General features: G+C 35.1%; 1 protein-coding gene across 1 annotated transcript; it reads left to right on the top strand.

The window, feature by feature from the left end:
* Positions 1–3,630: 3,630 nt before the first annotated feature.
* Positions 3,631–88,048, top strand: GLRA3 (glycine receptor alpha 3; the record flags this gene model as incomplete). The annotated part of the gene is made up of 9 exons (XM_084286362.1): positions 3,631–3,701; positions 25,335–25,462; positions 30,531–30,598; positions 48,067–48,290; positions 50,846–50,928; positions 64,744–64,881; positions 76,253–76,467; positions 78,090–78,236; positions 87,776–88,048. 9 exons carry the CDS (start codon positions 3,631–3,633, stop codon positions 88,046–88,048), a joined length of 1,347 nt encoding a protein of 448 aa, XP_084142488.1.
* Between the last annotated feature and the right edge of the window lie 56,131 nt (positions 88,049–144,179).

Raw genomic sequence — 144,179 nt, forward strand, 5'->3', positions numbered from 1 at the left:
ATGAAAAAATACTGAAATACTGAACCCCAATGTGCAGTCTATAGCTGCACATTGGCTTCTCTGTATGATTAATGTTGAGTAGCTGCATGATCTTGCATTCAGTTGAATGTTATTAGAGTGAGAGATTCTACAAAGCTCTGTGTTTATGTCTTGCTAACTGCAAATACACAAAGTTTTTCAAGTATTCCCATCTCTGGGGAAAATAAAATAATAATAATAAACAACAACAGCAATACAAGCCTACTGGTACGATCCACATCAGGATCATTTCTATCCAGCAACCTTAAAGCATCTCTGACTTCCAGGGTATCCTTTCTGAATATACCTCAAGTTTATAAATATAAATGGTTTACTTTAAAACGTACCTAAATACAGAGAAAGAATAGTTATATATCTTGCTGTCTGTAAGGAGAATTAGAGGTCATCATAAACTAACACATTTCGGTGAAAACTTTTTATTTTGACATACTAGTGTTTTCCATTTGTAAGGAACGTATTTTGATTAACTTCTAGTACTACCAAACATAAATTACGTAATTACATAATACATAAATAATTACATAAATACATAAATATTTACATAGTATATAAATACATACCAGCTATCATGTTGTGAACTAAGAGCAATATCTTAAAATGTTTTTATCCAGGTATATAAGGTATATGATATATACCTAACAGAAGTATCAAGAGATACCTTAAAAGTCTTCTAAATATTGGACATAGCCATTTTTTCAGTTTTACCTACTGTTAGTAAGTAAAGTAGGTAAGTAAGTAGGTAAATTTTTCCAGTAGTAATATGGCAAGGATAAAGAGATGGTAATTAAAACAACAGTGAGTTAAAATACTTAAAGCAATTAGAGAATATTTTATCAAAGCTTGTGATTAAATACTAAGTACACTTCTATGCTTCTAATCTCATTAAAGTCAATAGTGCTTTGTTGAACTGGAACTCTCATGGAGAACTGTTTGAATTCATATAGAAGAGTATTTTAGTATTCGTCACTACTTATGTCATAATTTTCAAAAGCTTGAAAACAGTATTTGTATTTATCAGAACAAAATGATTCAACAGAGTAGTTGCTATGTAAAGCACAAGCAAGTGTATGTCTTTTTTCCCACAGAGATTTCAGGAAGTTTGAACTCAGCATATCCAAAGTACAGCATATATTTATAATTAAAAATAATAAAAAAAATTCTTGTTGGTGAACTGGAGAATCCATGCTAGTGGTACTACTAACATTGTAAGAAAATCTCTCTTGCTTTAATGCAAATGATTGAAATGCAAGACCAAATCACTGTTGAAGTACACAATACACAACGGTGCCTTCAGAAGCAGTCCCATGAAATGCTTATTAAAGGAGAAAGATAAGAATCAACAGTTCTGAACATACAAAGGAAGTACTCTACACTAATTCAGTAGAGCACTTGCTTTGACAGACTGTCCTTGAGCAAATAGAGGCATTCTTAGGTGTTGTTCTGTGTTAACTGTGTTTTCAGTTAAGGGTGTGAACAGGTTCTTTTCATGCTTATTGTTGTCATCCCAGGTAAGGGTAAGAACAAGAAGAAAAAGATAATTTTTTTTTTGCAAAATGGACAGAGAAACTTAAGAGTACTGAATGCAAAGAGTATGGAATCATTACCTAAAAAACAAAACAAAACAAAACAAAAACAACAACAACAAAAAAAAACTCAGGGAACAGAGGAAATAGATTAGTGATGTTCTAGAATATTCTTTAGCCATACGTTTGGTAGGTATCAACAAAGAAAGCGAAACCGGATCTAAAAGGAGGTAAGAGTTATTTAGTGATGGATGCCTGCTGGAACAACCTTGAAGAAGAGACTTGAAAAATAATGATATAGGGAAAATAGAAAATATAAATTAAGACAGACAAAGAACACAGACAAAAGCTACAGGTGGGATTTTTTTGAAGGGGGAAAAAAAAAAAAAAAAAAAAAAGGCAATATTCCAGGAGGTGGAGCTTGCAATTCCCTATTTCTAGCACACAGTCTGTTCTTAGAAATAAAAAAAACCCCTCAACCACCCGTTTCTTATGCTTTATTTCATCTCGTCTACAAGGTGACCTTCTTTTTAGATATATATTCTGTGTTAAATTTTTTTTCTACACTTCACCCTGTCTTTCTATCTTCTGAAATGAGTTTATTGTACTTCTAGCTTGTACTTCTGTCAAATTTCAGTTTATTTTATTCCGCTTCTTCTTCCTGATGACCTTTAGCTTTTGTTTGTTTGTTTTTCCCCACATTCTCCCTCTTTCTTCAGCCCCTGAGCTTCCTGTGGCTTTTTAATAGTTTAAATAAGACTCTGGCCTGAGATAGTAATATGGTCACCTATGAATCTGTGCAAGTAGTGGGGCTGCAGGACATCAGCTGCTGTCTAATACCAATCAGTGACTACAGGAAAAAGCAAGCCAGTATATTATACTTAGGCAGACAGAGAGGAGGATATGCCCAGGCAGATACATTTCACATATGCAGAGAGCCATCCCTAAACTGTTCCCAGATTTCTCCTTCCATTGATTCTCCCAGACATGCTGTTCAAAGGCTCCTCATTAAAAAACATTGTCTTTTAGGCTCACAGAGAGTGTTCCCATTCCACAGTCTCAGGCATATTTTCCTCATCTGTCCCAGTTCAGATATAACTCTTCTTCACACATCTTTCATCTTCTTTTCTGGACAGATTTTCTCACACAGAAGTTCTCAATACCAGCTCATAAATCCTTACCCTTTTCTAACGCAAGCACCTCCTTACTTCAGTGAACTTTTCTTTTTGGTTTCTCTAACAATAACTGTAACCACTTCACTTTCCACCTGTACTTGTAAACTTACTCATGCTATGGTCCTCCCCCTTTTTCCCTAGGATTAACTTTCCTGTCCCCCTCTTGCAACGTTCTTTCCCCCATTCCCTCCCAGATCCCTTCCACTCTCCTCTCCAGTGGGATGTTCAGACTTTCTCGGTTTGGGTGTGCCTGTTGGTCTGTTTTATGTTACTAGATCATCTCCCTTTTCTAACGTAACAAGTGGAATAGAAGAGGATACTCTTCCCGCGTCCATCGGCACCATACTTGCAAAAAGAGACTGAAACAGAGATCCTTCGTCCCCTCCCTTTCCTCAGAAGACGCACGCCACCACCCAGCCCCGAACCTCCAGAGCCCTCCACCTCTTTGGGTTCCCCCTGTCTCTCTCTCCCGCGGCGGGGCCATCTGCCCCAGCGGGGGCAGCCCCCTGCCCGCCGCCATCCCCCCGTGCTCCCGCTGCGGGGAGCTGCGTCGCTCTGCAGAGAGGGGGCGAGGGCCGCCCCCCGCCCTGCCCTCCGCACCCGCCCCCCCGCCGCCACCACCACCACCACCGCCGCCGCTGCAGGATCCGTGGCGCCCCCCGCGCCCGGGATGCGGCCGGCGGCGGGGTGCCGGCTGCTGGCAGGAGCCGGGGGCAGGCGGGTGGGGAGGTGGGCTCCGGCCGCCGCCCGCCGCCGCGGCGGGGATTAGGCTCCGTCCCGCCCGGCTGCCATGAGGGGCGGCGGGGCCCGGCGGGCGGTAGGCGGGCGGCGGGCGTGGAGCCGCCGGAGCTCTCCAGGGTGCTGAGCCGATGCCGAGCGCCTCCTCCGGCAGCATGATCCGGGCGCGGTACCTCCGCGCGGTCGTCTCTGGGTTTTACCTGTGGGAAGCCGCGGTTCTGCTCAGGTGAGGTGGTTTTCCGAGGGCAGGGCGCTGTGCCTGCCCGCCGTCCGTTCTCCTCGCGCGGGGAATGAGCCGCCGCGGTCGCTGCCGTCCCTCGGCAGCAGGGCTCTGGGCACAGACACCGCACGCGTGCGGTCCGCGCCTCGCGAATGACTTCGTAACACTGCATCGCCTTGAATATGGGGTCGCGTCCGGGGAATGGAGGGCTGGATGATACCTGCTCACCTGCTTTTTGATCTGGGAATGTTATCACCTGTGCACCTTACGGGTGCTCACAGGTTCAAAGCAAATCTTTTATTTCTTTTTGAAGTTAGATTAATGATCTGTTTTGTATCTACATGTGTAATGTAAACAGTTTCTAATATGTTTTTATTGTAATTGTGCCAAAAGATAGAGATTTTAAGAATCTAGGTCACATGGTATGAGATTAATCAACTTCGTGTGGAAAGAGTAAATGCATGTATATGACAGTTTAAATTCTCCAATTGCACCAAATATTTTATGTTAAGTGTAGATGACCAAACCCTTGTGTGGTGTATGCAAGATGAGCAATAATGTGATATTATAACTTTATTTTAATGTACTTATAGCATATATTTCTCTTTGGTATATTATTTAAATCCCATCCATCCCATCCTACTATTGAATGATTAATCCTTAATCCTAAAAATCCTTAATTGTTCAGTTAATAATAAAAGCTTTCTTTTCTTTTCTTTTCTTTTCTTTTCTTTTCTTTTCTTTTCTTTTCTTTTCTTTTCTTTTCTTTTCTTTTCTTTTCTTTTCTTTTCTTTTCTTTTCTTTTCTTTTCTTTTCTTTTCTTTTCTTTTCTTTTCTTTTCTTTTCTTTTTTTTTTTTTTTTTTCAAGGGAAAAAAAGTGTAAAAGTTTTAGAAGGTATACAGGTATTTCACCTCAGATAATTCTGGACTAACGTTTGTTTCAAAATGTATACAAGCATCTTATTTTGCATAAATTCAAATTTTGATCAATGTTGATAAAACCTGTTGTACTATGATAACCTGCTGCTCTTCAATTATCATTTTCTCAAAATGACCATGGTTACTCTGTGCAAAGCTGTAGAGCTATCTTGCATATAGTGTCTGAGAAAGACCTCAGAAAGCTGCTTGGAATATATCACAATATAGAGACTGCTGGTGGTCTGAAGGACAACCCAAGAAAGCTGAGTGAGTTCATTGAGACCCATAGGAGTATCTTCCATGCCCAAGACAGCTTGCTTTGAAATGGAAAAAGTGTACAAAAAAAAAAAAAAGAAAATCATTAAACATTAAAAGCTGCAGGATTCCCAAGCTTCTTGGAGCCATTATTTCCAGTTCTCTTCCAACTTAAGCCTTGTGATTTACATCAGAGTAAAGGGGACAGGGAACAGTAGGACACTGATTCCACTCCCTGTAAGACTCAAGCTCCCAGCCTTAGCACCTATTTAATATCCTCAGTGAAAAGACGAACATGCCAGCAATTTCTGGAAACAACCTGGTCTTAAGTTTTTAACTTGTTTAAACACTGTAGAAAAAATCAAAACAAAACAATATATCTTCTCTAATACTGTGCAACATTGAAACTTCCCTCCCCTTCATTAACAAGCACTCAAAGCTGTGTAAGAAGACTGATAAAACCTTAGAGGAAAAACTTTCTTGTCCAACAGCCATGAGGCTGACTAAAGTGATTGTCTAAATACTATGCCTGTGAGCATAAACAACTATAGTTGTTTAGCTTTATTTTCAGTATAGGTCAAATGAAAACAAAAAGGTTTCTTATCAATATAGGTTACAAAATTAAGGGCATTCTATTTAGTGAGCAAGGTTTTACATGCTTCACAAGAGAAAACTGCAATTGATTTTCCTTTTTTTTTTTTTTTTTTTTTTTTAAATACTTAATTTCCATCCCATATTTAAAGGTTTTTCAAATTGAAATGACTGAAACAAAATGTATACTGGCCATTGTAAGATCTAGTCATTAATTTGATTTCTGAAAGACACTGAAGAGAAAACATCACTAGTAATATTTCATAATATTGTCTTAGATTAATAAAATATTTATTGATAATACAATAATATATTTTGCACAGGAAAAACAAGCATTTAAGGACATAGTAGTCCATTATGTTTTCAGTGTTGTATTTGAGAACTGGGAGAACTTGTTGTATTGAGAACTGGTCATCAGACCTCAAATTAAAAAATATTATATATTAATGACTGCGACTATAATATATATATATATGCTACATATATATACTATACAATATACTACTGTATAAATATACGACATTTATATATAGTGTATATATATACACACTATAATATATATTATATATTCATGACTGCCACTGACTATATTAATGGGTAAAAACCTGGGGGGGGGGGGGAAATGAGCCTGAAAAATAACTAATTCACTACCAAACAAGAAAAAAAAAATAAAGAAAGAAAGAAAAAAAAAACATTTCCAAGCTAGAGTTTGATGTCATCATTATCTCAAAGACAGAATATTCCTCTGAGTTTTCTTTAAAGTAATATGCTGGTAACGTAAATTCCTCTCTATTTGCTTGGATTCCAAGAGGTCATGCCAAAAGCAAGATCATGTTTGTAGATTTACAGAAGGATAGTATTTCTGAATCATTTATGATAAAGATCATATCTGTGAGTCAAACAATTTTATGACAGCTCTCAAACTTGCATGGGAACCAATACAACTCTCTTAGAATTACTTTGTCAGGGATTTGCCAGAGAATTTGTTTTCTACTTAAAGAGAATAGTGTATGCATTTTGTTATATAGACCTATGTTTGGGGAAAGCACATAGGAAAGGTCCATAGCACTATGGAAATGCAGAATAGATTGTCTCTTTAGGATATTTTTAGGTGACAATGTTAACAAAGACCAAGAATCATCCTATGATTAAATTATTGCTTCTTTCCTTGTTCTGTTCGTTGCCCCATTGGCCTTATATTGGAAGAAAGCAGACAGCTAATTGTACTTAGACGCCATATTCTTGTGGGGACAAAAAAAATAAATAAAAAATCTCCATTCTCTAACTCTGGGGTATGTCTGCGCTCACAACACAGTTAACTGATTTTGAAATTATTTTTGCATTGCATTACAAATCGATTTCAGATTAGTAGCTTTAAGATCCAAAAGTCAATTTCTGTTAAGCCAGCATCAGTTCCTCCGATACAAGTAATGAAAGAGAAAGAAACAACAGCTAAAAATCATTAAATTTGTGTTGTCATAACAAACATATTTGAAAATAAAGTTTTCCAGGTGTTCTGATGAGACTTCAGCGGCTTATTAAGATGTCAAGGATTATATCTACAATACTGTTCAAGAAATAAAAGTCTTTGATAAAATCAGAATGTCAATAAAATAGTGGGTGAACAAAAATGTAGTAATTCAAGCCAAGGGCACTGAGGCACAATATTTTCCTTAGCAGCCCTGACTCAATTTGAAAAGTTTCTGTGGGATGAATCAGTAAACAGACTCCAGATCCTAATGAAAAAGACCTGATGTGTGTCAGGGAGCAGACAGAGAAAGGGAAAGTGATCTGGGAATTCAGACTCACTAGAAGGCAGGCAGGAGTAGAATTCTACTAACAAGGCTTGCAGTCCCACACAACCTAGAACTAGAAGAGAGTAAATCCTGTCCAAAAAAAAGTTCAGATTGCTGAGCCAAGTCCATAATAATGTGGTAGGTTTGAGGTCAAGGCGGAAAGTCAGGTCACTAGATCAGGTTAAGGACCAGAATTAGGAAGGTACAAGGCTGGGTGCAGGTGCACCTGCACTGTAGCTCAGGCAGAGACAACAGCTACTCTCCAGCATTCCAGATGGGGAAAAAAGGAAAGGGAAAAAAAAAAAAGAAAAAAAAAAGAGAGAGAGAGAGAAAGGAAAAGGAAAAGGAAAAGAAGAGGAGAAAGAAGAAGGAGAAGGACAAGAAGGAGAAGGAGAAGGAGAAGGAGAAGGAGAAGGAGAAGGAGAAGGAGAAGGAGAAGGAGAAGGAGAAGGAGAAGGAGGAGAGAAATAAACAGCTTCTGAGAGAAGGGGGTGAACCCCTGCTGAGATTTCGCACAGCTTTTGTCAAACAGCTCTGCTTCAAAACTGGGCTGCTGCACTATTAGAGCTGGCACTGAGCCCAGCCAGGCCCCTGGGATCAAGGAAATGTGCTCAGGGCCCTTATAAAATGTCAGAAAGAGAACACTGGGGTTCCCTTGAAAGATGTACCCATAACCAGGCACTGTACTTTCCAAAAAATAGGACGAAAAAAAAGGGCTTTTTTGAGGGGGAGCAAGACTACAGAAATCAAATTCTCTCATATTTCAAATATACCAGTGAAAACACTGAAATCTCTTTGAACCAAATATGAGTTTTATTACTAGTATGAATTTGATCAGCAGTTTTACTATCTATTCTTTATTTCTATAAGAAAACAATTATTTTCCTAAATGACTACCATGTTAATAACATTGAGAAAGAAATAATGCACAGAGCTTTGAGTTATAATACAATAAGCTATAAGAAAATAAAATTGAATAACAAAGCAGTTTCAATTAAGAACGAGTCTTTCAGTTCTTATTGTACTAGTGACATTTTCTTACTTTTCAGCCTCTCCTAGTTCATTGCTAGCCAAATGATGCTAACAACAACTGAAAGACAGAAATATTTTGAGATGACTGTTGTGCTTCTCTGTGATGAAAAATGTAATAGCTCCTCCACCAAATTAGTCTTGTCCAGCTATCCTAGTGTGACAATTAGATAAAATGAAATTTTTTATAAGATTAGAGCTTCTTATTTTAACAGATTTAGAATACAAGCTTCGAATTACCTTACTGACTGTTATGTAATAATACCTGTAGGGAATGATTCCAGTAAATCAGCTTTTCTCAAATAATGAGCAATGAAGAACCCTTCTGTGTGGTATTGCATCTTCTTTTTGCATCTGCTTTTCCTACAGATCTTTATGATGTTTATTGGAAGAATCAGTAAAAACAGACAGAAACTAAAGTCTTTTTACTGTCACTGATATATAGGTATTGTGAACAGATTGAGTAAAAGGCACCTTCTTGAGGACAAGTATCAGCTAACAGCAAAAAGGGATCATCTCAAGAAACATGAAAAGACACAGACAGAAACTGTGTAACAAGAATGCAGTACCAAAGCATGAGAATGAGAAGAACATTAGGAAGAAGAGTCTTCAATAACATGAAGAGAAAAGAAGGCAAAAATATTTGAGACTGTACTTTTTTTTTTTTTTTCCCCAGCAGTGAATATATCCTATTACTCTTTGTGGCTTCAGAAGCATTAGGATCCTTCCTAACTGATGTCTTCAGGTGCTGTGTCAATATAAATGCTAAATAGTGATAGTAGAAAGAAGAAAGGAAAAAAAGTACAAAAATAGCACGTGGTTATAAAAGAATAAAAGGATATATTTTGTTGTCACTCTTCCAGTCAGCTCTTTCATAAGTTGCTCCAACATTATTCAAGAGAAATACTTGGTCCACTTCAATGAACTTCCAGTTTTGTTAGCAACATATCTGCTGGCTAAGGGTGTCCTACTAGATGAGTAAAAACAAATGTCACAAAGTGGAAACTTGCTGGCGACAGTAGGTTGTTGTTTTTTAAAAAGTTTTGAGGGCAAAAATAAAAATTATGAAATCATTTGTGACTTACCATGCTTCTTTGAAGCAAAACTATTTTAACTGCCTTTTAGGAAAGAAAAAACAAACAAACAAACAAACAAACAAAAAAACACTTGTTTTGTGAGCTCTCCTTATCTAGCTATATGAATAGATACTTATACAAAGCAAATCTCTATATAACATATGCTATATACAACATATACAAAACAAGTAACATATAATATAATACCTCTATAACTTCAGATCCTAGAAAGACTGCCCATAAAAAATCCCATCCTAATCCACCAGTATTACATGAGAATACGCTGGCATCATGTAAAGCCATAGAACCAACATGAAAGCTCTTTGACAACCTTCTAATCACTGAATACTGATTTAAGGAAGGTAGCTAGGACACTGTAATAGTGTCCCAAGAGTAGTGCTACCCTCAGTGTATTAGCCCAACAGGGTACTCATTGGGCTGCATCGCTGTGTTAGCCCGTTGCACAGTTTTTACAAGATCAGGGTGCGCAGTGGTTCACTTCAACAGTAGTCATGTAAAGTAAAGCACAGACTTTGCACAGCTAAATTATTAGTAACTGCAGTATTTTAAGATATATGTTAATTCTGTGTCTAAGTATTTATATAATGCCTCCACGAAGAGATGTGGTTCTGAGCAATGTTTTCCCTGGTGCTATCAGGTCAGATGCATTTAGCAATTTTAGAACTAAAATCAAAGTAAGTAAATTTCAACATCCCATCTCGATTACATCCCATAAAACATAAAAGACTTAAAAGAAAAAGACTTAAAAGACTTTTTTGTTTGTTTGTTTGTTTGTTTTTGTGGGGAGTGGAGAGGAACAGTTAGTGGGGTGAAGTCTATGTTTTTTGGTTTTATTTCATTGCTTCACCTGGAAGAGAGAATGCTTTACGCAAAATCAAACTTTTTTTTTTTTAACTTTTTTTTTTTTTTAAGTGCATATTGATCAGAAGTTCTGTTTATGTTCAGCTCTTACACATTGAAGACAGATTCTCTGTTGTTTTGAAAATGATATTACATTTTTTTACTACACAAAATGAATACAAAATGCACCCACTTGAGACAGTAATATATGATTACAAAAGGTACAGTACAACAGAGAAGTGGAATTAAAGGAGCTATTTACACCCAGTTTCTCAATATATGGGTTAAAATTTTACCTTTAAAACTTATCCAAAAAATTCTATCACTGTGCAAATGTATTTTAAAAACTTACCTAGGTTTTCAATTATTTTTGCTGTTCCTGCACAGAGGTGAATGCAAGGGTACTCGAATTCTCATCTATAATCAACATGAACACAAGTGTATTTTAAGTAATGGCCTTTTTCATCCTTTTCAACAGTGGTTATTCTTTCAAGAAATGAAGTGTCTTGCACATAATAAAAACCAAAGCATATCTGGTCATTATTTTATCTTTATCCAGAATATTTCAATTTGTTTAAATGAAGCTAGGAAAATTGACATGACAATAAAGGGATACATGGCATAAACAATACTAGTATAGCAAAGACAAATCATGTATGTAAGGGGAATTTAAAACAGCACTTTCTGTGTAAGAAAATGCATGTATCGGCTCCGGGGCAGACGCGTTCTGCAGCGGAGCGGGGGATCGGACAGGCAGCGCTAATTTTTCCGGCTCGAGCCCACTCGAGGGAGCCGCCAGGACCCGGCAACCCTCGTGAGAGGGGTGAACGAGGCGAGAACGAGGCATAGCCAGCAGCGCCCCCTCCCCGGCCGTTCATAAACTGCCCCTAGGGACCGCGAGCGACCAGGAGCGCGGCGACCCGGACGGGCAAACAGGGCGTGGCGCGGCAGAAGGCAGAGGCGCGGCAGTCAGCGCGGCAGTTCGCGCAGGCAGGGCGAGCAGGCAGGGCAGAGCGCTCCCCCCCGCCCATACAAACACCTCCTCTAACGGCGGTCTACCGCTAGCTCAGCTGCAATGGTGTACACCAGGCACAGTGTGCTCTCCAGGAAATCTGTACACACCCAGACCGACTGCCTGCTCAAAACTGTGGCAATTCAGGTCTCTGGGTGCAGGGAGTGCCTGAGCCTGTTGCTACCACCTGCGGGGGGCAAAGAGACTGTGTGCGTGAGGTGTGAGCAGTTGGATGACCTGGTCCGCCTCGTGGCAGAACTCAAGGAGGAAGTCGAGAGGTTGAGGGATATCAGAGAGTGTGAGCACGAGAAAGACTGGTGGAGCAACTCCCTGCGCGGCCTGGAGGACAGGCCCCAGGGTGAGACACCCCAAATGGGGGTGGACCCCCTGCCCTGTTGCTGTCACGCAGAGGCAGGGGACCTAGGAGTTGAGGAGGAATGGAGACAGGTCCCTTCTCGACATCACAGGCAATGTCCTCCCCCACCAGCCCCACCTTCCCAGGCCCTGGAGCTTGAGTGACAGGTAGCTGAGGAAGAGGTAGAAAGTCTTCCCAGGAGGATGCCTAGGGCGAGGAAGTCAACTCCATGCCTCAGGACTGCCTCCACCAGGACAGAAAGAAGGGTGATTGTTGTGGGCGACTCCCTTCTCAGGGGAACAGAGGGACCTATTTGTCAGCCTGACGCTACCCATAGGGAAGTCTGCTGCCTCCCTGGGGCCAGGGTCAGGGACATTGCCAGAAAGCTTCCCAACCTGGTTTGCTCCTCTGACTATTATCCTCTTTTAATAGTCCAGGCTGGCAGTAATGACATTGAAGAGAGAAGCCTGAAGACCATCAAATGGGACTTTAGGGGACTGGGACGGTTAGTGGATGGAGCAGGAGCACAGGTGGTGTTTTCGTTCATCCCTATGGTGGCAGGGAGGGGTACAGAGAGGACACGGAAAGCCCACCTGATAAAGACGTGGCTCAGAGGCTGGTGCCAGCACAGATTTTTTTTATTACTATTATTATTTTTTTATTTTTATTTTTTTTTTTTTGACAATGGGGCACTTTACTCGGCACCCAGCCTGATGGCCGCAGACAGGTCCCTATCTCTAAGGGGAAAATGGATCCTGGGCCAGGAGCTGGCGGGGCTCATTGAGAGGGCTTTAAACTAGGTAAGAAGGGGGACAGGGCTGAAACAAGGCTTGTTAGAGCTGTGCCGGGGGGGGTAACAATGGCAAGGCTGGGAGAGAAGGCAATGACCCAACTGAAGTGCATCTACAGTAATGCACGCAGCATGGGTAACAAACAGGAGGAGCTGGAAGCCATCGTGTGGCAGGCAGGCTACAACTTGGTTGCCCTCATGGAAAATTGGTGGGACCACTCTCATGACTGGAGTGCTGCAATGTCTGGCTATAGGCTCTTCAAAAGGGACAGGCAGCATGGAAGGGATGGTGGTGTGGCTCTCTATATCAGAGAGAGTTTCAATTTCACGGAACTTGAGGCTGGAAATGATAAGTTTGAGTCCCTATGGGTTAGGATCAGCAGGAAGGCCAACAAGGCAAGCATCCTGGTGGGGGTCTGCCAAACCAGGATGAGGAGATTGATGAGGAGTTCTACAGGCAGCTGACAAAAGTTGTGAAATCGTCAGCACTTGTTCTCATGGGGGACTTCAACTTCCCAGATATATCCTGGAAGCACAACACAGCCCAGAGAAAGCAGTCTAGGAGGTTTCTGGAGAGCGTGGAAGATAGCTTCCTGACGCAGCTGGTTAGTGAGCCTACCAGGGGAGGTGCTCCTCTAGACTTTCTCTTCACAAACAGAGAAGGACTGGTGGGAGATGTGGTGGCTGGAAACTGTCTTGGGCAGAGTGACCATGAAATGGTAGAGTTCCCCATTCTTGGAGAAACCAGGAAGGGGACCAGGAAAACCGCTGTATTGGACTTCTGGAGGGCCGACTTTGAACTGTTCAGGACACTGGTTGGTAGAGTCCCTTGGGAGGCGGTTCTGAAGGGCAGAGAAGTCCAGGAAGGCTGGGTGCTGTTCAAGAAGGAAATCTTAATGGTGCAGGAGCGGTCTGTCCCCACGTGCCCAAAGACGAGCCGGAGGGGAAGAAGACTGGCCTGTCCGAACAGAGAGTTGTGGCTTGAGCTTAGCAGGAAAAAGAGGGTTTGCAATCTTTGGAAAAGAGGGCGGGCCACTCAGGAGAACAAGGATCTTGTGAGGAAATGCAGGGACAAAATTAGAAAGGCCAAAGCTCATCTGGAGCTCAATCTGGCGACTGCCGTCAAAGACAACAAAAAAATGTTTTTACAAATACATTAATGCAAAATGGAGGACTAAGGAGAATCTCCAGACTTTACTGGATGTGGGGGGGAACTTAGTTACGAAAGATGAGGAGAAGGTGGAAGTGCTTAATGCCTTCTTTGCCTCAGTCTTATGCAGCAAAACCAGTTGCTCTCTAGGTACCCATTACCCTGAACTGGTGGAAGGGGATGGGGAGCAGAATGTGGCCCTCACTATCCATGAAGAAATGTTTGGCGACCTGCTACGGCACTTGGATGTACGCAAGTCGATGGGGCCGGATGGGATCCACCCAAGGGTACTGAGAGAACTGGCAGAGGAGCTGGCCAAGCTGCTTACCATCATTTATCAACAGTCCTGGCTGTCAGGGGAGGTCCCAGTTGACTGGAGGCTAGCAAACATGACGCCCATCTACAAGAAGGTCCAGAGGGCAGACCCGGGAAACTATAGGCCTGTCAATTTGACTTCAGTGCCGGGGAAACTCATGGAGCAGCTTATTTTAAGTGTCATCACATGGCACTTACAGGGCAACCAGGTGATGAGGCCCAGTCAGCATGGGTTTAGGAAAGGCGGGTCCTGCTTTATGAACCTGATCTCCTTCTATGACAAAGTGACGTGCTTGGTGGATGAGGGAAAGGCTGTGGATGTGGTCTACCTTGACTTCAGCAAGGTTTTGACACCGTCTCCCACAGCATTCTCCTCAAGAAACTGTGTGCTTGTGGCTTGGACTGGCATATGCTTCGTTGGGTTAAAAACTGGCTGGATAGCTGGGCCCAAAGAGTCATGGTGAATGGAGTCAAATCTAGCTGGAGGCTGGTCACTAGTGGCGTTCCCCAGGGCTCGGTACTGGGGCCGGTCCTCTTTAATATCTTTATTGATGATCTGGATAAGGGGATCGATTGCACCCTCAGTAAGTTCTCAGACGACACCAAGTTGGGTGCGTGTGTCGACCTGCTTGAGGGTAGGAAGGCTCTGCAGGAGGATCTGGATAGGCTGGACGGATGGGCTGAGGTCAGCTGTATGAAGTTCAACAAGGCCAAGTGCTGGGTCCTGCACCTGGGGCGCAATAACCCCAAGCAGCGCTACAGGCTGGGAGATGAGTGGTTGGAAAGCTGCCTGGCAGAGAAGGACCTGGGAGTATTGGTGGATAGTTGACTGACTATGAGTCCGGAGTGTGCTCAGGTGGCCAAGAAGGCCAACGGCATCCTGGCTTGCATAAGAAGCAGTGTGGCCAGCAGGTCTAGGGAAGTGATTGTCCCCCTGTACTCGGCTCTGGTGAGGCCGCACCTCAAGTACTGTGTTCAGTTTTGGGCTCCTCGCTACAAGAAGGACATCGAGGTGCTCGAAAGAGTTCAGAGAATGGCAACGAAGCTGGTGAGGAGTCTGGAGAACAAGTCCTGTGAGGAGCAGCTGAGGGAGCTGGGTTTGTTCAGCCTGGAGAAAAGGAGGCTCAGGGGCAACCTTACCGCTCTTTGTAAGTACATTAGAGGCTGTAGAGAGGTGGGGGTTGGTCTATTCTCCCACGTGCCTGGTGGCAGGACGAGGGGGAACGGGCTAAAATTGCACCAGGGGTGTTTTAGGTTGGATATTAGGAAGAACTTCTTTACAAGTTCTCACAACCTTTTGTGAGGCATTGGAATGGGCTGCCCAGGGAAGTGGTGGAGTCACCATCCCTGGAGGACTTTAAAAGACATTTACTTGTTGAACTTAGTGATATGGTTTAGTGGAGGACTTGTTAGTGTTAGGTCAGAGGTTGGACTCGATCTTGAGGTCTCTTCCAACCTAGACAATTCTGTGATTCTGTATGTGTAGTAGACCAGGAAAATTTTGGTGAAAACATGAAAGGTTAGTAGTACTGTTTTTTAACCTTCACATTATTTTCTCTGACTTACTCAGTAAGGAATATGCTTCAGCACATCCTTTAGAAACACTGGGTTCTGTCATTACATGGCATGATTGCTGCCACTCTCAACATCACCCTGAAGCTCAACTCTGTTGTTGCCTTAAAGAAAGTCTTACATTTAGTTGTTATAGTGTTGATATGGATAGAATTAACAAAAGGGAAAAAATTACTTAATTCATGTATCTCATGTAAATTAATACAGCTGGTTGAATTTTGCCATTCCCTTCTCACAGAAATTTCCAAAATTCTGAAAAGATTTTATTCAGAAAATTATTCAGTTAATATAAAAACTAGTGAGATAGTAATGCAAGTTCAGACTACCATAGATTGGAGACTTACAAGTTCTGTATTCAAATATATTCCATCTCTTCAAAAAAAGAATCAACCAACCAAATAAACACACAAAAAGTACCAGTTAGTTGCATTTTGGAAGGATCTATGTTTAATTCAAAGTTAACACAATCAGAAAATTGACTCATACAATGGGTCTCCAGAAGAGTCAGATATATGTCAGCATCTGCTCCTTGTGCAGATGCTTGAGTGAGGTTTTTTCCCAGAAATGGATGTTGAAATAAATTAAGAAACAGATAGAAATTAAGACCTGAATTTAAAGCACTGATGAAAATAAGATGTACATAACATATGAGACTACTTAGGAAAAAGGTGTTTCTGGCAAAATTAGGAACAAATATTTAGATTAGAACCAGAATTCATAAAATGTCTTAAGAAAAATCACATGCCTCATGGCTGAAGTTGGCAACAATAAAACAACAAAGCAAACTAAACAACAAAGGAAAATTAGAGAGAATCTGTAGTTTATTGAATCCATTTCTTAATTAAGCTGGAAAGCCATGTTCATAGGATTATGAAGAATGCTGACAAAACTTTTTTTTTCCTTTACTATAAGAGTAAATGGTTTTCCAAAGAGGGTGAGGTAGAGGAAGAGGGGGAGCAAGATTTGTGTTTTAATATTTGTATGGAGTCACAAACAAAAACAAGCGTACCCAAATTTAGTCTCATCTAGACTGTAAAGATCTTTGACCTGAATGAAGATCACTTCGTGACTTAAAAAAAAAAAACAAAACAACAAAAAAAACTCTAGTTTTTCTGTCTGTTAGGAAAGGATGAAGCACACTACAGCAATCCAAAGCTTTTTAAAACCATAGCATGTAAAGCAAATAAGCTATAACATTATAGCAATTTACTTCCACGACAAACAGGGCTGGAGGAAGATGGAAGGGCTGGAGGAAGGTGGAAGGGCTGGAGGAATTCTCAGCTGCATTGACAAAGGGGGAAAATAATTACAGTGTAAAGGTATCAGAAACATCATAACAAAATGCTTGTAACTGTTGCCTAGCTCATAAAATGCATTAAAATGCAACATTACTTCAGTCACTGAAACAGAAAAAATAATATTTTCCAATATTTTTAAGACATTTTTAATAGTTGCATTGAAATACAATCCCATATATTTTTATGTAGTTTTCCTTCCTAACCATGGAAATAATAAAGAATGGATAATGTTATTTTCAAATGGATATTAATTCTTTGCTACATGCAAAAATTGTTACTTTGGCTGAAAATATGTTCAATGATCTCTGATGTAACTTTACTTATATCCACACATTATATCTAAAAAATAAGCTGACCTTTAGAATGTATTCAAAGTAAGAGGATAAGACTACAACTAGAAAAATCTAAGTGTGAAAAATCAATAGGAAAATCTAATCTGTCACAGAATATGTTTAAAGTTTTCCTGAGAGTTTGTTTAAGAAATCGTCTCTTTAAAATCTTGGTGAGACAATGCTTCTGCTCCTGTTATTGGAACTGACAGTCATTTCTTCATCACACATGAGTTGAGTTCCATGTTCCAATCTGAGCTAATAAAATCACTAAACATTCTGCAATCTAAAACATTGCAGAATATGAAAATCTGCGTTTTCATTGCATTAGGAACTAATGATTTCATGAACTACAACCTACAACAAATAAATGAATTTTCATATTCAATTAGCAAGCAATACATTGTTGTCAGTTTTAACAGAACTTGTAGGAAATACAAATGGAATCTCTCTTTTTTGACTCATGTCAAATTTAATTTTCTCCTTCATTTGCAATCTTTGAGTTTAGTACATGTCACTCTCTTCCTTCATATACTTTCACCAGTGGAAACATGCTTTTCATTTTTCTTGGTCCATCAGGATGAAATTCTCTCATTCACCAATAAAGCTCAAGTATTTTAGTGATGGAATAATAAGGAGGAAATGGAAAAAGGTGATTCCCTTGTGTGAACCTTGAACTGTAGAAGAGGATAATGTTACCTAATTCAGGTATCCATATTTCTTTGGGTTCACAGTGTAGGTAATGTAAAGTAAGACTGAGTCTTCCAAAGGATAATTTATAGCAGGAGCCTGATTTTGAGTCTTGTTTCACATCTCAGAAGAAACTTTTTGTGTAAGCTAGAAAGCTAGAAGGGGACAGCAGTGACAGTGGATTCTTTTAGGACTGGATCCATGCATCTGAAATCCTCAGACTCTTCTCTTAGCTTTCCAAAATGGCCCTGACTTTTTGTGAATTAATATTGTTGAAGAATGGCCTCCAATAAGAGAAGTCTATGTATTTTTATTTATTTATTTATTTATTTTCTGTGAGGGATTTTAATTTCGAGTAGAGTGAAGAGATTGCTTTAAAATTTTATTGCAATTTAAAAAAAATATTTGCTTTAAACATATTTATCCTCCTTCTGAGCTCCTGTTCCACAATATTTGCCTCATCTGCAAAGTTTCTGAAGTTTAAATTGTTTATTGAAATCAAAAACAGTGAAATGTGTTTCTCTTCTGACACAACTATCTTAGGTTTAAACACACTACAACTCAGTAGAACATCTGTGTCATGATACTTGACTGAACAAATTCATTTTAATGAAAAACTAAGCAAAAACTATAAAAAGTTTAGGAAACAGCTTTATCCACAAAAAATCAAATAAATTAGTATTGTTTAAGCTTTATATTGACTTTTTTTTTTTTTTCTCTGAAATTGAACACCATTTTTACCTTTCTGAAATAATAGAATTTCTTATTTTTGTTCAAACAAGGAAACATTTTTAATTTTGATTGGCTTGATTCCTTCAGAGGTCATTCTCGTTAACATTTGTTGTATTTTTCTTGTTTAAAGCTGTCACATGCAGGAGTATTTTCCTGTCAAAAATGCCTTTTTTTTCTCAGGTACATGTTGGAATAATGTGCAATTTTTACATACTATAAACTCTGACCTTTTTATTTCTTTACCTACTTCAATGAATAGATCTTTCTATTCTAGATTGTCAGGTGATGAGGTGCAGATACTGTGCAGTACCGACTGAGATTAATTTACTGATATGCTTTTGTTGCTGTTTGTGAGATGCAGCTGAATGCATAATGGCTGGATGCAGTTTTTGCTTTCCTTTATGAGTGTTTAATTAATTCCTTGAGATTCTCTTAAGAGCTTTTTAATGTAAAGTGCATTAAAAATATTCAAACATCAGCTGGAGAGAATTGACCACAATCACAAGATTGGATTGCTCTAGGGGTTTGGCCACACTTGCTGTCTCAGAGAATTGTTACTGGACCACCATAATGCATTCAAAGCACAGAGCATCATATAACATCTCTGTAGTATGTATTGTAAGATGAAAAAAAAATCTAACATAGTGAATGACTAAGATGGTCTGTATTTCAGATGAAAGAAATAATTTATTATTGGATAAGAAAATCAAAAAAACAAATATGGCAGTAACTTGGTGTTAAGATAGGATCTTCAAGATAAAATATGGAAGTAGTTTAATTATGGAAGGAAGAAATTGAATGTACCATCTAAGTCAAAGGTAATTTATATCAATTGTATTCAACATGAAGTTAGGAGGAGTCTGGAGACTAACCTCAGAATAACTTGGGTAAGTCAGAGGACTTCTCTAACCTGGATTTGTTAACTCTTCTCTGCTAAGTTTCTAATTGAAGGTATCATTACATCACACAATAGGTTTTATTCATCTTTGTCATCGACATATAACAGTAAATGGATAGCAATAAATGGGAAGAGAATATATACCTCTTAAAATAAAGCATATATATAAGGTATTTTCATTTTTACATTCCTTTCCTTTACCTGTGCTTTAGCAAAAATATCCACAAGTTTGGGGAAGATAGAAAAGAGATGGCTTGTGAATAGGAATACAGTGATTCTTCAAAAAATACCTCCTTCAGAAGCTTTAAAGTAGGAGACATTTTTGGAGATTGTGAAATTCCCTTTGAAGAGTTTTTCTCAGTCATTTTGTTTTGGAAGAAGGGAAGAGATGGTGAGCTTTCCTCTAACAAAAATACTTTAAATAGAAATGTCAGGAGCACTGATTCATGACCCATGTTGCTCTTGTGTGCTAAATTGTCAGCTGCTAGATGAGGTCTCCTATTTAAATTCTGTAGATGGTGGTGTTCTTGCTGCATAGCTATGCTTTTTTTTTTTTTTTTTTTTTTTTTTTTAATGAATTCTATAATAGCAATTATTTTGATAATTTAAAAGAATCAATAATAATGCAAACATATCCTTAGCAGGGGAGTTAGAAAAGAACTGAATCCCATCACCTGCAATCACAGTCATATGTGTCATAACAACCTAATACCCTTATCAAGCTCCATCTTAAAACACACAGGGCTTTTGTATCTCTGTTCAAAGTGCTGGACTATTTCTGAACTGAAGTGTTTCATTGGTTGAAAGAGTTTTAATTTACAATCTAAATTTATCCCTGGCCACTTCATATTTATTTGCTTTCATGACAATGATATTATCTACCTTAAAATTCCTTTTTCTCTGCAGGTGCACATCACAGATAGAACAGTAGCACATTTTTTCCTAGCAGTGGTCAATCTCCGATTTTTAAGGTGGCTGTAGTTTATGAGCAGCTTAAGTTCATTTTCCTTTCTGGGGCTTAATTCTAAACTGAACAGGGAGGTGGTGTCATACAACTGCTGGGTAAGTCAAATCAGCTGTGAAAGGAAATTTAGAAAATGGGCCAGCATTACTCCATGTAACCTACACCCCAGATTACAGGTTACAGTACCAGCACCTGCTAGCCTGCAACCCAGTGCCAGGGTAGAAGGATCCTGAGAAGACGCTATTTTCTACTTTGAACTATTCCCATTGCTTGCTTTCCTTAATCTCTTCAAGTCCATAATGTATCTTTTGGCAATCTAAAGGTTGCCTTTTCTGCATGAGACTTGTAATGTCAACTCTGAATTTAGCCTGCTCTTCTATATATTCCTTTTCATTCATTTTCACTAACCTACCTATATATGAAAAGCAGTAATTTTGCTAAATTGCTTCTTTCAGAAAGTCATACTGTACTGGTATGTTACAGCTTCATCTACTGTTGCCTTTATTATTCAAACTGTGTACCTAAATTCCCATTTGAATTTGCCTGTCTCTCATTGATTATTCTGCCTTTCCTCTTTAGATTAAATGTCCAACATTTTCTGTCCCTTGGAGGTATCTGAACACTTTAGTCATGTTACTTTTCAATCCTCTTTTTGATAAACTAAACAGATTGAACTCCTAACATCTCTTACTGTAAGGAAATTTCCCTAACTCTCAGATCATGGTTTAGTGGCTTTGTTGAGTACCTTTCCTAATGCTTTAATATCCTCTTAAAACTTGGACACTGAATCCAGTGCAATGTCCCAGAACTGGTCTCATTAATATCATATGAAGTAATAATTGACCTTCATGTTCCTGCTCACTCTTTCATTTTTTCCACGCTGTTGGATAGCACAGTAGTGCAGTGAGAACTTTACCATGACAGTACTGAATTGTTCAACGTGAATTGTGAATCCTTCAGATGTACTGCTTTGTCCACATTCTGTCCACATTCCAAATTCATATACATGCAAATGTCCTCCTTTTCTATTTTAAACTGCTCTACTTAAATGGTCTGAACTTAAGAAATCATTTAATTTCCTTGCACTCATCATTATTTAACTCCATCATTTTGCATGTGTGTGTGATTCTTAGTTTTAAACTATCAATGATTTTCTGTTTTATTTCTAGATCATTGATGGCAATGCTGAACATAATTCTTACTACAATTCTCTACAGTAGCCATTTGTCTAATATTTTGGATATGGGTGCTGATACAGAGATGTCTTGGCTGAGCGAGAATATTTTTTACTACCTGAGCAACACTTTTGTCCCAAATGTACACAGCTTGACCTAACAGTTTCTGGCCCAAATATGGCTCGTGTGCTTGTCACAGACCTGTGAAAAGAATACTGGATGTTTTCTTATTTCTGTCTATGAATTTCCAACTTGACAATCTTCAAGGCACAATGCAAAACTCATCTCTCTTCAGATTGGAGATGAACACTGATTTAAGGGGCTCAATAGACCAAAGATGGGAGTAATTATAGTCCTGGTGGTTCCAATTTTCTATTAATTCCTGGTTTTGTAGAGCAGCTTATCTGGAGCTAATATTCTTACCCTAACATTTGATGGTGTTAATTCAGTTGGTCACAAATTATTTTTCAAATACATTGTTTGACAACATTTTATATTTTTCTTTATATTTGTTCACTAGTTTAACTATCAATTTTCTTTGTAATTGTTTAGCCCAGTTTAGTTTACAAAGTAAACTAAAACCGCAAGTCTATAGGAGCTTAGTTCTGAATGCACCACATGATGAAAGTTTTGCTTACTAAATTCTTATAATTCTGCCTCTTGGAAAACACACGCACAAAATTCTTTTTTATAAAATGCAACAGGTCAGTGTAAATTCCCTCTGGATGTGCCAGTATTTTGACACAAAGGCCTTCCTAAAAATCCACTGCCTTACTCAAGCTTCACTCTATTACCTATATTACATGACTCTTTTTAACTGTGTTAAAAGAGTGTTCCACAATGCATCTCAGATAGATGTATTATATTATCTGTAGATGTAGTATTATCTTTCCAACAGCATTCTTGAAATACAGTTTTTCTATTAAAGGGACTTTGAACAAGGCAGAATTCTGCAGTGCTCAACCAGTTTTTTGTCAATAGCACACTGGGCTGAGAAAAACATAAAATACTTGAAGAAATATTTAATTAAAAATTACAGCTAATTTCTAGAATAAAACTTGCTTCTACAGTATTTATTAATTATGCTGAATATATTGCTTTCAGAAGCAGGCAATAAAATTATTCCAGATACTGTGAGGCTTTTAGCTGACTAATTCTAACAAAAATTAGTGATGCTGCCATAAGACACAAAAGTAAATGCTACTTTGAAAAAATCTGTAGTCACAGCAATTACTATTTTTCCTATTCAGCATTAGTTACCTTAATTTACCTTAATTTCAAAGTACTCTATTCCATGGTAGACTTTAAAAGAAACATCAGAATGATTTAGAAAAAAAAAAAAAAAAACAGAGAAGAGGAAAAGAACAAACAAACAGATCTCCAATCAGAGAAAGTGACTAATATTAAAGGTAACAACAGACCTTTCTACATTCATGTTCTGGAGAATATATCTCCAGAATAGAAATATCATGCCCATTCCAAGGTTGGAATTAGATGATCATTAAGGTCCTTTCCAACCCAAGACAATCTATGATTCTATCACTTAAATAGATATATATGTGTGTGTTCATGTATAGAAATACAGCTTTCTTATGCAAGAGCATAAGACACAAATCCAGGTATATCTATATATGATTTATATATATACACACAGTTTCTTGATTCTCCACTGCCTTGTAAAAAGATACAATTCAGCAAAGTAGGTGTAGTTAGGGTTTCATGTTTTATTTGCTTTATAAACACCTACATGTATAAACTTTAAAGAAATATGAATGACTACAAGTTGCCATACTATGATAAACTAGATCCATTCAGAACATTTGTTAGTGAAAATGATGTCAGAGGCCAAGAACAGAATATGAAACAGTAATTTCAAATTACACTAGAATAGGAATAGTTAAGTATTTCCTTGATTAGAAAGGGGATACATTCTTTGGCTACATGAAGAAATAAAGAATGGGGATAGCTACTAAAGGAGACTATAGAAGCATTTTTACTGAAAGATATAACATTTTTACTGAAGAGATAACAAAGTATTCAGAAATATTTAGAAATGCATAACAAATGAGAAATTTATAAAGTAGAAGTATGCAAATCAATTTACACATAGAGCAGATTCCACACTAGATTTAGAGTTCACTAGAAGCAGAGAAATTTTTATTTTATTTAAATAATTTTAGTTAAATCACAATTAAAAGACTTAATTGCAATTTTGAATTAAAACATAAGTAAACCACAGAACTCTAGAGGTTTCTATGTACGTGTTCTGTGAGCATCCAAATTTGTCATACTTAATAAGAAAGAATTTTAGATTTATGATATTAAATGCAAATATCTAATTTCAAGACAGATTTTTTGGTAGCCCCTCTAGAAAGAAATTGCCATAAAAATGGTAAATTCCCAAGTCCAAAGTAATGTAGTTTTTGAAGATGTTTTTTGGTACTGTTTTTTACCAAAACATTTGGTAATTATTTATTTATTTATTTATTTATTGAAAAAAAAAAAAAAAATGGCATTCCCAGTCTGCCCTTACCATGACAACTACATGCACACATAACTGTGTGGGGTTTATACCATTTTGGAACTCCATACATTGTTAACAAGAAAAGATCCACATAATTTTTTCATAACTCTAGAAAATTCGTAAAGGTTTTATATTATTTCCTGTGTCCATCTCTAAACAAAGGCATATTTAAGCACTTCTAGACGAATGAATTGGCATTATTAGAAGACAATGACTGGTTTAAATAGAATAGATTCACATCCTTTTGCAACAGAGTTTTGACTGGAAATCAGCACAATTATCAGAATTTCTTTTTTTTTTTTTTTTTAGACTCCAAACACATTTTCCAAGGAATGATTTTAGTTGCACTGTGTATCACAATGTTAATTACAAATTTATTCGTATGTGTATTTACTGACTGTGTTGTTTTTATAATGTGTCGGCCAGCAGTTGAGTAAGAGTTCCACAACAATAAAGACCTTTTTTTCAGGTTCACATGGCTGATCACAGTGCTGATATTCTTCTCTCTTGACATGTGCAGAACACACTTTAGAATGTCAGTGGGAGTTCTGCATACATATGGAGAGGAGGCTATAGGAGATGACATTTTCCATGTGGCCCTAAGATGAAAATTTTGCCCTAAGATAGTTCCTTCAGTATTTTTTCAGCAGTCATGTTTGTTTTAATAGAATATGAACCTCTAAGACAATGTTAAAAAATACCATTTGCCAAGGGACTGTTTGATATGTTGTTTTATGTACAAATATATGTACATTCTCTGAAGAACAAATGGTAGTACTCTTCTATGAAAGATCTTTACAATATTTTTTTCTCATCTAGGCTCATATTACATTACTCCCAGTTAAACAGACCAATCTTAGGGTAGGCTCCAAACTATGACATTCCACATGCATGCATTTTTTTTTTAACTCTGTGATAATGTATCAATAACTGTTGACTGTTATTAATTTCCTAATAAATATTAATTTCCTAAATTTTTCCTAATAAAGTGTTATTAATTTCCAGAAGTTCTGAGGAAGGGTATACAGAGTATGCAGTTTATTAAAATAAAATTTGCATATAAAATGACAGATACAAAGAGAACTTACTGTTTCCTTTCTTTGCTGCTACTAATTTTGGAGCTTAAACTAGCATGAAAGGCAATCTTAGATTTGCTGTTTTCTTGTTCATACAATAATAAGCAAAGTGATTGGCTCTGCAAAATGAAAATTTTTCTAACAAAATCTCTTACAAAATATTTTGTTGTTTTGTGTGTGTGTGTGTGTTGTCGTTGTTATTTGCTTTGTTTGTCCTTTGTTTTGGTTCTTAGCTTGGTAGCCACAAAAGAAACAGACAGTGCAAGATCTCGTAGCATGCCAATGTCGCCATCTGATTTCCTGGATAAGCTAATGGGCAGGATGTCAGGCTACGATGCAAGGATAAGACCAAATTTCAAAGGTAATTTCAAACCTATACTTCTAAGTAATTCAGTATTTCTTGTCACAAAACCGAAGTTTCTGGAATAAATATGAAGCCAAGAAATATACTCTAATTGGAAAAGAAAAAAAAAAAAAAGCTCATTTCTTTGCTTTTCTTTCCTATGATGGTTTATTTCAGTATTAATATGCTCTATTAGCATGCAAACTGCAGTTTATCCTAACAGTAACACTGTGCGGAGCAAAATAAGACTCCAGGCAAAGTCTACGCACAGCAGTTTTTTATCTCCCTTTAAGTCTCCTGAAGTCCTAAAAACAAATGCTTAAAAATGAGGAATTTACAGCTTAGTAGTAAATGGGGATCAGATTTTGGAGTTTATCATGGTCACAATGCAGTCACAATATTCTGACGGGGCTACAGTGAAGAACAGGCAGATGGTTTAGGGAACAGTGAATTCTACGCAATATTCTTGAATGTATAATTCAAAAGACTTAGAGCATTGTTTTATAACTACTGAAATTTAAAGAGACAAAACTTAATATGACATTGTTCTTTTCCAAAATGTTAAGATTCTAAATCTTCTAGACAGCTATACAGTTTGAACAAATCTGCCCACAATGATTCAGATCTATCACTAAGAATAAGTATCTCCTTAAGTGACTTTGCCACTTTCTGGTTAGTTTTATTAGTCCTAGAACAAATACTGGAACTTTTTGCTTTGTTGAATTTTTAATTTGGCAACTGTTTTAAAGAAACAGACCTAATAAGAGATTTCAGACAATCATTTGTGCTGTCAATAAAAATTCTATTTAGAAAAGATTTTTAACATCTTTTGTCATGATTAAACTTGGTCAATAACACAAAATTATACCTTTTGTCTGAGTGCTGTACTTCTGAATAAGGAATTTTGCAATTCACTTTCATTTAGGTGTGAAATAAAACAGAAATGAAAAGCTCTTGTAAAATGTTTGTTCCAGTTTCAAAATAGCTTTATTTGTAGTAAATCAAAACTATAGTTAGATGTTTATCCTACATTTTTTTTTTTTAAAATAGGATAGTATAAAGTGTTCCTTGTCTTGATATTGCCAAACAGTATTCAGCAATCGTTAATTTAGGAACTACTTAAGTCAGGACATACTTTTGGCCTTTTCCATATTTTATGGCAATAAAATTGTGATGTTTTGCAATTATGCAAATTAACTTTTTTTTTTTTTTTTTGCTTTGAATTTGGTGACTATTTTATTTTGTTGCCATGTGACTTATTCAGAAATGGAGGAAATTCACATCTTTTTGATCTTTACAGATTTTTTTACTTATATATCGCTCCCTACTATATTCCTTTTTCAATGCTAGGAGTGCTGTCTTGTTTATGCTGGTTTTGTGTGGCAGCAGCTCATAGAGTTTGACATCCTACATTGCCTTCTTGACACCTTTTTTCTCCCTTTGAGGTGGAAAAATATTTTGAAGTATTTAAGATGGAAGTTCATTTATATGGCAGTCCATTTTTTTGACATATTTATTTGCATTTTCCTATCTTTAATGATATCTGAAGAGAATACTTTCAGAGAACCATCCATAATGAATCTATACTCTCTTTCCTGCATGGAAATCATTAATTTGCATCCCATCAGTGCAAATACACAGTAAAGATTGGTTTCCATTTGATTGACACTGAATTTCATCAAACATTTATACCTTGATAGCTCTTTATTGTGACCTTTCTGCAATTCCTTGCATTCAGCTTTACATACAACTACACAAAATACCAGAATTATAGTGCCTTTCTATTCTAGGTCATTAATACTGAAATAAAATGATACAGTTCAGATCTATAGGATAACTCATTAACAATCACCTCATAATTTTAAAAATAGCTTTCTAATCCTACCATTAAAATATTTTAAAACAAAAGATCTCTAAGAGGACCTCTTTTCTCTCATTTTGCCAAGACTAATATCCTTAAAAAGCCTTTGACAAAAGATCTAGTTAAGAAGTACTTGAAAATCTGAATAAACTATTTCAATTAATTTAAGCTATAACTAAATATTTCATTAATTAGACTGCCTTTGGTCACATGCTTACCAGCTCTTTCAGAGATCTTCAATAGATCTGAGAGATGGTATTTCAGCTAAAATAATATTAATATTTTATTAATTAGTAGAATAATTCTAGTAATAGAATTACTAGAAATAATCCAGTAACCTTTTAATTATAACATTTATCATAATTTCACTTTGGCTGGTATAGAGTTAAGGTTTACAGGGATAATGCTTATTGTTAATGTCATCCACCATCATCCTCAGAAACCTTTTTTCTTCTTTAATTCAAATTATAGACAGAAGTGATACACACTGCTTTCTATAACAAAATTGACACAGGTGATAGCTGACTAACAGTAATTACTATTTCAGCTTTCAACTTACAATGTTGCAACAATTTTTACAATGTCTGGTTTAATATCACCTCAGGCTGTCAGTTTGTTCCAGTTCCTTTGTTCTCCAATGTTAAAATATAAAAATCATTGAATCATAGAATGGCTTGGATTGGAAGGGACTTTAAAGGCCCTTCCAACCCCCCTACCACAGGCAGGGACACCACCCACTAAATCAGGTTGCTCAGGGCCTCATCTAACCTGGTCTTGAACATCTCCAGGGATGGGGCATCCACAGCCTCTCTGGACAACCTGTTCCACTGCCTCACCACCCTCTGTGTATTTCTTCCCAGTGCCTAATCTAAATATCCCCTCTTTTAGTTTAAAACTGTCCCGTCATTATCTGATTGAGCAAAGAGTTGATCTTCATCTTTTTTGTAAGTCCCCTTTAAGTACTGAAAAGCCGCAATGAGGTCAACCTGGAGCCTTCTCCTTAGGCTGAAAAGTCCAGCTTTCTCAAACCATTTTTTGTAGGAAATCCTACAGTCCTCATACAAAATCTTCCATCAGAATGGCTTAGTCTTTGACAAGGCTAGCAACAGAATACAAATGCTACTCCAAAGACTTAATTTAGTTTTTCTGCTCTGATCTTCTCTATTTTCATGGATACCTCTGTATCTTAATCATCTCCTCAACTTCACCTTCCAGTCTTGGCAGTATTCTATTTTTAATGCCTTAAAGAAAGTTATCACTTTTAGCTTTTCTGTCTCTACTAAGATTCAGTTCTACTTTTTTTTTTTTTTTTTTTGTCCTGTCTTTAATTTACATTTTACTTGCCTAGGTTCATATGTTTGAACCTGACTTCCAGGTTTAACAGCTTCATTTATACTTCTATTTGACCATGTTTTAGGAGGTACATTTTTACTCTGAGTGCAGTGTCTTTAAGTAATGTCTAAACCACTTCCAAGCTGCTTATAGCTTCTTTTTATCCCCTTTTTAACTAGCTATTACCTGTCTTTTTGTAAGACTGCTTTTGAAATTAAGCATCAGTGTTGTATCAATTTATTTATTTATTTTTCTTTATAAAAGCAATTATGAATATTGATGAAGCAAATTTACAATTTAATGTGTTAGTAAAGTGCAATATTAGTGTACTAGTAGTTCTATTGTACTACTTTAAACAAGATCATGTCATATCAAATTTGAAAGAAATGACAAGTACTACAACATGGAAGTGTTAGAAAGTAAAGCATTGCAAACAATTAATCTGACACTACCAGGAAATACAATTTTCTCCCTGATAGTTTTTAGTGCCTCTCCCTTTGTTCATCTCTCCTTTTTTATTTTTTTATTTATTTTTTTTTTTCATTTCTTTCAATCTTTTTCAGGAGTTTTTCCATAGAAAGCTTTCACTGAATTCTAAATATTGGATTTGCTCAACTGTTTTGAATAATTAACCAAGTATCAAAATGACTGTAGTGCCAAAGCGCCAAAGTGACTGCAAATGCAGTACAAGTACATGCAATGATGTTTTATTGTAATTCCCATGCAGTACTTCAAAACAGTTATTGCCTTGAAGAAAGAAAGCCGGACGTTCAAAGTTTTGTCCTGTTGGCAGAATTTTTAATGAATGTTTTTATTCTTCAAATATTTAATATCAAGTTCATTGGTCACATTAAATTTTTCTAGTTGTAAAGCACAAATGGTGGCAGAGCTGCCTATTACTTCAGTGACTAAAAAATAAATATTACATGAGTGTTTGCAATACCAGTCTTCAAATTCCAGGTATGGATCTTTCATTATTAATGGTTGCTTATAACTAGAAAGCTAAACTAACATCTCCAATGCTGAAGTGGATTGTTGATATAAGAATATCAAGGTGCAGAAGGGTGACAGAAGAATGGTATGATGGAAAGACCTTGTTTCCATTGCACATAGACTTAAACTGATAAGAAATAATGGAGAAATTAGCATGCTATAGTGCAATGCTATTTTCACAGAGACTTGCAGGGAAGTAATTTAAAACCTTTTCCATGAAGAGACTGTTTATTGTTCAGTTATCATAATGACTACTCTGCCACTACTGATGCTTCACAAATGAAAGATAAGGCAGAACAACAGTTGGCTGAAGATCCATGGTAACAGAAAATTCAGCTTAAATGGATTCTTAACCATTCTGTGGATTTCAGAGAAATGAGAATAGAATCTAAGTTATTCTTTCTTATCCACATTTGTTCCTGTCAATAGTAGAGATAAGAGCAGCAATAATGTATTTCTGTTTCCAGTGATGACAGATAATGTTAAAAGTAACAGCTGCCTTGAGTGGAAAAGGTGACTTTTCACTCTAATTTTTGTGAGAAGACATTTTTCACTGAAAAAACACATAAAAATACTTCTGGCTATACATTTCAAATTAAATGTTCTTTTAAATATTCTCTCTCTATATATATATATTTTTTTGGTATAGAATCCTTCATGCAAATTCATAATGAAATGGCTAGTCAAGTAGTATACCTTTGAGAAGAACTGCAAGGGAAAATCTATTACTTACTAGAAACCATTCAAATTTTTGCATTATATTAGTTTTGAATATAGCATTATTTTCTCCTAAGTCAACAAACATTGTTTCATAATCATTTAGTATGTTAATATATTTTACAGTCACTCAAAAAGGATTGATTCTGAAACATTGTCTGGTGTTTTATTTTCCTTCTGCAGGTCCTCCAGTTAATGTCACATGCAATATATTTATAAACAGCTTTGGATCCATTGCAGAGACAACCATGGTAAGACATTTTACCTCAAACAATGTTTAAAGTTTAAGTTAAAGACATTTAATGAAGTTAAAAGCAAGCTAAGACTTCTCTTCAAATGGAAAATAAATAAAGAAGGAAATCCTCTTCTGCAAACAGAAACTGAGAACATTTAACTTAGCCATTGATTTTTTTGTAACAGAAAATCCATTATCATACTATTAAACACACATTAAAAAAAAAAAAAAAAGCAATGTTTTTATTTTTAGTTATCCATAGGTCTTATTTAATAGTTGTAGTGAATTCATTATTTTCAATTAGACAGATATTAGTTTCTATAGTGTTCCACCTTTCTAACCTCAAAAAGATCCATTCATTAAGTTATTTTGTTAATTATATTTTTACAGTTCTTTACGTACAGTACATATGGGGATGTATACTTAAAAACAAGTTCTTTTATAGAACTAGTGCACAGAGATAATACAATAACTAAAATGATTAACTGATATATAAAATTTAATTATGAATTCTATGAGTGGGGTAAATATAAGTGGACTGCAGAACTTTTGTAAATACACTTAAAATATTTCTATTAAAGAAAGGCAAATGATATAAATAATGATATAAAATGAGTATAAATGATATAAATGATATAAAAAAATGATATAAATGAGTATAAAAAGACTGGAGATTTGAAGGACATAATGAGACTGAGAAGTCAAAGTCTAAAGACAGCAAAACTAAATATTGAGCTATGAACTGACAAGAACAACTTGGACAATTCTATCTAGCAGGTGAAACATATCTGTTAATAACTTGGATCACAGATTTACCCATTAAAAGTTGGTGAGAGAGAAGTTATATAGGTTCTTTCTCCATACAAGTGCCTCACATATTTTAAGGAAAGGCAAATAAACATATTTGAAAATATTTATAAAGTGATTTGGGGTCAAAACGGGTTAAAATACAGACATGATGGAAGAACTGTGGGAGTCTGTAAGATCCAAGTACAGCAAATGCTCTGAAATCTCAACAATTTCAATTTCAGGGATCAGGATATATACTTGGAATGACAGAACACAGGCCAAAAAAAGATTGGTCTAGCCAAGAATATTAATAAATAAATAAATAAATAAAAGATAAAATAATAATACTAACCAAAAGCCATTCTTCTGATTTACCAGTAAGAGCAAAAATGAAAAGTTTAAATGTAACCAAGGAGCCTTATATAGGAATTTAATCCTATATTATATTATATTAATCCTATATTATTATTATATTAATCCTATATTATATTTAATTTCAATTCTGATATTGAAATATATAGGTCTTCTCTATCCAAAGTGATACCCAGAGTGATATCTTTACATGCCATACAATATAGTGGTAGATGATACTGAAAGAGGAAGGCAATTTTTTTTCCACGTAGAAAATTACTTTAATTTGTATTTCAGCTTGGGTCCCTTGCCAGGCTGCAAATCCCAGATTGACATGGTGTCCAAGGAGATTTATTCAGGTTCGATCAGAGGATTAAGCAATGCCCACATGATTAGAATAGCATTCCACAGCTACTTTTTAATGGCTTGAGCATGGGGTCAGCAAAGTACAAAGATCCAGCAAAAAAAATCACTCTAAAAAGGATATTTTGAATATTGAAGTTGTTACCATTAAAAAAATTGTCCTGAATTTAAGATGAAGATATTTCAGGTCACATCTCAAGTGCATTTTCTCTAAATAAATAAATAAATAAATAAATAAACAAACAAACATTTCTTTTCAGTACCACTTAGTATAAAGAAATTAATAAATAGCATAAATAGTTTTAATAAATTAAAACCAACTTGCATTATTTTAAAAGTTGGATCTCTGCATTCTTGAACAAATATCAATTCACTGATTTTTATTATTTTTTTTAATATTATTATTTTTTTTATACAAACTATAAAGAAAAGAGCTTAAATAAGTAAGAAGTGCAAAACATGACCTGGCCAGTAAGTGGTACCTTGAAGTCTCTACGGTATTTAAAACTAGCAGCAGAATAATGGGATATGCATATAGTGTACATGTATTAGTTTTAAAGAAGAGAGAGTACATCAGCCCCTGCCCTTCGCTGTTTACATAATTGTTCTTTGCAGTGTAATTTCACTTTGTTTTACTCACTGATGACCAAAATCTCTGAGCTCCCTCTGCTGCCTTAGTTATGCATAACATAGTGTTGTTTTTTTTTTTTTTTTAAAAAAAAAAAAGATTGTCAATGTGCAATGCGATCTTACAGTGTGCAGCATGAACCAGCTTTACTTCGAGAATTCTCTTGAATCCATCCACATCCATTTACTGAAGAAGCTTAATGTGACTTACACCTTTAAATTGGTTATTTCTTTATTTCTTTTTGTTTCACAGCTATTTCAGCTTCTTAAAAGTCTAAGTTATGGTTATAACTCTTATAACTATAGAATCATAGCACCATCCAGGTTGGAAAAGATCTTCAAGATCACCAAGTCCAACCATCAACTGAATCCCATCACTAAACCATGTCCCTAAATGCCCCATCCACACCTCTTAAATACTTCCAGGAATGGTGTCTCCACCACTTCGCTGGGCAGCCTGTTCCAATGCTTGACCACTCTCTCAGTGAAGAAATACTTCCTAATGTCCAATCTAAGCCTCCTCTGGCTTAACTTGAGGCCATTTCTTCTCTCCCTATTGCTCCTGCAACCTTTCTTCACAAAGCTGTAGAGAGCAATGAGGTTTCCCCTCAGCCTCCTCTTCTCCAGACTAAACAACCCCAGTGCCTTCAGACACTCCTCATAACACTTGTTTTCTAGTCCCTTCACCAGCTTCATTGCTTTTCTGTTGAGCACACGCTCAACAACTCAGTATCATTATAGTGAGCAGCCCAAAACTGAACATAGTATTTGAGGTGTGATCTCACCAGTGCTACATACAAGGGTCCAGCCTTGCCAATTTGTCTATGTTACTGAGCCAAATGATAGTATGTATATTTATATGTCTGTTTCAATGATATTCACAAAGGGAGAATTTCGCACTCATTCTCTAGCCAAATGAATTTTTACTCTTTTGCACATATAAATGAATAGGTCCAGTCCATTTTTCACTTGTTGGTACTATTGTTCTTTTCACCTACAGATTTAGAAATCTTAAAGATTCGCAGAATATTAACAACATGTGGAAACCTAGAATAAGATGACCTTTTTTGCATGATAGCACTAAATTAGTAGCTGAAGTTTTTAATTTAAGATGAATGATGAAATATCTAAGCATACATATAGATGAAATATGTAAGCTTACAACTTTAAAAATCTGAGAAAATCAGATTTTGAAAATCTTTAAAAATCAGTTAGTTTGTTCATGTAAAATTAGATATATATTGGCAATATGGAAACCAAATCCTACAAGAAACCATATAATTCTCTTATTAGTTCACTGGAATTTAAATTTCAGCTTTTATCACAACACCCTCAAAAGTGCCTTACAGAGTTTCTCTTAGCAGCTCAAGCTGTGCTCCATTTCACTTTGCACTGTATAGTCTAATGCAAAGAGATTTCCTAATTGGTAAAAGCAGTGTTAATATATACTGCTGGCAGTTACCAGTGGAAAATAGAAGATATTGTTCAGTCTTATAGGATGAGAATAATTTCAATGGCAATATTTCAATGGCAACATTTTAAGCTACAAATGTTCAGAGACAAAATACTGAATACATGAAGCAATGACTAAAGAACACTTAGTGAGGCTTTGGGACAGATAGTAGCACATAAAAAAAGCCTACTTTGATTCTAGTAAATATGACTGACCAAATTCCTTAAGATTTTCTAAGGTTTAAAGTCAGCAACACATTGATCCTAATGCAGCAGTACAGCAATATTTACTAAGTATGTGTTAACATGCTTAGTACGAGGCATGTTCTAAAATTGAATTGAAAGAGACACACTAAGACACCTAATGGCAAATGACATCAGTGCAGACAATTAGTATGTTAAAAAGCATATGTTTGTTATCTGTTTCTGCCACATTTCTGCTGATGGGTAGCCTGAAAAGACGTGTTATCCTGAATGTTGTCAAGAAGCAGGTGACATATCTTTCTGTTCTCCAAGTAATAATGAGATTATTTTACATCTACAAATAAAGCATACCTTCAACTAAAATTAACCTATTTTTAAGCCATTATGATCACTCCCTTCATGAGTCACAGCTCTTGAATTTCTTAAATCTTTCATCAAGTGAGCATTTCTCTTTATATTCTATTGTACCTGTTCTAGGTCATCTTTAAACAGAATACTTGAAACATGTTCACTTGGATACACTGCAAAGCTTAATGATGATGTTTTACCAAATACTTTTTCTAAAATAAATAACTTAGTTTATTATCTCAAATATGTTGGAATATATGCCTTCCTTTGGTGAAAATACATTGAAAGTTTCTGTGTAATGGATATAGTAATGTGTTAATACTGAAGTGATTGGCAGAAGAATCTACTTTGTACAATTTTTATTGCAGATGAGTGAACATGTAATAAAAATTACCTCACACTTTTGAAAAACAAACACAACAACAAAAACAAAAACTTATTTTTCACCATATTTGATGGTTAACTCCCTTCTATCAAGGCAATGATCGTTGACTTGAATCAAGATTGTTCTTGTATGGACTGAAGGTGAGTTACTTAGCATTCTTCCTTTTATCATGAACTTTCTTCTAGGATTCTGAGCCTAGGTCATGGAGTCAGGAGAACCTGACATCTTTCAAGTTCTGCCAGGTCTGCAGCTTTCCAGTTTATTACATGACCAGACTAATGCATGCAAATCCCCTTGCTGAACCTGCATTCCAACCAGATGGCATCATATCTGCTGTCCCTGGATGCAGCAAACATTTTCCATAATCTATGGAAATTCTATAAAACGTAACTATAGTATTGTGTCTGAAAGAGGGGTTGAATTTGCTACTTATCCCACAGGCTTCTTGGCTACAAAACATTTGAAGTTCCAGGAACTAAATTAAACAAAACAAATAAACAAAAACCAACAACAAGAGCAACAAGAAAGGCATATTTTGCAACCCTGGATGTGCTTCCTAACTCGCAGTGTAGGGCAAAAAGTTGGGTTGAGGCTTATCTATTAGATTATGGTATCAAGGGAGCATGGTGACTGAAAATGGAAAAACAGTATGCAGTGGTACAGGACTAGTTTATTAATAACAAGACCAGTTGGAGCTGTGTGTACAAATATGAGGGTCCAGTATCTGATTTACTTATATAAACTGACATAGACGGTGCAGCAGTAGGATGGGTTGGTTACAGTTACACAAAAAGGGCCAGTACAGATGATACAGCACACACATGTTATCAGGTACCAATAGGTGAAATTCCAAATCTGGAAAAATCTGGTTCCTTACAAATACTGAAAATCATCCTTACCCAAACTTTTGGAAATGAGGAGAAATAGTTGTACTGTGTCTTATTTCCTGACCTCTGGAAAGGTTATGAGAATGATTGTTCTATTCCATACCTTTTCCTAATGTTTTCTTGCTCTGTTATGAAATAACTATACTCCTGTATATACTCCTCTACTCCTGGCATCTGTAATTTTTTTCCTCAGAAAATAACTCCAGCCTTTTCAGCTCCTTTTGTGACTGAAAAAATAAAGGAAATGTCAATTTTTTACTTTTTTCTTCCTTTGAAGATTTATAAATGATTCAGTAGAAAAATAATAGACAGAATTTGTGTTGGATCATTCCAGAACTAAATTCCAGGAATCTGAGCAGCAGATGGTCTTTTCTCTGAAGAAAATATCATTGATTGTTTGGTTTGGTATATGTTTGGACTAGCAAAAATGGTTGATTAAATTGATTTCTAAAAAGGGCCAGAAGCTTTGTTTTTGCTGGAATTTATGGTCTTTGCAGAAGTTGGTGGCAGACTTCTTTCCCTAAACCCTCAAGCCAATGGCTTTTAAACTGTTTTCAAAAGAAAATTTTCAGGGAGTTATTAGGGAGAAGAACTGTTCATTCCTTGGCTAGTAGAGTGCAAACATGTTATTTGAAAAACAGGTTAAGTTACAGAGATGATTTCCACATATTTCACATTTTTTGAAAACCAGTCTATTCAACATGGATGTACAGGAAAACAGAAATGTAAACTATGAAGAGACATGTCAGTAAAAAATAAATATATAATCTTGCCTTTATAGAGATCAACTGTCAGTTAAGTTGTTTGTCACCATACAACAGCAGCAAACCAACCCAAGTCCAAGTGATGGGTTTATTTCAGATAGCATCCTGAGGCCACATTCTGCTGAATGCTCTGGAGATAAATTGCAATTGTATCTAACAGCATAGTTCATTTCTCTTAGAAAATAGTGGAAAACAGCAAGGCCTTGTTTTCAGGTCTCAAAACCTGCCCTTTCTCAATAATCTTTCAGTGGTTTATGAGGAAGTGAAATTTCTTTAAGAAACAAAGTAGTTTCATTAACTTAGCATCTCTATAGTGACTGTGAATTTACAGTTTAGAATAAATGATACTGTAAAGTAGATTGAAAATGCCATGTACATTTTTGATGGCTTTAGATGAACGTACTACCATAGAGGACCCAATTCAGTTGCTAATGTGCATCTTCAGTACTAATGGAAATTTACAAACGATGCAAGAACTGAAAACAATTATATTCTGTGCATGAATAAGCCATAGCTGTGAAAATATCATAAAAAAGTATCTGCAATGAAGCATAAGTTCAAACAAGTATTTGGACTGACAGCAGTCATGTAATGGGCACAAGGAGAATAAAGGAATGGTACTTCAGTGAAAACAGATACCTTAGAAACAGAATTTAGAAGCATAATATACCAGAAGGTTTCCACAATTAAATATTAAGATTGCCATTTTAGTTGTTTTGATTTGATTAAGCTGTATTCATTTTTATGGTAGTGACCCACATACAATTTGTTTTTACATTATCCTGGAAGAAGATGAATTGGAGTAGGTTTTGTATTTATCCCAAGGATTGGCGGCTGAGACCAGCCAAGTTCCGTAATGTTTTGTGGAACTTGGAATTGAAATTCAATGGGATCTTAATGAAATATAGAGAATAAATATGAGTCAGAAATAAATACTGCTGGTTTCATTTAACTTTCCCTACTGATATAAACAGATCATCTGAATCTTAACACCCATCCATAAGAGTGAATTATAACCAATTTCAGACCTGTGTGGTATGGTCAAGGATTCCAGACAGAACTGTATTAATGTCAACAAAGAGGTAATATTTCATGTTTCCCAACATGCAAGCACTGTGTTTCTACAGACTCTGATATATGTAGAAGACAGGCACTCTGAGCACATGTATTGAAGCTGCAGGTGGAGACTTACAAAAGGTTTTCTCATTTCAAAGCAGACTGCTCTTTGCTGATCCTATTTTTATGGTGCCTGAATTTGTAGTTCCACACACATAAGTGAAATTACTTTAAGAAAACTGCATCATAAAGATTTTTTAAAAAGTAAGCACTGACAAGCAGGTTTTTTTCATTCAGTTTGACATAAGACTAAAACATGATACTTGAACATTGGCATTCTTTGCCGATACATAAATCAAAAAACAAATGTTTACATTAATTAACAACAGCACCAACAGAATGTTGAACACTGAATAAAATCCCCAAGATTCTTCATGAAAAACAACTAGTATTTTATAGTCCTAGTTGTCACACAAAACCTCAAAAATAATCCACTACCTCTAGCTAGTGCTGAAAACCGAGCATTTGTATCCACTCATTTGAGTTCAGCATCCACAAAATTCACATCTCTCATCAGCTACGACCAGATGCACACAATATCTACTGCTTTGACATCTTAGTCCTTGGAGAAATTCAAATTGTGTGTACAACCATCTATACCAACTTCATGCACCAGATCTCTAAATGTGTTAGAATGAGTCAGCCACAGTTTGTTTCACATGTGTAGGGAATTGGCAGCAGTGATAGCCTTACACTTGTACACTGAGCCATGTTTTCTTAAGTCCTTGTTTACAATAAGGAAAACTAGCTTCACCTATTTTTACTTCACTTGCAGAAGAGACTGAACCTAGGCCTGCAGTGGCCTTCGTACTCCAAGCATAGGAAAATCATGTTCCGGGTCTCCAAATCTCTCCTGTAATTGGTCTGTTTTATCTAAAATAAATATTTACCAAGATAGGTATTATAATCAGCTCTTCCAGACATACCACAGAAATACATTGCTCATTCTCTCTGATCCATTTGAACAAATGTTCAATTTTACAGAACACTTTGTATAATGCAGAAAGATCAAATTTTCTGTTTCCCTATAGACACGTACTGCAGTTAGTAGGAACAACGGACTGGAGAGGATCACTTGGATCAGCAGTGCAGGCCCTTGCTGCTGCAGACAATTTAGCTTTATAATCCCATTCATCTGTTCAAATGCTGTCTAAAAGCCAAAAGGCTTTTTCATATGCCAACCGTCATGAAAGGTTCCTCCAGAATCTCTATCTCCTCACGTCAAGGGAGACTTAGCCTTTAGCCTGTTTTTGTTTTTTTTTTAGATCCCATGTTTACCTGAATCCATATGATCTTGTTCTAGAAATGCTGGAGAAAAGTTCACACCTCCTGGTACCTCTTAACCTATGCTTGCTTCCTCTTAGTCTCTTTTCTCTGATTGCTCTTTTCACTTAAAGGAAAAACTATGACTTTAGCAGCACTACTGCACTGTGAAAGCATTACTCCATCCCCTCCAATATTTTCTTCCTTACTTTTATATTTCTATAATTGTCATTTCAATCTGTTTGAATAGTAGCTGTTAGGCTAGCTGCTGCAAAAAGTCCATATCCTGCATATAGTAATTACATATCCAGACAAAGCTGTGAAGACAACTAATCTCAGTCACTGCTGTGGAAAATCTCAGGACCTGTGAAAATAAGATTAAGGCATCCCTACATAGCTCCACTCATGCTGGATGAGGTAAGCTGTTTATAAAGTTTCTTATTTTGTTGCAATAGTACAAGACAATTCATTCCACCAAGGTTATGTTTGTTTAACACTCATGACATTTGTTTGATTTCTAAGGACACATAAAAATGTAAAGACTACTACAAAAAACAAACAAACAAACAAACAAAAAAGGTAGTGAGAGACCAGGCCAAAATAAAACATTTTTCAAGCATCTTGACTATAAATGACTCGATGCCTCACAATGTGTATTTTGGTAATGGAAATCAATCTTATCATGATATATGGGGATTTCGCCTTTACCTCCCATTAACTCTAATAGGAGTTAAGTCCATAAATCCCTTTGTATTACTATCCTAATAAAAGCTTCTCCCTCATTTTTTGCATGAGCCTGCAATTTACTAACACTTAGTTTACAGAAACAAAAGCTATATTAACTTTAAAATTACTTTAAAATGAACTTAAAGAAAATAAGGGATTTTCAAATTGCCATATTTTCCTAATTTCTATTCTTAAGTAGTATGTGTGTGCTGGAAAAGCTCTCCAGTGTAAACACTTTACATGAAGCATATCTTTGAAATTCTTTTCCATGAATAAGTTTGAATTATTCTGGCATCATTTAAAAATTCAGTTCCATTCTCACATATTCATTTGATTTTGAATACTTGGCACTTCATTCACTCTGGGTGTGAATTTTGAATTACAATAGCCAAAATAATCACTCAGCATGAAAAAGCTGTGCACTCAGATTTTTTTATATATATCATACCCACCCTGCAAAAACATAGCCTAAATAATATCCCAAAAAGTTCAAACCATTTTATAATACTTTACAATTCAACAGTAAAGTAATACAACATATTCAACAAACTTGTAGGAATGTTTTCTACATAGTCTTTATGACTTTTCTTCTTTTCCAAATAGTGTGCTACCACATGTCGTTGTCATTAACAGTTGGCAGAACAAGAGGTGCTATAAAAATGTGATCCAGACCAGTTTTCTCTAAGTGCCAATATGATCACAGCAAGATTTGGGCTGATATGCATATTTTACTGACATGCCCCTCCCTGTGTCATTATTGGCATTGCAACTATGGTGTTAGATTTTTTTTTTTTTTTTAATCCTCCTAAATTCTATTGCCAATTTATGCAATACTAAACTCAGCCTGTCTGAGACAGCTTGGTTTACTTAACAGTGTAAAATAATCCTTATGACTTCAGAATCTGTGTCGCTTATCATGTCGTCCTAGCAGTCCCATTCACCTCATACAGCACAGATATTGGGGGTTATATCTTCTCTTGTTCCCAAAATAGTTTCCATTGTCCCTTCATCTAGTTAACTATTTTACACAGGAAGGGCCACCTTCCATCTGGATTCATAAGATGTGTGTCTCTGGATAGGAATCTAGGGATTCCCAGCTTACTCCATCTCTCCAGACTGCAGCTAATCCTACCTCACAGTCTTTGTTCCTCTGCCTCTACTGCTCCAGCTTGCAGAGGATTCACTTTTTTCAACTCCTTCATACAATGCTTTCAACACATGGAAGCCAACAGGATTTAGCTCTCCACAGCTGTAGCCTTCTTCACAGTTTAGAAAGTTCCTAACTGGCAAGCACCGACAAAATGTTATCAAACCCTAAGGGCAAATTTAATCCCAATCTTCCCCCCAACAAAAAAAAAAAAAAATAAAAAATAGCTGACTGCCTCCTCAGGGCAATTTCTGTGAGAGACTGTGAGCCGGTGTGAACAGATATTGATCAAATACTTTATCACAATCAAGAAGATATTGAAGGTGAATTAAAAACAAATGTACTGAATACACATCACTTGGAAAAAGTGTGTATTCACCATTATTTCTTTACCTTTTTAAATGACAGAACACTAACGCTCAAAAGCACTTCTAGCAAATCTCAGTTTATTCCCTTGCTTAAGAAAACAAGCATTTACATTGTCTGATCTTCTAGTGAGCAAATTTATTTTTATTAGATTTCCAAAAGTAATCTTATAGAAACATATGAAAGCTAATTTATTGGCATAACAGGCTTAGTTAAAGAAGAAGATTTCTAGAATGCTTTCAATTATAAACATTGCATGCTACAATATGTGGGATCTCTCACAATCTCCTTTTCAGTTGCTCTATTTCTATTTAGAGATTTAAATTGAATGAGGATTTAGCTACTTGACTTAGTAGGATTGAGGGGATAGAATACCAAAATTTTCAAATTTCTAGGCAGTACAATGTTATGAAGTTCAGCTTCATAAAACTAAACACATAAATTTAGGTTAGCAAAACAGAAGAAAAATGTTTCAGATTTTTGTCGGTGACTGTTCTGGTATGACTGTTTGTATTTGAGGGTATTTGAGATCTATGAAAACATGATTAGGATCGGCTTGTCAATGGTTCTCCTCCACTTCCTTCCCCTTCAATGGGCCTAGTGGAAGCCTGTGAACTTGACATGCCTCATCAGCAAGGTGTCTACTCTTTCAATATCATCCTTCTCCCTTGCTACTTATCTAGACCCACACACACTTTTTTTGCAAAGGTAATTTCTTCATTAAAGGAGCAGATTAGTAAATGGATACTGATTGCAGTTCGTGTCTTTTCATGTTCTATTTAGTGGCCTAAGTGCATTTAGTGATTTTTTAAATGGCCTTAATAATCCCTGTAAATCCCTAGGACAGGTGGACATGCCATAGGATTACAGAAGACATGCATCTTTCTGAACCAGCAGATAAAAAGGGAAATATCTTAGGGGTTTTCAAATGCTATTAGATGTCTTTGTGTAGACAAACAGATTGTTCCCTTTCTCCTCAGTACTGGTACAACTAGTTCAACTCCACATTAACATTTATGTGTTGCTACAACATCATTGTAGAACCTCTAAAACAACATGATTTTCCTGACAGAATTCTTGGTGGACATCATGCCTATCAATACATTTAAAGATGACACATATCTAACAAATTTTGTTTAAAGTTAGAGATATGTATCTGTAGTTAAGCTTCTGGACTTAAGCTAGTTCAGCTTTACCTTTTATTTTGCCCTATTTACCTTACTCTAGACAATGCCATATTTAGCTCCCAACAGTTGGAAGACTGAGGGGAAATTTAGTATGGAATTCCCAAATTACTCTTTGGTCCTTTTTATTTCCCTGGGGAGGTTAAAACCAGGATGATTATAAATACATATTTTCAGTGAAGATTTCTACTTTTATTCATTCAGCCATTGAAACCAGTCATATTCTGAGTGCTAATGTATAATATAAATTAATAATAACACAGAATATGTAGCACCAAAAAGTCATGGGCAAATGAATCAGCTCAGTAAAACTCAACTTTTCACATGGAAATAAAATACCTTCTGGTGATGGAGCAAAAGCATCCTCAGGGACACATCATTTGCAGAAGAAAAAAATATATATATATATTTAATATATATATATTTTAAACCGCGAACATGGCAAAGATCAACAGAGTTTTAGACCATGATGTTTATTCATGTAATTGGCATGTCCATTTTCATCTAACCCCTTATACAGCTGCTTGAAAATGTAAACATTTTAAAAACCCCTGAGCTGAAGCTTAAAACCCCAGTTACACTGAAAATTTGCAAAATGTGGTTTTAGTGTAATGCATTAGGAGTTGGGAACACACAACTTCCATTAAGAGTTGAAGACACAATAGGAGGTCTGACCAAGATTATTACATAGCAGTTTAGTACTGTATTAGATTTATTTAAAAAAAAAAAGTAAACAACCTAGATGTTTTGACTTTTGATATGACAATTATTTATGAGAATATAAACTTAAATCTGTCCGTTGCTACTGATAATAAACCAAAACAAACAAACAAACAAACAAACAAAAAAAAACCAAGCAAACAAAGTTAACTAAAGCTGTCCATTTTGTAATGTTTCCGTCCTAAAACCTAGGGAAAATAAGTAGATTTTGTGGAACACTGTTGAATTCAATAGATCTTGAATGTTTTATAGTAAATAGAAGGAAGTTAAATGCTAACAATCAAGGATTCCTTACAGAAACTACTTCTTTTTAAGCTGTGGTTTGAATGACAAAGATTGAAAGCTCTATTAATAATCATGCTGTAAATGACCCATACTTTCAGTAAGGAAAAGACTGAACTAAAGTACTGACAGAACAGTTCTTATACTCCAAACCAAGAGCCATGATGATGAATGAGATATTCAACCCAGCAGAAAAGCAAGCAAGCTACATTCATCTGTCCCATGCATTAGCTGAACGCATATCACTTCAGAATCTAAGACTGTGAAAGCAGGTGACAAACCTAGAAAGAGCATTTGGTACACTAGTAGTGTACATACTTATTCACTGAAGTCTAAACTTTATTTTTGAAGGGGAATCTGAGAGCTCTGATACTATAGGTAGTAATTTCAAAGTCATAGTTTCATTTAGTTCTTTAGCAAATGAGTTTTAGTTCTATTGACTTAATTAGAGTGCTGCTGGGCCATTATTGGAGGCAAATTTTGCAAATAAATTAGACCAAATTAACAAAACTTTAAGAAAATGATTCACAGGACACCCCCACTTAGTTTTGAGTGTAAGAAAAGAAAACCCAGTAAGAGTATAACACTTCTTTTAAAATAAAATTTTTTTAAAGAACATCTTAAAATCTGCTTTTATACACCCATGGATGGAGATAGAGATAGCTCTTCATCCAAAATCCACCAACAATCTTCTTTGAATAGCTCAAATAATTTCCTAAAGCTTCCTGAAATCAGAGGCAAGTTAGCCCTCACCCAAATCCCCAAACCATCTGGCCTGTCCTACTTAATGGAGGGGGTAAGAGCACCCACCATTTTCAAACAACCATAGGATTAGAGAGTTTTTATCCAAGAACAGATAGGCCTTACTGCTCATCTTCAGCCTGCAAGGACTCAAATTGCCAACAAATTGCTTAACCACCATTGGGGGAGGACTAGACAGAAAAGCTCTGCATCTCTTTGCATAAGGAGTTGCATATTTCTCCTTATATAGCAAAATCAGAAGAGTCACAGGCTTAGAAAGAAAAACTGCAAGAGGAAGACTTCCTTCTAAGGCCCATTGATGAAGATATTTCATTCTGAGGGAGAAATCCTACAGTGCTGGAAATTTCACCAAGCTGCTTCTTATTAAGAAAGTGAGGAAGTACCCCAGTACTCCCAGACTGACTCTGGGTTCTCTGTGGTAAAAGCAGTAACATCATGCTTTGTTTTATCCAATCCCAAATTCAGTTCTGGAAAAAGAGCTTCTACCATGGAATTATTCCAGGACCAATCATCAAGAAGATTCAGTGAGTCAGACAAACCCTTTATCATAATCAACAGCATATCTACATTGCTTCTTTTAATGAATGCCCTGCAGCTATTCAGTACAGAAAAGCATGTTATCAGGGATGTTTGGCATTAGTCAGATCTTGTTGCTCTGACACGGATTTGACATGTCAATTAAAGTTAAGTACTCAGTGATCAATTTAAATCACAGTTAATTTCTCTTTAGCTGCTATAGTAAATCTCTGACAGATTAATGGGTTACAGTTAGTGGTGAAGCATGGAGCCTGTTGCATTTTTTTTCACTCACTAATTGAACTGCCATACAGCCATAGATTGTTACTAGCCTTGCTGCAGTTCACACCTGTAATAATGGAAAGACCTAAGAAACATAAGGAAGGTTATTTGCAATAATAAATCATGTCAGTGAAAAGATCAACAAGGTTTATTAGCATGATAAAATAAAGTGTGAGCCATTTCAGTCCATGTATTTATTGTAAAGGATGTTCTTGCCCTTATATTCAAACTGATTTCTCCCTCTAGTATTTACCCTTCAATATATTTATGTATGTCAAGTGATTCCTCTGTTTGTCTTTACATTGCCAGGTTAAAGAAATCAAACTTTCCTGTCTCCTCTCAATGAACTGGCTATCCAGTCCAGTCTTATTTCATTATTCTCTTAACATTCTCTTACTTTCTCTTACTTTTTTTTTTTTTTTTTTTTTTTTTTAACATGACTACAGATGAGGCTGCACCATAAATAATCTTGTTAGTCACAGAATTTCAACTATTAAGCAGGAGAAAAGACAGGGAGATCCTTCAGATTTAATACATGCTATATTTACATTTCTCAGATGTCAGTGAGAGACATCTTCTCCGATTTTGCAGTGAAAGTGGTAACCTACATGCAAAATAACATACTGATTTGATAGGTTTACTTAAATTTAAATGCTTGAGTTTCTGTACTTGAGAAATTTCATCAAAGACATATTGAAATCATTACCTGAATAGGCATTTGGTTCAGTCTGAAATTTTCAGGTATGCAAAGGAAAATGAGGAAGCTCTAACAATTTACCCAAAGTAATTAGGTAACCTAAGGTGCAGCCACAGTGCTTGTGGCTGGTTAACAAATTTAAAATGGAAAGATGCTATTACCACATAGTCCTAATACACCACAGGGCACCCTGTCTAATTCTACTAATCAAAGCAACAATAAAATGCATGACAAATTGCATGCATTTCAGAAACTAACATAGCAACTTTACAAAATCTCACCAGTAAGAATTAAAACAGCTAATGTATCCTGTAATATACTAGCTTGCCATGTACATTAGTAGGAAGGAGAGAGTAAGCTTAAGAGAGAAAACAAGTATAACAAAAAACCTGTATCCATCAGATCCCCATATTGTACCATCTTCGTATGAGTATAACAAAAAGCAAAATTGTCCTTCAAGCCAGGAGACCATACATTACACAAGAAAAGCTCATATTAGAAACTGCAAAATAAAAAAGGTAATATGTTTTCACTCTCCCATGGTGGCGACAAGTTCAGTACTGTACTGAAGAGAGTAGCACTCCTGTTTCAGAAAATAACCAATTTTCTGCTTTGTTTTGCATTTTATATGCAAGTGGTGGAATTAATCTGGCCTCTCTCTCTCTCTCTTTATTTATTTATTTATTTATTTATTTATTTATTTATTTTACCATGATATTACATCAAGAACAGAATCATAAATGGAAAATTTGCTAAGGGCTTGTGATTAGCCTGTTGCAAACACACACACAACCATTTGACCAAACAGTCTCATTCCCTGTGGGGTGATCCACAAATCCAATTAAAAAAAATAGCATGCTATGGTTACAAAATTATGCTTCCTTTAAGTTTTCTTCAAAACATTTTTAGGCAAAGATTCCCCTGGGTCTTATTTTTCGTGATATTGATTCTTCTCCCTTGTAACATCTATTTAAATCATTTAACTCATTCCTGCTCCCCCATGCCTTTAGCAGTTCCTTTGCATTCTGCCCTCCTTTGACTGCAAGTGAACAGCTCTGCCTGTTATATTTGTCATAATTTTGGTATTGAAGATGAAATTCAGCACTTAGTGTAACAAGTAAATTCCAAAGCACTCCATCCTGTGCAAAAATCTCTTCCAGCATTATGTAAAATGGAACTGATAGCAACAGACGTAGAAACCTAGAAAGGGAGAAATCTAACCATTGAGGGCTATCACTCTGCTCATGTGTATAACCTACAAATATGTGTCCTTGTTCATGGTTGATTTTCAAACACATACAATACAAGTTAATAAACTTCCCCTCTGCATCTAACAAGGTCTTAGTTTATATTTTATTTTCATCTAATTTCACTAATGCAGTAGTGCAAAGGAGGAAAATCATAGTATGACCATAAAGCATAGGCTCTATGATCTTATGCACAGCATCTCAATTCTGTCCATTCTTGACGTAAATTAATTTTATGATAATATTCATTTTCTCCAAAAAAAATATTTTCATCTTTTGGAATGGTAAATTTTTAATAATGTGTCCAGACAGAAATACTTCATCTCTGACAGAGAGTGTATACAACTCCCTGTGATTTCCAGAAGTTTAAAGCACTCTGCTCATCTTTTCAATAAAACACCCTTAATTAAAATAGGATTGACTGTGGCAATAGAGGTGACTACTCTTCTACCTAAGCTAAGTATCAGAAGCAGTTACAAAATCTGTACCACATTTGAACAGAGGAGGAACAAGTGTGTCCTTCTCATACAGCTGTATGGCAAAAGAAAGAATTTTTCAATAGGGAACTGAAGCACAAAAAGACTAAGTGGTATGTCTAAAATATGTAAGAATTAGAGAGAGAAGAAATAAGTGAACTGAGGTTCCCTTACAGTAGGACAGACTTTCACTGCCTCAGAGAGGGAAGTAGAGCAGAAAAAGGTAACGCCATAAAACTCTGTATGTTTCTCTAATTTCTATCTCAAGACCATGCTACTGTAGGAATAGAGTTATATGGAGCTATATGTACTGTATGCAGAGGTTGGATTTCCTTATCTTGGGATTTTTTCAATTGCCCTGAAATTATTCTTATACATTGTGTCCTCACTAATACAAATAGGTATCATGCTGACATTCAGCTAAGTAATTCTTTTGTCATACACAGATGGACAGGGGATTACATGGCTAAGAAATGAAATAAAAGCTAAATCCCTATGCTTGATAAAGCTTTGCGTGTTTTCTCTTTCAGGATTACCGAGTGAACATCTTTCTCCGCCAGAATTGGAATGATCCACGACTTGCATACAGTGAATATCCAGATGACTCTTTAGACTTAGATCCATCCATGTTGGATTCAATTTGGAAACCTGATTTGTTCTTTGCTAATGAAAAAGGTGCCAACTTTCATGAAGTTACAACAGATAATAAGTTGCTGAGAATTTTCAAAAATGGAAATGTACTTTATTCTATCAGGTGAGTCTCTATGAGTCTCTAATCAAGTGTTTTGTGTTTTTTTTTTTTGTTTTGTTTTGTTTTGTTTTGTTTTTTTCAGGTAGAAGCTCAGAAGTGTATCTTAGAATTGTTAACAGATATTTTCAGTTTCTAGGCACACAGAATTATTACTAAAGTAAATGTGAATTTTGAATACTGAATTTCATCATCATTACTAATTATTTTAAATGCCAAGGTGATCCCTCATTAGGTATGTACATAGTAAAATAAGAATAAAATAAGAAAAATTATCATATAAATAAGAAAATTATCGATAAATAAGAAAATTATAATTCCCATTTTAAAGTACACAGATACAGAACTTGGACACTTGCACAGAGCAAATATACCTAGAGTATAATAATTGACCTGGCCTGTGGTTCATATGCTGTACCTTTGAATGTCATAAGAATACAATTCATTTTTCACCTTTTTGGATATTGCAATTGCACACTAACATGGAAACATGACCTGTTTGAGGAAGTATGAGATTTAAATAATAGGCCACTTGCTTCTGGAGATAGAGAGGAAAGTGAAAAGTTTTATGAAGCTGTAAGCAGCAATCACATCTAAGTATTGACACAAAAAAAACAGTTGTTCTAATCCTTTTCTTCCCACTTTCTTTTTATTAATATAGATATCAGTAGGCTGTAACAGTTTTAACATCATTCTTACAAATAACTTCAAAAATATAATCTAATGAGAGATGCATTCAATATAGGTATACTAATGCCTATAGTCATGATACAGATTTTGCATTAATACAGTGACCAACTTGAACAAAACGTTACAATTTTTGAAATAAATATCTCTCTCTTCCACTTAGCATTTTGTTATGATTTATGATACTGCAGCAATGAGTAACTGAACTTTTTTGAAGAGACATCAGGAGTCTGCAAAGCAATTTGTACAACAGGACAAAAAAATGTTTGTGACTTGCATAAATTTATCAGTGGCAAGGCTTTTCCTCTTTGTCCTACTCCTTACAGACACAAGCACTCAACTGAAGCAAGTTTGGATAGCAACTTCAATAGAATTCTGATCAAGTTCACAGTCTCATGAAATGGGAACAAAACCATTATAATATTACAATTATAAAAGCAATCATTGACTGTGAGGCTAGCAGATGCCAGATTCTTGTGGAGACAGAATGTTTATATTGCTATGATTTAATTAAGAACTATTGCAGTTCCTGAAGCAGGTGTTATACAAAATTATTCCAGAATTATACAATCCACATCTAGTTGAGTTGTTATACGAATTTGAGCAAATTAAGCTTTTGATTAGGGGAGACATGATAATTCTTAAAGAGCTGATATTGAAAGAAAAGAAAACTAAAGATTCCTATTTATTTATTTATTTATTTATTTATTTATTTTCTTGTACAGAGCCGAGGTTCCTCTTCTCTGAAATGGCTTGCTGTGTCAGTAGCTTACCTGTCTGATTTTATATTTGTAACTTTTTTTAACAGCATGAAAATAAGGTCAGGGTTTGAGTTCCCTCCTCTGACTCTCCCCCTCTAGCTCTGTCACTGGCAGGATGAACAAAAGTTATAGCAATAAAGAAACAGAATAAGCTTCAGAGAAGGAAAAAATCGCAGTGAGAGAGAAATGTACAGCTATACTTGCCACCTAATGCCCACTTCCATCTAGATCTCAATGCCAAAATCAGGCCATTCAGGTTTAAGAGAAAAGAATTAGAACATTGCCATCAAGTCCCCCAGGGAGTATACTGATAAATGAATGTGGGGCAAAATTTTCCTGCAAGCCATTCTCTGGCTAGAAGAAAGGTACAGTCATGACCCTGAATGGCTACTTAGATGTGCCCAGTGAGGCACATGACTTTACCTCACATGTTCTTCTTTCACATTCCTCTGAGAATTACCACTCTAAAAATAATTTATTTTGTTGATATAATATGTAAAAATACATATTTTTTTCGATAGGTTGTAAAGTATTTCACAGAAAATGTCATGGCTAACATGAAACAGCTATGTTTCAAAATTAAAGGCATATTTCGGTCTACCACGAGTATCATAAAATGTTATCTTAAGCCTTTGTGTTGACAATTTAAGCACCTTATTTTGGGACAATAACATATAAATTATTTACTAGCATGATTTGTAGCTGACATCTGTTATAAAATTCTTGTAAATCTGGGTAAATTTTATGCAAAGGATTTGAAATACTGTAACAATACAATAATTCTATGGTAGCATCAAAAAAGCATGCTGCTGTTGCATTCCTCTAGACCTAAGTTAGGCAACCCTATTGGATAGTGCTTTTCTGAAGGCCTGTAACAAGTTCTGTCTTTCTGTTTTCTTCTGCTTTGTTGTCATGCTAGATTGAGAGAGTAAAATTTGTTCAGCTAATATAAATACCTTTTGAGAGCTTTCTAATGAAAAATTGTTTTCTTCTATTTCTAATGACTTCCCATGTTTTGATGCACTGATGCAGTCTTCCTGTGCAATTCTATGGCATCTTTGTGGTATATTTTTAATATATTTTTGGTCGTTTTCTTTTTCTTTTTTTTTTCAGATTGACTTTAATACTGTCCTGTCCAATGGATCTCAAAAATTTTCCAATGGATGTGCAAACATGTATAATGCAGCTGGAAAGCTGTAAGTTTGAGTAATGTACTGTCCTATAAATACTTTTCTAGAGCTTACTACAACTATGCAGGGGGTAGAAAGACTCCTTGTAGTGGTGAAAGGAGAACAATCTTTCAAAACTGAATCACCTGTTTTAATCTGTGATATATGGATAACTTCCAAGAAAAGAGATCCTTTCATCCTTACTTCTATTAACAATTGTAAGTTTCACGTAAATTTAATGGTACTAATAAAGTACGCAGTGCCAGAATTTACATTTATGCAACATTTATACATATTGTGATTCACCATGAAGTCTCCCTTGTGTTCACACACACACACAGACAGTAATATGGGAAAGCATAAAGAAAACATGAGAGTAATTTAAGGAAGTGTTTCATGTGATTTACGTGAATATCCTGAAATTCATAATAACTTGGTGTAGTTAAAAAGTGTAAACAATAATTTACATTGAGTCCCTGCTCTTTAGATTCCTACCCCACTTCTTCAACATGTCTACATACTATAGCTAGGTAATTTTTACCTGATCAACCTAGAAGGGATTAGGGAATTTACTGCAAGGGAGAACTATAGAACACCATATGTACACTTTCTACAGTTTTATATAAATATACATATGCATATGCAATATATATATGCATATATATATACCCATATATATATGGGTATACACCTGCATAGGGTATGCCACTTACACAGCCTTCAACCCCTCAATTGGAGCAGCAACTTAGATCAGTGGAAGATCTTGGGAAGGGCTGCAGTGCCCTTGGAATAAGAGGAAGAATAAGTCCATACTTATTCTTATTCCACCTAGGGATCAAAAATGAGCATGGTATCACCACCAGCCATAGAACTGGAAAAAATCCTAGAAGCTTCAGAAGACTTCTGGGACTTAAAGTGGTATATAGTAGCACAGTTAGGTTAACAGTGAAAATACCAAACAAAACACAGAAGACTTAGTGGTTTTCTAGCACATGGAAGGACTGATGGTTTGCCTAAACCAGGTGGTACACTAGAATTTCAAGGAAAAAAAAAAAAAAGAAATATATATAACTCCATGTGTTTTAAACAATCTCTTCATAAAGCCCTGTTTTGCGTTATATACAAATATCCTGAGGAGACCAAAGGGAAGGTAAAACAAACAGATTAGAGAAGACCGGTTTTGCAGAATTATCTTACAATTAATAATGACACTTTTTATGTGAAACAAAATTAGTATTTGATAATTCAATCCCTCATATATTTTACTTATAACTTACTTATTTCCCTTAGAAAAGAAAACAGGATGAAAAGTGGCATAGCAGCAGCTATGCCATTTCAAGTCACACATGCACAGAAAAAAGACAAAGTCAAATGTTCTGGCTGATGCTAGGATCTGAGCTAAAAGGAGGTATAAGGAGGAAGGTACAGATATGCATTAACTTTTTATTTTCCTTGTGATATGAAATGCTTTTCCCCTAAAATGACAGGAGTTTTGAAGAGGTTCCTAGCAGAATGATCCTCCCAATGGTGTAAAGAACAAAAATAACATAACATAACATAACATAACATAACATAACATAACATAACATAACATAACATAACATAACATAACATAATATAACATAACATAACATAACATAACATAGCATTCTTTGAAATATTCTATCAATCTGGAGTTTGTGAAAATAAATGACAGGAGGAAGAACAGGTAAATATTAAGGACCCATTGTAATGTGAGATCTAGTTTTATAGTTTTAGGGCCAATAAGTAAAGTATTTTGGAAAAGAATTTTCTGCATATGGAAAGAACATACTGGATTATTTGGAATACATTATAACATTTATTGTTATATAGAGAGAGAACAAAACCACAACATACATAATTTGATTAAAGTATGTCTTGCTTTTTTCTTTTTTTTTTTTTTCTTTTTTTATTTGGAACACAGTAGTATCTAAATGAAGTGGGAAGTAATTATTTGTCAGTTTATCAGTCAATATGTCAGAACTGTTTGCTGTATGGGTAATAGTATGCTTTTACAAAAAATTGCAGGGTGGGTATGAGAGTCAGCTCTCTCTTTCATTACAATAGACAGATGGTAATATTACAAAGCAGGCTTTCAATATGAGGACAATGGCTGATCTGACAGCAGAAATTTTCTTGACAACAATTGAGCAATTGTTATTTGCTGCAGATGTCTAGGAACTTTGGACAATATTATATATTCCGCTTTTAAGCAAAACTCTGCAGTCTATCCAAGCTGCTAATTCTGATACTAATAATGTGACTAAATAAGAGGTTAATATGAGGTGGTTGTATCAGAGTACACAGAAATGACAGGTATGTTCACTCCATATAATTATGCTTTAAACAGAAGGTATCACAGTATTTGAAGAAGAAATATATATATATATTTAAAATGTGTTTAAAAAATTGTTACTTTAACAACTTTATAAAACTCAGCTGTACTCCCTTCTTTCAGTCCATGTGAATACAGGTTGTATAACAACTGAGCATTCTTGATCAAACAGGCATTTGTTTTCCTTTATAGAAATGTTGCAAGAGCTCATAATTCCCACAAACTGTAACACAGGGAAGCAATACTGATTAGTTGAATAACACTGTAGATGTTCTATGGTGTTTTCCAGGAGAACATTTTTTACCAAAGTCTTGTTTTTCATCATCTAGTTCAGTGAGAGTAAATTCCCTGCTGCACATTCAGATAGTGCAGAAAGGCAGTGTATGCAAAAGAAAGGCTGAACAAAACATGGATATATGCTTCATTTTGAGATATTCCAAATCTTCCAGTTTCAGAGAAAGCTCAAATATGATATCAAAAGGAAGTTGTAAGTAATAAAACTTCCTTCATATCACCTTGCCACCTGTAACTCCAGACATTGAACAATAGGGACTATGATCAAATTAACTAGCCTGTTGCAGAAAAATTTGCAGTATGTAGGAGCTCTGGCTATACCTATGTGTCTGCTAGCAGAATAACCTGTTAGGATTGCAATAACAAGACAAAAGTTCCCTGAAACTGAGAGAAATAGCTCTGGGACAGATCCAAAGAAAGCAGATACAATGACACATCTTCCAAGCTCCAAGACCTTTAAGAGCAGGAAGTCATCTACCCACAGATGGTTTCCCTGTATAGGAAGTACAGGAAGGGAACCAAATACCTTGGAGGAGTTACAAAAAATATCTTCATGCTGGGCAGGAGAGTAGCTAGGTTAAAAAATACTAAACTTGAATCTGAACTCTGACTAATTTCCAAAACTTATAAAAGGATGAAATGAACACCCACATTCCAGAGCACTTGGCTAAGAACAAGCATCCAATCCTCTTTAAAAGAGTAAGAAGAAATTGGGAAGATGGGTGCGTATAGCAATTTCTCATGCTTCATATCAAATCTCCTGAGGAAAGAACTGAAATAACACTGAGAGTGTAAAGCCATCCAAAAATCTCTCATTCTAGATTTCTAGACTTCTCTCCTTTCTAGATTTCACAGTGGCATACTCTCCTGTGGCTCTGTCCTACATTCTTTGGTGCAGAGTGAGACAACTTAAACAGGAAGATGAAACAAATGCCCTGGCTAATGCCCTGTCCAGGGAAGTAGAAGATGTGGGTTTCAAAACCGAGAACACACTTCTCTTGTCTGGAGTGAATGATCTGATCATCAAGCTGTTTTGCAAAAACTAGAATAGTAGCAGGAGCAAAACAGTCATGCTTCCAGATGTGATAAATGGCTCAGGATTCAAATTAGGATTAAATAAAAAAATAGGATTTATTAAAAGAATATAAAGGAATAGAGGTAAGCAAACAGCGCTGGGTGCACCGGGAGTCTCCGCTCCACCAGGACGCACACCAGTTACATCAAGCAGCTGATTTTTATGTTCCTAGACTAATACATATTCATTACTACTTCTAAAAAAATTGATTATTATAATTAGCTTCCGGGGTCCAGTCCCTCCTACTGGAGCATGCGCATCAGTCTCTTCTGGGGGTCTCTAGGGGTCTTTCATGCTGAAGGCTCGTAGTCTTCCTCTAACCTTTGTACTCACTTGGCACCATACCAAGTTTATAGAACATTTTCTGCAGGTCTTGTCTCCCAGCCGTCCTTCAGCTTCTTTTTCCTTCCTCTTAATCTCTCGGCCTCCTAGCCAGATACCAAAGATCCACATAGTATCCCATAACAGTCACTAGTTGTTATCAGTTGTTTTGAAACTCCCAGACATCAAACACAAACAGCTTTCTTATGTGACACTTCACGAGTAATTAAAACATTCTTCCCCAGCCATTCACAGACACATCTATAGCAGTGTTAAATTAATCTCGAAGAAGACAGGAAAAAAGGCTGTAACTGTTAAGAAATAGAAGTCCGGAATAACAAAAGCAAACAGGTTCATAAATTTAAGGAGTGTTTTCTGAAGACGTGATAAATTGACTAGAATGAGGGGGAGACTGGGACACACTGCATCTGTGGTTCAAGAATTAAATTGCCAGTGCAGGGCCCAGAGACAGACAGGATTCAAACAGAATTGTTCTTTATGGACACGAATTGTTAAAACATTCCTCACACAGATGTTTCTTTTGAAAGTGAACAGTGTTACTGTATTTTCCAATGTGTGCCACAATGGGCAGGATTTGGTAAAATTATGAATTTATAATGCCTATTACATGTAATTTCAGAGTTTCTTTAAACTGTCTGGTCTTACAAGTCATGCTCCTGCATGTGACATAAAGCAAATTGGATTGTTTCTAACAAATCACTTACCTTTACTTTGTCATCTTACCACCATTCAAGGTTGCAAAGAAAGGCTGATCACTACTTGTAAATGACAAATTTTTACTTCTGCTATAGGTTTTACTTCTGCTATAAAATAGTAATTTTGTTCAGTACTAGATACTTTCCATCAATACTGATACTGTTGCTCCAGCACAGAAAGCCCTAAGTGGAAAATTCAAGTATAGCTTTTTTCTACAAATGATATTTTTAATTTTAACTAGCTCTCATAATGGTTTTTCCAAGGTCAATATTTGCAGCTATATTTGCCCCTTCATTTACATCATGAAGTGGATGAACAGTATTTAAGTGGAAATGTCTTCTATTTCAATAGGATTTATTTTACCAAATGATTTCTGAGAAACTGGAATGATCTGCTTTTGTATCTTTGAAAAGAAGCAAATGAAAATGCAGATATGAAATAATCCCCTCTACATTTCTGTGGTTTATGCTGGGGCAGCCTATAGGCATGTGAGATAATTTTAGTTTTATTCTGCTTGAATAAGATACAAAGAAATGTCAACTAGATACATATTTATTTCTGTGACCTATCTCCTAGGAAAGAAATGTTTTTCTTTCATGTGCTAGAGCTTGTTCTCTCTCCCTTTTTAGGTTTTGTTTTTATCTTATAGCATTCATTTATTCATTTATTCATATATTACAATTATATATTGTAATATATTACAATTATATATTGTATTACAATTACAACTTTATCTGAAATTCAATATTCCTAAATTTTCAAACAATAGTACTATTAAAAGACTAAATCAATCACAAAGGAAGAAAAATACTATGAAAAGCAGCAGCATACGTAAGGGAAAAAGCTCCTGATTACTTCATCATTTTGTTTGGATGCTTTGTCTCTTTAATAGATAACAGAATGGTCTTTCCCCCCCCCCAAGCTCCTGGTGTTTTTTTTTTTTTGTTTGTTTGTTTGTTTGTTTGTTTTTGTTGCTGTTGTTGTTGTTGTTTGTTTGTTTGTTTGTTTGTTTTTTGTTTGTTTGTTTGTTTTTGATTTATGGTGGCTTTTTAGTCTTTCTAAGCAATTATCTCCCAGTCTTTTGGATTTTAGAGGAAATTCACTCTGTACTACATAATGCTATTACCTGAACAGTACAGTTTCTTTTCTCCCAGTCTCTAAATTGGAGGGACAGAGATTGTTGAAATGAAAAGATCTGTAGTCAGGCAACTGGCAGATCTGCATCATGGGAAATGGTGCACATATTGTTCTCTTCCCACAAGAGCACAGAAGATGGGTAACAGACCTGGACTGTATTTCTCATCTGCCAGGGAACCTAGGGTGTGTACCTGAGTTAGAGTAATTATGGACACATTAGGTCAATGCTTGCCTATATCTGAGTGTAGAAACCATATCGCTTCTCTCCTTCCCATTTCAGTAGCAATAAAGCTGTCGACAACTCATCCTTTAGTTTCTACTCTACAGAAGGGTGACTCAAGCACTTGACTTAACTGAAGTGAGACCTCACACACAAATACAAAGGAATGTACTCCTCAGTTCCCAACTGACATAGGATGAAAGGGCAGTAACAACTGTACAACTGATGCTGAACCCAGGGAAATTAATATAAAAGTGACACCTGAAAATCTATAGGCACCAGCATATGTTAGATTTGAGGGAGGTAGGAGGGGTCTGGACCCAAAACGCTGCTCTTCTCCAAAAGGCTAAGGATAAACCCGTCACTCTAAAGGGAGAGATCCATCAGAGTGATTTAGAAACACAGAAACAGAAACACAAGGTTGGAAAGGACCTACAAGATTATCCAGTCCAACCGTCCTCCTATTACCAATACTACCCACTAAGCTACTAAATCCTTGTCCAGGTGCTTCTTGAACACCGTGAGGGATGGTGACTCCACCGCCACCTTGGTCAGGCCATTCCAGTGCCTGACCACTCTTTGAGATAAAATGTTTTTCCTGATATATAATCTAAATCTCCCCAGGTGCAACTTGTGGCCATTTCCTTGAGTCCTATCTTTAGTTATCTGAGAGAAGAGGCTGAAACCCTCCTCATCACAACCTCCCTTCAGGAAGCTGTAGAATGCAAAGAGGTCTCTCCTGAGCCTCCTCTTCTCCAGACTAAACAGCCCCAGCTCCCTCAGCCGCTCCTCATAAGACGTGTGCTCCAGATCCCTCACTTAGAGGGCAATGCAAGGGGCAGTCCCTTTGGAAAGCAGCTTTATACTGTACTTCTGTACATAGAATAAAATCCTGCTTTCTTGGTGCTTCAGCATAAATTTAGTCAATAAATGTAACACAACTGATTTCTGAAGCTAATATTCTTAGTGGGTAATGTATTTTAGAAGAATTTATTCTAACCCCAAGCTGCAGCCAGACTCATTAGTCCTGTCAAATCCTCCTCATGATATGTTGCTTAGAATTTAGGCCACAATTCTCTGCCATGTTCTTTGCATCCACAGGCAGCCTGTCTTGGAGAGACTCTGCTGGGATGCCTAATAGAAAAGCTTTGAAAGTACTCCAGTCAATGTGATTGTATGTCTTTCCTCAGCTGGATGCCCACATAACTGTTCTGTTTGCTGAATAAATCCAATGTTAGTCTTTGACCTGTACTTACCAAACATTAAAAAACGAAAATGAAATTTAAACAAATCACTCAGATAAGAGAAACATAAAAACGAAACCTTGAGTCAGACCAAACTCTTGTACAAAAATGCTAGATACTAGATACTCAGTTTGGCTGTTTCATACCATTCATGTGTTTGTTTACTGAGCAAGAGGAAAAGAGCTAGGTTTTGATGCAGCTGTAGGTATTTTAAAGAGCAGCAAGAGAAGCAAAGCCTTTCTGGAGTAGAACAGAATGTGTAAGAAAAGCACAAGGTATACTGGTGTTCAGATGGATCAGAGGTTTCCTCAAAAATTATATTCTTCATGGCTTGGAATGGTACTCTAAAGGTGGTTAAAATGAAAGAATTTAGCAAATAAGAATCTGTCAGCAGAATGAAAAAGGAATTACCGAGACAGTTCTGGTATAAAGATGTAGAGTACTTGAGTACTCAGAAGACTTATTTGTCTTGAATAACAAGCCTTATTTTTCCATACTGGAACAGTCCTTGAATGGCCTGGAGAATACATGTTAATACTTTCATGACATCTCAATAATTCTTCAAGACAAACTTGTTGGATGTCCACTGTCTTGTTTATGAGACTATAGGCTTTTAATGCCCTGATATTGAATTAGTTAAAATAAAATCTTTGTACTCTCAGCATACATGTATACAGCTGACATAAATAGGTTGATTCTAAAAAGTTCTTTAGAGCTGTATAGTTCTATTGATGAAGGTTGAATTGAACATTAAGGTGGGTTTTGTTCCTATACATTCAATTGGATGGATGCAAAAGTATTTTTAAGATTAATAATAGGGAGGAAGGGAGGAAGGGAGGAAGGGAGGAAGGGAGGAAGGGAGGAAGGGAGGAAGGGAGGAAGGAGGGAGGGAGGGAGGGAGGAAGAAAGGAAGGAAGGAAGGAAGGAAGGACGGAAGGACGGAAGGACGGAAGGACGGAAGGACGGAAGGACGGAAGGACGGAAGGACGGAAGGAAGGAAGGAAGGAAGGAAGGAAGGAAGGAAGGAAGGAAGGGAGGACAGATTCAAACTACATTTTCTTCCAAGGAATTCTTTATAGGTGTTGGTAATAACTTGTTAACACTATTTTTGAAAAGATAAGGTTTTCTGGAAAAGATGACCAAGACTAAGAGAACAATTTGTTGTAGGGTGTTTTTGTTGTTGTTGTTGTTGTTGTTTGCTTTTTTGTTTTGTTTTTGTTTTCCCCAGATACTAAAATTGCCATTGATACATAGAAATATTTCAGTAAGATAATATTTTTTTCCCTTGAAGACTTCCTGAAACATCTAGTTGCACATACTAAAAATTTACAAACTAGTTAGACAATTTTTAGTGCTGTCTAAAGCCTAGAGTTAGCATATCTGTCTTGTTGATCTTCTGCTGAAGAGTTTTGTATAGATTAGATAGAAAGATAAATTAAATAGACCGTCACTGTAGTTTCATTTCATTTGATGTCCAGGTATTCAAACACCTGCATCAAATGTTCCAGGCACAAGTCCTGACCACAGTCCTCATTTCCTGCATTCTTTTCCATCTCCTCTCTCCACGAGTGTGACCACACAGAATCTTACCTTTGTTTTTCACACTTCACCAGCTTTGTGTCAGAACATTTTCTAAAGAAAATTTCTGCAAGCCAAATCTAACTTTCCAAATTGTTTCAGACCCTCTACAGTGCCAATTAATTCTAAGTTCTACTTAGTTTGCCAGCTCTTCATATTCATCTCAGGAGGAGGTCTCAGTCTGCCAGCACATGCTTTACTAACTAATTACCTTGAATGACTTCGGGCACCTAAAAATGAATTGCCTCTTTAAGAAGAGCTGTTTGCTGAGAGGCTACAGTGCCATGAATATACGCAGTTCTCAAGTTTTCCTGAAAACTTCTCTTTCTAGTAACTTTCTCCTTCTGCGATGATAGGCTTTTCATATTATTACCAATTGCATTACAGATGTTTCATCTGACTGTGTCTTCTCAATACAGAGAATGACTGAATATAGTCATAGCCTTTTTTTTACATAATCTGCATCATAATCTTTTAACACAGAAACTAGTAATATATTTCTATGGGATTTTTTTGTTCATTCTTTGATTAACTTGCTTTTACAGGCTTTCTTGACTATTATTCTCCTCCTTTCCCTTATATACAAACTGGCACAACTGAAAAGTAAAATCTCACCTTCTCTCACTGCACATGATTCTCTTCCACACTCCCACTCTTCCACACGTTTTCATCCTGTCAAGTCAATGCACTCTACTTATCCAGTCCCTCAGTCAACACTGTGGGTCACTATAGTACTTTCCTATTTTTTTGAATATGCTCTGTCTTTTAGTTATAAGAGACAACTTTTAAGAGACAATCATTAGAGAGAAAATCCACTGAGACTAGAAAGAGGTTCTAGGCTAGAGAGAAAATTCACTGAGAGATCATGTAACAAGCTGTACACAAGTGCTGCCAAATGTAGAAGCTAGCAGAGAACCTAGCATTCTCACGACAATGTCCTAGTTTTCACTCTTGATGCATACAAGATGTAGACAAAAAGCATTAATTAAGTTAACGTGTGCTTTCCTCTGCTAGCAATGGTATCAAAGCAGAACTTGAGATCACACAGAGAATATTTCTGTATTGTTGAATCTTAGTGCTTGGATATGACTGCATTGAGGTCAGTTACTATTAATTGCAAGCGTTATCAGTGTAAATGGTGCTGCATAAACCTGGCACAAGGAGAGCACCATTACTCACTTCATTCATCCATCTTTTCTCATCTAAGCAGCTGCTCATCTTATACAAACAGTGAACTAATTTACCCATTTTCTTTTTTATTCTGGTAAAAGTCATTTCATCAGTAGATGGCTGAGTGTATAAGTGTACTTTTTTTTTTTTTTTGGCCTAGATGAATGAAGTAAATGCATTCTAAGTGAAGAACTGCTTTATTACAGCACCTAATCAGATTTCCATTTTGCAAATGTAAGCCTGTCTGGCAAATACATATGCATGAATATGTATATGTATAGCCCCATCAAACTCAGGTGGTAGCCTCAGGGCTTTAAAGTTATTCACATAATTTCAATACTGTGAACATTTATGACAGGCAATTCTGGGATCCTAAACCTAAAATATAACACTCCAAAACTTTCATTATCAAAGCTCCCTACATTTCTGCGACTTGCCATGCATGCAGCCCCTCCACAGTTCAAAAGTCTCTACTTGTCTTGAGACTGAACCTGAAGGTAATTTCAAAATCTGCCATGATATCTTGTCACGGTGCTGGGAGTCCAGCTACTCCAAGAGATATTAATTACATCAATCAGCAGACCCCACAAAATTAAGTTGCTAGAGATCTGTTTTTTGTTTGTTTGTTTGTTTGGTTTGGTTTGGTTTGGTTGTTGTTGGTTTTTTTTTTGCTTGTTGCTTATATCATTGAATCATAGCATTTTTCAGGTTGTAAAAGACCTCTAAGATCTAGACCAACCTTAATATATGTATTATATATATATCTCATATAATAACATAGAATCAAACTGTAATAGCATATATGCCCCAGTACAGTAAACACTGTTTTTTTTTTAAAAAGCCATTTTACAGATATGCTTTTCCCTTTATGCACAGTGCACACTATACCACCAGCATTCTGAGCACAAACTACTCTGCTATGTAGCAGGTCTTCTTCACAAAAGTAATTAAGAAACAAAAGTATTTTATTTGTCTGAGATATTAAGAATGCTCAGTTAGCTCTGTCAGTTCCCTATTCCCCCTGAAAATTTTGGGCCTAGGACAGTAGATGCAGTTTGGTCTTGCACTTCATTCTTACAAATTCTCTTATTCTGCTATATATCTGTAAGTGACAAGATATTTACGACTGTAGTCTTTCATCCTTTTTGCTGTGACAACATGAAAGAACAATGTGATAGATGTAAAAAAGAAAGAGTTCATCAAATTTGTTGGAATTCAACTAGTAAATCATTTTGTTTTAGAAAATCAAGGATACCTGTCCTGGTTAACACCTCTCACTAAAGAAAATTCAGAGACAAATTAGTGTTATGAAATAGTTCGATATGCTTAAATAATTCATGTTTTCTTATTTTACCAATTAAAAGAGTGTTAGAAAACTTTAGATTTCTCTAATTCAATGGGCACATTTGGTTGGTCCATTTTTTTTTACATTTAATAAAGGGACAAAATTTAATAGAGACTGAGTTGATTAAATTTAACATACCTAATGGAAATCAAATATACATAATACCATTTGAAATTTCTTTGGAATCACATCTCCATTAAGGTCTTCTGTTTTAAGTCACATTTACAGGATCAATATGGTCTTGACTTAAAAAAATGGAATTACACTATTGAATGCTAAAGATATATTTGGGTATTTAAAGTGTAAACACAAAATAGATTACTATTTCAACAGTTTGCATAAACTACTATTTTTAATATATTGAATTATAGAAGAATTAATGGACAGGGTTGATAAAATTAAAAATACACATTAGAGATGAATTAATCTGATTTAGTGAAATGCATTTTGACACAGCAGTTGTTTCTTGTCAGTTCAATGAATTTTACTCAGGGGATATCACTTCTGGCCATACTCTACATGCTTCAAATGCTTCACTACACACAACTGCTTATTGTGCGAATACATTTAATGTTTGATAAGAGCTACGTTTCTGTTTTTTCCTAGTTTCTGATATTTAATAGTTAATTTTAAGACTGAGTTTATATGATGTCATGTATTCAAGAACAGAGGAAAAAAAGTGCTTCCTTGCACGTTTAATATATGATTGTAATCACTTCCATAATGACTGATCTCCATGAAATACTTCCTTAAAAAAATATGTCTTGTTTTTAGCATATTTATTTAGCCCCAGCAAATATCAAAGAGATGACCAACAGTCATCCTGAGTGCTTGTGAATATCTTGAATAAGGTTAAACTCCAAAAGAAACAGAAAGAATCTAAAGGTATTGGAAACAGTTTTAAATTAATAGTCACTGATTCTTGATTTATGGATACATTCAACATAGATCAGAAAGGATAAAGTGTGTTTCAGATGTGAGGTCAGCATATCAGGGCATTTACACTGAATAACATTTATAGATGTATTCAAAAAGTAATGAAGCCATTGAATACAACAAGGGAAAAATTTATTACTGCACACCAAAGACTTTATTTCCCTCACTGGAACTCAAAATTTCAGTATTTGCAGGCAGACAGCTTTTCTTAGAATGTTCTGAACACTGTATTTAAACAGTGAATTGTTACTGAAAGGTTAAAAAATATTTCCAGTTATCTGTAGGTAATTCTTAACAGCTCATTAGCTTTGGACTAAAGCAGAAAAGAAATGTTACAAATAAGCAAAATAGATGGATGAAAGCTATATATTTTAGATGTAAAAATGACACTATTCTTTTCCTTATGGTTCAAGCTATTATATGTGTGTCAAGTGTACCCTTGTGGTCCAAGCTATTTCAACAATAGAAGCCATTTAGTTTTAGATTTCAGTCTTGAAATTGCACTTTGTCCAAAGCTGAGATCCTGAGAAAATCTTAATGAAACCTGAATGAAACCTGAATGAGAATAGGAAGTCTTTTTTTTTTTTTTTTTTTTTTTAAAGCTGTCACAACTAGACAATTTATCCAGAAAAAGTTTGAAATAAAATGCTAGGGATATGCTGGAAAAATAATATATGACATATTCACAAGAAGTAGAGCAGTTTTCCCCAGTGATATCCAAAGCACATGTTAGCTGAGAGATGGAAATAAAAGGAAAAACTACTAGCCCTTCAAAAAGTCTGCCCATTGATTAATACTTCAACTATAGATTTTGCTGTTTTATTTAACCACACAAGGATAAGTGCAGGAATCTGAATATTAAAATGAATACTACTTAACAACATACTTCTACACAGTCAGAGAAAAGATACAATCTTCCTTGCAAGCTTTTCCCTGTTTTGTACCAGTTTTAGACTTTTTTTTTTTTTTTCAATTCAATTAATATCTCACTCCTGGAGAAATTCTCGTTCACTTTCAAGAATATATATCTACTTTAAGTCAGATTGACATCAATCCATGCATAAAACTGACAAACCACCATTTTGCCCTATATTAGAGGAGAACGTGATCTAAGAGTGATGGGGCAAGGCATGCCTTCATAGGCAAGGGAAAGCATGTTTAGATCATTCTGATACTTTTGTTAACTCCATTAGCAGACTACTTAACTATTAAGATTTCACAAAGGATCCATAAAACTGGCTTTTTTTCTAGTTCAATATGGTTTAGAATGGCAGATAATGCTTTTTGGTTAACAGGTATAAGGAGATCTGTTGTATTTTCTCCTTTTATGGCTTTTACTGAAGACATCACTATTTGGTATGTCCCTGCCTTTCAAAGTTTGCAACTGACTTAGAGTTTATGCTCTCTCTTTTTTTTTTTTTTTTTTTTTTCCTTTTTCTTTTTTTTTAGTTGGATACACAATGAATGATCTCATTTTTGAATGGCAAGAAAAGGGAGCAGTGCAAGTAGCAGAAGGTCTCACTCTGCCACAGTTTCTCTTGAAAGAAGAAAAGGATTTATGTTACTGCACCAAGCATTATAATACAGGTAGGAAAGCATGCTAGTGATTAAAGCTGGAAAGCCATTTAACATTTACTGTTATTTTGGAGAGGTTATTTATTTTTTTAACACTTTCACTGAACTCACCGGAAGACTGAAACATACAGTTGCATTTTTCAGGACAAGGCAGTCTTAAATAACTGACACAATGATATGGAAGTACCTGAAGGCTGAAAAAACTTTTATTTCAGTAAGCTTAAGAAAATACATATTTGAAGTAATTCAGAAGTAATTCAGTCAGGAGTTTATTTTTTTTCAGTGGGTGCTATGACAGCATCTACACTGAATCTACACTATCTGAAGCACTACCAAGATCCAAAGTCCATATGCTGTGCACTAAGTATGGCCTGGCTCCATCAGAAACAACAACGACAACAACAACAAAACTCTATCAGTATTTCTAAGCCCTATCTGTGCCCAAGTTCTTAATGGAAATCCTTAGTGTACAATGGCTAGGTGTCCAAACTAAACATGGCCTTCCTATAGCCAATGAACAAATCTTCCTGAAAGATCCTTGCTGCGGCCAAATCTTCCTATAAAATTTGAAATCTTTATAGTATTGTGATGTCTATCTCATCAGGACTGGGATTATTTGGGGGAAAAACAACAACATTACTAACATAGTCATTTTATTTCTAATTGTAAAGAGAGAGAGAGAGAGAGAGAGGGAGAGTTGTCGTGAATGGGAAAACCACAGACATAACAATTCTTCAAAAGCATATAGCAAAAACTACAAAAGTATAGCTTCCATCTTCTCAAGGAAAAAGAAATCCACAAAATTAAGATTATTTCAATCATCCTTATGTCTCTCAATTTCTGCTCTCCAATATGATTCTTAATAGGTTAAACATAATGTGAAATCTAACCATTTTAAATAAATGGTTTATTTGGATTCTGCTAAAATGGCAGAGGGGAGAAAATTCAACAGATGGCCTTCATAAAAAAAATTCTTGGTTCAGTCTAAGTAAAGGAAAAGTGCTTTTCAACACTGAGTGTATCACAGATGTCATGATACCCTAAGGGAAGAAAAAGTTTTCTAATGATTTCAATTTAGAATGGGGAGATATTAATACAGATGTTTGAAGTGTTCTCTAAAAGAAATAAGAAATATGTAATGTGCAGCTTTACAATAAAAATACTAGTATCTGTCTAATCCTTAAAGAGCTTTCAGAAATGGAGAAACATATCCTATTGGAGTGTAATTCTTCCACTCAAACATCCTTTTATTCATAATAATATTCAAATTATTATTATTCCTTTCTTCTTGTTAGCATAATTTATAAAACAGACTAGAAAACTTTATTTTTGTGACTTTTCTCTGTCTTCTAGATACATAGGCAAAATCTGCTTCATTTTTAGGTCTCTCTTGCTTTTGTGTTATTTTAGCATGTATTTATAACTATTTCTATAAATTGTATAATAATGATGTTTTCAAACAGGAATCTATAGTAGAAAGTATTCTCCTAATTTTTCCAAAGTTCATTTGAACATCTTGTGTGAGGCACCAAAACTACCTGACTAAGGAATTAAAACATTTCTGTGGGATTTAATCTGGTATTGTATAGAAACTTGTTTTAAAATGTTGATCATTAAAATCATCAGAGTTTAAAACTTTAATTTTGACCAAAAATTCCTTTTATATATATATTTGCGAGCTGCTACCTTTTTCTTCAAAACCTTTGTTTCATGCTTGTCTATTTAAAATGGGATTAATTTTCTTCCAAGCAGAAGCAGGAAAAGATGCTTGGCCTAGGCAAGCAACACACTAGGTTGCATGGGATAGACTTGCACTTATTTATTTTTTTCACTGTGGCCCTAAACTGAACTGAGAAGTGGAAACAACAGAATTTATTAACTATACGTAAGGTCTCATTGTTCCCAAAATGTACCTGTAGGCAAGTTCATGTACTTATCCCTGTGAACTGCTGTCACATTTAGGTGGGAGAAAGGGTTTACCGACATAACTCTAGAGGAGAACATGGCCAATCATCAGTCTGTTAGATTTCTGTATTGCTTTGGCTAAACTGCATTTCTGCAGCCAAACAGGTGTTCTAAAAAGCACATGCAGCCCACAGCCCGGAAAAGAGGGCTGAAGTTCACAGAGTCACAGAATGGCTGAGGTTGGAAGGGACCTCTGAAGATCTTCTAGTCCAAGCCCCCTGCTAAGCAGGATCACCTAGAGTACGTTGCACAGGATGGCATCCAAGAGGGTTTTGAATATCTCCAGAGAGGAAGACTCCACAACCTCTCAGAGCAACCTGTCACAGTGCTCTGCCACCCTCACAGTACAGAAGTGCCCTCTCATATTATCATGGATTTAAAAAATATTTATGTCTCTATTAAAAATAATAAAAATAATTGGGCCATTTCATTTGTCTTTAAAAAGTCAGTCCACTTCCAATAGCTTGGAGGCCTTGGTGCAGATATTTACTATGGACTTCTGGGCACAGATTTTAAAAGAAGACAATTGTATGGCTGTGGGACCTACCTATGTCTGGCACGTGGGGGAAATGCAATGCTGGCTGTAATTTACTGTAGGCAGAAGGGTTTGTCTTCAGCAGGGGAAGCAGCCAACAGACCTGCTCTAGGTTGCAGCACCAAAATTACAGGTTTGAATCTGAAATAACTTTGGCAGAGCAAAATACAACACACTAAATAAACAGCACTCTTAGAAGAATGCTAAACAACTGCTGCTGATATGCAATGTGACAAAATATCAGTTTTCAGTTAAAATTTAGTTACAACATGGGATGGAAGGCTTTTTTGAGACATCCTGTAAAACAGGAAATTAAAAAAAAAGCCTCTGTGAAATGAATTAACATGAAGCTTCAGGACAGTATGTAGAAACTCATCACTGCATGCCTCGTCAGTGTTTCATGCTCAATTTAAAGTGGATTACTGTAACCATCGCTTAAAAAACAAAGTCCTTCCAAATACAGGGATGTAACAGTTTCAGCAACAGCACAGAATAACGGCTCATCAAATCTTCTGTTTTGAGTTGACGCAACAACATTTGTGAAGAGTTTTATCTGCTTTTGCACCCAGTGGCATATCTGCAATGACAAACTTGGGAAATGAAGTAGAAGCATAACAACTAGAAAAGTCACATGTGACTCTTCACATTACAAGGATTGTCTTGCTTTACTATGTCTTCTTTCACTTCCTGTGTCACCTGCATTGCTCCCCTGGGCTTTTATGCAGCACCTAGTTTTAATTTCCTTGAGGGAAGAAGAGACCTGGATTCTCACCCCTTCACTTATCAAAATTTAAACATTCTACCTTAAAGTTTCATTGAATAAAAATTCATCAGCTGCCCTGGAAACAGTGACCTTTTAGCAAGATGTCCTTGCTATTTAGGTTGCTATTAGCTTCTCCTTAGTTTCCACTTCCCTTCTCTGCTGTGGTTAATCCAGTGCAGCACACAACTAGTTTTCCACATCACATGAGTGCATCAGTGACCTGTGTTCTACTTGATGCCTGTCAGGCTCCCAGGCCTTTCCTGCAGACCCCAGCTTGTACCAATGCATGAGATTATTCCATCCTTGTTGCAGGACTGTTCATTTGTCCTTGTTCAATTTCATGAGGTTCCAGACTATGGGAGTCTCTCCGAACAGCAGCTTGGTCCTCCAATTTGAGGGAATCGCAAACGTAGATTCATCAATATGGGAAAAAAGAAAAAAAAAAAAAAAAGATTTTTTTTGCAAATTTATTTTCATCTCTCTTTTACTGCACTCATTATCAGTCTTATGCCAAATCCCACCTGCACTGGGATTTGTTTCTAAGCAAGCTATGTGAAGTCCCTTCCTTCCTGAGCAAGAACGGATGCAGGCTTTCTATGACAGGTGACAGCAGCAGCAGTGATATCCCCTGATATCCTGCTGATATCTCCCGGCTGTTAGTTGAAAGAAAAACTGAATGGTAGTACATTCCTACTTTTCTTTTGTAAGTCTTGGCTTCATAGATACATAGACACCAGCCATATATTTCAAAACTTGTCTAATTTTACATACCAGACTCAAAAAATCATAATTTACAGAAAGACTGCATGATCAAATATACAGCATAGATGTTGTATGATGAGGAAAAGACAAGTGATTTTAAAAGCAGATTTTATCAGCAAAATATTTTCAAATTGCATGTTCTATTTCACTGCAAATTGCAGAGTGTCTGGATACTGCAGTTACCCACCACTTTTCTGTTACCCTGTTTTCTTCTTAGAGAGGTATAAAAATTATTTTAGATAACCTTATTTAAATGTAATGAATTTTATAGATACAGACTCTTCCAATAACCAGCTTTGCACACATATGTAGTTTATGGAGTGTCTTTTTTATTTAAGAAATTTTATAATGGGAGGGCAAATAGGCAGAAAGTATTTCAGTGATAGGAAAAGCAGAATCCCTCTCAAATGACTGCAACATTCTGGGAAGAATAAAAAGGAAGTCCTTTTACTGAACAACATGAGTTCAGCTAGACTGCTCACCTAATGGTGATTCTGATAATGACTCAAACAGGAGAGAAAGTAAAGGGAGCAGAACTGCCCCATGGGAAGATCAGTTTATGTACTTCATTCTCCTTCATGCTATCTGTGAAAATCATCTGCCATTATGATGGCACTGTGATACACAACACACTGTACTTTGTCTCCAAGAGAGGTTAATTGTTATTTCAGCAGACTTTCATTCACCAGAATGAAAGCACATAAGAAAAGGCAGAAGGAAAGTGCTGGTGGTCTATATGTCATTGCCTTTATGGCAGTACAGTTTTATTTCATTCAGAGAATATGTCTGTTCTCAGCCAAACAGCTACTGCAGGTAATACAATATGGACATAAAATTTTCCTCAGAAAAATTATTCTTAAAAAATCAATAACTTTCAAAAAAAAAAAAAAAAAGATTTATATCGGGGATTTTCTTTTTTTCATTAATTTTTCATTAATGTCTAAGGACACTCGGAGACAATACCCTCACTCTTACTAGCGGCCTTTGCTGGGGTAATCCATCTTTAAAAGAGTCTTGAATGATTAAGATTAATGATTTGTTTTCAGCACAAGACTGATCAAAATTTCATCTGTCTTGGGCTCTCTCACAGACGCTCATAAATATAGATGAGCTTTCTACTACCTAGCACACTGAAGTGTCCTATCACAAGATGTGATGAGTGAAAGAACTGGCATTAAGAAAGAGCTGGAAAAATATTGGAAAGGGAAAGGCCTAGATGTCAGATCATATTAGGTTACAGATGAACAGCAACCCAAATGACTCCCGACCAAGTATTATCACACACAAGTGCATGTTGTACCATGATTAGACATTTGTTTTGAGTACATATTGGTCTTCTTTTTCCTGCATACGAAGGTACAGTAAATAGATAAGAAAATTCAAAGTATTGTGATGGCAATTATTTAGTGAGAACCTGGACTCCAAGGTATTACTAATTACAAAACAGTGAAAGTCGTAATATGCTGTAGCCGCCTTACATCATTCATACAAACTGATTATTCAATCAAACAGATCCTGAGACTTGTAGTTGTTCCAGGTACTATTTGTTCTGATCCTTGCTCTAGGACTACCACCACAGTATATCAGAAATTTCATGTAATTTGCAGTGCTTCTCAATTTAAGATGCAAGTAGAGCCACAGCTAGATCTTGCAGTGTCTGGGTGTCATTCCCATACACCCCCAGCTTGTTTTTTTTTTTTTTTTTTTTTTTTTTTTTTTTACGTGAACATGAACTGTACTTCATCCATATGAAGAGCTTTCAGGTTTCCTGTCTATAAAACCGCTCTGTATAACAACCCACATGCAAAGACTGCTGTACCAAAACCGTAGACCCAGAATCTCACACCTAACATCAGATAACTGTATTTATTTAGCTAATATAGATAAAAACTAATTTTATCTACATAGCTAAATAAAACTATTTTTTTAATCTCCCCACTTTAACGCATCTCTTCAGTGACACTTGTGAGATACCACAGATTAATTAGACCACTGTTTTGACTACATTCACAGTCATCTGTACTGCATTTGCTGTTCCTTTCCCCCAACTTGCTGGTTTTTGAGTCCACCCATTATTTTGTCTTGGAAGAGTTTCTAACTTTTGCTTTTGGAAGAAAGGACTGTCTTTATTTTTCTCTCTATAGAGAAAAGTGTGTCATTTGGATTTTGTAACGTATTCTTTTCCAAATAAAATGAGAAAATGTTATTTTTACAAGTCTAAAAATAGAAAACACTGCAGAGGTTCAGAATAGCACCTATAAATACTCTGCCTAACATAATTTTCAAGTAAATTTTTATATTGAGTGCTTAGAATCTTTTTTGGTGAGTAGAGCCACTTAGGAAAGTGATTTTCAGAAGACAGACAAATGGGAGAAGCTCTATATTGTATTAAGAGACCTAAATCTAAGTAGGCCATTTAGGCTGAGCGTATTCTAGCCACTAGAGAAGTCCCACTCTCTCTTTCCTATCAGTACTTAATATCATGCTAAACCTGTACCTCTAGCCATTTTTCTGCATTCTGGGAGAAAATGTAGTGCTAGAAGAGAGGTCTATGATAACAGTTCAATTGCCTCAGAACTCCATTAACAAATCTTCACAGCTAGCAAAATTCTGGCCCTTGGACTAGCTGACAGTTGGTCCTTAGTTGTTGGTACAAACAGATTTGTGTTGTCTATATCCATACTGAGAGATGTGTCAGAATCAGAATATAAAATATTCACTTCTCAGACTGTTACTCTGCAGGACCCCATAAAGAATTATTCAGATTTATTTACATTACCTACTCAGGAAATATAAAATCTTGGCTTAAGTAAATAGTTTAATGTAATTTCATTAGGCCACATAGTCTTTTGGGACACAGTCCTCTCCCTTTCCATCAAATACTTCTTGGTAGATCTGATACTAGAATTAACTATAATTCTTATAAGAAAAGTCAGAGTATGACTGACTAGTATACAAAGCAATATCAAGAACCAGCACCTTCAACAGATACCTTTCCATTCTGCATAGATTAACATTTAAATCTCTGCACACTTAGATACCTTTTTGTGTTGTTGTTGTTGTTGTTCATACTTATTGATTTTATATTTATTGTTATATTGTTGATTTTTAATAATTTGATAGTAATTTAGATATAATTAATCCTTATTAATTGTTTCTCAGGCATGCTATTTTCTTGTCTGTTTCTTAAACTGATTGTCCATTGTGAAGACTTTCTATGTAGCTACAGATACTGCTACTCAACCTATCAGTTCCAGGAAGGAATTTGTCCATTCCCTTCCAGGAATAGCAATGACCATGACATTGTAAGGGTAAAGTATGAAGAACTTCCCCCAAGGGTTATCTTAAGGATTGCCAAAAGAGGACAAATAAACTTAAGTTTTACCAGCTCCTGCCTCTGAAGCAGTTTGAGGCAGATGAGACTGAAAAAAAAAAAAAAAGAGCCTTAATTTGGTGCTCAGCCTCAGCAAAACCACAATATTACAAAGGTTTCATAACAACTCTCCTTGACATCTACAGTGCATATCAGAATTAACTATTATTCAACTTTTATGTACTGAGAATGAATTATTAGAGCAATGCTCTTAGCTGCTTCTCGTTCCTTCCCCAGCTGAGATGACTGCAACAGTATGTCTCTTCTGATCCATTAAAGCACTCAATCAAATAGATCAGACCACAGCTAACATGACTTTGACTTGGCAATGGACTACAGGAAGAGACTGGAGGCCCACAGCTGAATGATGGCTTAAGCTGGGAGAGAACTGCACAGCCTCTGCTGGCTGCCTTCTAACTGAAGCCCACATCTGCTAGTGCAAATGTTATTTTTCCACGCTGCTTCATCAGACAAGTTTATGCAGGTGGTTCTGATGTCAGACAGGAAGGGCAAAAACTAACATTACCCCTTCCACACTTAGACCAGCAACCACGCTGCCAAGACAGACTTCTGGCTGCTGCTTTTCTTCCACTGATGGGAAAGCCAACAGTTATCAGTGGAAAAATGGAGAGGAAAAGTGTCTACTTGGGCAGCCACCAGTCTCCCTGGGAAGTTGCCACCTACTAAGCTAATTCTTCAGTGTTATGTTGGAACAGAGGGGAGGAGGAACACAGTGATCTTAGCTGGGGAGAAGTGGCTACATTTGAGAGGGAAATCCCCGTGCTGAGACATCAGGTTCCTATATGGACTGGCATGTCTATAAACTTACGTGGCCTAAGACTATGCATGAATCTAAGTCACACATTCAGTGGAGTTAAGCAATTTGGAAGCTTTTTTTTTTTTTTTTTTTTTTTTTAGGTTGTTCAATGTTGTTTACAAAAATACAAAAGCCAGCCAAAAAACAAAAACAAAAACAAAAACAAAAACAAAAATTTCTTGTTTCAGCATAACTCCTCTGACATATCACTCAGTTTTCATTCTGGCCTTTTCATAATCTCCTTTTTTTCTCTTTTCCTGTGGATATTATATTTTCTAGTTATATCCCTTTATTTCAGAATCACTTTTGTTTTGCTAGTATTCTGTTATCCACAGATATTCCTATCTTTCTCCTTAGTTCAGAAGAATCTGAAAAGCTTGCAACTACATAAAAATAATCCATATCAGAATGAATATAGTGTTTATTGCTTCTGGTTTATGAGCATGTTATTTTTGTGCTGAGATCTCTGGATTAGATCAAGCCCACTTGAGTACTCAGCAAAAAGACTTTGATCTCTTATCCAGCATTTTGCTAAGTACAACCAAAGTATAATCCATAGCCAATGATTATTGACATTCCAGTTATGCATATATTATTCATTCTGTTGGTCCTTGTTTTTTCTTCCTAGTTTGTTTTGAAAAAGGAATATGAAGCCTTAGAAGAAGACAGTGTTGCATGCTGAACTGTGTAAATGTTGCTGACATGATGCCATATAAAATGCTTTGAAAGAGACCTAAAGTGGGTTGATACATTCCTGTCACTCCTTAACACCATGATTTACTGTGATTTCTGAGATCTGCCTTAATTTGCTTTCCTATCTTCACTTTTTCAGATATCCTTGTTTGGCTATCTTAGAAATTCTCTTATAACAACTGCAAACATTACAAATGCACATTTTCAAATCAAAGATTATTTTCTGTGTTGTATAAGAAAGCCTAAAAAGTGGGAAGGTGGGGAAAGGAAAGAGAGTTCTAAAGAAGAAAAAGAGCAAATATTTTATAGCCAGCATTTTACAAAATTATTACTATTATTACAATTATTTTACAAAAGCAATTGCCTGTCATGATCTAAATAAATTAAACAAACAGGAAAGATATTTTCAAGTTATGACTGCTAACATGACATAACAATGACATAAAACCAAGTTAGCTTATTTTCTTCATAGCTCATTATTATATGCCAAGCAATGAAGGAGGAGATATAATGGGAGTTTAGGGTATACGATTTTGAGCCTATGTAGACAGTCTTCAGGATGGTTAAAGAATACAGTCATTGAACTGCTGACAGGAAGAAGGGAACACAGCTATCCAAGAGTGCTGAATTAACAGAAAAAAATACCACAAAAATATATATCTTCAGGGTAAGGACCAACCTGAAGTAAGAATATGATTCTGACAATGGTCAGTCAGTGGAGAACTTCAGGTAGTTAGCTGAGGTGCACTGAACTGCTCAAAGAACGTATCTCATAGGCAGCATTTTGAAGAGACTGGAAGAGAAATGTGGGGGAAAATCCCGTCCCTTTCTGAAGTAAACAGCAAAATTACCATTCATTTCTTTAAACCAGTATTCCTTCATTCCTTGACTGAAGCAGAAATCAGGTTTGAAGCTGGAGCAGCAGATGGTTGAGCCAGGATTTGGGACACAGATTTCAGGCGTGCACATATTCAGAAAATGCTGGCAATTAGGAGTGGAACTAATAATTGAGCTGGCAGATATAAAACTCCTGTGGTATATCATGTCATTTAAAAATTGAACATTTAATGGGATTTCATAACTGTCTTTTTTAATATGGTGGGGTTTTTGAGTTCCTTGTCAGAATACAAATTTCACAAAATGGTATTTCCTATTGATACCATAGCAAGAATTAGTGGCCTGTTAAAAGAAACATTATGAAAGCAGAAAGTTCAGAATATAATTCCACACACTTCTTATGTCTAGGATAAAAATATTTCATTTGACCTTATCTGATATTCAATTCTGTATCCCTTATGTTATTGTCTCATCATAACATACAATATAATAAATATGAAAACTTATAAATAAATCTGATATATAGATGTTGTTAATATGATAAATATTAAAGCACTATTAATGGAACCCTTTGCTATAAAGCAGCATTTTGGCAGATAAAGATGAATTAGGAAAATACTATCAAAAACTATTGGAAAACATAACCCACCAAAAATCATAACAATTAAGAAACAAATAAATAGATGGTTTTCCAAGTTAAATTTAGAATTAGGAAATGCTTTCCTTCAAACAACTATGAAATATGTCATATATATATTTCTTGCTACAAGAAACTGTTTCACATATACACTATTTATAGTAACAGCATGGCCTTCAGCACCATTCATGTGTGATTAATATAAGCACTGAGCAGAATTAGAAAAATCTAATGATTTAATCTAATCATGTCAAGATCTGTGAAAAAATCTAGAGCTTACAGGGTAAAAAAAAATTAGATAAGAGAAAACACTGGTCCTGCTTGTTGTGGCACTTCTATGAGCAGTCAACAGATTTTTCTCTTCTCGTTCAGTTAAATAAGCGGAAGTTGCTTGATGTTCAGTACTTGGGAAAATGAGGCCACTCAGTTTCCTAAGGTAGCCTAATTGCAAGTTTTCTATTTCTGCTTGAATCTCAGTCATGGTTTTTAGTTGAAACGGTCTGAATGGGGATAAAGGGACATAATTTGCAGAATCTCTTATTGATAACTTAACGACTGCACTGATGTCACTATAGTTTTCCCCAATTCACTAGATTAAAGAAAAAAATAATTTAAGCTTAAAATTGAAACAAAAAATAATGGGAGAGCAAGCCTTTTCTTTGCAGACAGCAATATTTCCAAACAGAAAGTGGGATAACAAATGTGATCGCAGAGCAAAACTTTCCTACATCAAAATGATTTGTGTTTCCATCATCTCTTTGTTTTTACAAGGAAGGAGGAGTTCCAGAGCTTATTCAATCTTAAATTTGCAGGTTTTCAGTCCACTTTTTTTTTCCCAATAAATATTCGTATCATAATGGGGGCTCTATATATTAAAAATCACTGAAGAGAAATCAAAACATTTAATTCATTAGAGAACATATACATGTATATTTCATGAAGTATAAATTCTTTAGAGAACATTCTATTTCTACTGAACATTTCTTCTTTGTTATAAAAAGGAAAGTTTACATGCATTGAAGTCCGATTTCACCTTGAGAGGCAGATGGGTTACTATCTCATCCAGATGTACATACCAAGTCTGTTGATCGTCATTCTCTCTTGGGTGTCATTTTGGATCAATATGGATGCAGCTCCAGCCAGAGTGGCTTTAGGCATAACAACTGTACTGACCATGACAACACAAAGCTCAGGTTCACGAGCATCGCTTCCAAAGGTAGGTAGGATTTCCTTTGTGTGTACAACATTAGTATGAAATCATAATGTTACAGGGCAAATAAACTCCTTAAATCAAACTTATAATATGTGTTTTAATTATTAGCATTTACTATTCTGAAGGAGATAACTTTAAAATATTTAGGGTGTTTTTTGAGCCACCAATCAATTATATTCTATTTCTCTTCAGACTCAACTGTTTAGCCAACCAAATGCTGTATACCATAAACCTCAGCAAATAATGAAAACAATGTTTTTCTGTACTATGTAAATGTTGCTTGTTAGCAATTGACTAGCTTGTCCTTTTCTGGATCCCAGTATTTGATAAAGTCTTAGCAAATATGAATGAATTTCTAAAGGTCAGAGATTCCAACCTGCTCTCAATGATATTCTTTTCCTGGAAACTGCCTACGTTATGAATTTGCACACAGTATTTATAAACATAATTACATTAAAATATAGAAAAATGTAAACCTAAATAACTTACAAAAAGTTGTATAAAGAATGGTTCACTACACAGTGTAAATAGCTTTAAGTATATTTCTGTGATTAGCTACTTAAGTTTTCTGACTTGTCCTTTCTTTAAAAATTTTCTTTTTCCTTTTAATTGTTATTCCTTGAATGTCTTCATTGCAGTTACTGGGAAAAAATGTGCACAACACAAACACACAAAGTCCTCTTTTGTATTAGTTTTACCATGGTATTTTTGGGGTGTCTGTTAATTTTTTTTTCTAAGTAAAATAGATAACCCAAACAGAAGTTCATGTGCTTTGCACCTCAAGTATATGTATCCAAATACATCTGAATGTAGAATAAACAGATAAGAAAATGGAACACTATAAAACCTCAGAAAAAAAAGCAAGAATATAAGAGGTTACTAGAGAAAGCTGTAGATGTTTTTGTTGTGTTTGAGGCCTGATACTAGCTATGCTGGTTTAAATGATAAAAATCCTGTAAATCTGGATACAGAGAGCAAACTCATCCTACATTCCCAGTCAAGATTATGGACTGCAGCTGAGCTTGGCAAAGAAGCACTGTAGTGAGTTCATCTATTCTGTAATTCATTTTCAGTAGTTCCAGTGAGTCAAAATTTACAGGGCTAATTTGAACCTATATCTTTAACTTACTGTAGTAGCAGAGAATGAAAATATCAGAGTTTTGCATCTACTTTCCTTCTTTCTCCTAATTTGTACTCCAGGAGCATTAAATCAGCATAACGGACTAATTCTCACTGGTCCCAGTACAAGCTATTCTCCTTAGTATTTTTCACAGATCTCATTGGGAGAAATGGAGGAAAAGCATGTGATCCTTGTGGGTTATTTGGTCTATGATCAAATATACAGTACATTGTATGATATATGATAAATTATACAGGATATGAGAAACATTACCTCATTTAGTGAGGTAAATAGTAGATATTTTGTGAAAGACTACACTATAAAAAATAATAATTAAGGTATAAAAATTGCATTGTTGTCCCTCTTACTGTCTAACTTACATGTGAAGATTTTTTTGACAAAAATAATGTTGGGATTTGGAGATATTAATCAACTTCCTCCTGATATTAAATCACATTTTTTATGGTTTTAACATATTTATTTTTCTGCTCTATTTTCTCCATAGGTGTCATATGTCAAAGCAATTGACATCTGGATGGCTGTGTGTCTGCTCTTTGTATTTTCTGCACTTTTAGAATATGCAGCTGTAAACTTTGTGTCAAGGCAACATAAAGAACTCCTGCGATTCCGACGGAAGAGGAAGAAGAACAAGGTAAAGCTAACAGTATTCCCAGCTTTAAAAGAGCCTAAGGGATTGATTTATGTCAGGTTATAAGCTTAATTTGGTAAACATACTGCTGCCTAAATTGGCAATATAGATAAAATGGCAGCACAGAATGAAATTATCTTTAGGCTGAGGGTCACTACAAGGACTATGCAATGCATAAATCCAACTTGAATTCTCAAAAGAGGGATTAAGAGGGATTTAAATGAGGCATGGGCCATGTAGGAGCCATCTGCACAAGCACAAATTTCACTCTGTTAGAAGAGTCAGATTATACTTCAGTGGATGAATATTACTGGTACTTGCAGTAATTTGTACTGCATTGAGATTCAACAAACAATATTCCTTAATTTCATTCTAGTATTCAGTTCAAAGACTTAACAGCTATGTTTCATGCATTTTTTTTTTAGCATAAAAATTACTTCAATTAATATTATCTGTGGGATATACATTTTTAAAGGTCTAAGAATGTTATTTTTTCCTTATGTCATGTTAATTTAGTCTAAATTCCTCATATAATTAGCAAGGAGCTTTAACAGAGCAACAGTTATTTATACTTATTTTATGGCTGAAGCCATCTAGACTACTGGTAAAATAAGTAACTGATAACGTGAAGTCTAGCAGCTGAGACTACAAATTTAAATTCTGAAATAAGCAAAACATTTTACAATACATAAAACTGATTTTTCAAAGAGAGAATACTTCTGCAACCTACTCATTAAATGAGTACCCACCACTGCTGTTATGCAGTGCCTTTCACAGACTTTCAGTCACTACCTAGAATATTATTATAGATGAATGTTTGACTGCAGTGATATGACAACTTCAGGCATCTTTCATTCCTGAAGACTTACCTCAATTGACTCCTTACATCATAAGGAGAAGTTTTTTACAGGTTGTTTCCCCTTTACTTAGAAGATATTGGAAATCTGTAACACTGTAAGCCTATCTAAGCAATCTTGGCAAGCAAGACTCCATGTTAAAAGATGGCTAGACAGACAAATGGAAATGACATTTTCATACATTTGCTTCTTCCTGTGTGTTCAGTCTTGTCCAGGTACATAGAGAAACTCATTCGCCATAATTTAGAGGATGAATCAGACAGTATGTATCTGCTTTCAACATTTGTCCCCATGAAAAATGTGCTTTTTTGTTTTTGCTGACAGCAGCAGAAAACACTTTCTGATACACACAGTAGGAAAGCAGCATTGTTGTGACAGGGTGTTTATTGTAAAATATGGCAGCTCTGAAAGCTGCTCAAAGGTTTGGACTGTGGGGAATGGGATGGGCAGATATGGATTACTTGGCAGGGGGCAGGTGACACAAAAAATGTGTCATGTATCAAATACAAACAGCTGTGTTAAGTGATATATTATGTGACTATACTTTTAGTCCATTTGTTTTTTTCACATTGTATCATAGTGTCCTCTAGATCTCAGACACATTCACCATATTTGACTCAGGTTATGTCTTTTCACTATCTTAAATACCACAGAGTTAAAAACTGGCAAGTGACACTACCTTCCTTCCTCAGAAACAAACCCAATATATTTCCAACCTTCTCCTAGAAAGACTTCAAGCTCACCAAAGGCACTTCTTCAGCAATCACAATCGATCAAATTTCAGCTTAGAGGTATTTGAGGAAGAATCCACAGTATACACAGCATTTCCAGAAAAAATGTATGCGCATGGATGGCATTATTGACTTAAATGTTTTGCTGGAGCAGTGTTTGGCATTATGGTAATCATGGTGTTTTTGAATCACACATAACAGTCCTCATTCCAATTTTATACTCCATTAGACAGACTTACAACTTCAGGTGTGTTGTCAAGTAAGTTCCCATAAATTAGGGGATCAGACTTAGAGACTGCAGGGTACCTAGTAAATTATCAGGTACTCCCCATAGATACTGAAGGCATGCATTTCAATGTTTTTCTTCACAACACAAATCCACTGAGCAGCTGTATCTAAGAGATACATAGCAGATATAGAGAAATTAATATTATAATTTCTTTTTAGCTAGCCAAGTATTTTATAATTTTAACATTTCTTTACTGCCTGCAAACACTCTATATTATAATCCCAGATTTTCCTCTGACAAGTGTCTAGATTTTCTTGTTCTTCATATTTAAAACTTATTACCAATTAATTTCTTTAATTACTTTCATGTTCTTAAAGCACATATTGAAAAAGTAAAAGATGTTAGCTTCTTTTACAAAAAGCTAATTTGCCTTTTTTTTTATTATTTTTATTTTTACTTTCCATTGCAATATTGAAAGACTTTCTTGGTGCAGATTTCTTTCTCTCTTTTCCATTCAAGAATACTTACTTTGTTATAAAATTGGTGTTCATTTTCAGCAATAAAAACACAAAATAACTTGTTCTTTTTTCTACTTTTTGAGACTTTTTTTTTTTAATCTTTAAATATTGTTTGCATTTTGCATACAGAGAGGACAATAGGCTCTTCTATTTCCATCTATATAGTGATAGCAAAAAATTCAATTTACTGTTAGCTATATTAACTCCAGAAGTCTAGACTGAGAAAGGAAAAAAATATACATTAAAGAATTTGATAGAACATTACTTTTTCAAATTACTAGATTTTTCATTATATTTACTTTTTCCATTCTCTCTAAACAACCAGTTCTATATCAGGATAACATCGATGTCTTGAGAACACTTATTCAAAAAAAAAAAAAAAAGGAAGAAACATGAGAGATCAATTCATCCGATAATAACAAATAACCCTGTAGCTTCGACATTCCCTGGCATGATACAGAAAGAGCGTGAGTTTTCTACAGCCCATGTAAGAGTATTATATATACTTTTATATATACTTTAGGGGTATGCGGTTTTCCCTTCCTCCATCTCTGTAAATTCTACCATAACACAGGTTTCTCAACTTAAGTTTACCCCAAAATGCTTTGTTCTCATGCAAGTTTATGGTTTCAAACAAAAAGACATTTTTTTGGAAAAGATTAACTGATAGAGTCTTAGCTAACTCAAATTCTGTGCAGAGTTAGGGCTCCTGTCCAGAGCTAATGCCTTGACAATACGTACTCTCAAGCTCCGGAGACAGCTCAACTAATTGTTTCTCTATTTCTCAAAGTCTTATTTAACCATTTGTTTAATAAGAAATAACAAATATACTAGAACTTGAAACATTAAAGGCATGGAGATTTTATCTCTTCAAAAATTTGGATTGTATCCTAAACCCTCCAGTATACAAACGATAAATGATGTCTTATGGATTAAGCAAGCAGTTAATAACTAGTCTTTCTTACCACAGATGATGTTTATTCACCACAATTTCTAACACGAAATGCAGGCCCTAGGATCATAAGTCAAAATAACTTGTGTTTCCTTTCTCTTTTATTTTTTTCAAAGTCAGCTACTATAGCTCATGATTATGTAGTTTTGCATGTGTTTGTCATCCATATGGACTAGGTCAAACAGCCACTGGTTCTCAGGAATTAGATTGCATTGATTTCTAAAACTACATATAAAGATATTTTTATTTGACCACAAAATCAAAAGGCATAAAAAGGAGTTAGGTTGAGCGATTGCATTTAAAAATTCTCTTTCTTTTCAAAGTGAAAACTGCCATTCTATTTCATACTTATGTACAGATAGATTAGAGAAATACAGCAATTAGGGTAACTTAGTAGACTTTTTCATCCTTTACTCTTTCCATCTTGAGACATTTTACTAGGATTATTATTATTTTTTAACTGTTCTGTCAGATTAAAAAAAAAAAAAAATCAACCCTTATTAGAATGAATTCCCACTTATAAATACAGGTTTTTTTCCTGGCACTGGAATTTTATCTGTAAAAATATGGTAAAATTCCTAGGGATTTGATTGTACTTCAGAAGTCCAAATATAGATGATTTAAAAAATTTTGGATATATTTCATTTCAGATAAGTGTTGACAGAATAGAACATGTATGAATAATTTCTGTTTATGATAGGGCAACTGAAGAATTTCCAAAGCCTATTCTCTTTGTAATTAAAAAGATGTGCTTGTTGCAAGAAATATTTATTTTTGCCAGGTAACCTTAAAAACAGTCAGATGACTGAATGTCAGTGCTGGAATGCCCCTGGGAGGTCAATTAATCCATTTTCCTGACCTAAATCAGTATCAGTTATACTTAATTAATCCCAGTCATAAAAATCCCACAACCTCCCCTGCATTCTACTCCAATGGTTTAGAAAGTTTTTTGTTGTTGTTGTTTGGGGTTTTTTTTGTTTGTTTTACTCATGTCTTTTTTGGCCTCTCATGGCTTATCTAGAAAGGACACAGAGAACAGACTATCTCATTCCTTCATTTATAATTTTCCATTCAATCTTCCTTTCTTTAAATATTCCCAGCTTGTACAACCTTTTCCTTCGGGGCATATTTCCACACTTTCATCCATTGTCATTCTCCTTCCCTGGAAATTTTCCTAAGAATTCCACATAGTTCTCTAAAACATATTTTCTACATAAAAAGTAGCCAGTAGCAGCTGAGCGCAGCCAAAGGATCATCTTATGCAAGTTATGTATGCACTTGTTTATCCAAACCAGTTTGCTGTTTGCCCTTTCAACAACAACATTCATCCATAACGAGATTGTGATCTTCCATAACTTCCAGTTCTTTCTCCAGAACTACTGCAGAGCCATTTGCTTTCAATCTTATGTTTGTGAAGTTGATTACTCTGTGCTAAATGCAGTACCTTTTGTTTGTACCTACCGAGTGTATCTCTGTATTTTTTGGACTCTTTGTCCAGATTGTTGGATTAAAATCTAGTTATAAACATATCCTCAAACAGATTGTCTTTTTTTTTTTTTTTTTTTTCATACTTTGCTTTTTTTTCATAAATCTAGTCAAAATAATGAGTTATGCTTTCTCAATGCTGATTAAAAATATAGGAGATACATATACTCTTAAAAAGTGTACTTGGAGAAAAAAAATACAGTAAATGACTGTGGCAAAAAAAGTAAGAACAGTTGAGATTTAAGGAAAATTATACAGTTATACATAATGCAATTATGTACTAAATCGAGATATTTTGCCATCCAAAGGTAATTTTTTCTTGCCATTTCCCTTACGCTTTTTTTACCTAAAGTCACTGCCTCTTTCTTGCACTACCTCAGTGCAGTATTTGCAGACTCTCTTCCTAGATAAGAGTAACAGCAACATCAAAGATGATTCTTAGGCGTAACTGCACCCTCTGGCTACTGCTTTTATGGTTGTAATTATGGAACTCACTCAATGATTCCAAATAACTGCAAAGCAAACTTCTTTTTAGAAGCTCAGTGCAATTCCCACAGAAGTAATAAAAATTTTTAACCGATTTGAGGAAGTCTGGGACTGTGTTACAAACACACTCATAAATAAAAACAGCTATTACAGTATAATACGCAACCCTATATGCATTGCTATTTTCCAACAGGCGTAACAATAGGTATAGAAGATTTTTCCAAAAGTGTCTAATTTCTTTATGATTACAGAAATAGCAAAGTACATCCTGAGAACATGAACATTTTCAATCACAATTAAAGACTTCATTTAGTAGTAAGCATATGATCTACAGTGCTGTGACTGTCAGGAAAAGAAATCTGGCCAATGAACACAGTAGTTTAACAAAGATTATTTTCATTAACATTTTCATCCCATCATTACTGATGGGATGGAAATATTCTTTCTGAATGAATAAGTATAAATTGTTAATTTAAATTTACTCTCCTTTAGGTCTTGAGAAACAAGAGAAAAAAAAAAGTCAGAATTAGAAGTATCATACAGGAATAACAAAACATACATATAATCAGTGCTTTTTCTTAGTTGCATTTACACTGTATGGGGAAAAACAAAAACAACCCCCCCAAAAAAAGTGTACCTATACTGAAAAAAAACACAAATTTTAGATTAGCTTTTAATTAAGATATTTAGTTTTCACAAATAGCAAATCTTTTAATTCTATTTTTAAAAATCTAAAGAGCACGGTATCTTTTGTGAGGAAAAAATAGGCATGCAAACTAGATTGTCTTTAATGGTAATCGCACCTCTTTTCTTTTGTTTTCTTTTTGGTCAACCCATCCATTTTGATGAAAGTATTTTGAGGGAATTCTTGATGGAAATGAAATCAATGAATCATTACAGCATAGCAATGGCTTGAGATGTGCAGGACCTATAGACGGGACTTTGCCTCAAATCTACAGTACAAATTTAAGGGTAAACTATGAAGAAGATGTCCCATTTGTCCAAATGTGATATCCAATCAACATATCCACAACAGAGGCCCTGTTCTTTTGTCTGAAATAATGTCTTCCCATGTGGATTCCATGCACCTTCATTGCTACCTGTATGTGATGATGTGAAATGTTAAGAAAGGTACCTGTCTTGTTAATTTTGTAATACATTTTAATCTGTTTAAATCTGGATTTAAATCTGAATAATCTTTATTGATTACGCACTAACCAAATACATAAAAGACCAAAATAATAAAAATTAAAATTATTTTTTTTCCTACTATATTTTAAAATAAAAATTTCAACCAAAAAACAATGGACTTTTTCAGGAAGATTCACTATCCAGATGCTCAACAAGGAAGTATGGGGTTCTTTAATGTTCATCCATTATATGATTTTAACAGTTGTGTCTTCAGACACATGGATTATCAGAAATATTTCTAGTCAAAAAGTGGGATTGTCGTCAAGTCAATTTATAAATACAAATGGGGTATCACTGTAATTTTATATAAATACCTTCAAAAAAGCACTCAAAACTTGTTATCAACAATAATAGTAACATCATATTTCCTGCTTTTCAAGGGCACCCTTAGATATGAACCTGAGGCCAAATTAATGCTTTTTCTGCTTTATGAACCGGCTGAACAACTTGCAGAACTACATCCTAGATACACCAGCTGGTACCCCAGAAAAAAAAATAAAATATGGTGGTACCTGGCATGTTACAGTGCCCTGGAAGGTGCCCTTTGCTGTATATCCATTATTGCTCTGCACTTTGGTCTGACTTAGCAGACTCTAACCATCCAATCTGCCCTCATCAAAAATATCACCCAACAGTCACTGGGCAGAAACAGTAGACTCCTAGAAGGACCATCACATCACCTCCTCAACAGCAGACAGTGTTTCCAAGCAGTCTGCTTGCAGACTAAATTTAAGTTGTCTGCAAGCAAATAAATAAGAAGAGACCTGGCTTTTAAAACCATTCTAGGGGAATCACTCAATTCACATAAGCATAGAGCAGAAATGGTAAAGTCAAAGCAGAGTGTCTAAAAAAACTCATCCAACAGAGAGCTGATACTCAGCAGAATTATTTTATAATTATTTTGAGCTGATGCAATCATAAGCATTATTTTCTGGAGAAACATAAAGAGATTAAAACCCAGATTATCACAGATTTTTTTTTTTTATGTTTAAAGGTGCTTAAATGGACAGTTTAGAAAAAATTCTCACTCTATGTATTTGTACTAAATTCTGTTAACTGGAATGACCATTGCAACTCTTCTGGAATACAGATACTATTAAAATGTTATTTCCCGTTCCTTTCTGAGAAGAAAGGAAGTCTGCTGTAGTATTTAGCTATTTGTTTTATTACGTCATCAAAAAATCATCCCATAATTTTGTATTTCTGTTATTCATCTCCATATGGAATTCAGTGATTTTTCCTCGTCCTTTGCTTTCATGTTAATTTTTCTTTAGTTTTGTTGTTAGATTTTTTATGTGAGAATTGTGAGAATTACAATACAGATTCAATATACAGTAGTTTCAGTGAACTATAGTAGTCTATAAGTTTATGCAATGTACATATATGAAAAAGTATAGCATTTTGGTGATAACTACAGCCATGCTGGATGTTTGTGCTGTGTGCCAACCAGCTCACTTCAAAAAGTAATTTATCTTCATTCTCTTGTAGATAATTGATTCAGCTAATATTGATAATAAACTTCACTGATTTAAAACAAAAAACAAACAAACAAACAAACAAAAACAACTAATAAATTAGCTATGTTTCTTCTAGCAAGCTCTGCTTAATTAAAACATTAAATATGTTTATAATTAATTCTCCATTCAAAAACATTTTTTGAATTTTCAAAATGCCACAGGCATTTTCAAAATGAAAAGCTTGGAAGTTTGGATTTAAAGTGTTTGCTGAGAAATTACATTTATAGGTGTAAGAGGTTTAAATAAAACAAAAATATTTCAGAATTACTAAAACAAAACACTAATTATTTGACTTGCTTCAGAAAACATTTTCTACTTTTTTATTTTATTTTAAGCTGGGAAGAGATTTGAAATATCAAAAATTCTCTTTCAACAGAAAAATTGACTCTTTTATATTGTTTATGAGAATGATTTTCCAAAATACTTATTTAAGTAGTAACATATCTCTGTCATTCTTTACAAAAGTCTAGAATCTTAAAGCAACTAGGTTGAATTAGACATGAAAACACAAAACCCTGAATTTAAAATTTGTCATTAAAAAAAAAAAAAGTAAATGTCATCAAAATCATATAACTATTCTTGAGTAGCATACATAGTAGAATATGTTGTAATATATTTCAATCCAAAATTTGGCTCTGTCTTTACAGTCTATGTATCACCCTGCATTTGTACCTCCTTTATTAAAAATATTTGCAACCAGGTAAAGAGAAGTATAAAATGTGTCTCCAAACAAAAAACACATTCTAGAAATGCATGCTATGATCTTCAGACTTTGTTTTTGTGATTTAAAATCACTTTCTGTTATAGCTCACCGAATTCAGAATGTCTTTGCCAGATTGCATTTTACTTGTCAAGAGAATGGTTCAGAAGAAAATCTGGCCTTTAGCTTTCATGCATTTTATTTTAAAGCTTATTTAAAATAATTTTAATATATTAATTTTATTTTAAATAGTTTAGTATTATTTCTATTCTATTCTAAAGTAAGACACTTTATATACTATTCTGCTTATCTGAAATACAGGGCACAGTAGAATGAAGGCATATGAGTAAGATTAACTAACATACAAAATCAAACAGGCAGAATTCTCACTAATATTAACTTGAATATTGTTACTACTTGTATCGCTAAAGGCCATCCCATATTGTCAAGCAACATACAGAGCTAATGGCTGTTGCATGAAAGACCAATGTGAAACTTGCCCAGCTGAAGATCGCAGATGTTTACTGTAAATGGGGAAAATGAAAACCAATCAGAATAAATCAGAAGTTGGGTGTTGATTACCATTAGTTTCCTAAGCTAGTAAACCAGTTTACTAAGCTTTGTCTTTTCTCTAAATAGATTATGGAGTCTATAAACAAGTAGAAAAATTCTGGGCTTTTTAAATCTGATGATGTATTTTCACAGACACTTTGATAAGGCTGACATTTCAACCAGTTAAAATAAAAAGGAGGCTCAAAAAGTCACCGTGCTAAAGGTGCAATACCTCGTATTTCATGGTTGGTACAATTTCTGTAAAAAAATAATCTGTAAAAAAAACTTGCCTTTTTTTTTTTTTTTTTTTTTTTTTTACAACAGGATGATGACGTACGGGAAAGCCAATTCAGTTTTACAGCAGCATATGGAGTGGGGCCATGTCTGCAAGCAAAAGATGGAGTGACACAGAAGGGGCCTAATAATCCTGCTCAAACTGCACCAAAGAGCCCCGATGAGATGAGAAAGGTATTCATCGACCGAGCCAAGAAGATAGACACAATTTCCAGAGCTTGTTTCCCATTAGCCTTTCTGATTTTCAATATTTTTTACTGGGTAATTTACAAAATCATTAGGCATGAAGACATTCACCAATAACAAGATTAATGTTTGCAGTCCATACAGATCCTGCCATGACCAACAGGAGGCCTTCTGTTAGAAACGTGTAAGTGAGGAGCAATTGGGAGACCTAAAAACACTGGGTGGGGGGAAAGATCCTGCATGGATTGCAATACCCAGACAGAGTGGAATGGAAGACTGACAGCAGAGAAGATACATCTGCTGCTGCAAACATTCTGTGTCAAATTAAATATTAACAACTCATTGTAAATCACTCTCTACTGAAGCGTGTTTATACTTACTGTTACATAGTGGTATAATTGTACTCTTTGATGTTCCTTACTTTTTTTTTTTTTTTTTTTTTTTTTTAATTCTGGTGCATAAAAAAAAAAAAAAAAAAAAAGAAAGAAATATCCAGCATACTCTAGGTAAAATCCCACCTTTATTTCAATTTTAAAACATAATGAAACATTACTTATTTTAATTTAGATTTTTAAGGACTTGTCTTAAGGACAGGACCTGAGGTATTACAATGAGCACAGTTGGCACATTTAACTTGTATAATTTATTCAATAAATTTCATATTATCAATCCCCTGGAAAGTGTGTGTTGAAATAATCTCAGCCAGCACAAGGTATTTACAGTTTAATAGTCTGCTTATCACATGGAAAATATACCAACATTTGCAAAGTGTTGATTCCTCTAAAGGACTTTTTCTTTCTTGTAATTACCTAAACTTTAATAATTGAATCTTTTTTAAATCCTTTTTATATATTGTTTTTTTCTTAATTGATAAAACTCATACAGCATTAGAGATAGACAAACTACATCAAAATTTTGCAATGCTTTATATTGATGCAGTACAAAGAGATCTTGAACCAAAACTAAAAGCTGTTTCAACTGAAATATTAGGAGAATGGGTACGCCACTGTTTATTGATATAGTGTTACATATGTCATAGGAGGTTGAATTTAAGAGTGCATCAAGTTTTCTGTAGCATTCTTTGAAGTATATTTATATGATTTAGATATTGGTTAAGAAGTACTTAGAAAAATGTGACTCTTCTGAAATATGAAAAAGGATCTGAATGGTCTTTCACATTTATTGCACTTCATATAATAAATAGGATAAAAACTGTTAGAACTCAGAGGCATTTTCCCTCTTTATTATTAAATAAGTCACTTTTTTTTTTTTTTGGATTATAACACGATAGATCTCATTTATGACATAGCTTGCAGGCAAGTGTTTACTCTTGCCAATCTTCTCCATTGAAAAACAAAAACATGCTAAGATATAAATCTCATATTTAGAATTACTCATTACTTTAAGTCCAGTAGCTGAGGCTGTTTCTCATTGCAAAATATTTTTGTTTTGAATGTGTTTTAAATTTTTGCTTTTGTTATTGCTTAGAATGTGTATACAAAAGCAAAATACAGCTGGAGGCAAACATCTGGTGCACTGCCAAAGGCACGCTGAATATGAAGTAATAGAAGCAATATAACTCCACACTGAGGATTATAACATAGCAACCTTGGGTTTGGATGTGTTTGTTATTGTTTTCCTCCAAGGATTAGTTAGGGAGATTCTAAAATAGTAGCTCTCAGATTTTGTTCAGCTGTTTCAGAAAGATGTATACTCCTCCAATATTTTTAAAAGAGTATTATTTTTTATAGTTGTGCTTCATTTATGATCTGAAATTAATTCAATTCACTTTAAACAATTATTATTTGGTGAGGTGTTTTGTTTTCTTTTTTATTTCTTTATGTGCATGTTCCAAAAAAATCCTGTTCATTTACAAATATGGGTGTTGATCCATGAACTAATGGCTGACATTTCAGTTGGCTTATATTTCTTTCTTTTAAATTGTCATAAACTATCAGATATGAAAAGGGATGTTAATTTATTTCTGCTACCAGTGAAGTCAGTATTTTTTAAGGGCTGTTTGAAGTACTGGACTCATAATCAAAAGGCAATTAAAAAAAAAAAAAGAATTATTTAGCAGGCTTATCTTTTTTTTTTTTCCCCCTCTAGAACAGCTGACTTCTGTTCCATAAAGAATTCTTAATTGGAGAGATAAGTGCATAAGTAATGCTGGCCAGAATAACTCCTAGTTATTCTAGTTTCTAATGCCTGGTTCACATTGTCTCTTTTCCAATCACTCCATAGTCTGCTGCTCTTGCACATGTAGCACTACCTTATTTTGAAAATGTTAACTAATTTGAGTAATGCAGAACTAAACAAATTTAGTCCTGATTTCTTTCTCCCCTTTTTAGGGCTGAAAAAATCTGTGCTTTCATACAGGAAATTTTGAGAGCGATAAAAGAGAGATTGGATTACAACACTGACAAAACATGAGTCAAAAGGAATGTAGAACTGTTTAGCAAGAAGGACAATTTCCTTGCAGTGAGGAGGAATAACCCTTGTGTCATATTTCTCTTTGACTGGAGCACGCTAATCTAAGAAAAAAATAGAGCATATATATACACAACAAAAAAACATAAGACTCCATTATAATTTTCTAACCTCCCCAATGGATTGTTACCTATATATTCTATTTTAAAGAAATGAGACCTGTAGATGGCTGACGGTAGATGGCTGACTAGATAGTGCCTAGTGTTGTGTCATCTTTTCAGTCATGAAGTATGAGGAGAGGAAAGAAGAAAATGGCCTTATTTCTTCCCTCTAAAAAGAAAGAATTCTGGACAGTGCAAAGAATAAAAAGAGATGCCTTCCTTTATGTAGCCCTTTCATAGGCCATTACATAGGGAAGCTGAGCATTCCCTACCTCTATAAAGAAGATTTTCATATAATGTTCAGTCTTCTAACAAGGTATATTGAAAATAAAGAGATTTAAATATTTAAACCATATAAACTCTACAGTATTGGTGAAACTTCTTTTTTTTTTTTTTTTTAATTATTATTATTATTTAGTAATCAGTTAATACCCAAAGTATTTCAAACAGAGGGGGAAAGTAAAAATGGTTCCATAATGATGTTTTCAAATGTACAGAACATTTGGCATATCATCCTGCTGTTCTAAGGTAAGTAAATGTTTTCCACTTTGATGTAATTGAACCAAGGTCTTTCCTGTGCTGATGGTTTTGAATTATTTTTTTTCTGGAATCATAACATTTGCCAAGGTAACAGAAGCCTCTGCAGTCCACTAAATAATGCGTTTATCAAAAGAAATTTAAACTTCATTATGATTATTCCTAAATTATTTAGTATAAAGTCACATGGCAAAGAAAGAGAGAAATGTCAGTCGAGATTCTAAGAAAACTCAAGGTGAGAATGTCTACTTATTCACCACTGACTATGGGAAAAGCCTAAAAATGCCAATAGGCATGCCAGCCCTCTATACAAAGCTGGAACCAACAGTTACCGTCATCAGTTAAAATTAGTGTGGGAGCTGACTCTTTTGTAACTGTACAGTAAAATAGCAGGGAATTAGATTACAAAGGGGCAAGAATGGAAAGCGGTATTTATCTGGCTGTAGTCTAATACAATCCTGCAAAAGAAATAGTGGAGAGGCAGAAACAGAATCAAGGAAATGATACTTAAAGGAGATGGTATCTAGTAGGTCTTCTCCTACATCTAAAATAGACCACATTCATCAGGCTGAAGTAGATAGCTACCTCATCTCACTATAACTAAACCTAGTCTCTCCAGAGTAAAGGCCCTTAGCAAAGCCATAAAAGAAGGCTTCCTGTACGCACAACCCCTACAGGCAACAGCCAACACAGCTTTGCCCCTGGCAATTATTCACAATAAGTACAGACTCTGCACTGTTCAGGTCATATTTCTGTGGACTCTATAGACTAACTCTATTTTTCAAAAATAAAATAGTGGCTCTAGAATATCCATGCAATGCAATGAAATCAGAGGGAAAAAAAAATGAGGATTTGGAGGAGTGCCACAGCTAAAGAGCTGGCACCGGTCACCAAAAAGGGGAAAGAAGGAAATATGAAGCCTCCATTACCCATAGGTATACTACTACAGGTGGAAGCAGTAGCTGTATAGGGCAAGGACTTATGCAATGTATTTCTTCTCATGGGATAGTAGTTTCTACCTGTGCAGATGGAGAAGTGATTACCACACCATATGCTTTCTTAATGGAAAGATGAGCAGAGCAGGAAGGTACATGAGAAAAACCTGGGCTGTACATAGCATAACAGACAGAGAGAAAGCCAGAGTATTTGGAATTTCACGTGACTGTCTTTTCTTCCTGTACTGGAAGAAATGTGGCCAAAACCATCTTCCCCTTAGTAAGGCCAGAAACTTCATGTCCTTGTGAGGGGATAAGAAAGGTCCCACAGAGGTGGAATAGATATACTCAGCCACCACAGGCCTCGACTAGTGACCTACGTTACCAAACTCCTGCTTAAATTCCACATAGAAAAATGTATTTTTTTTTCTAAAACTATATCCAAATATCAGCAAAATAGATTTACATAGAGCGTTGGCTTTTTTGTCTATAACGGTAATAAAGTAGGGGAGGCTTGAGGGAGAAAGGAAAAAAGGGATAATAGTGTTTTATTATTACAATTTAGCTATTTGAACATCAAAATAAAGCACATTTTTTTCTTTCAATGAGTTTTGACAGCAAGCACTATTATTTAAGCAGGTTAGTGGAATTCAGGAAGAACATGGGATTTAATTATCACTTCAGTTCAATAACATAATGGTTTTCTTTTGATTCTTTTTATTAGAGTTGATTCCATAACTTTTTTATAAACTATTTTATAAAGAATCCTTTGTGATGTGTGAGAGGTGATTCTCCTTAATCACTAGAAAGTCATATATTTAGATGTGCACTTTACATTTAAGGAATGAGGTATTGTTTCCACTTTGTATTATAACCTGTTAGAGAATTGTAGGTTGATACTGTAGATAGAAACAGAATAAGATAAACTGTATAAAACCTTATATTTTTAACAGTAGGGAAAGTCTTCCTTAAACTTAAATAAATAAATAAATAAATGTATTATTTTTAGCAATAATTTTATATTAGAAATGAAATTATTTATACAGTTCCCAGCCCAAGCTGAGATACTTTGTTGCAAAAAGTAAATATATTTTATGTGCAACTTCTGCTCTCCTTTGAGCTATAATAGGAATTAATCCAATCCAACAGAGCAGAATTTGGCCTTATACTGTGAAATTGCTGAATGAGCTATTAATTCTTGCAGTACCCCTGTAAGGTAGTAAAATAACTTTATCCACATCTCACTGTACAATCAAATGGCTATTTAGATAAGAACAATATCAGACCATCATGGCTTTTGTCCTTTTTGAGACAACTAAGAAGTAAAACTATTAATTGCAAACTAAGCCACTTGTTAATAATAAAATAGGTATTCTATTTTTCAGTGGTTATGGAAAAGGTGCCTTCAGGCAACACACGTCACCTATAGAAGTTACTGAAATGTTATCAGTTTGGAAGGCTTGTGGAAGCAGGTTAGATTGCTAGAAGCAGTGGGTTAAATGCCAGGAAAATGTTGGCTCATCCTGTATTCTTGACTTTCTTAAATATTACTGCACTTCTTCACTTTCATCTTTGTGAAATATGCAAGAAACTTTTCTTATGTTTGTATTTTTAGTGTTTGGCAAAGTGATGTTAATGGATGAAATGGACTAATAGCAACCGATGTTCCATGAATGTGTAATTGTGAGCTGTATAAAAAAAGAAATTGTGCCATAAGCTTTTGACCTAAAGTTTTAACATAATATACAGTATTTTGTGTGTTCGTGATCCCAGCTTTTTAAAGGCTAAAAAAAAAATTAAAAAAAAGTAATGTATTAATAACTTGTCTGTGAGTTTTAAACATATTTTCCTGTGAATTCTGTCTAGATAACATTCACTGGCAATTTCATCTCAAAGTACTTCCTTTTTAGGAAAAATCTGTAAACGTGTTGTGCATGGATTTGATTAAAGTCCTTTTTATTGTATTTCAGTATCATATTGCACTTAAACTGATATTCTCTGCAGATGGGAATCTTAAAACATGAAATTTATGGTGTCACCCATGTTATTATATATATTTTCCTCAAAAATAATAAACAACTTCTTTTCATAAACCATACAATGTGTTTAAGGTCACAAGAAGGACTATCAATACCACTGGGGAAAAAAATGCAATTCTCACCAGTAGTAAAGGTGAATTATCGTTTAAATGTTTTGGTATTAAAAACTTTAGAGAGAAGGTACAGATTAAATTAGATGCCTTAAATTCAGATTAAGCTCCAAGATACTGAATTAATTAAATACACAAAAAGGTGTTTTCAGGGAGCATGGCAGGCATTGAATTAGGAGTTTGATTTTTCAAGTCTTCCTTTACAGTGAATGGAGAGAAAGTGGTCTCTCCAGAATACAGCCAGAGAATGGGTTCCTGTTCTAAAAAAAAAAAAAAAAAAAAAAAAAAAAAAGTCAAAGGGAAAGTTGTCTTGATAAATACCTACTGAAATAGTTACAGCCATTCCAAAATGGCCGTGCTTACCTTATTATCAGAAAGGCTAAGTATTTTGCTTGTAGCAAAATACCCTGAAGGTCCTGATGGGCCCACTGTTAGATCTGTAGCAGATCTTTTTTGATAGAAAAATATTTCAAGAAAACTCAAGTGAGGATGCATCAGAAGTCTTTTAAGAACATCTTCATTTCTGCTAATCTAATTATAGCAGTATTTACAAAGAACGTTAAAAATGTTTGTCTCAGTAACAGCCATACATCAGTGTGATGCTACATAGGCTAGAAGTCTTCAGCAGCCTCAGGACAGATGTTTTGCCCTGCCCACCCAATATGACAAAGTGCAACATCAGTTCAACATTTTGTTATTAGGATATGTTCACAAGCAACAATATTATAAAACTAATACAGTAGTAACTGTTTTCATGCTGAGGTGTACAGCATATCAGGTGTGCAACAAGCAATTAAACAAGAAAGTAACAGCCAGGTAATACAATGGAGAGTCAAATACAGAAGTAACAGATCTTAAAGAGACCAATATGTGATTGTGTTGTGTAAATTGTTCTGCCCTTTCAACACAGAAATCTGGAAAAATGAGTCTTGAACATCTTCTTTTTCATGTCTGCATATTTATAGCTACCTAATTATGTTAGAAATAAAACAAGAATTTAGTTTCATATGGTCCATGTAGTCAATTTTATGTATAGTATTGTATTCTCTGTACAAAGGTGGGATCTGAGAACTATGTTTGCTTAGATACCATTTTCTTCTGAATTCACACAAGCGTGAAGCGTTTAACAACCTGGAAAACAACTCACCGAAGTCATGAAACTAGAATTAGAGGAAAGAATAATTTTGAAAAATAAATCAAACTTTTTCAAAAATTGAATAACATATTTCCAAACCTTTAATAAACATATATGTATATACGTACTGTGTGTACAAATATATATGTATATATTTATTGACAGCAAATAAATATTTCAACATTAACCTCACAGAAGCAGAAAATCACAGAATGGTTGAAGTTGGAAAGGACCTCTGGAGGTCATCTTGTCTAAACCCCTTGTTCAAGCAGGACCACCTAGAGCAGGTTGCCCAGGACTATGTCCAGGCAGCTTTTGAAGATTTCCAAGTATGGAAACTTCACAGCCTTTCTAGACAACCTGTGCCAGTGCTTGGTGACCTGCACAGTAAAGAAGTGTTTCCTGATGTTCAGAGGGAACTTTCTGTGTTTGCGTTTGTGCACATTGCCTTTTGTCCTGCCACTGGGTTCCACCTGAAAAGAGCTTATACCCTCGCTTCAGATATTTGTACATTTTGTTGAGATAGAATAGAATCATAGAATATCATAGAATAGAATCATAGAATATCCTGAGTTGGAAGGGACCCTTAAGGATCATCAAGTCCAACTCTTGACACCACACAGGTCTATCCAAAAGTTCAGACCATGTGACTAAGTGCACAGTCCAATCTCTTCTTAAATTCAGACAGGCTCGGTGCAGTGACCACTTCCCTGGGGAGCCTGTTCCAGTGTGCAACCACCCTCTCTGTGAAGAACCCCCTCCTGATGTCAAGCCTAAATTTCCCCTGCCTCAGCTTAACCTCGTTCCCGCGGGTCCTGTCACTGGTGTTAATGGAGAAAAGGTCTCCTGCCTCTCGACACCCCCTTACGAGGAAGTTGTAGACTGTGATGAGGTCTCCCCTCAGCCTCCTCTTCTCCAGGCTGAACAGGCCCAGTGACCTCAGCCGTTCTTCGTACGTCTTCCCCTCCAGGCCTTTCACCATCTTCGTAGCCCTCCTCTGGACACTTTCCAACAGTTTCATGTCCTTTTTATACTGTGGTGCCCAGAATTGCACACAGTACTCGAGGTGAGGCCGCACCAGCGCAGATCCCCACTTCTCTGTTGAGATCACCACTTCTCTTCTCCAGGGTGAAAAGGCAGAGCTGGACCAGCCTTTCCTCATAGGAGAGGAGCATCTGTCCCTTATTCAAAGTAGTGGCCTGTTGCTTAGTCCATGTAGTGGCCTGTAGACTTAGTCCAATGTCTCCACTGGGGTGCTCAAAAAAAACCTGTTGGCATCACTCCTCCTAATGCAGCCCAGGATTTCATTAGTCGTCTTTGCCACAAAGTGGCAAAGTCTTTGCTCATGTTCATTTTGGTGCCCAACAGCACTCCCAGACCCTTTTCTGCAAAGCTGCTTTCCAGCTGGGTGGCTCTCAGCAGATACTAATGTATGGGGTTGGTCTTCCCAGGTGGAGGATTTTGCACTTCCATTTATAATACTGAAAAACATTTTTCCTGTAAACCTAGCCTCTATTTAACCAATATCCATTTAAAATCTCTACTGAAGTAATGAGCTCAGCTTGAAACACATTTATTTCATGTTTTAATTCCTCTATTAATGAGCTAAATAGCACAGATGACCTATTTTGAAAAAGTGTGTTACTTTATGTATATTTAGCCCTCTATAGAGCTGTTCTCATTAGGCATGTTCAGTAGACAGAGAAGACATTCAAAAATATATATATATTTTTAAAAGCACATAAAGAGTATGAAAGCATGAAGAGTAAGATGTCATGGAGCTATATTAGAACAGAGTGAGTCCATATAGTACTAGAATGAGCCTGAACTTACTTATAGTAAGAGAATATTGGAAAATCTTACTTATTTCAATTTCATTTCTTAGGAAACTATAAATTGAACCACAAGATGGCTCCCTTCCATACGAATTGAGAGATGACACAGGTGTTTGCGTTTGTTGTTTTTTTTTTTTTTTTTTTGTTGTTGTTGTTTTTTTTTTTTTTCAACAGAATACATTTAGCAGAATGAATGCTTCTGTAGAAACTCCAAACAATGACATTCATTATTAAGAAGGAAAATTATACAGGGTAAGCACTATTCACACTTCATTTAAAAAGCGATGTAAACTTTTTGAGGTGATGCTGTCTCAGAAATAAAAATAACTGTTTTGGTAATTTCTTAGGGCCAGAGCCCAAGGGTTTATGTCTAAATTTACATATGAATATGTAATTATATGTGTAGCTGGACATTTAATTAAATAGAAATGGTATTTTAGAACAGAAACTAGAGATATACTTTTTTAAAGTATCTGTTGATTTTCAACTACTTATTGCTAAAAATGATTTTGTTACATGAGAAATGAATGGCTACCCAGTTTTTAAAGATGTCTTAAAAATATATATATATATATCAATAATTAACATTCTTCTATCAAATTCATTAAACTTAGAAAGTCTTTGGAGTAGATTCCCCAAGTTACAGTGCACAGAGGACAGTTGCGGCTACAGGTACAAATATATATTGTTGTTCGCTAAACGTATCAGATATTCTACTTCAGGTGCATCACCACCTATCTTACTTTAGCTTCATCCTTTCACATACCTACTGAACAGTAGCAAAAGCACCCTGAACTTTGATCTCAAATGATACTTAAGACACTAGATTAGATAGATACCACAGAATAGCTGTAGGCTTGAAAAGGCACTGTTGTGTACCAGTAACACCCATTTCTTGTTTGTCCTTAATTTCTCAAAAGAGTCCAACATGTACCTTCTTTCATGTTTTAGATCACGATTAGGACCATGATGAAGGTTATTAACTTGGGATCTAATGCTAGTTAATGAATTGTCTACCAAAAGTAGTATTTAAAAAGAAAGATGCATTTAAAGTTCATAGAAGGATTCATAACTTTCAAATCAATGAATACTGAATTTACTATAGACCTTTTTTTTTTTTTCCCTGGCTTTGCAGGCTCTCCTGAAAAATGACTCAACTGAATTATTTTGATGTAACAGCCAACTACTCCGTATTTAACTGTATTGTCATTAAAAGAAGCTCAGTAAAAATGAAACAAGAACAGCATATCTCAGTTCAATGGGAAAACCTGTCAGTTTTATACAAACATGGTCAGACTAATAGAGAAATGTTATATCACCATATAGTTTTGACAAAATCACTTTGAAAACACTTTCAAAAGTGTTCTAGCCCCTTTTCAGTAGTCTCAGACTTAAGGCTTCTAAATAGCAGAACTTGAATTTTGTTGTTTCAAATATTAAACCAAGTAACTTATTTTGGGAAAAGTTTTGGAGTAATACTAAAACAGGATGTGTACAAGCCTGTAATTAAATTCTATCAGAATTTACAAAATTTACTTATTCCTTTCCTGGTTTCTCCTGAGAAACCAGGCACAGTTGCTTTGAGATGCCCAAAAGGAATGATGGAAAAATTTTGTAAACACTCAGAAAATCCTATATGCTATCTTTTCCTGTCCCCCTTCATAATCTCTCCTGAACTTGTACTAGCTGTCATACAGCTCTACCACATTTTTTAATGCTTAAGAGACAGCTAGCTGTAGGGTAAATGCAAGGCAGAGCCAGTATTTTCTCATCTGTGAATTTTTATAAAGTTACTTAACCTTCTTTAATGCCCTTTTGCCACTAGGGTTTACTTGCCATTAGGGTTTATCTTTATATATGGCTGGGTTGTAATAATGCTTGTTGTAATGCTTCCCGTTGGAGCCGTTCCCCTCTCCCTGCTGCAGAAGGCAGAGGGGGCTCTGTCCTTTCCCCGGGGTGAAGGAGGATGAAAAGAGCAAAAGAGAAAATTTCCACTAATTATGTTACAGGAAACTGACCCTTTGGTGCAGAACTGCAAGGGCAGATTTTTTTTTTTTTTTTTTTTTAATTAAAAAAAAATCTAGTGGCCAACAGGTCAAAGGAGGTGATCCTCCCCCTCTACTCTGCCCTGGTCAGGCCTCACCTAGAGTACTGTGTCCAGTTCTGGGCTCACCAGTACAAGAAAGACAGGGATCTCCTGGAAAGAGTCCAGTGGAGGGCCTCAAAGATGATATGGGGCCTGGAGCATCTTCTCTATGAAGAAAGGCTGAGAGACCTGGTTCAGCCTAGAGAAGAGAAAACTTAGAAGGGATCTCCTCAGTGTATATAAATATTTGAGGGGTGGGGGACAGAAGGATGTAGCCAACCTCTTCTCAGTGCTTTGTGGGGATAGGACAAGGGGCAATGGCTGCAAGTTAGAGCACAGGAAGTTCCGCACTGACATGCGAAAGAACTTCTTCATGGTGAGGGTGACAGAGCATTGAAACAGGATGCCTAGGGAGGTTGTGGAGTCTCCTTCTCTGGAGATATTCAAAGCCTGTCTGGACAAAATTCAAAGCCTACCTGGGCAACCTCCTCTGAGGAACCTGCTTTGGCGGGGAGGTTGGACCTGATGATCTTTCGAGGTCCCTTCCAACCCCTACAGTTCTATGATTCTGTGATTCTGAGATTCTTTAAAATTAAAGTAGAATATTTTACTTGCAGCAATGCAATACATACATATCCTGTATGTTTCTTTTGGCATGTTCAAAGCCATTCAAAACAAAAATATTTTTTCCATTATGATAGAAATTGTTAGCGTTTTCCATTACTTGTTCCATGTATAACAGTTTTCTAATTCAGGGTCTAATTTAAGCCCTAGATAGCATCCAACTTGCTGTGTGTTTGTTTGCCCCATGAGTTCTACATACATTGGTAACAAGTTACATATGCATCATAGTTTAGCAGCTGCAGATAGAGCAGATCTATTTGTGTTGACAAAAATGAGTGGTGTTTAACTTCACAAGCTCTGTTTACATACTCTTCATGAACAAAAGAGGGTAAAATGTTATTCTGTCATTGATTTTAGGACACGACTATCTTACCACAGCACAATCTAATTATCATGAAAGCAAGTGGCAAAACTCAGCCAAAGGAAAATGATCCTTCAAAGTTTTATTTGCAGCTTTCTTACTTCTGTTGGTGCCTTGCACTTGCCCACCCGCATGTTCCAGATCAAACAGAGCTTGTAGCAGGAATGAGGACAAACTTCAAGAAATGTATTGTAAGACACCGGCATTACTGAAGTGTTGTAAATGGTCTGTTAATTTTTATATTCCCGACAGAACATTCATTTGGTACTTTGGGTACCAAAGTACCCAAACAGGTGCACTAGGATGCAGAAAGATTTCCACAGGATTCCCACAGGATTGCTCACCCACCAGGATATTTTTACAAAATTATATGAAAAATATGTTACAAATTCATGGTTTTGCCATTTTACTTTTCAAATAGCATCTCAGATGATCTCAAATGTTTTTAAAACAAGCACTACCAGAGGAGCATGCTGATAGGCTTGCTTTTAGCCCCTATATAAAAGTACAGAAAAGTAGCATAGCAAAATAGATCAATTTTTTACCTGTTATTTAACCTAACAGAGGGAAAAAAGGCTAACAAGTAATTACCATGTGAAGTTTGTCACAAATATTTGAGAAGAAAACTTTTAACAAGGTAACAGGCAATTAAATTTGGCTTATTCTTAGAATAAGAGTATCAGTAATGTTTCTGAGCCCTGCTAGTTTCATGACTATTTGAGAACTCTGAACTGGCTTCCTAATACCACCTGAGTGAGAAAATCATGGAGGATATTAAAACTTTACGAATGTTACTAACTATGCATCCAATGGTAACCTATATAAGCCTCCTGTGAAAAAAAAAAAAAAGATGCAAACAGTTCTCCAAAATGTCTAGTCAATAGTTTAAGGTCAGTGAGTGACAGAGTTCATTCTGATGTTGCAATGCTCCAAACTTATTATCCTTGATACCATTTTAGTGGCTGGAGTTTCTGTGAATCTGGTCTGAACAAGAATTTGCTGTCAAGCCTGCTTGGGTAGTTCCCAATAGCCCTGTTCTATGGGTCTGCAGTCAATGGAAAAATATCTAAGGAAATTGGATCAGGCTGACCTACCTGCTTATAAAAGGCAGCGGTTATATATCTAATTTCAGCTGGAAGTTAATTATTACTTTTCCAAAGGAAATTGAATCACCACCTTTGACATTATCATTCTGAAAATTTTCAGTTTGCATCAGACCTTAAACAAATGTTCTCAACTAAGGGAATTAAGCAAACTATGAGTCTTTTCCACTGTTTAATTGTTGTGTGCCCACAAGTTAGTCAGATATTTTAAAATACTCTCTTCATAAAAATAATGTGCAACAGATTTTAAACCAACATTGAACATCTGAACCCAGCTTGAACATCTGTAAAATATGCTTGCCATCATAACTCTAAATTATGCTGCAATCCAGCCTTCCTCTGTCTGAAGTGGAAATATGTCTGACTTCAGCAGTGGCTGGGAGAGGCTTCATAAGCCTCATTATTCTCGTAATTCTAAGTTCTTATTCGACTCATATGTGTGCAATTTCAATAATTTCAATCATAATACATTTTAAATAGTAAAATAAACTTGTAAAATAGCAATTATGCAACATCCAGAAACATTAAATAATCCTCTTTTTATTGTACAACTCTTCATGCCTTCTTCTATCACCCATTGTTGTTTTTTTTCTGTTTTGTTTTGTTTTGTTTTGGTAAACATGGAAATGCTCTGTGTGATTTTGTTTGTACTGTTTATATCCAGGCAAAAAATAAACAGCATAGGAGTTGAAACAAGGAAAGCAACACTTAAATCTCTTAGCCTTAGATGTCATGTTACAACCTGAGCATTATAGAAAAAGATTTCTAAATTTATTTTTGTTCATCCTATTTTAGAGATCTTCTACAACTATTTCCAATGGTTTATTACTTTTCTTCCATTTCTGCTTGAAAGTCTAGATTGAAATTTTCTCTATCAGCATTTTCAATCTATCAGCAGGTCATGCCTTTGAGATCCCTGGAGAGTAATTTTTATTAAAAACAGACCTTGTTAAATCCCTTGTGGAAGGAAGAGGACTCTTTCAGAATCTGGATATCTCCTCCAAACAGACATACCAAGCAGTCTCTATCACTGCACTAAGTCCAAACACATAAACTGTATCCCTGGAGCTTCTGTGTTGATAGGAACATATCTTTGATCAGATTTTACAGGAGCTCATGGAAGAGAGGGAAAAAACTTGTAAAAGAAATTAAACAGATTTTTCTTGTATTTTCCCTGCTGAAGAACCACTTTTGGGTGTTGTTGCACTTTCCCAAGAAAAAAAGGCAAAACCTGGGAGACCTCCTTCTCTATTAGCTCTTCTATAGTCTGCTTCTACTTGACATGTATGAGATTTCTAGCCATTTAATGGCATTATTATAATAACTCTAACATTATCTAGACTGGCAAAAAGATTAATTTGGCAGATTTACCATTCCATAAATGGAAGCAGTCTCCTGATGCATTTCTCTTGTGAGATAGTTGATTCAAAATAGAAAATGGGTAAAAGAAAAATGAGTAGATGCATTTCCAGTCTTTTTGTCCATAGAAGTAGAGCCATAGAAATTAATTAGTCTTGAGCAGCTAATTTGAATTCTAATCCGGCTAGCCAGACTTCATGGCTGCATTTACATAGTTCTGAAGGCAGCAGAATCAAAACAAACAGAAGTGTTTATTCAACAAGAACATGTAATTAACTCCATTCTGAGATCATATAATGAAAATCACATCTTACTTGTGGAGAAGAACAATCTAAGATGCAGAGATTAATGTGATTTACAGAATGATCATAAAGATATGAAATGAATCTCTTCATATTGCATGCATAGTGCTGTGACAGTGCTGCAATAGTTCTGTGAATATTTAGTGTGTTCTTACAGAAAAAAAAAAAATAATAACCACAAAAGATGAAGAAACAAATTATCTATTTTTCGTATTTCTCCAGGATGACTCCCATTAACTAACTGGAATTTTAGAAGAGTAAGAGAGGATAACTTGGGCCCCATTCCAATCTCAAAAATAACAGTACCTGTCAGATTTAGGGCAACATCTCTAGTATGGATACCGAACAAGCACATTAGGTGGCTTTAAGTCTTGTTCCCTGTTGTGTTTCTCTCAATGGCTTCATGATTTTTGCATATTAGCTGCACAGTAGCAGATGGTAGGTACAGACTCAATCTTCACAAGACTCATATTCTCCAAAGCATCATGGAATTATACTCAACTTCCCCTGAAGACGAAACCTTATTTCAAAGGACAAAAGGACAGAGCTATTCTGGGAGACTGAAAGTAGCAATCTTTCTCATGGTAGCCATTGAGCCCTGACCTCTTCAGTCAAGCTAGGTAGGACCTGTCTCTCTGAGAACATTTACAATTTGAATAGTCTTCAGTGCAAGACAGAACTGAGATCTCCTTTGTTTTTTTCCATCCCACAAGTAATTGCTTTTTCTACTGCAGCTCAGCTCTCTCTATCAAAAGTTTCTTCTGAGAGCCCTTTTGTGTGCTTTGTTAATAAGAGGAAATAACATTTTCATGATGATTGAGGATTCTTCCCACAACTGCTGGAATGGACTGTTCATGCACAAAATATTCCCTGACATCCTGGAAAAAGAATCAGCAGGAGGAAGCAGGAATACAGGGGGATGCCCAGTTAGTAGGGCTACTATGAGCCAGGAGGGTCTGCACAAAAACTACTGCTGCACCATACAAAAATACTATGATAACAGTTATCAGTGAATAATCTTGTTATTTTTCCACTGTACATATGAAATTGGAATACTAATATGATATAATACATTAATAATTACTGCTGCTAAAAGCTTATAATCATTCATTATGCCCAGGATCTAAAACATACATGAATTTTCATCATAATACTCCAGTAAGAATAGTGAATAGCAGCCAATCACTCTTTTCGTTGCTTCAGTTCATCAATAAGTAGAAACATATGGTCCTTCCATTTCTCCCACCCAAATTCTTCCGACAACTGTCTTGCAATAAAACTGCATAAAGCTCATGCAGCACTTAACATACAACCCCCCACCACACACACAGATGCTCTAGCTGTTTTTTAGTTACCTGCTGAAGTACAAAACATTTGAACAGTTATTATTTTGTGTTAAATAGATGTCTGCATAATTGGCTTTCCCATCATTGCATAATACAAAATTTGAAAAAAAATCACCCTGATGGTTGTTTATTTTAACCACATTAAAATTCATGTCAAATGAACAGTTAAAATTTACTAATATTTTTTTCAATTAAATTGAGTACAACTCTAAATTACAATTCATCTTTGTGCATCTAAAATATTCCTTAATTAAAAGTTTAAGTTTAAAAGGAAAAATGGTGTAATACCATTTATCTGAAGCAAAATCATGTATTCATTTGCTTTGTCTAAAATTTGTGTTGTTGTAAGTGAACAAAAAAAACATAGGGGTAGTAACTTTAAGATAGAATGTATGTCTGGATAGACACTTGATAAAGCTGTTTTTAAAGAACTTAAATAATTTCAGCTCCACAGTTCCCTAAGGGTTTATTCCAGGGCTTCATTATTCTTACTCCTACAAGTTTTTCTCAATATCTAACAGAACTCCTTTTTGCAACTTAAGGCCATTATTTCTCATTCCATCTACAACAAAGAAAATGAATTATTCTCTTTCTCTTTGCTAATAGTTTATTTACCACCTTCCTTCTCCACACCATATTCTTTCAGTCTTCTTAGGACAAAAAAAAAAAAAAAAAAAAAAAAATTGGAATTTATTTATTCTTTTCTCATGCATCAAGGTTTCCAGACTTCAAATCACTGTTACTGCTCTCCTCTAGTTGTTTTTCAGCCAGTTCTCCGCCTGTCTTAGAGACCGAAACACAGAGCAAAGTATTCTATCTGAAGCCCTACTATTGCTGAGCAAAGTAGAGGGATTATTTCATATGTTTTGGATAGAGAGTTCTGTTTATACATTTTCCTTTTCACAGCAGCATGCCTCTGTTGATTCACATTCAGCATGTGTGCCACACTAATCCATACTCCCTTTTCTACATAAATACTAGTCAGTCAATTGTTTTGCTTATTTAAGCAAAACATTTTGCTCACTTCTAGTGTGAAGTGACATGAAAACAATGTAGTTTGAGTCTACTCCAAGAAGAGAGAGGCCCCTTTTAAAATTCCTTCCCCAGCTTCACAAGACTTTTCAAAATGTTTTAAGACTGTGTTGGTAGAATTGTTCCTATCACGCAATAATAATGAAGTATTCTTGTCAAAGCCAAGCTACATACTATTCATATGCTGTAATAACAGCGCTTTTAAGGAAGAAAACACAAAAGTTTTGAGTAAATATTAATTTGATGCCATTTTTGCTTTCAGAAAATAAAGAACAGGTTTTTTCATTCCTTCTCTATTCACTACACTCAGAGGCACAAAATTCATCATGGAAGAGGCAGGATTCTGTCACTGCTAGAAAGCTATCTGAATACTTTCAAAAGGAGAAGAGGACTTTCTATTGTTGAATGGAGATTTTCTGTGATAAAAGTTGAAGTTTAGGTGTAATTCCCCAAAGTATTTCAGCTACACAATTGTTACACTACTCAGGGGAGAAAAAAAGATCTGCAAGAACTGTTTAAAGCACTTACACATTTAGAACCAAGTCTTAAAGCAAGGGACACATGTAAAATTGTTTATTTTAAGTGAGACATAAGGGGTCACAGAGAGTCATCAAACTGTAGGGTCAGAGTCCAATAAAACAAATAAATAAATAGTTATTTTAAAAGTAATTGGACCATACAAGAATTTCAAATAAATTGAGATTACAGGTTTATCTCAAATGTACTCTCTTGGTTTATTTTTTAAAACTCATTGTTACAGAGAATTATATGGGAAACACAGAGTTAGCAGATAACTGAAAAAGTTATTAAGAATATCTCCTATGGAATAATTGTATGGAGTTTGTGTTCTGTTGCTGCTAAAGCAACTATGTCATTTCTCTGGAATGACAGTTGAGGTCACAGTAAAACCAAACTTCTGGATTTGTGGAAACAATGCCATCACAACAGACATTCCAGGTATATAAAAACTGTGAGTAGCATTGTGTTTCTCAAAGCATGTTCACCTTTCTCTGAATATTTCCAATGACTTTTCTGTGGCTCAACAGCCAAACTTAGAACTTTTTATTCCAGGTTATTAATGTTATAAATAATAAGGAAGAAAAAAAAAATAATAAATAAATCCTGAAGAATGCTATCCAAACATCAGGTGATAGAAGTTACATATAATTAGATTTGTTTAAAAAATCCTTTTAATATCAAGTTGATTTATACTGACAATTCTGAATATATTCACCTATTCAGAATTTAGGATAAATTCTGCTGAAGGCTGTTTCTTGGTAAAAGCTAAGCTGTCATTTTATTAGGGATATCTCCTAAGAATATGCATTTTCAGAAGGACATTTTATGCGTCCCTGAGGCCAGAGTTAGGGAACTCCATGCAATTTGTTTTCTTACAGAGGCTAGCTGGTCAGCATTCATTTAGCATCCTAAGAGCTACTTTGCAAGCGCCAAAGAAAGAACAGAGCGTTTACTGTTGCAATAAAAGACTTCAGTGACTATCTATAATAATGATAATATAAAGGTATTATTTGTGACTAGCAATGATGAGAGAGATGCACGTATTTTATATATATATATATTAGGATATACATTAGGCTTACAGAAGTCTAGGAAACTTGTCATCACCAGATAAAGGTAATATTGGCATTCACATCTCATTAGGGAAAGAACAGGAATACCTGTTCCTAATGAGAAACTTAGATGCTTTAGCCTACTTTCTTGTGAGTATCTAAACACAGTCTTCAGGAGAATCCACATTAAATGGACCTAATTAATTAATGTGATATGACTTACTGCAACTTGGCAATAAAGGTAATATGGATTTTCGGAATAGCTTTCATTCTTTTAGAGATGTTGACAATCAGTATGTAAATTGGTCTTGCAGCCTACATTGCCCGGCATTTTTCTCTCCACACTTTCATCAATCAAAGTGTTCCTATCCTCCTAGAGCTCCATGGCAGTTTTACTTAGGGAGAGTGGAGAATACTTAGGCAAAGAATATTTTTTCTAAATGTCATATTTTCATTTGGATAGCACTGTTTTAATACAAAGAAATTTTTGCTTTCCCTATTGCAGATACTTTACATTTGCTGTAAATGACTTTCAGCCATAAGCCAGTAAGGGAAGAAAATACAATACCTTTCTAGGATTCTTTCACCATAGTCCCTACAGTTATACTGATGCTATTCCCACAGCTCAGTGTCATTTATGGAAAGACAGCTGGACCTGGTGAGTAGAAAAGCCTTTGAGAAAGGTGGGTTCAAGGAATCTGTAATATTGCAAGGGACCTTTAAAGTTATTTTTCACTAAGCTGACCTTAAAGAAGATGTAGTTGAGGTTTTTGAGCTTTTATGTAATTGCAAATGCATAAAATGTAATAAAGTAAAACACAAAAGATCTATATCCTTACAGCTTGGTTTGCAATATTTCTGAGAGCACACCTGCACCCCTTTTTTCCTCATTCCTGTTGCTAAGGAAAATATGGACAGAATCACTACTTAAAGTACATTCTTTTCTGGACTTGCCAAAATATTCAGCATGTCAACAATTACATCTGAGGTTACCAGAACTATTTCAGAGAGCACATGGTGGGGAAGACCTAGATTGTCTTCGAAAATCTTGAAATGTCAGCAGATCCAAATGTCTCCTTGATCTCTATTGATCTAATTATTGATCTAATTATTGATCTAATTATTGATCTAATTATTGATCTAATTGATCTAATTATTGATCTAATTATTGATCTATTATTGATCTAATGCTAAGGATTACTCTTATATCATTAAAGACACAGATAATAGACCTGATTCTGATTGTCTTCAAAATAGTTATTAGCTGTGTAAAATGTATAAAATTAGTAAAATGAATGTATATATAATACATTATAATATATATATATTATATTATATTATTATTATATTATTGTATTATATAATATATATAATATATTATATAGTATATAATATATATATTATATATATTATATTATATATATAATATATAATATAATACATTAATATAATACAATAATATAATACAATAATATAATGCATACAATAATATAATACATTATATATAATATATATAATATATTATGTATATATAATGTATAAAATTAGTAAAATTAAAATTAGTAAAATTAATTAATGTATAAAATGTGTAAAATTAGCAAAAGGATGCTAATTTTAAAATTGAGAGAGTGCAGTGAAGTATTTCATTTATCAATTGCAAGCTCTTTGGTGTAAGTTGAAGGCTGATTTGATATTAGCTGGCTCAGGTTCACTAGCCCTTCTGTGAGAGGTTTCTTCTGTAAAATATTTTCTAGACAAAAGACATCTATATTAATTGGTGAAGGCAATTTGTTCTTTTGCTTCCTTCTTCCACATTAGTTATACCTCCAATTTCTGAGTGAGAGAGGGAATTCCAGGTTGTGCCCTGTAGGAAGTACAGTAATTAGCAGTGAATAATATACTGAGAATTCAAAGGTGTCAAAAACTCCTTTATTTTCTTCACCTGAATTTATTTTTCTAACAGGGATTTTGTTTTGTACTGTGGTTCATGCCTCATGATATTTATGGTATACTGGAGATATTGAATTACATGACAACATACTATTTCATCAGTGCTATACCTATGGCTAAAAAGAACAAGTCTTTTTCAAAAGTTATGCAGACAGTTTCTTCTGCATAAATTATAAAAATAACATGAAGTCCTACTCCAAGTCAGAGAGTTTCAAACAGTTATCAAAAGCTGCCACAAAAAATTGTATTTGCAATAGTTAAATTTTTAAAAAATATGGAAGGAAGGATGGCCTAGAAAACTGCTGGTTTGCAGTGTTGTCAAAAGCACACATGCATCTAAAGCAGATTCCCTAGAGAGGGAAATTAAAGGCATAAGAATAAGCATAGAGAGTAGGATACATTGAATCATAGAGAAACAAAGATAAATCACATCTAGAGTTCTGATATATTCATTTGATGAGATACTCTTCCAGACAAAGGTGAAGTAGATCTTATCAATCTTGGCTTCATACAGCACTGCCCTACAGATAAGCATTTGTTGAAACAAAAAAAGATATAGCAGGAATACTGTACAGTGAATACCATAGGGCTAGGAAAAAAATGGTGGAGTTTAACAATTTCATCAAAGACCACGGTAAAAATATGTACTGACAAAATTAGCCTTTGTCAGAATTACTTGGTAAGTGTTGCCAATATCTATATAACAAGGAACTAAATTACCTTCTGTACCAGAGAAGAAAGGAGTAATGGATTTTCATTCAGTAGTATAAAACAAGTTTGCTGTAAACTGGAAGCAGATCAGCTGGAAATGCACAAAAAGAAGGACCTAAGATGATTATAGACTCTAAATTGCCACATGTTGCAGGTGAGAAAAAGGCCAAAAGAATCCTAGGAAACATCAGAAGGTACTCTTTTATAAGGAATAGGTCCCATAGGAACAGTCCTGGAACAGCTCTGAATACGTATATTCAAAAAGCTAAAAGAGGTTCAGAAAAGGAATAGGATTACAAAAATTATATGAAATCTATATGAAGTCTAGGACAGCGTACATCTAGAAAGCAGCAAAGTTTTATGAGTGATCTCTAGAAACTGAGCAAAGCACTATGGCCTTGGTGGGAGATAAACACACACACACACACCAAAAAAAAAAAAAAAAAAAAAAAAAGACACTTTAATCTAAGACTGTCAGAAAAAGAGAATAAATTCAGTCATTTGTATTTTAGACTACAAAATGGAAGAAAATGTTCTAACCTATAGAACATTTCAGATTTGGAATAGACTCCTGGTGAGAGCAATGAGGGTAAAAGCCTTCAAAAAGAGAACTTCTATTATGGAACTTTATGTGATTGCCTGCAACAGAATGGGATTTCACTCACCAGCTAATTTCCTTCCACTCTATTGCTTCCATTACTGTGTGAATATGCACATGTCCATGTACATACACACACATATGTTTGTGCAGATAAAATTTCCAGGATATAGAAACTACCCGTTACTGTATAATGTATCTTATTCATGACAGTATGTCATATTTGATCTGAATATATGCATGTGAACAGTAAATAGAGATATGTTAAACACTGGCTAGAAATGAAGTGTCATAAACCCTTGTCACAGCAATGTAAAATATGTACTTTGGGTGTATAGCACTAAGCATTTTTATTGAAGTTAAATATTGTTTAAAGTATTTTTACTTTATATTAACACAACAGCAAAACAAGAACAAATATTTTCCAGGAACTAGTTAGGATCTAGTGTACTTCAGTATAACCTGGAAAAAAAAAAAAAAAATTAAAAGGTGTAATTTAGGAGTGACTCATTAGGGCACCAGCTTTGGAGAATATGTTCAATTCCCCTCTGCCATGGGCTTACAATTAGTCAGAAGAAAGCCAAGTGGGGTCTATTTATACTGTTATTAGTTCAGTCATAGTGTTGATGGAGTTACTGAAATCAGTGTTGATTCACAGAACAGCATAACCCTGAGACAGTGTGACAAAAATTAGGTCAGTCCAATAACCCCACCAACTGTGAAAATGGTGATCTCACTTCTTCCACTCCTCCCTGATCCCCAGATATGCAGCCCTGCCCTCTCTCTCATACCAGCTGCCCCTCAGTAAGGTAAGTCAGTTCAACAAGCTATTTCCCTTTTAGAATTTATCATTCCTTCCTGGTTTTAACTGACCAAAGTCAGTTGTGGTAGGCAAAGTTATGTTTCAGTGGTCAGAAACTGAATTCACAACCTCAAAAAAAATGGAAAATTTTGTTTCTCAAAAGAAATAATATAATTTTCTCAAACCTTTTTTGGGCATTCACTGCGACAAGATTCTGAGGAGCATGAATGAGAGGTAGTGCATCTAGGATTATACCCCAAAATGCACTCATTTACATTTAGTATGCTTCTAATAAATTAGAATTCTTTAGATCTAAATTTCTTCCGGATAGGTAAAAAACATGTATTTGTGAGTGTATTACCTGTAAATAAAGACTAGCTGAGTTACCCTTATATTTCAAAATTCATGATCAATACTTATAGCCAAAGATACCTGTGGCACTGGTGAACTGCTATTCTGCATAAGGAAAGGAAGGAGGAGTACATACAGACTACTTTGTTTAATTGTTTGGGATTTCTATATCCTTAAAGGATCTCCACAAACAGAGGACCTTACAATAAGTCAGGCAGTTTCTGGCTCCATCCCAAAGTTCTTAAGTAATATAAAAACACAAGAAACTCTGATTTTATTTACAATTTCATTTTACCACTTTCATCCATCTTTTCTGTTCTTGCTGGTATCAGCAAGAGTGTACTCTCAACCACTCTCATTTGGTAAAAAAACAGTAAGTAGGAAACTGAATTAACCTTTCCTTCTTTTCCTAATGACTCAATTGACAGTTACCATGCATTTGAATAACGTTTTTAAATGCAGCAAGGTATGTTTATATGGATTCATTTGCATTTTTTTCCTATTTAACCAACAAAACAAATCCTAGAACAACAGACTATGTTATAGCTCTGCAAGACTTTATTCAAAAGCAAGTTCACTGGTTTTCTGCTCTAGCTCTCCTTTTTAGTAATGTTATGTTGCTTGTACTTACGGGTATTTGCCAAAAAATTAAATGCTTTCTTTTTCTGGAAAGCTAAACTGAATAGTTATCCTCAGGCCCATGGGTCTACAGATTACGCTAAGTTTTTGTGCCTCAGCAAACAGACTGCAATCAGATCTTTATGAGCACCATACATTCCCATTTCCTCTAAACTCTGTAGCTTTTAATTCCACAGTTATTTTTGTGGAGTGGCTTCCCATTGTGAAGGGAATTACATGAAAAGCACAAGTTCTGGAGGTGTGCTGAGGAAATATTGTTGTGCTTGGTTATGAGTCAGACTGGATGGAGTCAAAACTCATGACTTGTTCTTAAGAAATGCAGGCTGAAAATAATGGAAATCCCAGGAATACATCTGTTTTTATAGAGTTTATAACATCTGGACTGAAATTCTTCCATTATCCAATTACAAGCGATAAATACTTTCTTTCCCTTTCTTCACTGGATGTACTCTAAGGTTTAAATTTATGAATTTTTTATCACAGAATCATGGAGTATCCTGAGTTGGAAGGGACCCACAAGGATCATCAAGTCCAACTCCTGGATCCACACAGGACCACCCAAAAATCAAACCATATGTCTGACAGAGCTGTCCAAACACTACTTGAACTCCAGCAGGCTTGATGCTGTGACCACTGCACTGCTCCACTGCCCAAGAAAAGCACAGAAAACATACAGAAATCAGGCAAATTTCTGTGTAAAATTTATGCCGCCTATAGTCAGAACAGATTCTTCTTTTGGTTCCTCTTTCACATATAGTCAGCAGTAAGCTTATTGACTACATGTGACTTCAAAATGTTTTATATCATGCTACAGTAAACACAAAGTACAAAAAAAAAAAAAAAAAAAAAAAAAAAAGAGTTACAGATACCAGCTTCCCTATCAGGGCAATCAGAGCCAGTGACCTTTGTTCTTCTTTCTCTCCTAGTAACTTTAGCTGCGTTCTGAGACTGATGTTGCCTTATCAGACCACAACACTCAAACGTGAATTTGTTTCATGAATATAGTTATGTCAAAGCCATTCCTGTTTTCAAATTTGCATGAAAGGAGATGTTTTGGAGTGTTTCACAGCAAACGCAACAACAACAACAACAAATCTTAAAATTCATTTTTCTCAAAATGGCTGCATGTGAGTACTTATGCAATGTTGAAAGTTATTTTTCCAATTTGGCATAGTGATTTAAACCTTTCATTCCTCACACTCATGGCAATTACTCTACAGAATACAGAGTGCCAGAAAGGGGATTGCTGTGATAGGGGAGAAAAATTGGAGACCAAGTTTACTGCTGAAATGCCCTGCAGCATTCGAGGATTTTAAAACTGATATGAATTATTCTCTTTGAGCAATGCAGATTTTTGCCTTGAGCAGGCAGAAATGGTAGGTATACTTACCTACCATTTCACTTTTCTTTGTTTGTTTATTTTTAACTTTTACTCTAGAAAACACTGAATTAGCCATTAATATATAAGAATTTGACTTCATCTTATATTTTGTTTATCTATAAAAACTCTTAAAATTCATATACAAATCAGAGAGAGAGATCACTTCACAGAAATCTTTTTCTTTTTCTTTTTCTTTTTTTTTTTTTCCCATTTTATCATTTTCTTACCAATTTGATCTGCTTAATTGAAATCATTGTCAGCTTTTTATCAGATGGACTGACTCTTATTTGATCCCGTAGCCTTAAAACCACATTAGAGGCAATCTTCGGTGCCACCAAAGAACCTTCCTACCTGTAATAAATAGTTCATTTCATATTATCTATGAGAAAAGAACGGGGAACTCTATCTCTGAAAATTCCTGTAATGGAGGAGGAAAACGGTATACAAAAGATTTTTCAAATAGACTTGCTTCATGTAGTCTCCTGCTCACTTAAAACAAACATATCTGTAGCCTAAAGCAATCTCCTAGTTAAATTTAGAATTCCCTTTGCCCTCAGTTTTGTTCATATTCTAATGTACGCTATGGAAACAGGAAGCATAAGATCATCATTACATGTAACTTTTATACTCTATAGACTTGCCAAGAGTATTTCCAGTTTACTTAGGAATAAGTCAAGTTATTGTCTTGGAAAAAGGAATATTAAAATGTTCTCTTATAATTTTTTTTCTCTAAAAAATAAAAAAAAAATAAATAAAAAAGAGAGAAAACTTCCCTTAATTATCACATGATAATAGTGACTATATATTTCAAATTGCATGTAGTTCTTGTTAAAGCACATGTGAAATTGATGAATTACTAACATGTATAACTACAAGTGTCTGCTGAGTTCCGCAAATAAAGGATATGCTAATTGCTACAACACATCATCAGCTCCAAGATTTGTTATGCTATGCTCTTGCCATTTGGAGTTCATCATTACAGTTATCTGTAAGTATTTGATATTACTGGATAAATAAATTAATTAGTCTAGTTGAAAATGTTTAAGAATGTGAAAGCTTAGTATGATTTTAATTTGTTTCACAAGACTGACATATACAAGATATTTCATAGTAAACGCTTCTTTGCTTGGGCACTGCATAAGGCAAGATTACTTCAGGTTTTACAACCAATTGTAACGAAAAATCTTTCCCCTTCAAACTCTGCTTTTTAAAAATTCAGCACTTTTATTTGGGTATGGTAATTCATAATTCCCCTACCAAAAAGGGTAAACAATATTAATGAAAAGAAAAATTAATACCACAGAAGCGTATTGTCTCTTTGCCAATGTGCATGCAAATATTCCATTTTTACTTTGTGAACTTGTTCAAGTTTCGCTTGAAACATACAAAAATTTTAGTAGAAAATTTAGTAGAGAAACTAAAGAATGGAACTTGGTGGTTTAAGTATGCATTGCATGAAAAATTTGGGAGTTATGACTGATATAAGGATTATTTTTTTTTTAGACATGTAACATTTTCATGGTAAAGCATGTTTGTTTTATTTTATTTTATTTTATTTTATTTTATTGTTCAGCATTTATACAAAAAAAACACCTTTCTTTAAGTATCTCAGGTCACTTACTACATAAACATCTGTAAGTACTAAATTGCCTTAAAATAAAACCTCACTTTTAGCACAATTGTCACATTTTTCTGTGTACCTGTAATAGTGCTAGATTGCCTGGGCATAATTGCATCAAACGTATATGGAAAGTTTTTCAGATGGTGCTAGTAATTAAAATATAAGTTATCCCACATAAATATGGTTCAATTATATTACTCAAGCTAAGCACGCACATAGAAAGCTCATATCACCACTTATTATTACTAATATCTACAATACACAGCACTAGAGACATACTATATATATTAAAAAACAAAACAAACAAAAAAAAACACCAATATAGTACCCCATGCTGAAATTACATCTTGATTTTGTGTGTGACCTTTTACCAATTTAAAACAGACAGCATATAGGGGATGCCTTCTCACCTCCAAATGAACTACACAATATCTTCTGTGACTTTGCATTTCTAAATATTCCCTAGACATGAGAGCAACTCTTATTTTGTAAGGCAGATCTAAGTATAATGTTGCATCAGAAGCACACTTGTTTCTCATAGCATTACATTATTTCATGATGGGCTTCTTAATCTACTGTTAGCCTCTCAAACAAACATATACGGTTTATCTCTGTATATTGAGACACAGTATTTAACATAACTGAACAAAAAGTGTCCATTCACTGTGAGACTGTGATCTGACTTTATTAGATACACTGCAGATTCTAGCTTTGTACATATTTTGAAAGTTTTACAGATAAAAAACCTTCAGCGTCACCCTCACCCCCTGGGTTTGTTTCAGCTCCAAGAAGTGATGGAAGTTTCATGGTGTCTTAGATACTGGCTATAAAACACAATATATAAACTTACCGAAGAAAAAAAATGTATGTGTTACTGAGGTATTTAATCATAAACCATACAAGGAAGCCTCGTGAATTCTTTCTGAAGTTCCAAAAATATCATTAAAAATGAGCATTTTCCTCCAAATCTCTCATTAAAAATGAACAAAGGCATACAGAGAACAGTAGGAAAACAAACAAACTAGCTCACAACTGCATCAGGTCCCATATAAATAAATCTCTTGAACGTGCCGAATGAGTAGCACGGATGAGGCTTCACCCTATATGCAAGTTTTTATTTAATTCAGTTCTTTCTCTTTCCAGAGATTACGGTGTTTTAGTCTCATGCTAGAATTTAACCATTACACAAACTAAATTAAATTACTGGGTATCATATGATCTGTATTTTTGAAGCTTCTGTGCACAGGACTTTAATTTATAACATTGGCTCTACCACTTAAGTGATATATAACACTTAGCAAGATAATTACTCTGCATTTTTCAACCCGGAATGACTATGTGACTGTAAACATAGCCTCCTACATAGAAGAGTCCTGTTTACTGGACACTTTGACCCAAGGAAATAATATGTTCAGATTTTTCATTTAAATACTGAGCTTTTCTATAATTTTTGGTTAAACGTGTTTTGTTTTTTGCTTTTTTTTTTTTTTTTTTAATAAACCCTTTCATTTTCACTTCATAAAATAACAGTCTTGTAATTTCAAAGAAATACAAGAGGAATTCAGGGTCAGATTAATTTAAAGCTTTCTTTTACACACAAAAGCAAATCCAAACCAAAAAGTGAGCATCCTTATTTTTATACAAGAATTGATCTATACCATATCAGCATGATAATGATTCAGCATCCAAAGTAAATTAATAATAAAATGTTTTGGTTCTAAATAAGGATGGACAATTAGTTTTAAAACATTTATCTCCTTTCTGTTTTATCTTAGCCTCATTTTCTCTTAAAGGTCAAATCAATTTACATAACTCTAATTCTGGATGTACCCATCACCCTCCTGCAAAAGACCTCTGTCACCATATTCTGATATATGCTAGTACATTTATCACGGCAAAACTGTATATCTTTGACCTTTACTGTTGGACCTTTCACTCACAAGTTTCTCCTTTGCTTTTGTCTAGGCCTGGTAGGTAGATCACTTAGACATGAAAACATATTAGGAGAATGATTTATTCCTCAGTGACATTAACTGACATTTCAGTACAAGAAAAAAAAAAAAAATTACATGGCAGTTGTCAATGTTCACAATGGCAAAAACATTACCTACCACATTATATGATTTGACTGTGTTATGTGCAAAGCCAGTGTACGTTTTGAGTGATTATCTCACTTACTCATCTGACAGGAACACCAGTGTGAGCAAAGAGTTGTATTCTATGCACATTACCTTGCTGTACAAGCATTCTCCAAGACCTAACACGGTGGTTGTTGTTACCGATGTTTTACCAACCAAAAAAAAAAATGAGATAACCTAGAGAGTTTCCTAACAACTTGTTGCAGCCTACACAAGTCAAAGCAGGTCAAGCAACTTCTCTTAGACCACATTTAACCATCACCAGAACTAAGTGATCTTGACTTCATAGTCTTAACATAGTTATCCCTTTGTTCAGGGAAATGACTTTAATTGAATACACACAGCAAAGAGCACTTCAGTTTCTATAATATCTTCAGCGATATCAAAAAAATAACTATTGCTCATTTTGTATAAAAGAAAATGTGTGACAACTGCTTTTTGATGAAAATGTATAATTTCTTGAAGGATTCCATGTATCCTGCACTTGTTGTCTTCTTGTATCAGAGTTAAGGAGCCACTCTGTCCTCCCAGAGTGATAGAGTCAAAACATTGCTCCAAGATTTTGTAGTCGTGAATGAAGTAAATTAAATTAACTTCAATATATGGAGAATTTTACTTTGCAGATGTAATGTTAACTATGTTATGCATTTGCTACAATTACTGATCTAATAATGTGAGACACTTTTCCAAACACCAGTATAAAAACAGGTAAAGATCCCTCTGTTTTAGAAATAGTCTGTCATACTAAAGGTTATAGTGATAATTAAAATTAAACGTTTCTGTAAGTTGCTTGCTTTTGGTCTTTCATTAAGAGAGAGATAGAGAGAGAAATCATCCACTATACTAAATAGTTATTGCAAAATGTCAAATATCGAAAAAAAAAAAAAAAAAAAAAAAGATTATTTACAGTATTTGGAATTCTGCCATTTACGAAATTTGTTTTCAGTTATCATTGAAAATAAAGGGAAAAGCCACTGGCTGGTGTTCAGATACTGGCTTATTTCACTTTTCTTAACAATCTTAGGTGTTCCTTATCTACCCTGTAGCATTATTTATATTTGCTCTTGAAATTTCCACAAACTTTCCAGCACAACATAAACATACTCTTGAGCAAATAAACAAACACACAAAACTGAAACAAACTAAAAGAAGTAAGCCCTTGCTAAAAAGAAAAGGATTAACTACCTAAATTAAACAAAATCCTACTTTGTACAGCTCTTTAAGCAAAAATTTAGCAGGTCTATGTGACACCATCGATCTTCATAAAGATCTTGATATCTGCCTCTGTCAAACCACTGGGGGAGGAGGATGCCTCAAATTCCAAAATGTAGGCTGTGAGCCACAAATTATTTTGCAGCTGCTAATTTGAAGCAGGCAAATAGCCCAAAGTACTGTAAACTCTGAGTACCTGATTTTGCCTGCTTACTTGTCTGCCTGCAGCTAGCAAAACCTTTTCCAACAAATGCCTTTTAGAGGCATTTCTATGCAGGATATACCTTCACTGGGCAAGTAGGTGTGTCTTCATCTTTGTTTTTGTTTTTGTTTTTGTTTTTGTTTTTGTTTTTGATTTTTGTTTGTTTGTTTGTTTGTTTGTTTTTTGTTTTTTTTTTGTTTTTTTTTTTTTGTTTTTAAATCCTAACGAAGTCAGATGATTTGCAGCTTTCACACATTAGTAATTTGACACAGCGTATTTTGCAGAAGCAAAACTCAATCTCCAAATTCATGTTGAAATTACAAACTGACTTATCTTCATTAGGACTTCACCAGGTACTGGTGATTTTACTTATCACACAGTGGCTAAACTGAGTAATGAATACCTTCATTATTTTGGAGAAAACCTATGTATGAGATAGCTCATCTGTTCACCTGAGGTCTAAATTAGGGTTCATCTGAAAACAAATAAGCCTTGATTACCTTGAGAATAGTCTGGGGATCTTTATCATCTGTGTTACAAAAGAAGGAAACATCTCAAACTGCTGGGATGCAAACCAGTCATAATTGGGGGGTTGGGTCCTTTCTCAAGGATAATTCTTGATTGAATCCTGCAAGATTTTCTCAAATGAAGTGGTATTTCCTGATAAGGAAGCTAGAAGACTACTTTTAAAAATTTAAGTCAGGGTGTTGGTGATATGGTTAATTTTCAAAAAGAAACGTGTAACATTCCCAGAAATCTATTTTTTTAATTTATTGAGATATTTTGGTTATTTTTGTTTGTTTACTTTTTTTATACATTTGTGTGTGTGTGTTTGTCTGTGTAAACTTTCTTCTTTATTATTTCATAAAAGGATAATTTGGGAATGGTTGTTCTTTGTTATTTTAGTTTTATTTTTACACCTAGTTTTACAGATCTATCCTGAAGTAAAAGCTCATCACAGCAAAGATTATTCAGTTCTGCCTTTAGCTGAAACAGACTAGTCTGCATTATGCCTTTAGCTCTGCTCATTTTTCTTTATATCTATTTACTTGGTAGTAAAAATTGAAGTTCCTTGTCAACGCATGCATTTTGCTTGTAGTAATTACCCTGAGATAAAAGCATACTTTATAATGAAAGCCAGCCTAGGGTTTTTATAATTATGTTTTGTGGAGTGGTGGTTGCATGGAGTTGGTAAGAGTTTAAAGTCTGATACCTGCTCGGGTGGTAAACTGAAATTACACTGTTTGGTAAATACTAACAACTCCCTTTTCCCTCCCAAGAGAATCTGATGTGGAACCAAATTAACTTCTGTGCTGCTTACAGATAACAAAATTCTTCTCAGATCATGTCTTTAGTACATTCTGACTGAAAGTTTAAAGTAACTCTGTACTTTGCTTTACAGTACCACACATTGTCCATGGCTCTTGAACAGAGCAGTCAAACCTAAAAGAAACAACTGTACACCAAAAAAAAAAAAAAATACACTATAACTACTGAATAGACTTATTATGTGTAAGTGTAATTAGCCTGCTTTAATGGTAGTAATCTCCACTGTGTGAGTGTTTTTTTTGTTTGTTTTGTTTTGTTTTAGTCCATACTCCTCTGTAGTTACATAATATTCTTTAACACTTTTATTTGAAACATTCATTGGAGAAGCTTGCTAGTTTGTGAGAGAGAATGAATTTTGTAAAATTTTTTAAGAATGTGAGAATGAAACAATTTCAATAAAGTAACTACTGGTGCAATAACTAGTTTTATTTACAAGAATAAACATAAATAAATAATGAGTAGGTAATATGAGTAAATAATGAACCAGAACTGAACTTCACAAAACTTTAAGAATGTGGAAACAGAAATTTTTGTAACCCTATATTCTGACCCTAAGAGATAAAGGAAATGGCTAGGGAAAAGCAAGTATGGGGAAAGCATGGATTGCATTTCATTTAATACTTTCCTGACCTCAACTATTTTCAGTTTTTGGAAGTTCTTGAACCCGATGTAGTTGACTTAATAACCTCTCACAACAGTTTGCATTACATTTCTAAGAATCTTTATAGTTGTCTGCTTTAGCTCTTACTAAATTTTTGTATATAGAACATCCATTGAAAAATTTTCAAAAGATGTATATCCCACTACATGATCAATTACTGGATTCATACTAGCTTCATTCATTAATTCCAAAAGAGACGGTGTATAGGTTACCTCTCCAGCCTTTCCAAGATAGTTATGATTCTGGAGAGCTTTACATCTATCTGGTCCTCTCTTTTGGAAGCTAAAAACATTCAATTTAAACACTACTGATGTTGAAGCTGTTCCATATCTTTGATCATCCATGTTGTTCTTTGTATCTTTACTACTGCTACTGTAGATCTATATTCTGCTATCATGAGAAGAGACAAAAATCACAATATTCTAGAATGTGAACCGCTTATTTACAGTTTCATAAATGTTTATTCAGCTTTTGCTCTTTCTTCTTTTTGTAATAATTCTTAACATGCCTTTTTGTCCACTGCTGAATGTTAAGCTGTTGTTTTGACAGAACTGATTATCACAGCACCACTAGATCATTTGTGAGTGGTAATGGCAAAGTAACAGACTGCTGGTTCACGTGTGAAGTTAAGATTGTTTTTCCTCATGTATATCACTTTGTATATATCTATAATATATGTCAACTGCCCCTTCATTACATAGTCACTTAGGCTTCTAAGGTCCTTTAACCATTCTTCAACTACTGTCACAAATATTATAATTTTAAAAAGGGTCTCATCCATGATAATATCCTTTTCTACATCATTTTTAAATATATGAATGAGCACAGCTGCAGTGGAACTACAATGGTAACCTCTCTTATAAAGAAAATATATATATATCATTTTATCTTTATTATATTTTTAACCAGGTATGTATCAATGGCCCTTGAGACCTTCCCTCTGATTTCATGACTGTTTAGATACCTTACAAGTCTTTGGACTGATACAAGTAAATGATCAGCCAGATCACCCATAACTATGCATTTGTTGATTCCTTTGAACATTTTCAAGAGGCCTTCAGACCATACAGGACTTCCCTTTAATGAAGTATGCCAAATCTTCCCAAAAGATTGCATTTATCCAGGTTTCTACCTCAATTAATTTAATAGTCACTAGGATTCTGAACCCATAAATACTTGAATTTATGTATTTTGCTTACCTGAGTTACCCATGCAACAGCAATGAGTCTCTTCAAATGAGTGAAATGATGTGTGCTACATCTTTTTCAAAAATACATGAACACAGTATTTGATACTTTCTCTTTTGTACCAATATGCAGAGGAATAAATACACAACAACAACAACAAAACTCAGTTAACACAAATGTCTTCTACTGTACTGCTGCTTAGTCATTTCACACAACCAAGCTTTTTTTAGAGGAAGAAGTTGGAAGCAGCTCTCATGTGAAACACATACTTAGTCAGGGCTCTGTAGGTACAGTATCTGGTATTTGGTAAGAGTTTTCAACATCCTTTGGTCTCCCTGGTCTCATGCTGAATTCATGATGTATGGGAAGTCAACAGCTGGGAAACAATATAATTGTTTATAACATAATAATATTATTGTTTATAACAATTATATTGTTTATAACAATTATTGTTATAACAATAATTGTGTCAGAAGTGACACCAGTTGGTTTAAAGCAAAAAGAGGTTATTTTGTCTGAGACTACAGGTAAATGACAAAATAAAATGAAAAGTAACACAAATAAACTTAAAAGCAGTCATTTTTTTGTTGTTGTTGGTTGGTTGTTTTTTTAAAAAAAAAAAAAAAAACTATAAGCCATTTCCAGTTTAATTTCTCATTGGCAATTTTACAGAGAAGTGGAGGTGACTGGACCAGGTGAAGGCTTCAGGAAACAATAAAGTAGAAAAGTAGGAAGCAGGGTTTCATAAAGCTCATAACAACCTATTGTTACATGTAATGGCTATGAATATGCTTTGATGTTGATAACGTCTCCAGTGTAATTACAGATGACCAATTTTTACATATAGGAAAAAAGCAGTAAGACATGTACAGCACAGTTAGGAGGTGAAGAAATTATGCATTTGGAAAAACAAATTATGCAGTCAAGGTGAAGCAGGAGATGGGAGCTGGAGACCTTAGAAAAGACTGTCACAGATACTGATTTGGGTCAGGAAAAAATTAATAGTCATTAGCAGGATTTTACAAGCCATAGATCCAGGAACAGAAATCATGTTCCATCTGTACAATTCTTATCGTCTCAAAGTACCCCAAAGAATATCACAGCTTTTAAGAGGCACAGGTTATATCTGAAGTAGCATTTTATTTCAGACCAAAAATGCCCTTGTAAACCAAGTGTGCCAGCTGTCTCCAATTACTGAACACTGATTTGCATTGCAGGGCAGTCTCAGAATGCATGAACTGATCTTGTTTTGGATGAGACTGGGAGGCAGTGCGGGACTTCACTAATGCATGTCAACTGGCAGCAGACATTCAGTTCATGGGAGCCTGGAGCTAACCTGAATTAGCGTCTTCCCCCAGCAAATGTATATAGTGTGGGTATCCTCAGCAATTTGCTACTTGTTAAGGCAGATATAGCCATGATAAATGAGACATCAGTATATCAGACATACATGTAGGAGCAATGCATGTGTGCTATAGTGTTTAAGTACCAAGATTTGCTCAGCCTTCAGAGTAACATGTTGCAAAATTATAAAATTAAATACACTTCCATATGCAAAGATTAACTAAGTTGACCTATATGATAATACTTAAAATGTGTGTATGAAGTTGAATTTAATTAATCCTACACTGAGAGTACAGTGATACTGAGTAGGAAAGGGCGTTCAGTGTGCCCAGCAAATCTCAGTTTCTCACATTTTAATTATAAAGAGAGGTACTGGGCCTGAAGTTAAGTTTTTAACTTCTGAATGAGATACTAGGTTCCATCTACTTTGGCGTTATAACGGATGGCAATTCCAAGCTAAGTCCCTTTAATACAAGTAAAGGTCAAGTCTTCAGCTCTTGTCTCTCATGTGTTACCAGTATTACTGTTAAACTGAAAAAATACAATGCCTTAAAAACTAATGTATTTAATACAAGTGTTGGGTATTAAGGCAGCCAGCACACACATACACACACAAAAATCTGATTTTATGATTCAAAATGTGCTTACAGGCCTGTAAGTACACCAGAAGAGTGTATATATCAGTCAGTCACTCTTATCAAGCCTGGCCAGAAAAATGGCCCATTTGCAGGAGACAGTCTCCAAATTGTACCCAAGCATCCAGTAGATGAAGGTCACAGCCAAAATGAACATATCCACAAAGGCTTAGTCATAGCTAAAAAAAAAATAATTGTGTAATTTATCTTAATTCCAGATATTTTAACAGGTCTATTCTACACATTATTCCACTAGCAGATGTTCAGCACAGGCACAGACTACTTGGTGCAAATGTATTTACTCTTTTAGACAAAAAAAAAAAAAAAAAGAAGACTGATATTGGCAAGTCTGTTTAAATGAGGAATCATCTAGACTGTGGAGCTCCTGAGGCATCTACAAGATAGATAATATCTAGCTTTTGGAATAAGAGCAGTGAGGAAAGTGTTTCAACAAAACAACAGTGGAGCTATTACAGACACCCACATAATAGCTGGGGACATGATAATTACAGTGTCAATCAAGGTGGATAATGATCAGAAACAGAGGGAAACGAAGGCAAAGATACAATTAGAAAATATTAATTTAACTCGAGTGAATGATAAAAGATGGCAAATAAAACAGGAATCAAGGCAGATGACAGCAAAGATGAAGACTTCAACAGTAGCAAACATGAAGATTTCATAGTACAAAAAACTCACAAAACATCCTGTGGATAATTACTCTAACCACAGAGGGCACCCAAGGGAAGACTGCTCTGTGGAGGCGACAGTGGAATAACAGGATAACTTGGCAATACCCACAGAAACATGATGGAGCTCTGCAGCAACTAGAAGCAGTGCTCTGTTATGTGTGACTGCTCTAGGACTCACTGCAGGGCTTGCTGTTCAGTTAATGGACATAAAGCCATGGCTTTAACTTTCTTATTTTCTGAGTTTCCTATCATCACATTGCTTGTGATATGCAGTATTCTTTTCAAGACTAATCTCCCTGGCCCAGTCATCGTGCAGCTGGACATGCGAGGACAGTTTAGGAACTTGTTTATTACATGACCAAGACATCGTGAGCTCTCAATAAAACAATAAAAAACCTGTTGAAACTGAGAAGAAACCTGGTGGTTCTGTTTATCAGTAGGATTTCAATAGCAGAAAATGAGACATATGCAATAGATACTTTGTTGTTGCATTATGATGAACTATATCTCCTGTACGATATGAACTGTATATCTCCTACTTTACAGGATGCTAAAAACATTGATCTATATTATTACCTTCACCTCCTGTGCTGTGTACAAACTAGGTGAAACTCAGGGAACATGCAGAAAAATTGTGCAGTGCAAATCTTAAAGAAATCTTAAAGAGGCCGGGTTGTAAAGCAGATTACCAGAAATGCTCAAATAACCTTGGTCTGTAGAAAATAATATTTTATTACAAAACAGCTTGTAGGTTGCAAATGACTATATCTTTCATCATTTCCATAGTTATATTAAGGCTTCCAAAGCACAAGAACTTGTACTGGGCAGATGATTTATTATTGACTAAGTAGGTATAACTGAACAAGCAAATCGATGTATTGTTATATCAGAAGTAGAGAGTAATTAATCAAAAGTCTATTATCTCATGATAAAATTTATAATTAACTACTGTATAAAGCAACATATTTTTTCAACATCAACAACTCCTGTGAGTAGCCTTTGTGAAGCCTGAAAAGCTGTGCCACATTTCCCTGAGTCCATTTTCTGCTACATAAGTGAATACATCCTATTATTGCTGAAAGATGTATTTAAAAGACAAGGGATTCCCATGAATTACAAAATACATGTTACTCAATTTCAAATGAATGATGTGAAGTCATAGGGAATTAAATATTTTGATTCCACATATGGAAAAAGATAATTCCTAAAATACTGTTCAGATGCCAAAGCCAATGCTTTTTGAGGTGTCTGCATAACATAAACTGGAAAGTACTTATTGCTTCCCTGAAAACTTTTTCACAAGACAGGAAGAATGACTTTTTCTACTTGACACACGCTACTGTAATTCACAAGGTCTTAGTGAATTCACTGGAGTAGAATGTCCAAAGGTATAAAAAGGATAATATGCCAAAAGAAAATAAAGATTATAAATATAAATATAAATATAAATATAAATATAAATATAAATATAAATATAAATAATATAAATACAGACCTGCATGACAATTTGAGGCATGGTATTCACACCCGGACTGAGTGATAAAGTCTGAGTTCCGATGGGTTAAGTGTTAACCTAACCTACACAGCTATAATCAACAGGTTGTCAGAAGTATGCCTCAGGCCTAACGATGAGGACATTATTTGTCTGAGATATTTTTAATGGGATATGGCACAGGTAGTGTACTGTGATACTATCTTTTTAAATTAGTCATGTATAATTATCAGAAAACTTCCATTTGGGAGAGGTATCGTATATGAGGCAGAAACTGTCTGAGAGTCTGCAAGACTGGAATATCTGTACCAAAATCTGTACTGTTAACCAAAATCTCATCACAAGAGCTCTGGCTGGAACACTACTTTCTTGGTCTCACTGCATTTCTGGCAGTGCAACAGTTACGCATAGCAGTTAGAAAGTATGGAAAACAATGGGTCATAATCCATGTCCCATGAAGCTGAGTTACAAAATTCAGTGAATACACTACAGAACAAGCCATGATAGTTAAAGTGGGAGTGGATGCAAATCAAAATAAATCCACAGTGATACCAATCCTAGGCTAGGATCTAAACTAGCATCACTAGACCTTTTCCTAACCCACTTACTCAGTACCAGAAATCTCTGACAAATTTCTTTTGCTTTCCCTTTACAACTACTTCTGACAAAGAAAGTAAAGTGATGTAAATAAGATAAGCATTATGGTCATATTATGATAGGACTATAATGTGCTTTGCTGTACTTGGCACTGCTTGTGTATACTCTAGTTTGCATTGCTTTTGGTCCTCTTTTCTCAAAACTTTTTTATTATTATTTGATATAACATGAATTTCACGTTTATGATACATTGTATCACTTTGGTCTCATATGTAACTGAACTCATAATAGGCAGAAATCAGAAGATAATATAACTTTATTCCTTTAATGTTTTTCTTTTATATGAAAAGGGGAGAGGGGAGGAGGTATAGCTCCTATTTCACATCTCAGGAAACAAGCTGCTTCCTTGGTCTTACTGAGATCTGGAAATTTTCCATACTAATAGAAAACAGTTCTTTCTAGCACTGAAATAATATTTGTGCAACTGTTTATATTAGCTGATTCAATCTTGCTGAAATAGGTCCAATTTTGCTTTTTCAGATGAAATTGCAACATTAGCTGCGTTTTTCATTTAGACAATATTTCACACAGAAATAACACAGATTTTAAAAGATCTGTGATACTCTTTTCTTAACACACAAATTCCTTTGATTTTCTTTCAGTAAGCTAAAGAGACAAAGAGGAGATTTTGATTAATGATTACATTATATTTGTGTGTTGTTTTTTTTTCATGTTGTCAATACTGCCTTAAACAAAACAAGCCTGTTCTATTTTAAAGTAAGATTCTTGGTATATTTATTTTAAAGAATTAACAGAGCTTTTAAAATATTTGCTTTTAAGGAGTTATATTAAATGAATATACAAAAGATAAATGCATCTTTTATCTAAATAAAAACATGTTTGAATAATAGTTTTACTATATGTTTATTTAAGCACTCATACATGGCAGAGATGTTAACTATTTAACATAATGTTCCCATTATTTTATTGTCCCTTATATTGTTTTATTTTATTTCCATTTCCACATATTATTCATAAGGAATAAGAGTGTACTATTTATGCATCTATATTTCCTTTCCAGTGACAACAATTTAATAAATCATAACATGAGAGATAAGTACATTTTTAACCACTGAAGTGAATGAAGGTCTACACTTTCCTGAACTCTGTGCTGACTTTAGTGAAGCTCCAAAGAATGGCTTCAGCTAGTATGGACCATGTTGCAAAGTGATTAACAGAAATAGATTAAACAGTTATCTCTCATTTAGTTCTATGTTTTTTGTTTTGTTTTGTTTTGTTTGTAGTTTAGCATGATGTGTGTGTATGTGTGTTTTGGAGGAATCCTAAGGTGTATCACAGTACAGGAAATATGACAAGAAAAGTGGTTGAGCTAACCACAATTTGAAAACATTTTTGCATGATGAATTTTCTGTTTTTTCTTTCCCTGAAAAGGCTCATTTCCCCCCTATGCCTGCTGGAAATCAGCTGATATATAAAAGCTGGGGATATCAGGAAATAAAATCAGGAAATATATAAAAGCTGGGGATATCAGTCAGCAGATATACTTAGAAGAAAACTAGTGTGTATCAAAAAAAAATAAATAAAAAATAAAAGAAAAACCAAGCTTGTCATAAAACCCAAAGTCTGTTTCCACTTTATTTAAAGACATAGCATTTATTGTTCACCCTCTTTTACTGCTATAGTTCCCCTCCACAAGGATGATCAACTTTTTTCTCACTCTGATGGATTTCAAACTCTTCCTCAGCAATGATTTTGCCACCACTTGTTGGGTGGACCATGCTCATTAAAATATCTAGTAAACTACTTCTGATGTATCGAGAGATTATGTAAAGTAAATCCAACTCTGTCTGTTTATGACACAGAATAGTGACACATATAGCTTTACCCAGGAAAATCAACCTTATAATGAGTGACTGAAAACACAAGGAATTACTTGATATTAATTAACCAAGGATAATTCTTCTACTGTTCAAAGATTTTCTCTCTTCCTTTCACATCTTTTTTACCCTCATAACACGAACTAAAACATGGTATAATAAGGCAAGGAGAGAAGTCATCTCTGCTTAAATGACTTCGATTTACAAATAAACAGTAAAGGAGTAGTTCCACTGAATTGACTAGAAACTGATTAGCTACTTAAATTTAAGCATATATCTAAATGTTTGGAAGGTCTGATCTTTAGAAGGTTTCAAATAGTTTTGTGTATTAAATGTATATTAAGACCCCTTGGTTTTGCTCCTGAGGCTGAAAAGGTTGTGACCTGTTACAATTACTTGACAAACCAGTCACATTTTTCTGGTGTATAAATATGACTAATTTCACAGTTCTTTGAGATCTGAAGATAAGCATAAAATTCTACATTCCCCTAATACTCTCATTGTACTTTGGGCACGTGTAACATGTGTTTTGCAAGAGTTTAAGTTGGAACAGAAATTTTACCTAAGAATTTATTGTACCACATTAATTGTAATAACCTTGTGAGCATTTTTTAACCATAAAGACTTAAATGAAATTCTGCCCCAAAAAAGTGTAAATCTGGAATTTCTTTATTGAAGTCATTGGATATGTTCCAAACTTAAACAACTGCAAATAAAAATAAAGCCTGGCTCCATATCTTCAGCTACAATCAACCATATTGAGAAAGAAGATGCGCTGAAGATTATTTTTATATAATTTTTATTTGGAAGGGGCATATTTATTGTTGTCTCTTGATATGATGTCAGATGAGAAAAGAATGGTCATTTATTCTTACCCTTGCAAAATTAGCCCAATAGCAGCCCAATAGCTTTGCAGTATAAGATGAACACAAGACTGAGTCATGGTTACAGTATGCCGGCTGTGGCTGCAAAAGAAAGAAATATTCTTTACCTTGACGATATCTGTTACTCTTTTTTTTTTTTTTTTTTTTTTTCTGGGGGGGAGCAGGGGGAGGAAGGGCAGGGAATATTCTATCTGTTCTATCTATTATCGCAGATAGTTCTAATGTTTTTGTTCCCAGCAAAATTAGCTAGGTATGCCAGCTGAGTGGCGTTCCCACTGAATATTTGGTATATTTTGCTGAAGCAAAACCAAACAGTCTGCTAAGAAACCACAGGAAATCTTAATGAAGTTTGAGCAAAACCCTTAGAACCTACACTAAGTTTGAAAGTCCCTAAAACTTCCCAAAGAGGGGTGCTGTTTCCACAACAAGCATTTCCAGGTTCCTGTGAGTTCTGCCTAGAAAATATATCAGTTTTTAAATGGGAATTTCACTGTTAGGCCAATTCCTTTCTCTTCCCACAACAATCAGTGACTGAGGTGTAACAGCAGTATGGGGCACCCACTTTGGGGAGTCTCACCAAAGTTCTACCAGGAAGAAACCCACGTGGTGGTGACTTCTTAGACTTCTGGGTTGGTTGTTGTGTTGTTTGGTTAGTTGATTGTTTTTGTTTTGTTTGTTGGTTTGTTTAGTGCTACTGATCTGTCTAACCTATCCTAAAATGAAAGAAATTGTTACCCATTTTAATGTCTGAATTATTCTGTACCTTTATAATAATACTAAGACCATGATTAAACTAAACATTTATTTATTTAAGATACTAAGAAATGTTTGACAAATCTCATGTATGTATCTGAACATTACATTCTGGATTAATGTCTTTTTACAATATGAAACTGCTAAGCAGTCCTGTAAACATTGTTGCAGGCCTGAAACAGCTTTTTCTCTGCTTCAGTGTTTAACAGATGGGAAATTTGCTGAGATGACACACAGAGCACCAGGCAGGTGTTGGTGTTACAGCTTGTTCTTTCAGATCTCAGAGAACAGGAAGCTCTGAAAAGTTTCTCTTTGTAACATTTCCCGTATTTGCACCTGGTCTATATCTGTTTTGTATTTGGCTCTGCCAGAAAGCACCTTTTAGTATGACTTCTAGTAATAAATTACCTTATGAATCAAGGTGCTTGGGATGCATTTTAAAGTGGAGGCTGCCATTCACTGACTCATCTGAAGATAATTTTCACTATGCATAGTCAGTGTATCCCAGAGCAATCTACGTGCTAAAATTCAGACCTGATGCTTTTCTGCTTAAATTCTGTAATTTAGTTCCCTTACAAAGCTTCTCACTTCTCATGTGAGGAAGCATAAGGGCATATTTGAGAAGAAACTTGGGCTAATAAGACTTCAAGTCTCTTTCATTTCTGTTAGGTTCTTGTACCCAGCACTGCCAGGTCCTGTGTGAAATCCCTCAGATCTCATCCCAGAGGACTGTAGCCACATATTGCACCAGAATGACAAATTTTCAGTTCTCTTCTTAATTTAATCAATACTTTTTAATCACACACACATACACACACACACACACACACACACACACACAAAAGACAAAATATCATACCAAAACATTTCAATACAAAAAAAATTTTCTTCTGAAGCCCCAAAAATTATTTCCAGGAACCCAGTTCACACTCTGCTTTTGTGACAAGCCAAGAAGGAGGCTTCAAAGAATGTGCTGGCTATTTCACATACTGCCAATGAAGTAAACAGGAGTTATTCTAGAGAAGTTGTTCCTTCTGCTTTAGACTGTTTCACTCAAGTTTCACTTGACTTCCTTTTTGCTTTGTATGTCTCTTCATATCTCACTTTAGGAATTATATTGACATGTCATCATTAAAGTTCTACATTTTCTAACAGCATCTCCATTAATGACTGTGAGAAAAATTGCTTTCCTTTCCTGATGTCTGATAAATGCTGAATGTACTACAGTTATCTGAAAGAATCTATGGGTAAGCATCTGCATTAATATAATAATAATAAACTAAAGCACAGTAATAAAGTGTCTTTTTCTTTAAAAATCATTAGTGTGTTCAAGGCCATATGCAACCCTGAAATGAACAGTGAAGGGAGTTACATAAATAGCAACATTCCCTTGTTTTATGTCAAATTATGATATCTACTGATAATAAAATAATAAAATCACTGTCAAGATGATTAATGAGTTGTCAGAGAAAGAAGGCCAACATAAAGTAATTTTAATGTATTTAACTTTTAATATGATTTTTCATGGAAACAAGATGTATGTGAATGTGTTGTAAGTGTATTTTTTTTCTGACTGTCTGGTTTCTCCTAAAAACTCTTGAACAGCTTGGCAGATATTAAACAAATTTTGTAGAAGGTTGGATGTGGTTTCTATGAAAATAGATGGCCAAGCAGAAAATACAGACCATTCAGTTTTTGAACTTTAAGAAAATGTGCAGAGTCAGTTTGTACATTACTAACCAATAACAAATCTGCATGGGAGAGGCATCTTATAAATACTCTGCCATAGGGAAAGTTGCTTCATTTCTAGAAACCAAAACAAGTCAAATGTGAGGCACACACTGGTAACAAAATAAACCAGTCCTTGTGATCATTGGGCTACCTGGTTTGAGAAATCACAATATTTTTGAAAGAAAGTAGATATATATACCACTTTTTTTTTTTTTTTTTTTGAAAACTGTTTTGTTTTGTTTTGTTTTGAGAATAGTCTATTCCTTGCTGGGCAAATCAGACATTATTACTTGTTGTCACTCTAAATATTATGTTGATCCTGGCAAGAATCTATATTTATTTTGCTTCTGTAATTATTGTTTTATGTCTAACCTAATGTTTCCTGGATTGATTCACTGGACTGTAAATTATCTAGGTCAAGGAAATAATTTAAATTTTTGAAACTGCTATTCTCCTCTGAGTTACAAAAAACTACTAAAACCAGTAAGTATGCTAGTTTAGAAAAAGATGGGAATTAAATAGGTTCAACTTTTCTTCCAGAAGAATATTTTATTTTATTTTATCTAACTATACTGTTCTTAATAGACATTACCTCTGTGGTTTTATGCCTAGAATTTGCTCCTGTATCACTGTTCCCTACAAATGTGAAGACATCTTAGAAAACCTCTTCAGTAGCTAGATTTATTTTTCCTCAATGTAATGCTGTCAGCAAAGCAGAGGCTTTACCTGCAAGGAAAACATTACAGCACATGACAGTACATCTCTTATTAGCCTGCTAATAAAACAGGTTCTTTTAAGTTCATAACCCCTAATGTTCTTCTGCAAAATAACTTGGGCAGAGCTCTAAATCTTTCATTAGTGACAGCCAAAAGTAAATAATCTATTGTAAATGATGTAATTTTCAAAGCTTATTACTTTGTCCTTGTAAGTGTCATAACAATGCTTGATGGCAGCTTTCATAGCTGACACCTCACAGAATCCCTTTTGGCAAAATTAATCTACTGTTTTTAAAAAGTGCTTATTATCTATACATACCAATGAAACCATTGGAAGATTCCCCTGGGTTCCAGTGAACTCTGAGTCAGGTCACTCACAGATTAATGGGCTTTAAGGCTAGAAGGAATTGGTAAGATCACATGGTAGATCAGTAGCAATTTAGCAAATAAATGCTGCATCAAGCCAGCAACTTGTTCTTGAATGAGAACATATCAGTTAAAAATGAACCCCAATGTAAAGGTATCAGTACAGATAATATTCTACCAGCTAAATTGTAGAAGCTTAATGGGAATATGTGCTGGGAATACATGCTGGAAAGAGCTTGGAAGAGAGTCATTAAACATGGATTCCTGCTAATCAAAATGACACAGCACAACTCTGATTTCATAAACCACATTTAAAGGGGAAAAAAAAAAAGTACTAGACAAGCATAGATACATGGCTAGGCTTTCTGCTGCCTTTGGGGTATCCATCCTTATTCAGAGATGCAAACATACCATTACTTCAGGTATAGGTGTACACTGGTCATCCTTGCAGGATGGCTGTGGCTACTCGAAGAACACTTTATTAATAGTCAACAAATTTCTTTTAATACCCAATCCAAGATTGTTCAGGGTCAGCCTATATCTATTTGTTCTTGTGCCAACATTGTTCTTTTACTTAAACAGTTCTGTTCCCTTGTGGTGTTTATCCCTGAGGAGAGCAATCTTATCCCCTCTCAGCCTTCCTTTTGCAAAGTTAAACAAGTCACACCCTTCCACCTCTCATTAGTCAGGTTCTCCATTCCTTCTGTCACCCCAGTAGCCTTCACTGCACTGAAAAAAACTAGTTTCTGTTCATTTTATTGCATGTCTTTGACCAGAGTTGTGACTATTCCAGGTGACTCCACACCAAGGCTTAGCACCATCAGCCTGCTCCTTGGCTGTTTTTCTGGAATTGTCCTGGTGGGGACATTTCAAAGGTACATTTGTCTTTTCTCATGGATCTATGGCAATTTATAGCCTTGCTGTATTTCTTCTTAACTATTTCCCACTGAGAAGGTGCAAACCTATGACAAATGTTGTTGTTTTTTTTTTGTTACCAGACCCCAAATTGTGTGCTCACAACATGTAATGAAACTCCATTCAGATGACATTCTGGACTAAATCTCTTCAGGACAGATGAAACAGTAGCAAGAGACTTGCATGCATGGGTAAGAGCACTTAAAGATGAAAGCGTGGAGTGAAATTGCTAAATCTTGTCATTTAACCACAATAGGATTAAGAGTAATGCTTGCTCATACAATAATAAGCATTTAGAGAGAGAGAGAAGGAAGGAAAAAAAAATAGTAGCATCCAAGTGCAGATAAATAAAAACAAATATTGTAAGTCAATCCACAGTGGCTAGATTCATTTGCTAGTAAAGTCTTTTATATTTGGTAGGTTTTTTCTTTTTATATATATATTATTATTATTATTTATACAGTGAACATTAAAATTCTTAATGCTTTCAAACCTTAAAATAAGGAAAACATGAAAAGAATTTTTTGTTGTTTGTTTTGCCTACGTGCCAGACTGTGTAGAAAAGGCTGTCTTAGATTAAAGTTGTAGAAAATAACTTCACAACTTGCTGACTGTTTGTATCTCCCACATCTTAAGCGAAAGGCCTTAACAGTGGAAAGTGCTTTCAACCTATCCTTGCAACCCCTAGTAATGAAGCACTGCAGTGAAATAGGAATCAAAGTGTCTCATTTCTATAATGAATGTCCCAATGCCCAAACAGAGTCAGCATTTTCCTTCCTGCTTAGCATGTCTCAGTGTTTTCTTTCTGCAGTTTCCACAGGATGGATGGTAACAAGGGTAGTTAAGATAGCCATTCAACACTGAGGTAGTCAGGTTACTCTAAGGTAAAGGGACATTATTTCTCTCAGGTAGAACAGAACACTAAGCCCCTGAGTCTGTGTATCTAAATAAATACCTTCAATATCCAGTAACAGGAAAGGAAACATGATCTTTCACTGGTTCACTTCTTCCTTTTTTTTTTTTTAATTTTTATTTAATATTTTCTTGCAAAACCTGGAAAGCATTCATTCTGAACAAGGTGTTTTGCTAAGAGGTGTGGGATGAAAGCAAGGACCAAGCTGTTGTTTGTACAGCAAACAACAAAACATATTTTGATTCAATAGAATTTTGTTTTCTTTGAATTTTCTGGATCAGCAGCCAAAACAGAACTTATTTTCTGCTTCCTATTCCACGTCTTAGTCACTGCAGCTTCTTGCAGCTGCATGTTTTGACACTTTGACAGAAACTTCAAGGTCTGCCCAATGGCTAAGGAGGAATGACTCTCATTCAGAAGTGCTGTCTGAGGCATGGGGACTGCTTTTTAAAGGGGAACTCTGATCTTGAGATTGAACTAAGTTTTCCCTTACCTTTTAGGTCCTCATATGTATGATAGTGAAAGAACCACTCAGCAGTGACTTATTTCTTATACCAAAATGGTATTTGCTACCACCAGAGAATACTGGCCTTTTGATCTGATTGTGCATGAAATGTTGTTATTATGGTATTACCTATTACTGAGGTATACCTCAGGCACTGCCTTTTGCTCTCCCAAAAACTGCATCTGATCAGCTAGAATTTCCTCATCAGCAGTTTATAAACAAGGTCATTGTGTTTCCTTGTGCACTCATGCAAATTTAAGGGCAAAGTACTACCTCACAAGGATAACTGCTTTTGACAGTTTATACTAGATGAAGTTTATTTTAGTCTCCCAGTTCAAGCCCTGAATCTTTCCATCTTTCCGTTAATGTATATATATTAAAGAAATCATGGGGAGAAAAAAAAAAAAAAAGTTTTGCATTTACATTGATCACACCTTCTGTGCTCACCATGTCTTTTTGTTCAAAGATATTTATTTTTTTCAGAATTGGCACATCACTGTCTCTGACTTCTTTAATGTGTAATCCTTCACTCCCTTCATTTGTAGTGCAGGAAGTCTTCAGCCCAAAGCATATCTTATGCCATCAGACATCCCTCAGAGATACACATTGGCAACTTCCTCAGAGAGGGACACTGCTTTCTCTTTTGAAATGTTAACTATTAACATTTTGTCAAGCAGTAAGAATTGTGTTTTTAGTGTCAGACTGTTTAGTTCCTGTTATTTTCTGTACAGTTCTGCAAGGTCTCAGAGGTTATCTGTCATTTGTCCTAGCTTAAAGAATATGCTTTTGTAAGCAAGTAGACTTGGCTAGAGGAGTAAAGCTGAAGAACATGTGTTATATATGATTTTCAATTCTTACCCGTTGCATATTAAATCTGAATTCTCAACCAAGTAACACCAGCTTGTCAAAATGACTGAATTTGTATTAGCAGAAAGTTTAAATTCCATAAAACAACATTTCACAAGGTTATTAAATAATAATAATAATAATAATAATAATAATTGTTTGTATAAGAACAGCATAAGCATGAAGAATAGTTTTCAATTACACCATTCAGCAGTGACTTTGCAATTGTTTTTTTATTACATTTTTGTTTAGTTAAGGTTGCTATTTCCTATAACATTTTTTTTAATTGTGGCTGTTATTTTTGTTTTCACAATTAGAGAGTAGCACATGAATTTACTTTGACTTAACAGTATGCAATTATATGATGCAGTCTATATTACATGATGGTGTCAACTAGAAAAATAGCAGATATTTTAAAAGAGCTAGAGGAACACATCTATTTAGGCCCTTTTCCTCATTGCCTCTACAGAGTTAAAAAACAGAGACATACATTGCACAAAACACAACCAAAATAAGTTCAAAATCGGTTTGGCAGCAATATTTAAAGACTAATTCTGAAAGATGTTAAAACTATGAACTGGAGATGTATCAGACTTTTAGAGTACTTATTGAGAAGCCGTGGAAAATATTTGGGTCAGTTCAGTTCAGTAACCAGAACTTTTAACATTTTCGGAAGCCAAAGATGATTAAGAACCATATTTTTGTGATATTTGATAAATGTCAAAGTTTTCCAACCTTGTTGATTTGTATTTCCCTGTATTGGAAAGCAGATAGATTTGAAGACTCTTTATATGTTCAACAACTAACTAACTAAATAAATAAAAATTAAATGGGAAGGATGAGAGTAAAAAAAAAAAAAAATACAAAGAAATGGAAGTATGAAGTATTAGAAGTATTATATTAAAGTATTATCACATAGGATTGCCAAAATGAAATTTATCTGCTTTTCCAGATAATTTTCCTGATAATATCTGTAATTTTTTGGAATTAGAGCTGTGGGGTTGAACCACTTCTCCTTCTCAGTGAAAGTTTTGCAATACTTGCTGCTTACAAGATGTTAAATACAACTATTAACATTTCCATATCACTTGGAATTAAGATGAAAAAGAAGAAATGAATGTATGCTTTCCGTTGATTTTTTCTGAAGTTCTTCAACACTGTCATGGAAACTCTAAGAACCATTACCGCTTCCTTCCTTCCTTCCTTCCTTCCTTCCTTCCTTCCTTCCTTCCTTCCTTCCTTCCTTCATTCCTTCCTTCCTTCCTTCCTTCCTTCCTTCCTTCCTTCCTTCCTTCCTTCCTTCCGCCCTCCCGCCCTCCCGCCCTCCCGCCCTCCCGCCCTCCCTCATGATACAGAAGGTCAGTGGTCTTCTCTGCCACATGCAGAGTGCATTCTTCAAGAAGCACCTGAAGTAAAGCCCCAGGTTATTGTCGAGGGTGTCTGAGATTATGGTACTTTCAAGATGCCCTTATGTACCTGTTACATGTCAAACAGAGAGACATGCAACAGTGACCTGATGCAAATGTTCCTTCAGCTACTAACAAGCCCTAAATAAGCCCTCTTTCTCTCTGGCTGTGGCAGCACCCCTACAGATGGGAAGAGGCAACTGGTAAATTATACCTTATTCTCTGTGACTGGATGGACTGGATGCTACTGTTAGTAGCAGCAGAACCCATTGTAGTATTTATTTTCCCTATATCCTTCTTCTTTTGCTGTGATTCTGGCAAAAAGCTGATACTGTTTGGGAACAAATAGATTTCAGTGATGTCAGGATTTCTGTATTATTTTTTTCCTTGCACAGCAAATAACACATCAGTACTGTGGCTCATAAATATTCAGGAATGCCAGTGTCCACAAATAATATGATTCACTTTGGGGTTTTAAAGGGACCTGGAAAATACAACCACATACGTTTTAGGAAACCTCTCATTTGTCATGCTAAAAATTATCATTTGACCTTGTCTATTAAAATTTATTGTCACATTCCAAAAGCCCACCAGAAGCTTTGCAGACCTGCTTATTTGTGACATTGTACTTTTCCATAGACACTTTCAAGAGTACATTTTTTTCATATGATACCAATGCACAGCCTGGTAGGCTGTTCTTGTAGGACCTGTTCTCCTTACCTTATGTTTTCATTTGATCCAAGAGGCAGTACTATCTTACCGACAGCTGTCAGCATGGAAAGTTGGACTCTGCCAACATCTCTCTGTATGGCAGTGCTTTTTCATGGGACCACTGAACTTGGTAACTGTCCTTTTTAACAAAACAGATTGTGAGGAACCTGTCACTAGAAACAGAAGTAACTACAAAACATCTAATATTGTTGCCTTTCCCAAGAAGAAAGCATAACTATGGCCAGCATCCACACACATAACATGGCCAAGTTCATGGCTCCAGGGTGTTTGCAATCATATTTGCTGCCTCTGAAAAGACTTGCTAAAGTCTGTTGAGCCATGCTGCTGGAATGAACTGATGAAATCATAAGAAGCAATAGCAAGTGTTATGTTCAGATTGCTAGCAGACACAGACCTCGCCTCCTTTTCTCCTGAAGTAACCTTCTGGGGCATATTTGTTCTATGATTGTTTTCAATGTGTTTTATCATGCTTGATGTCCCCACCCTCTTGGGATCATAGCCAAAACTGTCTCTGCATCTGCAGAATGTTGGCAAATGGCCGTTGTGCCATTCAATAGTATTGGATACTTAAGCTGAAGTAGTTTAGCAATTATAAGCAGAGATGGTCTCTACTGAGTAATATTTGGTCTCCTCACAGGGAACTTCTCTGGCTAGGTGCTGTGGAAAAAAAAAAATCTTGCCAGAATTGAAAGTAGACCACTGTTACAGAAGGAACAGATAATCTCTGGGAAATGGCCAGCAACTCTTGAGACTTTGAAGAAGTTATCTCAAGTGATCCTAGCCTGACTAGTGATTATCTTCCTCTTCCACGTCATTAATGTTCTTAAAGTGATGGGCTGTACCTCAAGGTCAGAGTTTGGCTTAGGCAAATTCATATTCACCAATGCCTGGGATGCATGTTGCAAAACTTCCATATTAGTGGAATAGCTTCCTTTTCTTCCAAAAGTTAACTTTCTTCTATTTCTCCTTCTGCAGTACTGCTCAGAGGAATACTGCCCATGAACAGCCTGTACTGCTGTTCCTAGAACCACAAACTCAGTTTGTTGCACTGGGAATTGTGAGGCTGCCAGATCAAGCAGCAATATTGCGTTATCAGAGGTATTTTTCTCTCTTCTTTGAGTCAAAGACTATTAATAATTCCCAATACTCTTTTTCAGCATTCAGGAAGTATACTTATGTATGCAATCAGCCTGCTCTCGTGCTGCTACTATTTCTGTTCCTCTCGGCAGTCTCTTCCCAGCACAATTGTAAACAGGCCCCGTTTCAAATGACCAAATTTTCAACTATGAGGGGCAGACTGCAACTGTGACCAGAGTTTGCTATAGTGAGCCAAGAGCATCATCAGTGTGAACTCAGTCAATGGATACATGCAATAACATGTAACAGAAACAGAACTTTCTGACATCAAACTGAAATGAAATAGTAAAGCCCCAATAGTATAAAATATTTTTTTCAATTATCTCAAGCATGTTACTGGAAATTTTGTTGAACTCAATACAATTTATGGCTTCAATTTACCAGTATTTTCTCTGGGAAAACACCATTAGTGAAAAAAAAAAATAAAAAAAAATGACCAATTTTAAAGAAAACTTAGACACTCATAGATCTGATCTTCAGAATATTCTCTGATTGCCTGAAAAATCCATCCTCTGTTCAAGGGTGCCAGTATTTAGGAGCAAACTGAGGAGCTAAAATCCTACTAAAGACACATGAATGAACAGTCACCTGATTTTACTTGTGCAGTAAAAAGTCTATACAGCAACTATTGGCATATATGCACTACAGCTAAATTAAGTGTTAGTAATGAATCTATTAAGTAAACTGAAATGCATAGCAGACTCACAAGTGCCAGAGGCAACATTTTTTTTTAATCTTCCATCTTCCAAATACAAATGTGATATCTTCCAGGAGTCATCCTGAGTTAATAATTCATTTCATCCTCTGTAGCTGTAAACATCCTGGTATGACAGACAAAATATTTAAATTATTCTTGATTTATGACCTTATTTTATTCCATGGCTAGGATGCCTCTAGCATGAGTTTCTCTAAGGTGAGAGAGCATTAGGCTTAGTCTAAAATTACCTCACAATGGGTTGAGAATTAATCATCCATATGATCTCAAACATTTTACACTATCCTGAACTCATTAACTTCTTGTTTCCTATGTGTGTACGACACAGATACAGATATACATCCACAAATATGTTCTGTCACCTCAGCATAATTCTTGGACCCCATGATTGTTAAGACTTTCAACAGGATATGACAGTCTTTATGCCACAGAGAAACTCATCTACTAACAGAAAAATCTCCACGTTAAACTTGGGCAGAGTTGTGTCTCAGGGATTTGAATTCACTGTTACATTATTCAACGCTCCTCCAGAAAATCTGGGTTTCTTGTGTGTTCTGTGTCATGTCTGTTAGTGGGTATCTAAGATTCCTTAAAGCATCTAAAATTACTTAGGATGCCTGTGTTTAAGCAAGTGAATCCTTCCCAGTATTGTCTCTGAACTGAAGCAAATTCTGTATTATGAAATAAGGTGTGAGTCAAAGATTTAGTTCAGTATTGGACTCCTGAGCAAAAACTGATACGATAATTTCTATCAAAAATTTTTAAGGAACAGGAGATCTTCCCAGAATAGTTACTGTTCAAAAGTCAGGATATTCACCCTCTTAGTACACATAGACAAAACCCATGACAGGCTTCTTGTCAACTCTGAACTAAAGGAAAAATGTAGTTATAAGGGGTAAATCTACATTTTTGTTAACTATTGTTTATTTTCGAATTACTGTACTAAAGACAATCTATAAATACAATAAAATTCTTACAATTTCAATGTAAAGTTGACATTTTCTACCTGTATGAATAGTCCAGTTTCTTAAACATATGGGCATAAGGCCTGAGTTTGTTTTTCTTTGGATATTTGGAAGAAAAAGAAACTTAGTTACAACTTTATGATTTATTTTGCCTTTATGATTTACTAAATTGTGGTTACCACATACTGCAGATTCCCTTTCCTCTGTTTTTTTTTTTTTTTTTTTTTTTTTTTTTATCGTTCTGGTTTTCTTATTCTGCATTAATTCTGACTCCATGTGCCTTTCAGAATTGCAGCATTGAAAACTCAGCTGGATTCCATAACTAAAAAATGCTATCTGATTCCAGATAAAGAGAGAGAACAGAAGTTGTCTCACAGTAGGCTTATACTCGAGATATTTACCTCATTTTTTTTTTTTTCTCAAATAAAATACATTTTTTTAAACAGCAGTCACAACAATTCATTTTCATGATAACTGACATCTCCTGCTAATGCAACTTCTAAGTCAAATGAGCAACAACAAGCCCAAGGAAGAATTCAATAGATTCACACAGATCGTTCTACCTTTCCTTCAGCATCTATCGCTCTTAGTTCATGCTGTTCCTGAAAACTATTTTTGCAATATCTAGATGAAATTATTAATCCTCAGTTATCACAAGACAGATTTGTTAATCACGCTTGATAATTTATGGATTTTTATTTCCCATAGTATTAGAAAGCGACCATTGAAAATAATTAATAAGTTTAGAATTTAAATAAATCTTGTTAGTATATATTTTAACTTTAAAGTTTACAACAAACAAACGAACAAACAAACACCTAACATAAAGATGGCAATTTCTGCAGCTACATAAATTGATCATTAAGTCTAACATAAACAAGCATACTTCAGGAAGCACTGATTTCAGTGTCATCATCTCAAAACAGTCAGGCAGTCCCCTGAATCAGAATAGTATCAATATACAGCCTGGCAGCCTCATGGTTAAGACACTTTCTAGAGAGACATTGATTTTGGTTTATTCATAATGTTGAAAGTCTTGAACTGCTTGGTCCTATACTCTACCAAAGTGCACTAATCCTTAAGGTGTTCTGCAAAACAGAGCACACCTCATACCCTTTAAATTTAAAGAAAGTGGCCAAAACAACCATATTTTGTCTGAAGTTAACATGAAATAGGACAGGTAAATACTTGGGCAGATAAATTTCCAGACTACCGATCAGATTTAGGTTTCAAACGTCCTTCTTAATCCTAATAAGATGGCAGCCACTGAAGGGAAGAATGTAATCTTGTGCATGACTACCAAAAATATAGTCTGTAGAACTGTTCAGCAGAGCTTCCAAGTCTCAGTCTTGGATTTTGATTATTAAAACTCATCTTCAGCCCCACTTTTAGCTTTTTAATATTTTTGTAGATGTTGGCTTGAAAATCCCCGAGTCCCCTGAACCAGAGTAATTCTACTGCTACAAAGAACTGGAGACGTTTACCACAGGAAGGCTGCTACTACCTTTCACCACCTTGTTGTCTGCAGTGAGGCATGCCAAGAGCTACTGGTGCTATAGTACAGTATCAGCTACCGTTAGGACTGCTTCCTTGGCATTACAAGAGCTAGTGCTTGCAGTACTGTATCAGCTAACCATTAGGACTGGTAATAATGGTTGAGAGATGTAGAGCAAAAGTGCAATAAATTAAAAATGTTAAGCAAAGTGTTTTCCCAGTTACTGGTTCTTTCTCCAACTTTGCTGATTTCTGAAGCTCTCTCACCCTTTTGAGTTTGCTACTGTGTTAATTCTGACTGGTTAGTCATACACCTAAGTGAATCAGCATGAAATAATTCAGCTTCATTGGGTTATATTTAGTCATTCAATATTTGATATGTCTTGGTTCCTAGATTCCTAGTGTATGATTTTCAATTTGCACATACTTACTTTCTAAATTTTTGGAACTCTTTGCTGGCTGTTGAGACATCCTGCCTTGAACTTTCTGTGCTCCAGATGTGGCTAGTAACTTTGAGTTAGAGCCCAGACACTTGAAAAAGGCCAAAAGGTTCTGGAAAAAGAACCTGCAGTGATGCCAAAATCCACCCTCACTTTTCGTATGAAGTAGGTACTCTGAAAATTTTAAGCAAACAAATGCTCCATCCACAGGCCCAAAGCTGGAAAAAAAAGAAGAAAAAAGAAATAAAAAAAAAAAAAAGACAAAAAGACCCGGGTGCTCCAGCCTAGCAGTACAATTTGTATTTACTAGCCACTTCTAATTCATCACATACAGATTTTACTTGTGTGTACTGTATCTGGGAATCTCCTATATAATTAACTTCAAGATAACATATTTCAAGTCTACAGAAGCTAGACATTAATTAAATGAAAAGGAAAAAGGAATAACCAGGCTTACTTGTCAAAGCAAAAAGTCCAAAATAAAATAAATATACATATTCAGGAATGAACTACACTATGATAATAAGAGGCATTGTACTATTTTTCCCTATGAAAAACTTCTTTCTTTTATGTAATTCAAGATGGTCAATAGGCATTACAAAGGCAAAGAATACTTTTAGCATATTTTATTATTTTGTAACTTTCTAATTTATGAAAATAACATATTCATAAAATTTTCTTCTAACCACTGCTAATTTTTTCCTTCATCCACTACCAAATATTGATTACCTGTTTTTATTCCTTCATCCCCTACCAAATAATGATTCCCTGTTTTTTTGTTTGTTTTTTGTTTGTTTGGTTTTTTGTTTGTTTGTTTTTGTTTTGTTTTTTTTTTTTTTATGTATTATAAACTCTGCAGTGATATTGTCTTTGGAATGTGGGATCATGATCATACCAGATTCTTAGTTCTTACAAGCATAAGAGGCACAGCTTGTACAAAACTAATTTAGATTCATACAGAAACTGTGACCTTAGTGCTTGACCTTAATCTCACTAATTCCAAGAGGAGAAAGAACAAAAACCTGTACTTTAAAAGTGCTAAATGTATTGCATATCAGAGCTTCTTTCTCATTTGAACAAGAATAATTTTTCTGAGGTATTGAAACAGATAAATTCATTAAAAGGCACTTTGAGATATACATATATGCTTTTCTTGGCAATGAACTATATCAGCTCCACCTAATGTCACCTAAGCCAGGAAGAAAAGTATAAACTCACTCTGTAAATATTATTGCTGTTTTGCCAGGTTGTACCAGTTTGGGGAGTTCATAATGGGATAATTTATCTTTCAAATAGAAATTAGTGACATGGAGAACTGGAATAT

Source organism: Netta rufina (assembly GCF_964035555.1).
Source record: "Netta rufina genome assembly, chromosome: 4".
In the NCBI taxonomy this organism is placed as follows: Eukaryota; Metazoa; Chordata; class Aves; order Anseriformes; family Anatidae; genus Netta; species Netta rufina.